Source organism: Coregonus lavaretus (assembly GCF_964263955.1).
Source record: "Coregonus lavaretus genome assembly, chromosome: 17".
Taxonomy (NCBI): Eukaryota; Metazoa; Chordata; class Actinopteri; order Salmoniformes; family Salmonidae; genus Coregonus; species Coregonus lavaretus.
Window position 1 is genome coordinate 48,001,419 of NC_140004.1, and position 144,179 is coordinate 48,145,597.

Genomic DNA, 144,179 nt, shown 5'->3' on the forward strand with positions numbered 1-144,179 from the left:
TACTCAGTGCCAGTGGCAGGTCATTAGTAAAGACATTTTCTTTTGCAGTGGCAGCCACGATTTAGCATCGGTGCTAAATGCATATGCTATAGGTGAAAAACGGCTATTCCATGTAGTGTACTGCTTTTGACCAGGGCCCATAGACGGGCTGGTTGTTTAGCAACAAAACCGACGTGTGCACAACTATGGGGCAAAAGAGAGGGTTGGCTTAGACTGTTGATAATATATAAACTATATTTAGTCTCCAAATGTTTATTGAAAATATAAATACATGTGAACAATGAACACTTGTTGTCTCTCAAATACATTGTTAGAGTTGTTGGTTAGCTAGCTAGTGAATGTTAGCATAGACATCAGTCAAAACAAGACAAGGTGTCAAGAACAAGATACAACGAGCTATTTAATCCATTTTGAATTCAGGCTGTAACACAACAAAATGTGGAATACGTCAAGGGGTGTGAATACTTCCTGAAGACACTGTATGAATGCCAATCAACCAACCAATGTACTGTGTTTCAGGTGTGACTAGCGTGCATTACTTTGAGGACTTGAGGGACCTGCAGAGGAAGTTGTTCAAGGGGATCCTGTAGACGTCCAGCAGGGGGTGTGACCTTTAACTACAATGTTGTTGATCCATCCTCAGTTTTCTCCTATCACAGCCATTAAACTCTATAACTGTTTTAAAGTCACCATTGGCCTCATTATTATTATTATTATTTTAATTTATTTTTTTTGTCATTTAGCAGACGCTCTTACCCAGAGTGACTTACAGGAGCAATTAGGGTTAAGTGCCTTGCTCAAGGGCACATCGACAGATTTTTCACCTAGTCGGCTCAGGGTTTAGAACCAGCGACCTTTCGGTTACTGGCACTACGCTCTTAACCACTAAGCTACCTGCCGCCGCTGCTCATGGTGAAATCCCTGAGCAGTTTCCTTAGGAAGGATGCCTTTATCTTTGTAGTGACTGTGTGTATTGATACACCATCCAAAAAGGAATTAATAATTTCACCATGCTCAAAGGGATCTGCTTTTTTTTTTACCCATATACAAATAGGTGCCTTTTAGGGCCAAAACGTGAATTGCTTTGCCACATGTTTTGCAGTATTACTTTAGTGCCTTGTTTCAAACAGGATGCATGTTTTGGAATATTATTATTCTGTACAGGCTTCCTTCTTTTCACTCTGTCATTTAGGTTAGTATTGTGGAGTAACTACAATGTTGTTGATCCATCCTCAGTTTTCTCCTATCACAGCCATTAAACTCTGTAACTGTTTTAAAGTCACCATTGGCCTCAACTTTCTCTTCCATGCCATGCAGTATTGGGAGAGAGAGTTTCCCTGTGGAACAAAGGAAGTCTTCCTGCCAAGACTCCAACATCCAAAAGTGGAAAATGAAACAATATTTTCTAACACAAAGAATGTGGGAAATGGTCGGTGGGGACTTTAACAATCATGTCAAATTCGTTGTTGTTTCGTGATCTCAATAACAACATACAGAGGGGAAAAAAAGTATTTAGCCACCAATTGTGCATTAAAAAATTAAAAAACCCACTTAAAAAGATGAGAGAGGCCTGTAAGGGCTCCCACAGTTGATTTCTTCAAACCAAGCTGCTTACCTATTGCAGATTCAGTCTTCCCAGCCTGGTGCAGGTCTACAATTTTGTTTCTGGTGTCCTTTGACAGCTCTTTGGTCTTGGCCATAGTGGAGTTTGGAGTGTGACTGTTTGAGGTTATGGACAGGTGGCTTTTATACTGATAACAAGTTCAAACAGGTGCCATTAATACAGGTAACGAGTGGAGGACAGAGGAGCCTCTAAAAGAAGAAGTTACAGGTCTGTGAGAGCCAGAAATCTTGCTTGTTTGTAGGTGACCAAATACTTATTTTCCACCATAATTTGCAAATAAATTCATTAAAAATCCTACAATGTGATTTTCTGGATTTTTTTTTCTCATTTTGTCTGTCATAGTTGACGTGTACCTATGATGAAAATTACAGGCCTCTCATCTTTTTAAGTGGGAGAACTTGCACAATTGGTGGCTGACTAAATACTTTTTTTCCCCACTGTAACTATATCTCTGAAGGTGTACACTTCCCAGTTATTAGGTTTGCATCTAATTGTTGTATAAAACAAATGATTAAGTATAGGAATACTTGTGTGAAGCTAGCAATGTGATGTTAGCCTTATAAATGAGATAATTGTCTTCCATATTAACTTGTGCTCAGTCAGTGGCCACGCCCAGTTGAGCACAAACATGATGAAACGCCCCCTTTTCTACTCAAGTATAAAACCCCTCGTGACGAAATTCACACCAGACCAAGCAGACTACGGATGTTGCAAATGGTTGAATTTCTACAAGATCAAGAAGCGTGAAGCTTAAGCTACACGTTACAACATGGTTAGACCAGAAAGACCAGAAGACGTGAGACGTTAGTCCACAAGTTTGAAATGGAGAAACTCTGAAACTCTCAACCTCTACACGAGGTGAAGAAGGAGACAATGCACTAGACCTCATAATCTCAGTCTGCAGCTGGCATGTATAGTCGTCTAGAGAACTTTCACTAAAGACACGAGTTGGGAAGGACAAATCCCTCTCCGACAACCGCTGGTACATCTGAAGTATCTATTCTAACGAACACTCCATTCGAAGACAAGGCGAGTCTCACCGAAGTGGGATATGACACTCAAAACCTTTTGGAGAAAAGTGGTTCAACAGAGAGACGACGATCAAGGACAGCTACGCGTAAATATGCATTGCATTTCTTATCAGAATGAGCGGTGGTTAGGGTGCTAAATATTAGTTTCCAAATGTAACAACGATAGTTTGAATCTGTCTCCCTTTCACAAACAGACCCCTCCTTCTCCTAACCAAGCAGTCATGCTATTGTTAGTCCAGTCCACTAGGGATCTGTTTTCATGGTATTACGTTAATCAATAACCTATATCGTGTGTGTTTGTATTCTATGTTATTATTTAGTTAATTATTTATTTACTAATTAAGCCAATTTGTGTATTGCTGATTCATCAATAAGGTTAGAGTCCTTGCAGGTTCAAGGATTATGCGACGTTCAGAATGAGACTGATAAGAGGTAATTATTGAATAAGTGACTTATCGATATATAACATATCTTCTAAGAGTTTAATTCGGGAGATGGTAATTCGTTAAACAACTTCATCCGTGGTGCCCCAAATTCCTAATGAGTTAATTGTTACATGATTAATTTAAATCGAGTGACAATTAAACATAGCTGATTCGATAAATAACAGTCATCACAAATATCACATTTACGTAAGTATTCAGACCTTTTACTCAGTACTTTATTGAAGCACCTTTGGCAGCGATTACAGCTTCAAGTCTTCTTGGGTATGACGCTACAACCTTGGCACACCTATATTTGGAGATCCTCTCAAGCTCTGTCAGGTTGGATGGGGAGCGTCGCTGCACAGCTATTTTCAGGTCTCTCCAGAGATGTTAGATCGGGTTCAAGTCCGGGCTCTGGCTGGGCCACTCAAGGACATTCAGAGACTTGTCCCGAAGCCACTCCTGCGTTGTCTTGGCTGTGTGCTTAGGGTCATTGTCCTGTTGGAAGGTGAACCTTCGCCCCAGTCTGAGGTCCTGAGCGCTCTGAAGCAGGTTTTCATCAAAGATCTCTCTCTACTTTGCTCCGTTTATCTTTCCCTCGATCCTGACTAGTCTCCCAGTCCCTGCCGCTGAAAAACATCCCCACAGCATGATGCTGCCACCACCATGCTTCACCATAGGTATGGTGGCAGGTTTCCTCCAGACGTGACGCTTGGTATTCAGGCCAAAGAGTTCAATCTTGGGCCTCCCGAGTGGCGCAGCGGTCTAAGGCAATGCATCGCAGTGCTAGAGGCGTCACTACAGATCCGGGTTCGATCCCGGACTGTGTCGCAAACGGCCGCGACCGGGAGACCCAGGAGGCGGCGCACAACTGGCCCAGCGTCGTCCGGGTTAGGGAAAGGTTTGGCCGGCTGGGATGTCCTTGTCCCATCGCGCTCTAGCGACTCCTTGGTGCGGCTGTGTTCCGGGTTAAGCGAGCAGTGTGTAACGAAGCAGTGTGGCTTTGCGGGGTCGTGTTTCGGAGGACACATGGCCCTCGACCTTTTGCCTCTCCCAAGTCCGTAGGGGAGTAGCAGCGATGGGACAAGACTGTAACTACCAATTGGATATCACGAAATTAGGGCGAAAAAGGGGTAAAAAGTACAATCTTGGTTTCATCAGACCAGAGAATCTTGTTTCTCATGGTCAGAGAGTCTTTAGGTGCCTTTTGGCAAACTCCAAGCGGGCGGTCATGTGCCTTTTACTGAGGAGTGGCTTCCGTCTGGCCACTCTACCATAAAGGCCTGATTGGTGGTGCTGCAGAGATGGTTGTCCTTCTGGAAGGTTCTTCCATCTCCACAGAGGAACTCTGGAGCTCTATCAGCGTGACCATCGGGTTCTTGGTCACCTCCCTGACCAAGGCCCTTCTCCTCCGATTGCTCAGTTTGGCCGGGAGGCCAGCTCTTGGAAGAGTCTTGGTGGTTCCAAACTTTTTCCATTTAAGAATGATGGAGGCCACTGTGTTCTTGGGGACCTTCAATGCTGTAGACACTTTTTAGTACCCTTCCCCAGATCTGTGCCTCGATACAATCCTGTCTCGGAGCTCTACAGGCAATTCCTTCGACCTCATGGCTTGGTTTTTGTTCTGACATACACTGTCAACTGTGGGACCTTATATAAACAGGTGTGTGCTTTTCCAAATCATGTCCAATCAATTGAATTTACCACAGGTGGACTCCAAGTTGTAGAAACATCAAGGATGATCAATGGAAACAGGATGCACCTAATCTCAAAGTCTCATAGCTAAGGGTCTGAATATACATTTGCAAATAAATTCTAAACCTGTTTTCGCTTTGTCATTATTGGGTATTGTGTGTGGATGGATGAGGAAAAACATTAATTTAAGCCATTTTAGAATAAGGCTGTAACACAACAAAATGTGGAAAAAGTTAAGGGGTCTGAATACTTTCCGAATGCACTGTATATGCTCAGGTGTGGAGCTTTATGGGAGTTGAAGATGGCTGCCTGTCTCCTCCTCCTCGGGGCTAGCCAGACTGTCTTTTATATTGATTTAACTAGTTTATTTCGATTTGTATCAGTTTATTATATACATTGAGCCTTGTCCAGCATCTTGTTGGATGATTTGTATGTATTGTAAATACCTGCACCAAGAGCCTTAAAATAAAAACCTTGCAATGGATCTTCTGCTTCCTGCCTCTTCCTGCTCACCAACACCAGCCAGACACCTCTCCTGCTCACCAACACCAGCCAGACACCTCTCCTGCTCACCAACACCAGCCAGACACCTCTCCAGCTCACCAACACCAGCCAGACACCTCTCCAGCTCACCAACACCAGCCAGACACCTCTCCAGCTCACCAACACCAGCCAGACACCTCTCCAGCTCACCAACACCAGCCAGACACCTCTCCTGCTCACCAACACCAGCCAGACACCTCTCCAGCTCACCAACACCAGCCAGACACCTCTCCAGCTCACCAACACCAGCCAGACACCTCTCCAGCTCACCAACACCAGCCAGACACCTCTCCAGCTCACCAACACCAGCCAGACACCTCTCCTGCTCACCAACACCAGCCAGACACCTCTCCTGCTCACCAACACCAGCCAGACACCTCTCCTTGTTCACCAACACCAGCCAGACACCTCTCCTGCTCACCAACACCAGCCAGACACCTCTCCTGCTCACCAACACCAGCCAGACACCTCTCCTGCTCACCAACACCAGCCAGACACCTCTCCGCCTGTCCAAAATGCCCTAATTCATCTGACACACCCCTCACTCAGGTCCACTGATGTCCGAATCACTATTTCAATTTGCCTACAGATTCAACTGTATTTGCTTTTCAAAAATGCAATATTGTCATACATTTCGATGATCATTTTTTTCTCATTAAGAAACATTCACCTAAGAGGATATAAATTGTTCAGACCAATGTGCTGCTCTTAACATGTTAACATCCTGCCATGTGACCTACATCTATAGTCTACTATAAAATCAGATGCCGCTTTATGCTAAATACTACAGTTTTCTATGTTTCAATAGGATAAATGCAAAGAGTACCTACTGGGTTTTGAAACTGCTTAAATGTAAACGTTGGGTAACATTCCTCTCAATAGGAGTGAAACGGCTGGATAGGCCTTACTAGTGTTTAGAAAGTTGCATAAAAAAAAAAAGGTGTTGTTGTACAATGTTGCAATGGGCAGAAATGTCTTTATACAGCAAAATAATTTACACACACTTGCTTTTGTGGATGATGTTTCCATAGTCTAGGAGTGGAAGGAAAGTTGACTGAATGATCTGCTTGTACTACTTGGTCCTCTGTAGCTCAGCTGGTAGAGCACGGCGCTTGTAACGCCAGGGTAGTGGGTTCGATCCCCGGGACCACCCCATACGTAAAAATGTATCCACACAAGACTGTAAGTCGCTTTGGATAAAAGCTTCTGCTAAATGGCATATTATTATTATTACTTAGTGAGAGGCATTTTTCCTGCTGCTCCTATGAGCCGTTCTGGCTGACACAAGCCAAGGCTCCTGCAAAGCTTCTTCTTCCTTACCTCCATGGAGCACACTCCACCACACCCTTTATCTGGTGACATGTCAGATATTGTAGGTCTTCATCTACAGCCCATAATATCCTAAATCAGGGATCATCAACTAGATTCAGCCGCGGGACGATTTTTTTCTTAAGCAGATGGTCGGGGGTGGGGTGTGGTATATGACCAATATACCACGGCTAAGGGCTGTTCTTAAGCACGACACAACCCGGAGTGCCTGGATACAGCCCTGAGCCATGGTATATTGGCCATATATCACAAACCCCAAGGTGCCTTATTGCTATTATAAACTGGTTACCGATGTAATTAGAACAGTAAAAATAAATGTTTTGTTATACCCGTGGTATACGGTCTGATATACCACGGCTGTCAGCCAATCAGCGTTCAGGGCTCGAACCACCCAGTTTATAATTACAAATAATTTGTAGACTGCATATTGACTGCAAGAAGCCCAAACAGAAAATAAACTGCTGAAAGATGTCATAAAGGACAACATAGATTAAAAAAAGGAACATATAAATTCCTAGGTTAGACTAAATACAGCTGGAATGTGTTCAGCTCGACATTAGCAAATAGTTTACACCACTTCCAAGTGCAAATTGCGTTCCACTTGGAGATTCGGACGCTGTGGGCTACTTCAGTCAAGGTTTGGTCTTGAATACAAACATCTGTAATGGGTTCAGGGTTGTTTATACTAGTGACAGGTGTAGTGAACTACTAGCTGAACCAGCAAGGATGATGAGGAAATATACTGTATGGCCTTTTGGTTATCAGTGGAGTGAAGAGAAGTGGACCCACCAGAAAAGTCTCCAAGGCAGGAGACCCAGAAGAAACCACAAAGGTCTGAAACAAAGATTGTGAAATTGCTAATTCTACATCATAGCAGTTATATGGCCCATAGCCTTTCTCCTGCATTCACAGACAGGTAGGCGCTACTAGATTGTAGCTCAGCCCCCTCAACACCTCCCCTACAGTAACGTAGCTGAAATATGATTGGGCTCAACTGAACATTTTGGTGTCAACAACCCTGTTTTTGTTGTTGCTTCAGGGTCTTCGGTGGTTTCAATGTGGTTGCAGAAGCATATTTTGTACAGACTTTTGAAAATGGCCATCAAATGATTGGGGAGAATGTAGCCCCACCGACTGAACAGGTGAGGATGCAACAAGGGGTCTGGGGGGGGTCTGGTGGGGTCTGGAGGGGGTCTGGTGGGGTCTGGTGGGGTCTGATGGGGTCTGGAGGGGTCTGGGGGGGGGGTCTGGTGGGCCCCGGAGGTCCGCTGAGGTCAGACTGTTCCTCACCACGTCTGAGGGGGGGGACTGGAGGTCCACTGGGGCACGGTTGGCCCTCGCCACGTCTGGGGGGGGGGACTGGAGGTCCACTGGGGCACGGTTGGCCCTCGCCACGTCTGGGGGGGGGGACTGGAGGTCCACTGGGGCACGGTTGGCCCTCGCCACGTCTGGGGGGGGGGACTGGAGGTCCACTGGGGCACGGCTGGCCCTCGCCACCCTGGGGGGGGGACTGGAGGTCCACTGGGGCATGGCTGGCCCTCGCCACGTCTGGGGGGGGGGACTGGAGGTCCACTGGGGCACGGTTGGCCCTCACCACGTCTGGGGGGGGGGGACTGGAGGTCCACTGGGGCATGGCTGGCCCTCGCCACGTCTGGGGGGGGGGACTGGAGGTCCACTGGGGCACGGTTGGCCCTCACCACGTCTGGGGGGGGGGACTGGAGGTCCACTGGGGCATGGCTGGCCCTCACCACGTCTGGGGGGGGACTGGAGGTCCACTGGGGGATGGCTGGCCCTCACCACGTCTGGGGGGGGGGGACTGGAGGTCCACTGGGGCATGGCTGGCCCTCACCACGTCTGGGGGGGACGGGACTGGCGCAACGTGCAAAAGGACGATTGTTAAGTTACGCTAATAGGCCTATTCAAGAAAGATCTGAAAGATGAATATCAAAGGTGAATATTGAATAACAAAACCATAAGTTCCAGGACATTACTGCCATTAATAAGGCATTATTCTACACATGATCAGAGAGGGAGAGAGACATTAACCCCACTTCTATCTACAAACATCTATTATAGTGCAGCGCTTCCCTTACTTATTTTTCACCCAATAAAACATCTTGTTGTTAAGAGTCATTTCAGGGGCCGGCCTACAATATCTATTCAGTTATATCCGGTAATAATTTCATTGGACAATTGAACAATAACAAGATAGAATGAGACAAAGATATAATTACTTTACACCTACTAATTTCAAATTTGAAGTCCCCTGCCTTTGCCAGTATGTCTTCCAGCTGTTTCTTTCCAAAACATGACGGCCGCTTGATGGTTAACTCATGCCCCAGACATCTAATGACGATGGTCCCCTCCTCAAAAGAGCGGTAGAGGAACCGACTTTTTCCACCACATTAATCTAACAGGGAAGACACAGAGAGCTTGGCATGGATAACATACAGTTGATGTCAGAAGTCTACATACACTCAGGTTGGAGTCATTAAAACCTGTTTTTCAACCACTACACAAATTTCTTGTTAACAAACTTTAGTTGTTTTGGCAAGTCGGTTAGGACATTTACTTTGTGCATGACACAAGTAATTTTTCCAACAATTGTTTACAGACAGATTATTTCACTTCTAATTCACTGTATCACAATTCCAGTGGGTCAGAAGTTTACATACACTAAGCTGACTGTGCCTTTAAACAGCTTGGAAAATTCCAGAAAATAATGTAATGGCTTTAGAAGCTTCTGATAGGCTAATTTACATAATTTGAGTCAATTGGAGGTGTACCTGAGGATGTATTTCAAGGCCTACCTTCAAACTCAGTGCCTCTTTGCTTGACATCATGGGAAAATCAAAAGAAATCAGCCAAGACCTCAGAAAAACAATTGTAGACCTCCACAAGTCTGGTTCAGCAATTTCCAAACGCCTGAAGGTACCACGTTCATCTGTACAAACAACAGTACGCAAGTATAAACACCATGGGACCACGCAGCCGTCATACCGCTCAGGAAGGAGACGCATTCTGTCTCCTAGAGATGAACGTACTTTGGTGCAAAAAGTGCAAATCAATCCCCCAGAACAACAGCAAAGGACCTTGTGAAGATGCTGGAGGAAACAGGTACAAAATGATCTATTTCCACAGTAAAACGAGTCCTATATCGACATAACCTGAAAGGCCACTCAGCAAGGAAGAAGCCACTGCTCCAAAACCGCCATAAAAAAGCCAGACTACGGTTTGCAACTGCAAATGGTACAAAGATCGTACTTTTTGGAGAAATGTCCTCTGGTCTGATGAAACAAAAATAGAACTGTTTGGCCATAATGACCATCGTTATGTTTGGAGGAAAAAGGGGTTCGGCTTGCAAGCCGAAGAACACCATCCCAACCGTGCAGCACGGGGGTGGCAGCATCATGCTGTGGGGGTGCTTTGCTGCAGGAGGGACTGGTGCACTTCACAAAATAGATGGCATCATGAGGAAGGAAAATTATGTGGATATATTGAAGCAACATCTCAAGACATCAGTCAGGAAGTTAAAGCTTGGTCGCAAATGGGTCTTCCAAATGGACAATGACCCCAAGCATACTTCCAAAGTTGTGGCAAAATGGCTGAAGCCCTGACCTCAATCCTATATAAAATGTGTGGGCAGAACTGAAAAAGCGTGTGCGAGCAAGGAGGCCTGCAAACCTGACTCAGTTACACCAGCTCTGTCAGGAGGAATGGGCCAAAATTCACCCAACTTATTGTGGGAAGCTTGTGGAAGGCTACCCAAAACGTTTGACCCAAGTTAAACAATTTAAAGGCAATGCTACCAAATACTAATTGAGTGTATGTAAACTTCTGACCCACTGGGAATGTGATGAAATAAATAAAAGCTGAAATAAATCATTCTCTCTACTATTATTCTGACATTTCACATTCTTAAAATAAAGTGGTGATCCTAATTTACCTAAAACAGGGAATTTTTACTAGGATTAAATGTCAGGAATTGTGAAAAACTGAGTTTAAATGTATTTGGCTAAGGTGTATGTAAACTTCAGACTTCAACTGTACAGTCGTGGTCAAAAGTTTTGAGAATGACACAAGTATTGGTCTTCACAAAGTTCGCTGCTTCAGTGTTATGAGATATTTTTGTCAGATGTTACTATGGTATACTGAAGTATAATTACAAGCATTCCAAAAGTGTCAAAGGCTTTTATTGACAACTACATTAAGTTTATGCAAAGAGTCAATATTTGCAGTGTTGACCCTTCTTTTTCAAGACCTCTGCAATCCGCCCTGGCATGCTGTCAATTAACTTCTGGGCCACATCCTGACTGATGGCAGCCCATTCTTGCATAATCAATGCTTGGAGTTTGTCAGAATTTGTGGGTTTTTGTTTGTCCACCCACCTCTTGAGGATTGACCACAAGTTCTCAATGGGATTAAGGTCTGGGGAGTTTCCTGGCCATGGACCCAAAATGTCGATGTTTTGTTCCCCGAGCCACTTAGTTATCACTTTTGCCTTATGGCAAGGTGCTCCATCATGCTGGAAAAGGCATTGTTCATCACCAAACTGTTCTTGGATGGTTGGGAGAAGTTGCTCTTGGAGGATGTGTTGGTACCATTCTTTATTCATGGCTGTGTTCTTAGGCAAAATTGTGAGTGAGCCCACTCCCTTGGCTGAGAAGCAAACCCACACATGAATGGTCTCAGGATGCTTTACTGTTGGCATGACACAGGACTGATGGTAGCGCTCACCTTGTCTTCTCCCGACAAGCTTTTTTCTGGATGCCCCAAACAATCGGAAAGAGGATTCATCAGAGAAAATGACTTTAGCCCAGTCCTCAGCAGTCCAATCCCTGTACCTTTTGCAGAATATCAGTCTGTCCCTGATGTTTTTCCTGGAGAGAAGTGGCTTCTTTGCTGCCCTTCTTGACACCAGGCCATCCTCCAAAAGTCTTCCCCTCACTGTGCGTGCAGATGCACTCACACCTGCCTGCTGCCATTCCTGAGCAAGCTCTGCACTGGTGGTGCCCCGATCCCGCAGCTGAATCAAACTTTAGGAGATGGTCCTGGCGCTTGCTGGACTTTCTTGGGCGCCCTGAAGCTGTCGTGGATAATTATCACTATACTTGTTAAAAATCAAAAGTTCTTCCAGAGTTTTTGTAGAATGAAAAAATAGACTTTTATTACACTAAGCAACGAAAGCCGAGATGATCTGCAGAACATCCGTTTCCCCGACTCGGAGCTCTCCAACCTACACAGTTACTCCATTATATGTACATGATTAACATCCTTCAGTGTCACATGTTGTTTACGTGTGTTTCTCTAAATGTCTCTTATCTCATTATATTGGTGGCGTGACTCGTACACGCTCTCAAAAAAGAATATACATACCTACGTTAAAGAACAATCACACTCTGTATTGACTATATTCACTATCCAGGCATGCATCTGGAGTACAAAGTATCAATCGTGTTCATTCTGTTTTACCCTTATCATTTCATAACACGTTATAAAATATATCAATTAATACTTAAACATGGTTTACACACGTCATGTCCATAAGATACATTTAAGCCTTTCCCAACAGCCATCCTCCCAGGACCCTGAGCCACTATGGTTTTTCCTTGTGACTATGTGCATGTGGCTATATGTGTCAGGTCATAAGCACAAACAAGTGATAACACTAGTTCCATTGTTTACTCCAATCTCCACACAGCTACAACGAGAAGTTGTATCTCCGTCACATGTCATTGACATACCCAGACCAGCTGCAGAGAGTTAAGAACCAACCATTCTTATCAGAAGCACAGCATTTGCACTAAATAAATGTCCCTGCTCTGTTTTAACCCTTTAATTGGTTCTTAATCCATAAACATTTAAGGCGTATAGGCGTTTCATTCTACAACATATGTACTAGAAAATCATCCATAAAGCCTTCTTCACAACAACTGAACCTCTCTCCTTGAAGTTCTTGATGATCCGATAAATGGTTGAGTTAGGTGCAATCTTACTAGCAGCAATATCCTTGCCTGTGAAGCCCTTTTTTGTGCAAAGCAATGATGACGGCACGTGTTTCCTTGCAGGTAACCATGGTTAACAGAGGAAGAACAATGATTTCAAGCACCACCCTACTTATAAAGCTTCCAGTCTGTTATTCTAACTCAATCAGCATGACAGAGTGATCTCCAGCCTTGTCCTCGTCAACACTCTCACCTGTGTTAACGAGAGAATCACTGACATGATGTCAGCTGGTCCTTTTGTGGCAGGGCTGAAATGCAGTGGAAATGTTGTTTTGGGATTAAGTTCATTTTCATGGCAAAGAGGGACTTTGCAATTAATTGCAATTCATCTGATCACTCTTCATAACATTCTGGAGTTTATGCAAATTGCCATCATAAAAACTGAGGCAGCAGACTTTGTGAAAATTAATATTTGTGTCATTCTCAAAACTTTTGAGACATGAACCTCCTCAAACTCAACAGCAACAAGACAGAGGTCATGCTCATCAGCTCTAAATCCACTCTCTAAAAGCATCACCACAGATGGTTTCCCCGTCCCTCTGTAAACACACGTCAAAAGCCTCAGTGTCTCCCTGGATAGTTCCCCCTCTTTCCAACTCCACATAAAAACCAGCACCCGGACAGAATTCTTCCACCTCTGCAATATCTCCAGACTCCACCCCTCTCTGTCACGCTCCAGCACTGCAACCCTCATCCATGCCTTGGTTACTTCCTGACTCGAATACTGTAACATTCTCCTCACCAGATCCCCACCAAACTCATCAATAGACTCCAACTGGTTCTGAACTGCTGCCAGAATCCACACCAGATCAGCTGATCACATCAAACCAATCCTGTATTAACTTTAAAATACTCCTCCTCTCTGATCTTCTCCCAGTCTACGCCCCCTCCCTCCGCTCCTCCTCTCTGATCTTCTCCCAGTCTACACCCCCTCCCTCCGCTCTTCCTCTCTGATCTTCTCCCAGTCTACGCCCCCTCCCTCCGCTCCTCCTCTCTGATCTTCTCCCAGTCTACACCCCCTCCCTCCGCTCCTCCTCTCTGATCTTCTCCCAGTCTACGCCCTCTCCCTCCGCTCCTCCTCTCTGATCTTCTCCCAGTCTACGCCCCCTCCCTCCGCTCCTCCTCTCTGATCTTCTCCCAGTCTACGCCCCCTCCCTCCGCTCCTCCTCTCTGATCTTCTCCCAGTCTACACCCCCTCCCTCCGCTCCTCCTCTCTGATCTTCTCCCAGTCTACGCCCCCTCCCTCCGCTCCTCCTCTCTGATCTTCTCCCAGTCTACACCCCCTCCCTCCGCTCCTCCTCTCTGATCTTCTCCCAGTCTACACCCCCTCCCTCCGCTCCTCCTCTCTGATCTTCTCCCAGTCTACACCCCCTCCCTCCGCTCCTCCTCTCTGATCTTCTCCCAGTCTACGCCCCCCCCGCCCCCTCCCGCTCCCTCCGCTCCTCCTCTACTGGTCTTCTTGTCTCTCCCCCATTCAACCATGGGTGCCCGGCCTTTAGCTCCTACTCCCAACCCTACCACCGTAAACCAAACCCTTACCCTACACTGGGTACCCTACCACCGTAAACCAAACCCTTACCCTAAACCGGGTACCCTACCACCGTAAACCAAACCCTTACCCTAAACCGGGTACCCTACCACCGTAAACCAAACCCTTACCCTAACCCGGGTACCCAACCACCGTAAACCAAACCCTTACCCTAAACCGGGTACCCCACCACCGTAAACCAAACCCTTACCCTAAACCGGGTACCCTACCACCGTAAACCAAACCCTTACCCTAACCCGGGTACCCCACCACCGTAAACCAAACCCTTACCCTAAACCGGGTACCCCACCACCGTAAACCAAACCCTTACCCTAAACCGGGTACCCCACCACCATAAACCAAACCCTTACCCTAACCCGGGTACCCCACCACCGTAAACCAAACCCTTACCCTAAACAGGTTATAGGCTGACACACTGTGGTTATAACCAGCAGCTTTGCGGCGCCGGGTATTGCAGGAGGTGTTAAGTGATCGCCCATAGTTACCAATCCAGTTCTGTCATTTGAAAGGAAAGCATTGTCGTTAAAGTAACTCAACTAAAAAAAAAATCAACACTGTATAACTTGATAAAATGCTGTTTACAGTACTGTAATTAAACATGATTTTACACTGTTGCCTGATCCTGTTTTAGGTGGTGGATTGTTTCTTCTTTATTTCCCAATATTCCCAATATCCTGGGGTCGTCCAGTGGTCTGGTGCTGTGGTGGAATGGCTCCCCATCATGCTTGCACCAATCCAATGCTTTTTAATAGCATGAGGTGAAATGAAAGCGTGAACACTTGTGGATGCAGGGTATCAGAACGCAGCCTATTTCTTTCCCCTCTCTCCCCGAAATCAATTTGCCCCCCCCCAATCCCTCTTGCACCAACCCTGTAGTCACATGTCCCTAATTCCAATTGATGTTTGCCCTTATGAGGTGTCTTCCTACAACAACAATAACAACAACTACAAAGATATACGAAATATGACATTGTAACATGGGTGTATGTAAGTGTTCCCTAGTCTTTGAACAAGAGCCTTCAGGCCTTTTGCTCTAACTGACAGGGGATTAGACCAAAAGCCCTTGGGTCAGGGTAGTAGGAGCCAGTATTTTCATTATACTGCCCTCACATAGAGAGCCCACTGCAGGTTACAATGTCAAGCGAATGAAAAGCGCTTAAAGCGGCAATCAGCAGCAGAAACAATAAAGCATCGTCCATGTCCCTGTTTCGGTAAAATGGGACGGGGCTGGAGACATGTTACCACTCTCAAATTCATAGCCAGAGCTGGGAGGACTGGCCATTCATGATATAGCTTGAGGCTATACAGTGTTTGTTTACAGTTACATGTTAGTCATTTAGCAGATGCTCTTATCCAGAGCGACTTACAGTTAGTGAGTGCATACATTTTCAAGGCCTAATGGGTCGCGCATCACACAGTATGAATGGTGTGATTGGTAAAATGTTTCCACCTTTTAACCGGGTGATTGTCGTCTAATCCGGTGCACAGTAACGTGCTAGCTGGGTACTTACTTGCATGTGCGTGCGTGTGTGTGCTGATCACGTTTTGGTGGCGTGATAGATAAACCAATCACGATCGCAAAAAAAATGATATCAACCAATGACTGCCTGAACAGTCCTCCCTTGGCATGTGAGATTGGCTAATAGGAAATGCTGAATGAGCCTCTGCGGGTTTTGGATGCTGCTCGGTGATGAAACAGAGAGAGGAGAGGCGCATTAGGGAATCCGCATCACGGAGCAGGAAGCAACAGCCACTTCACAGAAAGAAACACAATCACTTTAAACATGGAAAAGAAACAGACCATCAACTTCGGTGCTGGACCTGCAAAACTACCACAGTCTGTAAGTTGACTTTTTACTGTGCATTAGAAAACCGAAGAAGTAAATGCTTGTAGCCTGTAACATGAAGAGAAACCGAAATGAATGGTATGGATGCTACTTTTTCCGTAATGCAAGTTGCAAAAGTGCAACGTTTAAAAAAAATCTTTGATGCGTTTTATTTTATAAGAGCAGGCAAGCGATTGCGCTGTTGCATCCCTTCGTCATTGAAACAGCATGATAGATTTATATTTTTAAACTGACGATTTGATCACTGTGAACAGAAACAACGTGTTAAAACATGTGGAAAAATCTTGGCGTCATGCAAGAGTAGGCTGCGAGGCGAGTCGCTTGGTGAAACTAGATGGTTGAGTTGCATCAGCCGCGTAACCATTCATGTGGAAAATCCTGTAAGTCTTTGCTTCGGTGCCAAGCGATGCTATTCACCTCTGGGTGCTAGAACCACTGTCGAGTCGGGTAGGGCTCATCCAAAAGTTGTTGATTTTATCCGGCTGCCACCAGTTCATTGTGTTCCCCCGGCTACTCAACCCTGCACCTTAGAGGCTGCTGCCCTATGTACATAGACATGGAGTCACTGGTCACTTTAATAATGGAACACTGGTCACTTAAATCATGTTTACATACTGCTTTACTCATCTCATATCTCTTATGTATATACCGTAATCTATTCTACTGTATTCTAGTCAATGCCACTCTGACATTGCTCGTCCTAATATTTATATATGGCTTAATTCCATTCTTTTACTTTTAGATGTGTGTATTGTTGTGAATTGTTAGATACTACTGCACTGTTGGAGCTAGGAACACAAGCATTTCGCTACACCCGCAATAACATCTGCTAAATATGTGTATGTTAACAAGAAAATGTGATTTGATTTAGAATGACCTGTATTCAAACTAAAATAAATGTATTCAAGACTTGTAAGGGTTTTCATTGAAGTGAATGATTTGAATTTAAACGTGAATGTGCTGTGTCCCCAGGTGCTGTTCCAGGCGCAGAGAGAACTGCTGGACTATAATGGCAGCGGGATCAGTGTCCTGGGTTAGTGTCTCTCTCTGTCTGCTCCAGTGGGCACACACTGGTTGAATCAACATTGTTTCCATGTAATTATTATTTTATATATATTTGTGTATGTATGTAATGTATGTGTGTATATATATATATATATATATATATAATATATAATATATATATATATATATATATATATATATATATATATGCATACATACAGTACCAGTCAAAAGTTTGGACACACCTACTCATTCAAGGGTTTTTCTTTTTTTAAACTATTTTCTACATTGTAGAATAATAGTGAAGACATCAAAACTATGAAATAACACATATGGAATCATGATGTAACCAAAAAAGGGTTAAACAAATCAAAATAGATTTTAGATGTTAGATTCTTCAAATAGCCACCCTTTGCCTTGATGACAGCTTTGCACACTCTTGGCATTCTCTCAACCAGCTTCACCTGGAATGCTTTTCCAACAGTCTTGAAGGAGTTCCCACATATGCTGAGCACTTGTTGGCTGCTTTTCCTTCACTCTACGGTCCAACTCATCCCAAACCATTTCAATTGGGTTGAGGTCGAGTGATTGTAGATGCCAGGTCAACTGATGCAGCACTCCTTTACTCTCCTTCTTGGTAAAATAGCCCTTACACAGCCTGGATGTGTGTTGGGTCATTGTCCTGTTGAAAAATAAATGATAGTCCTACTAAGCCCAAACCAGATGGGATAGCGTATCACTGCAGAATGCTATGGTTGCGATGCTGGTTAAGTGTACCTTGAATTCTAAATAAATCACAGACAGTGCCACCAGCAAAGCACCATCACACCTCCTCTTCCATGCTTCACGGTGGGAACCACACATGCAGAGATCATCCTTTCACCTACTCCGCATCTCTGAGCCAAGTAAAGCCCCCCCGGCCAAACCCTCCCCTAACCCAGACGACGCTGGGCCAATTGTGCGCCGCCCTATGGGACTCCCGATCACGGCCGGTTGTGATACAGCCTGGGATCGAACCCAGGTCTGTAGTGACGCCTCTAGCACTGCGATGCAGTGCCTTAGACCGCTGTGCCACTCGGGAGCCCCGTTTCCACGTAATCTCAATGAAATTAAAACCAATGTGGAATAGCCGTCTTTGCCCAGTGGGGCCTGTCTGTCATGTTTTAATGACAGGGTGTCTTATTAGCTAGCTAATTTATTTTATTGTATTTTATTCTGTCCGTGCAGAGATGAGCCATCGGTCGTCAGACTTCACCAAGATCGTGAACATCACAGAGAACCTGTTACGGGAGCTGCTGTGAGTGTACACACAATCCTACTGATCATCTCTTCTTCTGATCATCTCTTCTACTGATCATCTCTTCTACTGATCATCTCTTCTACTGATCATCTCTTCTTCTGATCATCTCTTCTACTGATCATCTCTTCTTCTGATCATCTCTTCTACTGATCATCTCTTCTACTGATCATCTCTTCTACTGATCATCTCTTCTTCTGATCATCTCTTATTCTGATCATCTCTTCTACTGATCATCTCTTCTACTGATCATCTCTTCTACTGATCATCTCTTCTACTGATCATCTCTTCTTCTGATCATCTCTTCTACTGATCATCTCTTCTTCTGATCATCTCTTCTACTGATCATCTCTTCTACTGATCATCTCTTCTACTGATCATCTCTTCTACTGATCATCTCTTCTACTGATCATCTCTTCTTCTGATCATCTCTTCTTCTGATCATCTCTTCTACTGATCATCTCTTCTTCTGATCATCTCTTCTACTGATCATCTCTTCTACTGATCATCTCTTCTTCTGATCATCTCTTCTACTGATCATCTTTTCTACTGATCATCTCTTCTACTGATCATCTCTTCTACTGATCATCTCTTCTTCCCTCTAGCTTTCTATTATTTTCTTCCTCTGCTACTGGTATCATATTTCTGTTTAATTCTGGAGTGTTTAAGAAACCACTGGAGAATGTTATCAACTGTCTGGGAGAATGTGTTGGTGTCTGCATGTGTTTTAATCTGTCTGGGAGAATGTGTTGGTGTCTGCATGTGTTTTAATCTGTCTGGGAGAATGTGTTGGTGTCTTTGCATGTGTTTTAATCTGTCTGGGAGAATGTGTTGGTGTCTTTGCATGTGTTTTAATCTGTCTGGGAGAATGTGTTGGTGTCTTTGCATGTGTTTTAATCTGTCTGGTAGAATGTGTTGGTGTCTTTGCATGTGTTTTAATCTGTCTGGGAGAATGTGTTGGTGTCTGCATGTGTTTTAATCTGTCTGGGAGAATGTGTTGGTGTCTTTGCATGTGTTTTAATCTGTCTGGGAGAATGTGTTGGTGTCTTTGCATGTGTTTTAATCTGTCTGGGAGAATGTGTTGGTGTCTTTGCATGTGTTTTAATCTTTATTTTGCTTGAACTCGTGACATTTTACCCTGTCTGCCTTTCAGACGAGTTGTGCATTCTAGAAAACCCCACGTTATTGGCGAGGCAACAGTGTATCTTTCTAGAACACCCCACATCGTTGGCTAGGCAACATCATTGGCTGTTGAATGCAGAACTAGCTCGGCTTCGAGTCCTGGGCCCGTTTCCTGGTAGCGATGGATCTTACGCTTACGAGTGTTTTTGACAACGCATCGTTCCTATAATGGCCGAACAACTCGCATGCGTTTCCCAAAACACTGCGAAGGGAGAATTTTCACTAAGTGCATCACTGGAACATGTGTTGATACTGATAAGATGGAAGGAAAGGCAGCGCTGATCTCAGATCAGCTTTCTCCATTCAACTCTTACCATAACATTATAATTATTCCATAATACTCACAATGGATCAGCTCCTAGAGAGATATCAGCCTGTCACCTACAGCGGGGGAGAACAAGTATTTGATACACTGCCGATTTTGCCGGTTTTCCTACTTACAAAGCATGTAGAGGTCTGTAATTTTTTATCATAGGTACACTTCAACTGTGAGAGACGGAATCTAAAACATAAATCCAGAAAATCACATTGTATGATTTTTTAAGTAATTCGTTTGTATTTTATTGCATGACATAAGTATTTGAAATTACAGACCTCTACATGCTTTGTAAGTAGGAAAACCTGCAAAATCGGCAGTGTATCAAATAATTGTTCTCCCCACTGTATGCACCACCACCTATCTCCCCCGCTGTATGTATGTATGTATGCACCACCACCTATCTCCCCACTGTATGCACCACCACCTATCTCCCCACTGTATGCACCACCACCTATCTCCCCCGCTGTATGTATGTATGTATGCACCACCTATCTCCCCACTGTATGCACCACCACCTATCTCCCCACTGTATGTATGTATGTATGCACCACCACCTATCTCCCCACTGTAGACGGCTGCAAATATTGAGTCTGGTTATTCTACCGCTGTAATAATAATATAATAACGCTCTCAGTCACAGATTTAGGACGTTGTTACACTTGATGAAATATATCGAGGAACAAATTAGACTAGCCTTTAATTGGCAAAATATACTGCACAAAAATATAAAATGCAACATGTAAAGTGTTGGTTTCATGAACTGAAATAAAAGATCACATGTTCCATGTTGATAGATTCCTCAATTCCTTTCTTAGGTTTTTGCATTCTTCATCAAACCATTTGTCATTGTTGTTAATTTTCTTAGGTTGTCTGGTTGACATTTTTAGATTTGACTCTCTCTCTCCCTCTCTCCCCCCCCCCCTCCTTCCTCTCCCTCTCTCCAGGAGTATCCCAGACAACTACAAAGTCATGTTCCTCCAGGGGGGCGGGACAGGCCAGTTTAGTGCCGTCCCCCTCAACCTGATTGGTCTAAAGGAGGACAGGTGTGCTGATTACATAGTGACGGGCACCTGGTCGTCCAATGCTGCCAAGGAAGCTGAGAAATACGGCAAGGTCAACGTGGTGCACCCCAAACTGGACACCTACACCAGTAAGTGTGTGTGTGTGTGTGTGTGTGTGGCCAGTGGTTGCTACTAGTGATAACAGGAGACATGGTGTTCTGTGTTAACAGTTTAATGTAGCAGAATGACTCTCCTCATGTCTCCTGTTGACACTAACTATCCGCCTCACACCACAGACCTACGCTAACATCACGTGACTGATTCCCACACTAACTGATTCCCACACTGGTCCTCTGTAGCTCAGCTGGTAGAGCACGGCGCTTGTAACGCCAAGGTAGTGGGTTCGATCCCCGGGACAATGTATGCACGCATGACTGTAAGTCGCTTTGGATAAAAGTGTCTGCTAAATGGCATATTATTATTATTATTATTATAACAACATGACTGATTCCACGTTACATCCTATGGTTTAGAAAGTCATAGAATTGCGGTGCTCGACTCAATAGCTCATTATTACAAGTATTTTTGAGTGCAGGGTTCAAAAGAAAAGCAAAACCAGAGATCACTGAAATAGTCTTTCAGTTTTCATGTTCTGTGGAAGTTTCTTTAATAGACGTGAACATGTCCTTTGTGCTGTTACTGAAAAAGAACACCACCAACTGGTGGGGGTCGCGAAAGAGGTGCCGTTTTATAAGATGGGTACAACTGTCCCAGCGTCCCGGTACAACTGTCCCAGCGTCCCCGTACAACTGTCCCGGCGTCCCCGTACAACTGTCCCGGCGTCCCGGTACAACTGTCCTGGTGTCCCGGTACAACTGTCCCGGCGTCCCGGTAAGAGGACTGAAATGACCAGTAGGAAAAAAAAAAAAATCACATTGTATGATTTTATATAGTAATTAATTTGCATTTTATTGCATGACATAAGTATTTGATCACCTACCAACCAGTAAGAATTCCAGCTCTCACAGACCTGTTAGTTTTTCTTTAAGAAGCCCTCCTGTTCTCCACTCATTACCTGTATTAACTGCACCTGTTTGAACTCGTTACCTGTATAAAAGACACCTGTCCACACACTCAATCAAACAGACTCCAACCTCTCCACAATGGCCAAGACCAGCGAGCTGTGTAAAGACATCAGGGATAAAATTGTAGACCTGCAGAAGGCTGGGATGGGGTACAGGACAATAGGCAAGCAGCTTGGTGAGAAAATGGAAGAAGTTCAAGATGATGGTCAATCACCCTCGGTCTGCAAGATCTCACCTCGTGGGGCATCAATGATCATGAGGAAGGTGAGGGATCAGCCCAGAACTACACGGCAGGACCTGGTCAATGACCTGAAGAGAGCTGGGACCACAGTCTCAAAGAAAACCATTAGTAACACACTACGCCGTAATGGATTAAAATCCTGCAGCGCACGCAAGGTCCCCCTGCTCAAGCCAGCTCATGTCCAGGCCCGTCTGAAGTTTGCCAATGACCATCTGGATGATCCAGAGAAGGAATGGGAGAAGGTCATGTGGTCTGATGAGACAAAAATAGAGCTTTTTGGTCTAAACTCCACTCGCCGTGTTTGGAGGAAGAAGAAGGATGAGTACAACCCCAAGAACACCATCCCAACCGTGAAGCATGGAGGTGGAAACATCATTCTTTGGGGATGCTTTTCTGCAAAGGGGACAGGACGACTGCACCGTATTGAGGGGAGGATGGATGGGGCCATGTATCGCGAGATCTTGGCCAACAACCTCCTTCCCTCAGTAAGAGCATTGAAGATGGGTCGTGGCTGGGTCTTCCAGCATGACAACGACCCGAAACACACAGCCAGGGCAACTAAGGAGTGGCTCCGTAAGAAGCATCTCAAGGTCCTGGAGTGGCCTAGCCAGTATCCAGACCTGAACCCAACAGAAAATCTTTGGAAGGAGCTGAAAGTCTGTATTGTCCTTCTCCGTGGCCGACGTGATTAAGACATTTAAGCATGTTAATCCCCGCAAGGCTGCCGGCCTAGACGGCATCCCTAGCCGCGTCCTCAGAGCTTGCGCAGACCAGCTGGCTGGGGTGTTCATGGACATATTCAATCTCTCCCTTTCCGCTGTTCCCACATGCTTCAAAATGGCCACCATTGTTCCTGTACCCAAGAAAGCAAAGGTAACTGAACTAAATGACTATCGCCCTGTAGCACTCACCTCTGTCATCATGAAGTGCTTTGAGAGACTAGTCAAGGATCATATCACCTCTACCTTACCTGTCACCCTAGACCCATTTCAATTTGCTTACCGCCCCAATAGATCCACAGACGATGCAATCGCCATCACACTGCACACTGCCCTATCCCATCTGGACAAGAGGAATACCTATGTAAGAATGCTGTTCATTGACTATTGCTCAGCATTCAACACCATAGTACCCTCCAAGCTCATCATTAAGCTCGAGGCCCTGGGTCTGAACCCTGCCCTGTGCAACTGGGTCCTGGACTTCCTGACGGGCTGCCCCCAGGTGATGAAGGTAGGAAACAACATCTCCACTTCGCTGATCCTCAACACTGGGGCCTCACAAGGGTGCGTGCTCAGCCCCCTCCTGTACTCCCTGTTCACCCATGACTGCATGGCCAAGCACGCCTCCAACTCAAACATTAAGTTTGCAGACGACACAGCAGTAGTAGGCTTGATTACCAACAATGACGAGACCGCCTACAGGGAGGAGGTGAGGGCTCTGGGAGTGTTGTGCCAGGAAAATAACCTCTCACTCAACGTCAACAAAACAAAGGAGATGATCGTGGACTTCAGGAAACAGCAGAGGGTCCACCCCCCTATCCACATCAACGGGACCGCAGTGGAGAAGGTGGAAAGCTTCAAGTTCCTTGGCGTACACATCACCGACAAACTGAAATGGTCCACCCACGCAGACAGTGTGGTGAAGAAGGCGCAACAGAGCCTCTTCAACCTCAGGAGGCTGAAGAAATTCGGCATGGCACCTAAAACCCTCACACACTTTTACAGATGCTTAGGGTCATTGTCCTGCTGGAAGGTGAACCTCATCCCAGTTTCAAATCTCTGGAAGACTGAAACAGGTTCCCCTCAAGAATTTCCCTGTATTTAGAGCCATCCATCATTCCTTCAATTCTGACCAGTTTCCCAGTCCCTGCCGATGGTGTTCTCGGGGTGATGAGAGGTGTTGGGTTAGCGTTTTCTTTGATGGCCAAAAAGCTTAATTTTAGTCTCATCTGACCAGAGTACCTTCTTCCATATGTTTGGGGAGTCTCCCACATGCCTTTTGGCGAACACCAAACGTTTACTTATTTTTTGTGGCCACTCTTCCGTAAAGCCCAGCTCTGTGGAGTGTACGGCTTAAAGTGGTCCTATGGACAGATACTCCAATCTCCGCTGTGGAGCTTTGCAGCTCCTTCAGGGTTATCTTTGGTCTCTTTGTTGCCTCTGATTTAATGCCCTCCTTGCCTGGTCCGTGCGTTTTGGTGGGCGGCCATCTCTTGCCAGGTTTGTTGTGGTGTCATATTCTTTCCATTTTGTAATAATGGATTTAATGGTGCTCTGTGGGATGTTCAACGTTTCTGATATTTTGTATAACCCAACCCTGAGTTCACTTAACCTTTCACACACATGGGAATTGAATGTTTCTTACAGAACAAATATTAAATGCATAACCATGGTAGCAATTGAAAGGGAACAGTTTGGAGATTATGGGGGAAATGATTAGACCAAAAAAGTGAGGACACAACAGTTCACCTGACACAAGACTGAATCCAAACATTACACTTGATTGTATTTACATTTTCTGTACTTTTGGCCGCATTTGTTGATTACAAAATCTGAATAAACTCAGGATACATTCAGTAACATGATAAGAATATTCCTTTTTAAATGTGGTGTAGGTGCAACATAAGACAAAAATAAGCATCAGAATTGAAGGAATGATGGATGGCGCTAAATACAGGGAAATTATTGAGGGAAACCTGTTTCAGTCTTCCAGAGATTTGACACTGGGACAGAGGTTCACCTTCCAGCAGGACAATGACCCTAAGCATACTGCTAAAGCAACACTCGAGTGGTTTAAGGGGAAACATTTAAATGTCTTGGAATGGCCTAGTCAAAGCCCAGACCTCAATCAAATTGAGAATCTGTGGTATGACTTAAAGATTGCTGTACACCAGCGGAACCCATCCAACTTGAAGGAGCTGGAGCAGTTTTGCCTTGAAGAATGGGAAAAAATGCCAAGCTTATAGAGACATACTCCAAGAGACTTGCAGCTGTAATTGCTGCAAAAGGTGGCTCTACAAAGTATTGACCTTGTGGGGGTGACTAGTTATGCACGCTCAAGTTGTCTGTTTTTTTGTGTTATATCTTGTTTGTTTCACCAGAAAAAATATTTTGCATCTTCAAAGTGGTAGGCATGTTGTGTAAATCAAATGATACAAACCCCCCAAAAATCCATTTTAATTCCAGGTTGTAAGGCAACAAAATAGGAAAAATGCCAAGGGGGGTGAATACTTTCGCAAGCCACTGTATATCGACTGAATGGGTGCCGCTTTGTTCGGTATTTCAAAACGTTTGGTGGTGATAAATACAAACAATTAAACTGTTCTTTAGTTTAAAAAGCCTGTGGTGTTTAAGAGGGGCCACTACCTACAGTACCTAGGGATCAACACTTCATCAGGTGGGTGAGGCGGTTTTGGGAGGGGTATTTATTGGTAGGAAAAAACAACTGTTTGTATTGCTATATAGTATATTAAATCAATGGCAAAAAATGTAGGCTATTTTTGGGCATAATTAATATATCATGAATCTACTTTAAATTATTAGGTGTATCACTTTTTGTGTCATCATCACGGGGCCCCGTGTAGCTCAGTTGGTAGAGCGTGGCGCTTGCAACACCAGGGTTGTGGGTTCGTTTCCCACGGGGGGCCAGTATGAAAATGTATGCACTCACTAACTGTAAGTTGCTCTGGATAAGAGCGTCTGCTAAAATGACTAAAATGTAAAACTGTAAATGCATTATGTCCACGTGGTTGCATTGTGTTTTTTAAATTGGCAAATAAATCCAATTAAAATCACAACAAATGTAAGGTATTTATAGAAACAACAGAAACAGCTTGTAGCCTTTGGCTGGCTGTGGTTAGCTGGAAGGTGGCAGGCCCCTGTGGTTAGCTGGAAGGTGGCAGGCCCCTGTGGTTAGCTGGAAGGTGGCAGGCCCCTGTGGTTAGCTGGAAGGTGGCAGGCCCCTGTGGTTAGCTGGAAGGTGGCAGGCCCCTGTGGTTAACTGGAAGGTGGCAGGCCCCTGTGGTTAACTGGAAGGTGGCAGGCCCCTGTGGTTAGCTGGAAGGTGGCAGGCCCCTGTGGTTAGCTGGAAGGTGGCAGGCCCCTGTGGTTAGCTGGAAGGTGGCAGGCCCCTGTGGTTAGCTGGAAGGTGGCAGGCCCCTGTGGTTAGCTGGAAGGTGGCAGGCCCCTGTGGTTAGCTGGAAGGTGGCAGGCCCCTGTGGTTAGCTGGAAGGTGGCAGGCCCCTGTGGTTAGCTGGAAGGTGGCAGGCCCCTGTGGTTAGCTGGAAGGTGGCAGGCCCCTGTGGTTAGCTGGAAGGTGGCAGGCCCCTGTGGTTAGCTGGAAGGTGGCAGGCCCCTGTGGTTAGCTGGAAGGTGGCAGGCCCCTGTGGTTAGCTGGAAGGTGGCAGGCCCCTGTGGTTAGCTGGAAGGTGGCAGGCCCCTGTGGTTAGCTGGAAGGTGGCAGGCCCCTGTGGTTAGCTGGAAGGTGGCAGGCCCCTGTGGTTAGCTGGAAGGTGGCAGGCCCCTGTGGTTAGCTGGAAGGTGGCAGGCCCCTGTGGTTAGCTGGAAGGTGGCAGGCCCCTGTGGTTAGCTGGAAGGTGGCAGGCCCCTGTGGTTAGCTGGAAGGTGGCAGGCCCCTGTGGTTAGCTGGAAGGTGGCAGGCCCCTGTGGTTAGCTGGAAGGTGGCAGGCCCCTGTGGTTAGCTGGAAGGTGGCAGGCCCCTGTGGTTAGCTGGAAGGTGGCAGGCCCCTGTGGTTAGCTGGAAGGTGGCAGGCCCCTGTGGTTAGCTGGAAGGTGGCAGGCCCCTGTGGTTAGCTGGAAGGTGGCAGGCCCCTGTGGTTAGCTGGAAGGTGGCAGGCCCCTGTGGTTAGCTGGAAGGTGGCAGGCCCCTGTGGTTAGCTGGAAGGTGGCAGGCCCCTGTGGTTAGCTGGAAGGTGGCAGGCCCCTGTGGTTAGCTGGAAGGTGGCAGGCCCCTGTGGTTAGCTGGAAGGTGGCAGGCCCCTGTGGTTAGCTGGAAGGTGGCAGGCCCCTGTGGTTAGCTGGAAGGTGGCAGGCCCCTGTGGTTAGCTGGAAGGTGGCAGGCCCCTGTGGTTAGCTGGAAGGTGGCAGGCCCCTGTGGTTAGCTGGAAGGTGGCAGGCCCCTGTGGTTAGCTGGAAGGTGGCAGGCCCCTGTGGTTAGCTGGAAGGTGGCAGGCCCCTGTGGTTAGCTGGAAGGTGGCAGGCCCCTGTGGTTAGCTGGAAGGTGGCAGGCCCCTGTGGTTAGCTGGAAGGTGGCAGGCCCAATTTGAGAAATTCCTTGCTATTGTGTTTCAAATTAGCTCATGGCTAGATGGCTTGCCAAGGGCTTATAGCGGTCCAATGAGTGGAGGCCACCCGCCAGAGATGCAAATCATGTCTTGAATGGAAAACTCCATTCGCCTGCTGGCGGTATGAATGTATAGTCTTGGGTGTAAGGAAGGTGACAAACAGCAGGTGGGAGGACATGTTTTGCTATCTGGGAGGTGGACCCTGCAGACCTACTGTGGTTGTGAGTCTACTGTTGTTCAGACTCTGTGGACGCCTTGTTGTAGTTTTTGTTTGCCCCGTCTGGTCGTGCTTCGGTTGGGATTCCATATTTATTGGGGACCATATGTTCATATTGTGGTTGTTATGACTGGACGGTGGTTGTATTGTTTTGACCTTGTGGTGGTCCTGTCGTTCTGATTCTAGTGTTTTGACCTTGTGGTCCTCCTGTAGTTGTGATTCTAGTGTTTTGACCCTGTGGTCCTCCTGTAGTTGTGATTCTAGTGTTGTTTTGACCCTGTGGTCCTCCTGTAGTTGTGATTCTAGTGTTTTGACCCTGTGGTCCTCCTGTAGTTGTGATTCTAGTGTTTTGACCCTGTGGTCCTCCTGTAGTTGTGATTCTAGTGTTGTTTTGACCCTGTGGTCCTCCTGTAGTTCTGATTCTAGTGTTTTGACCTTGTGGTCCTCCTGTAGTTGTGATTCTAGTGTTGTTTTGACCTTGTGGTCCTCCTGTAGTTGTGATTCCAGTGTTTTGACCTTGTGGTCCTCCTGTAGTTGTGATTCTAGTGTTTTGACCCTGTGGTCCTCCTGTAGTTGTGATTCTAGTGTTGTTTTGACCCTGTGGTCCTCCTGTAGTTCTGATTCTAGTGTTGTTTTGACCCTGTGGTCCTCCTGTAGTTGTGATTCTAGTGTTTTGACCTTGTGGTCCTCCTGTAGTTGTGATTCTAGTGTTGTTTTGACCCTGTGGTCCTCCTGTAGTTGTGATTCTAGTGTTTTGACCTTGTGGTCCTTCTGTAGTTGTGATTCTAGTGTTTTGACCTTGTGGTCCTCCTGTAGTTGTGATTCTAGTGTTGTTTTGACCTTGTGGTCCTCCTGTAGTTGTGATTCCAGTGTTTTGACCCTGTGGTCCTCCTGTAGTTGTGGTTCTAGTGTTTTGACCCTGTGGTCCTCCTGTAGTTGTGATTCTAGTGTTTTGACCCTGTGGTCCTCCTGTAGTTGTGATTCTAGTGTTTTGACCCTGTGGTCCTCCTGTAGTTGTGATTCTAGTGTTTTGACCCTGTGGTCCTCCTGTAGTTGTGATTCTAGTGTTGTTTTGACCTTGTGGTCCTCCTGTAGTTGTGATTCTAGTGTTTTGACCCTGTGGTCCTCCTGTAGTTGTGATTCTAGTGTTTTGACCCTGTGGTCCTCCTGTAGTTGTGATTCTAGTGTTGTTTTGACCTTGTGGTCCTCCTGTAGTTGTGATTCTAGTGTTTTGACCCTGTGGTCCTCCTGTAGTTGTGATTCTAGTGTTTTGACCCTGTGGTCCTCCTGTAGTTGTGATTCTAGTGTTGTTTTGACCTTGTGGTCCTCCTGTAGTTGTGATTCTAGTGTTTTGACCCTGTGGTCCTCCGGTAGTCGTGATTCTAGTGTTGTTTTGACCTTGTGGTCTAATGATTCTGACTGTCCTCCTGCGGTCCTCCAGAGATCCCTGACCCCAGCAGCTGGTCGTTGACCCCTGGAGCGTCCTACGTGTATTACTGCTGCAACGAGACAGTGCACGGCGTGGAGTACAACTTCACCCCGGACACCCACGGAGCCGTCCTGGTCTCTGACATGTCCTCTAACTTCCTGTCCCGACCCGTCGATGTTTCCAAGGTAAGGATGAGCATTTCACTTGGTTCCAACGACACAACCATGCTGCAAAGTCAGAATTGGCTACATCATTAAAATGTATGAGCATGGAAATTAGCTTTGAGGTGTTGATTATACAGTACCAGTCAAAAGTTTGGACACCTACTCATTCCACCTACTCACTATTATTCTACATAGTATTTTCTACATTGTAGAATAATAGTGAGGACATCAAAACTATGAAATAACACATATGGAATCATGTAGTAACCAAAGAAGTGTTAAACAAATCAAAATATATTTTATATTTGAGATTCTTCAAATAGCCACTCTTTGCCTTGATGACAGCTTTGCACACTCTTGGCATTCTCTCAACCAGCTTCATGAGGTAGTCATCTGGAATGCATTTCAATTAACAGGTGTGCCTTGTTAATTTGTGGAATTTCTTTCCTTCTTAATGCGTTTGAGCCAATCAGTTGTGTTGTGACAAGGTAGGGTTGGTATAAAGAAGATAGCCCTATTTGGTAAAAGACCAAGTCCATATTATGGCAAGAACAGCTCAAATAAGCAAAGTGAAACGACAGTCCATCATTACTTCAAAACATGAAGGTCAGTCAATATGGAACATTTCAAGAACTTTGAAAGTTTCCTCAAGTGCAGTTGCAGAAACCATCAAGCGCTATGATGAAACTGGCTCTCAAGAGGACCGCCACAGGAAAGGAAGACCCAGAGTTACCTCTGCTGCAGAGGATAAGTTCATTAGAGTTAAGTGCACTTCAAATTGCAGCCCAAATAAATGCTTCACAGAGTTCAAGTAACAGACACATCTCAACATCAACTGTTCAGAGGAGACTGCGTGAATCAGGCCTTCATGTCGAATTGCTGCAAAGAAACCACTACTAAAGGACACCATTAAGAAGAAGAGACTTGCTTGTGCCAAGAAACACGAGCAATGGACATTAGACCGGTGGAAATCTGTCCTTTTGGTCTAATGAGTCCAAAGTTGAGATTTTTGGTTCCAACCTCCGTGTCTTTGTGAGACGCAGAGTAGGTGAACGGATGATTTCCGCATGTGTGGTTCCCACCGTGAAGCATGGAAGAGAAGGTGTGGGGGTGCTTTGCTGGTGACACTGTCTGTGATTTATTTAGAATTCAAGGCACACTTAACCAGCATGGCTACCACAGCATTCTGCAGCGATACGCCATCCCATCTGGTTTGGGCTTAGTGAGACTATCATTTGTTTTTCAACACGACAATGACCCAACACACCTCCAGGCTGTGTAAGGGCTATTTGACCAAGAAGGAGAGTGATGGAGTGCTGCATCAGATGCCCTGGCCTCCACAATCACCCGACCTCAACCGAATTGAGATGGTTTGTGATGAGTTGGACCGCAGAGTGAAGGTAAAGCAACCAACAAGTGCTCAGCATATGTGGGAACTCCATCAAGACTGTTGGAAAAGCATTCCTCATGAAGCTGGTTGAGAGAATGCCAACACTGTGCAAAGCTGTCAAGGCAAAGGGTGGCTACTTTGAAGAATCAAAATATTAAATATATTTTGATTTGTTTAACACTTTTTTTGGTTACTACATGATGCCATATGTGTTATTTCATAGTTTTGATGTCTTCGCTATTATTCTACAATGTAGAAAATAGTCAAAAAATAAAGAAAAACCCTTGAATGAGTAGGTGTGTCTAAACTTTTGACTGGTACTGTAGGTTATGGTTATGCAGCATAAGGTAAATGAAAGTTTACCAACTACTGCATGCTTTTCTTTGTTAGCACTTTATTTACAGAAATGGCCTGAACCATGTAAGGGTAATAACCCAGTTATAACTTCCTGTGTGTTGGTGTTTATTCAATGTGTTGTTTATAGTTTGGGCTGATCTTCGCTGGGGCTCAGAAGAACGTGGGCTGTGCTGGTGTTACTGTGGTGATCGTGAGAGAGGATCTCATTGGCCATGCCCTGACGGAGTGTCCCATTGTCCTTGACTACCAAGTGCAGGCTAGGAACAACTCTATGTACAACACACCACCCTGCTTCAGGTAACATTTTACATTTTAGTAATTTAGCAGACGCTCTTATCCAGAGCGACTTAAAGGAGCAATTAGGGTTAAGTGCCTTGCTCAAGGGCACATCGACAGATTTTTCACCTAGTCGGCTCGGGGATTAGAACCAGCGACCTTTCGGTTACTGGCACAACGCTCTTAACCACTAAGCTACCTGCCGCCCAAAAAAGGTAACACACAGTGCCTTGCTTCAGGTGACACACAGTGCCTTGCTTCAGGTAACACACAGTGCCTTGCTTCAATTACAGACAAGCTTTTACAGCAGGTTTGGGTGTGCAGGCTTTTGTTCCAACCAAGCATTACAGCTCTCTCTCTCGCTCTCTATGGCCAGGCTGTCCTTTCATTTTGACATTTTAGTCATTTAGCAGACGCTCTTATCCTGAGTGCATACATTTTTCATACTGGTCCCCCGTGGGAATCGAACCCACCACCCTGGCATTGCAAGCGCCATGCTCTCCCAACTGAGCCACATGGGAGTGGTCCTCACTGGGCAGCCAGGTTTGCCTGTGACGACTGGTCTCTATGGCCAGACTGTGCTCACTGAGTCTGTACCTAGTCAGTGTTTTCCTCAGTTTTCTATCAGTCACAGTGGTCAGATAGTCTGCCACCATGTACTGTCTGTTTAGAGACAAAGCATTGAAGTTTACTTTGATTTTTTGTGGTGTCTTTCCAATAGGTGATATATCTTTCTTTTTGCTTTGTGATGATTTGGGTGGGCCATAGGACTGGGGGTCACTAAATGATTATACAATTTGGTGGCTCTTTTTGGGATATTAATCAGAAAAGGGAATTGGCTTAATTCTGCTCTGCATGCGTTTGGAGTTTTTCTCTTACAGAATTCCGCAGGGTTTCAGTTGGGCCTTTGTCCCATTTGTCCAGCTCTGTAAGCTCCGCCCTTCACTGCCATAGAGTGCTGATTGGTTCTATTATTGATTAGAATATTTAGAGCCAGATCCTAATTGGTATGTCTAATTTAATAGATTGTTTAATGGCATAGAAAGCCCTGCTTGCTTTGTCTTTTCAGTTCATTCACAGCCAGGTTGAAGTTCCCAGTGGAGCTCATGTTTAGTCCCATTATGTGTAGGGGTGTGTGTTCTATATGAGTGGAGCCCAGTAAAAAAGGATATCAGTTTCCCTGACATCTGGACCTTTTCTGGAATATCAAAGACTAGTGAGGTTTCCAATGCCTCGCAAAGAAGGGCACCTATTGTTAGGTAGAAGGGTAAAAAATGAAAACCAGCAGACATTGAATATCACTTTGAGCATGGTGAAGTTATTAATTACACTTTGGATGGTGTATCAATACACCCAGTCACTACAAAGATACAGGCGTCCTTCCTAACTCAGTTGCCGGAGAGGAAAGAAACCGCTCAGTGATTTCACCATGAGGCCAATGGTGACTTATAAACAGTTACAGAGTTTAATGGCTGTGATAGGAGAAAACTGAGGATGGATCAACAACATTGTAGTTACTCCACAATACTAACCTAAATGACAAAGTGAAAAGAAGGAAGCCTGTACTAAAACTATAACTAACTGTCATTCTCACCATTACGTCAGTACTACAACTACCATCATCATTACATTTTACATTGACATTTTAGTCATTTAGCAGACGCTCTTATCCAGAGCGACTTACAGTTAGATTACTACTACTACTACCACCACCATCATTAAACTGCCATCATTACCATCACCCCTACTACCCGTACCTTGACTATTTGGAATAATAATCACAACAATAATAATAATAACAATAATAAGTAAGTTACTGGTTACTATGCAGATGTTGTTGTTGTTGTTATTCAGTGTCCCTAAGGCTATGGCAGGCTCCATCGCCCATGAGTATTTTTTGTTTTTCCTTCATTTTACATTTTAGTCATTTAGCAGACGCTCTTATCCAGAGCGACTTACAGTTAGTGAGTGCATACATGTTTTATTAATTTTTTCATACTGGCCCCCCGTGGGAATCGAACTCACAACCCTGGCGTTGAAAGCGCCATGCTCTACCAACTGAGCTACACGGGACCGTCGGGTTTAATAAGTTAACATTTGGAATAGATGTAGCAATAATGAATCTCTTAGTGAGGAATATTTCTCACAGTAGAAGCGAAAGCGCATTTCTGTTTCTACCTCCCTGTTGTGGAGTGACCACATACACGCTCCTCTTTGGGTAGCTGTGTCTTTTTATGTCTGTTGTTTTCTATTGCCAATTGGTGGTCACTCAGCCTGTACTTGGTAAGGATCTGTCTCTGGTTCGTATCTGACAGAGTAGAGATAATTAGCCAATTCATATTCTCTGTTTAGGGCCAGATAGCTATTTAGTCGGCTTTGACATTTTGTTTCGTTTTTCCAGTGTTTTAATTATGAGTCCTTTGATTGGTTCATGATTTTGTTTATTTGGATACTTTCTTTTGAAGCAGTGCTGGTGTCAGCTTGGTTGGTTCGGTCCAGCACCAGCTGACTGAGAGGGCTCGTTTCTGGGCTCAGCTCTTGGGTTTGAAGTGCTTTAAATTGAAGGCTTGAATTTAGGTATAGCCAAAATGTTAATGATCTTTTTTTGTATTGTATTTTCATTGCCAATGGAAAGCGGTCCAATTCTGCCCTACATGCATTAGCTGGCGTATTTCTTTGGACTTGTAGAATTGTCCGACAGAATTCTGCATGTAGGGCTTCAATTGGATGTTTCTCCCATATTTTAAAGTCCAGTTTATTGCGTGGCCCCCAAACCACACTTCTGTAAAGAGCAATTGGTAGGATTACGCTGTCAACTATTTTGGTCCAAATTCTAATTGGGATGTTGTTTTTTAAATAATGTAATTTTTATTACATAAAATGCTCTGCAGGCTTTTTCTTTGAGTTCATTCACTGCCATATTAAAGTTTACCAATGCAGATATGGTCAGACCAAGGTTTGAGTAATTTTTTGTGTGTTCAATTATGGTGTTCAAGGTGAATTTATATTTGTGTTCCTGACATCTGGGGGTTTTCTGGAAAATCATGATTTTAATTATTTACTGCCAGGGCCCAACTATGGCAATCAATTATGCCAATATTGCTCTAGAATGTTCTGTTGAATACCTTTTTTTTGTTATTTTATTTGTTATTTAATTTAAATAAATAAAAAATTAGTCATTTAGCAGATGCTCTTATCCAGAACGACTTACAGTTAGTGAGTGCATACATTTTTCATACTGGCCCCCCGTGGGAATCGAACCCACAATCCTGGCGTTGCAAGCGCCACGCTCTACCAACTGAGCTACAGGAGGCCTCCTTTTGTTGGTGATAGAAGAACCAAATCATCAGCATATTTTACATTTACATCATTTAGCAGACGCTCTTATCCAGAGCAGGTATTTTACCCACGTCTCAAATAGTGTGAGTCCTGGGGCTGCAGAATGGTCCAACATGTCTGCTAATTCACTGATATTAATGTTGAATAGGTTTGGACTCAAACTGCAGCCTTGTCTCACACCTCAAACTTCCGATTTTTTTGTGTGTTTTTTTTTGGTTTTAGATTTTTATTGCACACTTGTTTTCTGTGTACATACATTTTATTAAGTCATACACCTTACCATGAAGCCTACTTTGTAAAATTCTGAAGAATAGACCTTTGAGCCAAATAGAATCAAATGCTTTTTAAGTCAATAAAGCAAGCAAAGATTTTGACCTCTTTTTTTTGGGTTGATGTGTTTATTAATTAGTGTGTATACTATATATGGTCAGTAGTGCGATGGTTAGGGAGAAAGCCAATTTGATATTTACTTATAAAAAAAAAAATCTTGAAATGTTTGGATTCTTGAATTCAAAATGCTACAGAAAACCTTTCCCAAGTTGCTGTTTATGCAAATTCACCCAGTAATTATTGGGGTCTGATTTGTCTCCACTTTTGTGGATAGGGGAGATGAGCCCCTGGTTCCAGACATCAGGAAAGCAGCCAGAAGTTAGTACCATGTTGAACAATTTAACCACAGCATTTTGCAACTCAGGTGTTTTTCAGCATCTCATTTCTGATGTCATCTATAGATTTTGAGCTTTTCATGTAGTTCTTGTTGGGTTATTGGGTAATCTAATGGATTTCGGTTGTTTTTTAATGACATTCAAGGATGTTAAATTTTTGTTGAATTTCTAATTGTTTATGTTATGCTACTTTGTGTAATTTATCTTTCGAAACCATTTTTCAGAAACGTTAAATTTTTTGTTTCTGATGTTGCATTTCTTTAGTTTTCCCAGATTTTCTGAATTGACACCTTTTTTATTGTTTTGGTATTGTGAGTTTATTGAAGACCTGTAGAGTTTCATCCTTTCATTTGAGTTCAGTGTTTCAATGAATTTCTCTGCGCTGTTTGAAGCCCGTCTGTACTATTTGGATCATGTTGTAGAGTTTGTTGGGCTGTATTTTTGAATGAGTATTGCTGGTTAATTTCTTCAGAAACACGTTGATCTGACAATGGTGTCTGTGGTCTGACAGTGAATGCACTAATGGAGGAGGGGTCGATGTCAGTGATGGCATAATCGACTACACTTGTCCCAAGAGCTGAGCAATAAGTAAACTGACCTAAAGAGTCCCCTCTCATTCTACCATTAAGAATGTACAGGCCTAAGGCTCGACAGAGATGCACTAACTCCTTCCCGTTTTGGTTCAGTATTTGGTCAGGACTGTTTCTATTATTTATAATTGGGCTACTGTACATGGAGGGGTGTCCCAATATGTGGTGGTTACCTCCCGTATCAGTGTAGTCAGGCTCAGAACCTGTTCTCGCAATGAAATCTCCACAAAGAAGCACTTTACCCTCTGCCTGAAATTGAATGAGTTTGTCAAAAATCTGATCATCATAATATGATGAATCTGGAGGAGCATAAGCTGCACAAATGTATACATCATTATCACAATAGATTGTCCCTTTTTTGTTAAGTTTTATCCGAATGTGGTTAGTATCTTTTTTCATTTAATTCAATTCATGCTTATGCCCGTTTAACGTTTTTATGTTTGATTGATGGTAGTAAACGTTCTCTATAGCCGGAGGGACACTGGGTACCAATGTCTCCACAACACCATGTTTCCAGGAGGATTATTATGTCCTGTCCCTTGGTGTTTTTAACAAATTCTGGATATGTTGTTTTAGAACCAAAATATGAAGAGTACAGGGCCCTATAATACAAAACATTAGGAACACCTGCTCTTTCCATGACAGACTGACCAGGTGAATCCAGGTGAAAGCTATGATCCCTTATTGATGTCACCTGTTAAATCCACTTCAATCAGTGTAGATGTTACCATATTGCTTCCGTCCCTCTCCTCACCTGGGCTTGCAACTCAATATTAGGTGTTCCTAATGTTTTGTGCGCTCAGTGTATATTTCTCTCTCTCTCTCCTCTAGTATCTACATCATGAGTCTGGTTCTGGAGTGGATAAAGAGCAACGGAGGTGTTGACGCCATAGAAACGCTCAACAAGAGGAAGTCCAGTATGATCTATGATATCATCAACTCCTCCAACCACTTCTACGCGTTAGTATCCTTTCAGATGGAGGGACGGAGGGAGGGATTCTGAACAGAAAATAACATTTAGTAGGAATAGGCTCAATCCGAGTTTTGGAAAGTGTTACAAAGTGTTTGGTTTACAAGATGGAGTTTGTAAAGTGTATACCTGTGTAACATGTTGTGAGCATGCCTGTCTCCATGGTAACTGGCGTGTTGTGTGTGTGTGTGTTACGTGGTCAGGTGTCCGGTGGACGTGGCGTGTCGTAGTCGTATGAACGTTCCGTTCCGCGTGGGGAAGAAACAGGGAGACGAATCTCTGGAGAAGATGTTCCTGGATGGAGCCTCCAAACTGGGCATGATCTCACTGAAGGGACACAGGTACACACACAAACACACACACACACACACACACACACACACACACACCCAGTGTCTATGTGTGCCTGGTGGTTAAGAGGGGTCTTCCATCTGTGTCTGTCTGCCCGTCTGTGTCTGTCTGCCCAAGGTGTGTGTGTGTAGGGCGGTAATTGAATAACCATGTAACTGATGGTTATGGATGAAGACCATCATGAAAATACAATAAAAACCTCCCAAACCGTTTAAATAGGCCTACATTCATTTTAGGATTTGTAAAAAAACATTTATTTACTTTATTTTCATGTAGATAAACTTGACCTAATAGCGGGAGTGTTTACTAATTAAAAGCAATTGTTTTGCTAACTTAGTCTGTCTATTAAACTGTCTACATCTCCTCTTCTTTCCAACTGATGATGCACAGGGGTGTAGAGTGCTATAGGCTAACGTTGTATATCTCCTCTTCTTTCCAACTGATGATGCACAGGGGTGTAGAGTGCTATAGGCTAACGTTGTATATCTCCTCTTCTTTCCAACTGATGATGCACGGGGGGTGTAGAGTGCTATAGGCTAACGTTGTATATCTCCTCTTCTTTCCAACTGATGATGCACGGGGGTGTAGAGTGCTATAGGCTAACGTTGTATATCTCCTCTTCTTTCCAACTGATGATGCATGGGGGTGTAGAGTGCTATAGGCTAACGTTGTATATCTCCTCTTCTTTCCAACTGATGATGCACGGGGGTGTAGAGTGCTATAGGCTAACGTTGTATATCTCCTCTTCTTTCCAACTGATGATGCATGGGGGTGTAGAGTGCTATAGGCTAACGTTGTATATCTCCTCTTCTTTCCAACTGATGATGCACAGGGGTGTAGAGTGCTATAGGCTAACGTTGTATATCTCCTCTTCTTTCCAACTGATGATGCACAGGGGTGTAGAGTGCTATAGGCTAACGTTGTATATCTCCTCTTCTTTCCAACTGATGATGCACGGGGGGTGTAGAGTGCTATAGGCTAACGTTGTATATCTCCTCTTCTTTCCAACTGATGATGCACGGGGGTGTAGAGTGCTATAGGCTAACGTTGTATATCTCCTCTTCTTTCCAACTGATGATGCATGGGGGTGTAGAGTGCTATAGGCTAACGTTGTATATCTCCTCTTCTTTCCAACTGATGATGCACGGGGGTGTAGAGTGCTATAGGCTAACGTTGTATATCTCCTCTTCTTTCCAACTGATGATGCATGGGGGTGTAGAGTGCTATAGGCTAACGTTGTATATCTCCTCTTCTTTCCAACTGATGATGCACGGGGGTGTAGAGTGCTGTAGGCTAACGTTGTATATCTCCTCTTCTTTCCAACTGATGATGCACGGGGGTGTAGAGTGCTATAGGCTAACGTTGTATATCTCCTCTTCTTTCCAACTGATGATGCACGGGGGGTGTAGAGTGCTATAGGCTAACGTTCTATATCTCCTCTTCTTTCCAACTGATGATGCATGGGGGTGTAGAGTGCTATAGGCTAACGTTGTATATCTCCTCTTCTTTCCAACTGATGATGCACAGGGGTGTAGAGTGCTATAGGCTAACGTTGTATATCTCCTCTTCTTTCCAACTGATGATGCACGGGGGTGTAGAGTGCTATAGGCTAACGTTGTATATCTCCTCTTCTTTCCAACTGATGATGCACGGGGGTGGAGAGTGCTATAGGCTAACGTTGTATATCTCCTCTTCTTTCCAACTGATGATGCACGGGGGTGTAGAGTGCTATAGGCTAACGTTGTATATCTCCTCTTCTTTCCAACTGATGATGCACGGGGGTGTAGAGTGCTATAGGCTAACGTTCTATATCTCCTCTTCTTTCCAACTGATGATGCATGGGGGTGGAGAGTGCTATAGGCTAACGTTGTATATCTCCTCTTCTTTCCAACTGATGATGCACGGGGGTGTAGAGTGCTATAGGCTAACGTTGTATATCTCCTCTTCTTTCCAACTGATGATGCACGGGGGGTGTAGAGTGCTATAGGCTAACGTTCTATATCTCCTCTTCTTTCCAACTGATGATGCACGGGGGGTGTAGAGTGCTATAGGCTAACGTTCTATATCTCCTCTTCTTTCCAACTGATGATGCACGGGGGTGTAGAGTGCTATAGGCTATGGCACTTCAGTAAAAAAAATGGTTTGATGTGTGGACTTTCTTTAAAATAATGCACATTTTCATTGCTAGCTAGTAAATAAATAAATCTGTTGGATGTGTCTGACTATTGGTTAATTATTCAACAGCAAGGTTGTTCTGGCTCTGAGGCTTATGTGCTAATTTTGGGTCAAATGGACCAATCCTGTCCAACCTGGCATGGTATAATTTGATACGGAATCTTTTCTTAATTTATAGACCAGTCAACACTAATCATGTCCGGTCCTGGGCTCCCTGGTGGCGCAGCGGTCCGGTCCTGGGCTCCCTGGTGGCGCAGCGGTCTAAGGCACTGCATCTCAGTGCTTGAGGCGTCACTACAGACCCCCTGGTTCGATTCCAGGCTGTGTCACAACCGGCCGTGATTGGGAGTCCCATAGGGCGGCGCACAATTGGCCCAGCGTCGTCCGGGTTTGGCCGGTGTAGGCCGTCATTGTAAATAAGAATTTTTTCTTAACTGACTTGCCTAGTTAAATAAAGGTTAAGTAAATTAGATTAAATATGCCGCCCTAGGCGAGACAAAAACATTTGCTGCCCTCCTATCCCCGCAAAGTAGAATATTAGCCTAGGCTATAGTGTCGGCCCACAATGCACTTTTATGAATGCCCACGTGGTAACCTACCGTTTATAAAAACAGGCAATTTACCGTTAATCCCTGTCATTTGGTAATAATATATATGAATGCCCACGTGGTAACCTACCGTTTATAAAAACAGGCAATTTACCGTTAATCCCTGTCATTTGGTAATAATATATAGTTCCTCACAGTAAATTGAAAAATCATTCCAACACACTCTCCATCTATAATCAGCGTGGCTGGTAAATAGGCTATGGACATGTTGTGTGTATTTGTTTCTATTTTTAATGATAGTCTTTTTCATCTTCATACCATATAGATGTCCCCTTCAGACTTTCATTCTCAATTCATTATCTCATAGCCTACTTTCAGAAAGCCTAAGGTAGGCCTAGGTTTCTTTATACCTTTTTAAGGGAAAGGAGAAATATTAGATGTTGTGTCTGACATACACTACCGGTCAAAAGTTTTAGAACACCTACTCATTCAAGGATTTGTCTTTATTTTTAACAATTTTCTACATTGTAGAATAATTGTGAAGACATCAAAACTATGACATAACACATATGGAATCATGTAGTAACCAAAAGTGTTAAACAAATCAAAATATATTTTATATTTGAGATTCTTCAAATAGCCACCCTTTGCCTTGATGACAGCTTTGCACACTCTTGGCATTCTCTCAACCAGCTTCACCTGGAATGCTTTTCCAACAGTCTTGAAGGAGTTCCCACATATGCTGAGCACTTGTTGGCTGCTTTTCCTTCACTCCGCGGTCCGACTCATCCCAAATAATTTCAATTAGCTAACATTAGGCTATAACAAGCAATGCAAATGGCTCTGAGATACGAATAATATTACTACACAGATCATACACGTAACGTTAGCTAGCGAGCCAGCCAGCTAACTTTAGCTAACAGTATGCTTTAACTTGAAATGAAAATGACTTTCTGACAAAATTAGAAATGTATAATATCTGAAAATGTAGCTAGCTAGACTATCTTACCCGTATACATGGATGGACGCTTCTCCCTCTCTGTCACGGATGCCATGGTTGCCCTTAGTTTGAAGATGTAATCCAGAGACAGGTGTTTTATACAACAGCCTTCTGTTTGTTCTCTTTTCGACTCCGTCTGCATATTTGCAATCAAACGGCAGAATATTCTCCATCTCCTTAGCTATCATACTCTAAATCCACTGATTTCAAAACTCGGTCCTCCAGAAAGTGGAGAGCAACACTTTTGAAGTTGTACTACGTGAGATCTTTCAAAAAGCTGTGTTAGAAAGGATTACCTACACATACTGACCATGCTACATGGCAGACCAATCCGAACTCATCTCTCGGCATGTCCAGCCCATCCATTATATCAGCCAATCATGGCTAGCGGGAAGGTTCCTGTCTTATTCCGTGGCTAAACCACCTAGGCTCGTAATTTAACCATTTTATTCATATTTACAGATGGCATACACGTTTGTTATTAAGGCACATGAAAGTTCACATGTTCCAGAAGGCATTTCTGCCAAAAAATGCATTTTGATTTTAAAAAATTGTTTACGTTCAAATGTCTCTCCTGTGAAGCAGTGACGCGCGTCATACGTCTAGTTTCCTGAAACGAGTCACAAATGTCCATTCATAAAGTTTCCTAACGTAGAATCAAACGCTCCTGTCATGATTTATTCTTGTAAAGGGCCTGTTTTCAGTAGTTTAGGCAACATTATTTCTCTCATTACGACGTCCTCTCTTTGAAGAACGGTCGAATGACCGCAGCAGGGTTTGTGATGTTATGTGAATATTTCGGGAAAAGTGGGAGAAAACCAAACCGGACTTCGTTTGAATGGTTTTGTGCGTTGAAATAGGGTCTGTATTTTAAAAAATGATATGCAGAACAGCCAACAGACAAGGACAAGGAAGAGGCATATCTTTATTCTGACTCTGTTAATGTCGTGTCACTATGAAAATGTAACGGATCCTCTCCAACCTGGCATTTCTTAATTTGTTGATTTTAATATTTATAAGTAATAACCTGAGTAATATTAATGAAATGCCATTATAATAACGAAGTGTAGTGGGTTGTTTCAAATAAATATGTTTTATTAAGAAGCATATCCAGGTCAACAAGTGAACTAACAGAATTGTAACCGCCCCTTTTTTGACCCTGAACAGGTCTGTCTGTCTCTGTCAGTGGGAGGAATATGTCTGTCTGTCTGTATCTGTCTGTCTGTCCATCTGCTCATGGTGTTTGTCTCCCCCTACAGGTCAGTGGGAGGTATACGTCTGTCTGTATCTGTCTGTCTGTCCATCTGCTCATGGTGTTTGTCTCCCCCTACAGGTCAGTGGGAGGTATACGTCCATCTGCTCATGGTGTTTGTCTCCCCCTACAGGTCAGTGGGAGGTATACGTCCATCTGCTCATGGTATTTGTCTCCCCCTACAGGTCAGTGGGAGGTATACCTGCGTCTGCTCATGGTATTTGTCTCCCCCTACAGGTCAGTGGGAGGTATACCTGCGTCTGCTCATGGTATTTGTCTCCCCCTACAGGTCAGTGGGAGGTATACGTCTGTCTGCTCATGGTGTTTGTCTCCCCCTACAGGTCAGTGGGAGGTATACGTCCATCTGCTCATGGTGTTTGTCTCCCCCTACAGGCCAGTGGGAGGTATACGTCCATCTGCTCATGGTGTTTGTCTCCCCCTACAGGTCAGTGGGAGGTATACGTCCATCTGCTCATGGTGTTTGTCTCCCCCTACAGGTCAGTGGGAGGTATACCTGCGTCTGCTCATGGTATTTGTCTCCCCCTACAGGTCAGTGGGAGGTATACGTCTGTCTGCTCATGGTGTTTGTCTCCCCCTACAGGTCAGTGGGAGGTATACGTCTGTCTGTATCTGTCTGTCTGTCTGTCCATCTGCTCATGGTGTTTGTCTCCCCCTACAGGTCAGTGGGAGGTATACGTCCATCTGCTCATGGTGTTTGTCTCCCCCTACAGGTCAGTGGGAGGTATACGTCTGTCTGCTCATGGTGTTTGTCTCCCCCTACAGGTCAGTGGGAGGTATACGTCCATCTGCTCATGGTGTTTGTCTCCCCCTACAGGTCAGTGGGAGGTATACGTGCGTCTCTCTACAATGCTGTGACAGTGGAAGACGCTCAGGCTCTGGCCAATTACATGGAGGAGTTCCTCAAGGAGCACCAATAGGAGAAGGCCATACAGCATGCTGGACCAATCAGAGCAGGCCATGCTGCTGGGTCTATGGGACCAGGGTTCAGTAAGGTGAAACATTCATAACGTTACAGATAGAAATATACTGAATAGAGCTGACACGATTCCCTATTGTACCTGACAGCCAATCATATCTGTTCTATTGTACCTGACAGCGAATCACATATGTTCTATATGATACATTTCTGACTGTTTTGTAACGTTGAACTTTCCTGAACATGACCCCACACTGATCCCAGACCACATGCTGTATCAACTCAACACACTGACCCCAGGCTACATGCTGTATCAACTCAACACACTGACCCCAGGCTACATGTTGTATCAACTCAACACACTGACCCCAGGCTACATGTTGTATCAACTCAACACGCTGACCCCAGGCTACGTGCTGTATCAACTCAACACGCTGACCCCAGGCTACGTGTTGTATCATCTCAACACGCTGACCCCAGGCTACACGCTGTTTAAACTACTGGCCAGTCAGTCGTAGATCATCTCCAATCTCTCCAGACCTTTTTTAACCTCTCCCTGTGTTACTAGTAGTAGAGTTCATGGGTTCAGCAGAGCTTCTGGTCAGTAGTAGTATACTATCTAAGGAATAGGGGGCCTTTTTTTGGGATGGACACTATAGTGGATGTAGCGGTGGTGAGGTGCACCTTTTGCAAGAGTGTAGGAAAGGCAGTGTTACAATGCCTTAACCACTTTTATATTGTCTCCCTCTCGCTCGTTAACTCTAGCTGTATCAAGTTAGTGATTTTCCGTAGATGATCAGTGCTTTTATTTACATAGATAAATGTTTAATCTGTTTATCTGTCTTAAAGTGTAATTGACATTCCATTAAATAAAAACAAACTCAGCAACTTGCATGTTATTCCTCTCTTATGTTGTGTTCTGTGCACAGTAGATGGCCACTAGGTGGAGCCACTGACATGGGGGAGAATTACATTTTACATTTTAGTGATTTAGCAGACGCTCTTATCCAGAGCGACTTACAGTTAGTGAGTGCATACATTTTTATACTGCCCCCCCCCCCCGTGGGAATCGAACCCACAACCCTAGCGTTGCAAACGCCATGCTCTACCAACTGAGCTACATCCCTGCCGGCCATTCCCTCCCCTACCCTGGACGACGCTGGGCCAATTGTGCGCCGCCCCATGGGTCTCCCGGTCGCGGCCGGCTACGACAGAGCCTGGATTCGAACCAGGATCTCTAGTGGCACAGCTAGCACTGTGATGCAGTGCCTTAGACCACTGCGCCACTCGGGACCCCATGAATCCACGGTACTGAAAAGAGGCTCCTGTTGTGGCAGGGTTCACATGATGTTCCGTTCCGACTAGAGGTCTTCACGGGTCCAACAGAACCTCCACAGCCTTCTTCATAGCCTCACACCCACTATATGCCACACTATGAGCACCCCCACAGTTGCAGCACTTTGGATGTCCACCATCTCCACACTTCCCATACTCATGCTCTCCTCCACACCTGGCACACCTCTTTTTCTCTTTACAGACTGTTGCCACATGCCCAAACCTCTGGCATTTATAACATCTTAAAGGCTTCGGTACATAAGCCCTCACATAATAACTCATATATCCTATTGTTACCTTATTTGGCAGTACCCAGTCCTTGAAATGTAACAGAATAGACGTGCTATCTACCCTATCTCCACCCCTTGTTGCTTGCAATCTTTGTACATTCACTAGAACGCCTCCTCTCAAATTGTCCCTTACCTCTTTAATGCTAACACTCACAGGCACTCCTGTTATCACCCATTTACTCCACTGCTTGATCAGTCCAGCTGCTCGACTCCACCTCACACTTCCCTATATGCTTCACTCTGAGAGCGTTTTCCCTCATACCATGTCCTTACAGCACACCAACAATCTCCCATCTCTTAACACTTTAGCATTAACAACTTCACCAATCAACTCTTTTATCACAGCCGTCAACCTTATCGGACTCATCGACCCAACTCCCCCTTCCTCCCTAAACTTCATAATCACTTTATGCTCCTCCTCACCTCCATGTTCCTCTCGTGTCTTATCTTGCCCTTCCTCTGCACTTTCTACCTCCGAACATCCGCTAGCGTTGGAAGCTTGGTTGCTCTCCTCGCTCCCCTCCATTCCCCTCCTCCCTTTCTCTCCCACTTTCTTTTTGTCTTTCTTACTCCCTCCTCTATTTGTACCACTATGTTCCATACTTGCTTCACTTTCCTCTCCATCACTATCTCATTTTTACATTTAAAATGTTTAGTCATTTAGCAGACGCTCTTATCCAGAGCGACTTACAGTTAGTGAGTGCATCATTTTTTTCATACTGGCCCCCCGTGGGAAACGAACCCACAACCCTGGCGTTGCAAGCGCCATGCTCTACTGATATTATGTTTTTATGGTATAGTGATGTCATGTCATAGTGTTGTGAGGAAGAGTTACGAGATGAGTGGTTTGGGGCCATGAAGTCTACATTCCATTATGTCAAGGTAGATTAGTGATGTTTTAGGATAGCATGAGTGATGTTTAGGATAGCATGAGTGATGTTTAGGATAGTGACTTGGGGTAAAGAGTGATGAACATCAAACACAGGGAGCGCCCATGGAGACCAGATGTATGCCAGGAAGAGGGTAATAAAGGGTATATAAGATAGTGTCTTCTTTGTTCAAGTTAGTTCAACTGACGAAGGGCAAAGCCATGTCCGTTTGTTAGATGAACCCACGAGCTCGTGATTCAATAAATACTTGGTATGAAATGTCCACAGAATGTCTAAGTATATCCTTGCATCCTTGATTCTTTGATACCCGAGAAACTCATCATAACACTCTACCAACTGAGCAACACGGGGCCCTGTAGCTATCAACACCATCATCATCATCACCTACCATCTCTGACCCATTCACAGCACGGCCGTGCCGAACCTCCGCCACACCGAGTAAAGTTTTTGTTTTTCAAAGATTTTAAAAATCCCTCTCGATTCACAATAGTCTGTTGGGTTCGTCCGCCAAAAAACGGCCCACCCTCCTTGTGCTCCTGCTCCAAAGCAAACCAGTTTTGCATGATGTCTACTTTGATGCTAATTAGCATTTTCTAATCTGAGAGTAAATAGAGCCGAATATATATTGATAAATGTCACCTTGTCTGAGAGACATTTACATTGTTATCAAAACGTCACGCCAGGGTAAGCCTACGCTAAACACATAACTTATTTTAAGTGTTTCTAAAATCCCCTATGGGAAAAAAATTACTGGTGGAAAAACGATTGGAACCATTTCCCTGTTTGACTGCTAGGTTTTATGGGTAGACATACCCTGGCAGTATGAAAAATGTATGCACTCACTAACTGTAAGTCGCTCTGGATAAGAGCTTCTGCTAAATGATGTAAATGTAAATGTGATATGACACCTCCACTGTGGGGCTCTATACCAGTGCATTCTTATCAACCTTGTCATTACGAAAATTATATTCTATCAAATAAGCCTCATGTAGCAAATTAGCAACTCACTCTCTCATTGACCTCCATACAAAAATTCGTGGGTTTATTTTTTGTATAACTAAACCAAGATAGGCTGTGGTCTGTCGTTTCCAATGACAACACATGAGTAATAGAGCTATCGAGATCCTATTGGCGCGTTCTAGCATGCATCTGCATTTTCCCTTTAGGGAACAGTCAATTCGCCTTTGCACTCCAAAATAACGCGATTTTAAAAAACTTTTGCAAAGGGTAAAATCTACAAAACCTAGTCCACTCTATTCATAACAGATTCTACTTTTGGTAACAGAAAACTGTATTGAGATGAAATGTTTCATTGATGAGAAATGTTGCTGGGATTTCTTCCAAAATCCACCTTTTTCCATCTTCTCCCACTGCCGGCCATATTTGGTAGTGAGTGTAAACACCAAGCGGATGCTTCACATTTATACATCCGGTAAAATATCATTGTTCTATCTGTGCTAGAGTCCTCTTTTTATCTCTATGGTACTTCCGCAACTCGCATAAAATTCAAAACTTCCGGTTTAATCAAACGACGAAGTCTATTTTGGCTAGCTAGCGAGCTAGTTTATGAAACAAGTTTAATAGTAATTTATTGACACCGCAATCAAAATGGGGAAGCGTCAACATCAGAAGGATAAAATGTAAGTTCTGAGCATAATGTTTTCAAGTATATAATAATGTCAAAAAGCTTGACAAAGTACTAGCTAGCTAGCCAGCCAACGACACTAGCTAACCTTTAACGTTAGCTAACTAGCTAGTAACCGAGAGCGAAGAAACAGGTTAGCTACTAGCTATACATCTGCGCTAACAGAGAGGAAGATGCGAAGCGAGAAGATTTACTCCTCCCAAAATATATGTCTGCGTGAGATGTGCTCTTTTTGTGTGGAGGTCCATGCCGCTGTCGGATTACGTGAGGCTTATTTGATCGAAGGTACATTTCGTAGTTAACGTGTAGGCTGTTTATAAATGTACTGATGTAAGTGGACGCACGTGGCATTCCGGCAACTGAGGAAAACCTACTTCGCTGTGCCTGTTGTTCTCTCAAGCCCCCTTTCCATTGACACTTTGAAGTCATGCCGGGTTGGGCTGGCCCTTGGTGGGCTAGCTCGAATTGCGTTTCCACTGCCTCCAGAAACGATGTCATGTTGCTAGGTAGCCAATATGTGACTGTACAGCTGGCTTCGCTAATGTTGCTAGCTAACTAGCTAGCAAGATGTTGAATAATTGTATTCACCCTCACCATGTTGTATCTAACGTTACCCCATACTCCTGCCAGTGCCAGACAGACTCAGAGCCTTGTATTTAGCTTGCTAACGTAACGTTAGCTAGCTATCTAAACGATTAGCATCGTCGCTGGCATAACAGGCTAGCTAGCGTAATCCCTACCATGCCAGTATTAGCTAACCAGGCTATTAGCTAACCAAACAAACCAGACGACAGGTTTGATATGATGTAGCTAACTAGCTTTCAATACGACCTGGCCAGCTACAATGTATGCTAGCTCACGTTAGCTAGCTAGCTGGTAAGCTTGTTTCAACTCTGATTTGCTAGCTAACGTTAGGTCGCTAACGTTCGAGGGCAGACTGTAATCATAAAAGTGTATTGTGCAAAAATGAATGAAGTATCCGGTGGTAATTCGTGTCATGTCTGACTACTGCAGTACTTCTTCTTCCATGTGCTAGCTAACAGCAACAAGCTAGCTAGCTAAACATGGTGCCAGCATCCAGGAGTGATCAGCTGGTGGTTGCGTAGTAACGGCGTCACCAGCTCGAATTTGACCCTTCAATCTTTGAGGACATGTTTTATTTCGAGAACTTAATAATAATAATAATATGCCATTTAGCAGACTTCAACAGCGTTTTGTAGCTTTAGCCTGTGTATTCAAGCCATGCCGGATCTTTTACTAAAAATGTTTTCTTTCTGAGAATTTTGCCATCCAACCAAGTTTTCCAATTGCGTTTGATAGTGACATCTTTACTATTTTACCCTGCTTCTAAACTTCAAGGGCTGTGTCACAGTTTTTTCTTTCTTTTTGGCTCCAGGTACATCACATGTGCTGAGTACACCCATTTCTATGGCGGAAAAAGATCAGGTAATGTTCTTTTGATATTGTCCCTTAAGAGGAGGTGTAGAACCCAGTTGTTCATTACAATACTGAATCATGCTGATTATTTGAAAGAGTTCTTCAGTAACAATGTTAATGCTTTCGGTCTTTTATTTTAATTTTTTAATCTCTTTAAGAAATTCCAAAGTCAAATTTTCGACGTCTTCCATTTGACCATTGCAGGTAAGAAATTATTTCACCAGCCCAGAGCAAAAGTACAGTTCGCAAGAGGCAAAATACCGTAGCGACCTTACAGTGTTGTCATTCGAATCTAAGGTCTTAGCAGTGGTGCTACATTTTAAATGTGTGTGTGCTCAATCTTGCCCTGTCCCATTTCAGTTTGTCTCTGCAGCCGTTTGAGTACCCCATGTGCACTCCTGAGGGAATCGTCTTTGACCTGCTGTGAGTAGAGATCTATATGTAATATAATGGAAGGCTGTCTACTGATGTTAAAGTGAAGCTGAAATCTGTAATTGCACTGTCATTTTCAGCCTGGTTTATACCCAACGTACGTATAAACAATTGGCCCAGCGTCGTCCGGGTTTGGCCGGTGTAGGCCGTCATTGTAAATAAGAATTTGTTCTTAACGGACTTGCCTAGTTAAATAAATTATTAATATTTTTTTTTTGAAGGACTACAAGTTGCGTAGCAAAACTATGCAGACGTGTGCAGCCCCTCAATTCATAACTCAAGGCAGGATCGCCATTTTGCTTATCATTCTTGCTTTGTATAAGTAGAGTAGGTGTAAACCAGCCTGTAGCGTTGACCAAACCCCTCTGTGTCCTGTGCTTTAGGAGCATCGTTCCTTGGATAAAGAAGTTTGGCACCAATCCCATCTCTGGAGAGGTAAGTAGTCAGCCAACCACAACAGGATTGTTCCTGGCACTTCTTAAGAAATGGATTATTATAAGCATGACAGTACCTTTCTCAGCCACTGGAGGGAGTCAACCTCCACAGCATGTTGAGGCTGTCATCCGAGTCAGAGATCTGTATATAATGATGAGATGCTCATGTCTCCATCCCAACAATGGGAGTCGTCCCAAATGGGGGAAGGCAGGCGTCAAGCTTAGGTCCAAAAATAAGCCTATCATAGTAACGCATTGGACTTATTTTAGACAGATTTAGGTGAGACTGAAAACTCTCTGGCTTGGCCTCTTCCTCTCTGGCTGAGTGCATGTCTTCCCTACGTCCATGCTTACCTGTTCCCCTGTGGACTTTACAGGTAAGCCCCCTAGTACACCAACTGCCATTCTTTCCTCTGGTAAAGTAACAGAGATTAAACTAGGTGGATAAAACATATGTCCAGATCACGCCGTGACAGTTTCACATGTCCACGAACTGATAGGTGAGACGTGCTCGTATCAGCGTGTGTGAGTGAGAGAGACTTAATGTGTGTCCTTCCAGCTGGATCCTGCAGCCAGTCAGGATTGATTAGTCTGGCTGCAGAGAGATCCTTCTAGAACAGGGGAAGGCAACCTGGGTCCTGGAGGGCTGCAGGCGCTTAACGTTTTTGGTTTAACCGACCTGGAAGACCAGGTGTGTTGAATTTAGTCAATCACTGATCTGATCAATTAGCTCAGTTGGTCAGGTGTGGTGCCTAGTTGGAACCAAATCCTGCAGTACCTGCGGCACTCCAGGAACAGGGTTGCCTACCCCTGTTCTAGACATGTCTGGACTAGTCCTGCTGCTGGGGTACACATACATACATACATGTCTGGACTAGTCCAGCTGCTGCGGTACACACACACACACACACACACACATACATGTCTGGACTAGTCCAGCTGTGGGTCTCTCTCTCTCCACTTGTGAAGGACTAACACAGGGGTTGTTCCACCTCAACACTAGAAAGTGTTGCTTTGCTTTATCTTGGCCAGGTCGCAGTTGTAAATGAGAACCTGTTCTCAACTGGCTTACCTGGTTAAATAAAGGTGAAATAAAAAATAAATAAAAAAGAGGATTTCGACACCCACTGCCTGAGATTGTTCTGAAATCGTTTCTGCAGTTAGTAACAGATATTATTATAAATCCTGAAACATTATTTTGTTGAAATAAAATGTGATCTCTGACAAATTAAGCTAATTGATTGCACCCAAATAGGCAATTTTTTTTAAATTATAGGATTTGGATAGTATCCAATATAGGACCCAACATCCAATTTGGACCAAACTTCTTCCTTCCAAGGAGTAAGACGTGTTAAATGGACACACCAATCCCACCCCAACAGCCAGTATACAGTATCAGTTCTTTGTTTGTGGAGTAGTATGGAGCTGCAGCTTGGAGTATTGCTTCTCCATTCTGTTGAATTTATTCCCTGTTTAATCTAGTGAATATATATATATATGGTCCTCTGTAGCTCAGCTGGTAGAGCACGGCGCTTGTAACGCCAAGGTAGTGGGTTCGATCCCCGGGACCACCCATACACAAAAAAAAATGTATGCACGCATGACTGTAAGTCGCTTTGGATAAAAGCGTCTGCTAAATGGCATATTATATTATATTATTATATAATAGTGTGGCACTAAACTAGGGACAGCGGCATCTAGTGGTCAAAACCTGGTACTTTCACACTACTTAATGGTAAATAATGCAAGCGACTTCAATGACATTTCTCTGAGATTATTATTATTTACCATAAAGTAGTGTGAAAGTACCAGGTTTTGACCACTAGATGCCGCTGTTCCTGGTATAGCGCCACACTATTATCCATTTTGCTGGTCTCTTGTGTTTATTAAATATATCACAACATTGCCTCTGCGACTTTGGGTAGAAAACCATTTGCTTTGGCTCATTATGAAAATAAATTGTGGTCATCCTCACAATTCAAGCCAGTCCTCCATGAAAGCAGTTCCGTTTGACCTTCTTTTACAAGCATTTCACGGCAAAGTCTACACCATTTGATTTGGACCAAATCAGATGTTGGGTACTATAATTATTGAATATAAATTAAAATGTCCAATTTTGGTGCAATCAATTAGCTTAATTTGTCTGAGAATTACATTTAAACAAAATAATGGTTCAGGAATGTTTCTAACTACAGAAACCATTCAGAACAATCTGAGATGGTGTGTGTCATGGTTTACTGAAATGACATGGAATCACTATCAGCATGTATGGTTATGGCTTAGGGCAGGAGGGGGGAGATCGTAGTGCTTAGGGCAGGAGGGGGGAGATCGTAGTGCTTAGGGCAGGAGGGGGGAGATCCTAGTGCTTAGGGCAGGAGGGGGGAGATCATAGTGCTTAGGGCAGGAGGGGGGAGATCTTAGGGCTTAGGGCAGGAGGGGAAGATCATAGGGCTTAGGGCAGGAGGGGGGAGATCCTAGTGCTTAGGGCAGGAGGGGGGAGATCATAGTGCTTAGGGCAGGAGGGGGGAGATCATAGGGCAGGAGGGGGAGATCATAGGGCTTAGGGCAGGAGGGGGAGATCATAGGGCTTAGGGCAGGAGGGGGGAGATCCTAGTGCTTAGGGCAGGAGGGGGAGATCATAGTGCTTAGGGCAGGAGGGGGGAGATCATAGAGCTTAGGGCAGGAGGGGGGAGATCATAGTGCTTAGGGCAGGAGGGGGGAGATCATAGTGGATCAAAGGAGATTCAGCAGCATTAGCCCTGCCGTCTGTCTGTACCTGCCGTGCTGCCGTCTGTCTGTACCTGCCGTGCTGCCGTCTGTCTGTACCTGCAGTCTGTCTGTACCTGCCGTCTGTCTGTACTGTGCTGTGTTTATATTGTATGGTCTCTGATGCACTAAGTCTGTACATTATAAAGATGTATTACAGTAGTCTGACTAAGTCTGTACATTATAGAGAGCTGCTATATAGAGATGTATCATTTATTCCTAAGCATTGCCTCATTAATAGTCCAGACTGCCCATGCACTCTCCCTCCACCTCTCTCTGTCAGTCTCTCTCCCTCCACCTCTCTCTGTCAGTCTCTCTCCCTCCACCTCTCTCTGTCAGTCTCTCTCCCTCCACCTCTCTCTGTCAGTCTCTCTCCCTCCACCTCTCTCTGTCAGTCTCTCTCCCTCCACCTCTCTCTGTCAGTCTCTCTCTCTCTCTCTCCCTCCACACCTCTCTGTCAGTCTCTCTCTCTCCCTCCAACTCTCTGTGTCTGTCTCTCTCCTCCACCTCTCTCTCTCTCTCTCTCTCCCTCCACCCCTCTCTGTCTCCCTCCCTCCCTCTTCACCCCCCCACCAGACACACACATTCACATACATTCTCTTCCCTCCAGAAACTGGAAGCTAAGTCCCTCATCAAGCTAAACTTCGCCAAGAACAATGATGGTAGGTTTTTCAGTGAATTTCAAAGCGTTCCGAACGACCATCATTCCCAACGTAAGTCTCTGAAGGCTTTCTGTAACTAACTACACAACCATCATCGTAGGACAGACTACTAACTAACTACAGAACCATCATCGTAGGACAGACTACTAACTAACTACAGAACCATCATCGTAGGACAGACTACTAACTAACTACAGAACCATCATCGTAGGACAGACTACTAACTAACTACAGAACCATCATCGTAGGACAGACTACTAACTAACTACAGAACCATCATCGTAGGACAGACTACTAACTAACTACAGAACCATCATCGTAGGACAGACTACTAACTAACTACAGAACCATCATCGTAGGACAGACTACTAACTAACTACAGAACGATCATCGTAGGACAGACTACTAACTAACTACAGAACGATCATCGTAGGACAGACTACTAACTAACTACGGAACCATCATCGTAGGACAGACTACTAACTAACTACGGAACCATCATCGTAGGACAGACTACTAACTAACTACGGAACCATCATCGTAGGACAGACTACTAACTAACTACAGAACCATCATCGTAGGACAGACTACTAACTAACTACAGAACCATCATCGTAGGACAGACTACTAACTAACTACAGAACCATCATCGTAGGACAGACTACTAACTAACTACAGAACCATCATCGTAGGACAGACTACCAACTAACTACAGAACCATCATCGTAGGACAGACTACTAACTAACTACAGAACCATCATCGTAGGACAGACTACTAACTAACTACAGAACCATCATCGTAGGACAGACTACTAACTACAGAACCATCATCGTAGGACAGACTACTAACTAACTACAGAACCATCATCGTAGGACAGACTACTAACTAACTACGGAACCATCATCGTAGGACAGACTACTAACTAACTACGGAACCATCATCGTAGGACAGACTACTAACTAACTACAGAACCATCATCGTAGGACAGACTACTAACTAACTACAGAACCATCATCGTAGGACAGACTACTAACTATCTACGGAACCATCATCGTAGGACAGACTACTAACTAACTACGGAACCATCATCGTAGGACAGACTACTAACTAACTACGGAACCATCATCGTAGGACAGACTACTAACTAACTACAGAACCATCATCGTAGGACTGACTACTAACTACAGAACCATCATCGTAGGACAGACTACTAACTAACTACGGAACCATCATCGTAGGACAGACTACTAACTAACTACGGAACCATCATCGTAGGACAGACTACTAACTAACTACGGAACCATCATCGTAGGACAGACTACTAACTAACTACGGAACCATCATCGTAGGACAGACTACTAACTAACTACGGAACCATCATCGTAGGACAGACTACTAACTAACTACGGAACCATCATCGTAGGACAGACTACTAACTAACTACAGAACCATCATCGTAGGACAGACTACTAACTAACTACAGAACCATCATCGTAGGACAGACTACTAACTAACTACGGAACCATCATCGTAGGACTGACTACTAACTAACTACGGAACCATCATCGTAGGACAGACTACTAACTAACTACAGAACCATCATCGTAGGACAGACTACTAACTAACTACAGAACCATCATCGTAGGACAGACTACTAACTAACTACAGAACCATCATCGTAGGACAGACTACTAACTAACTACAGAACCATCATCGTAGGACAGACTACTAACTAACTACGGAACCATCATCGTAGGACAGACTACTAACTAACTACGGAACCATCATCGTAGGACAGACTACTAACTAACTACGGAACCATCATCGTAGGACAGACTACTAACTAACTACGGAACCATCATCGTAGGACAGGCTACTAACTAACTACAGAACCATCATCGTAGGACAGACTACTAACTAACTACAGAACCATCATCGTAGGACAGACTACTAACTAACTACACAACAATCATCGTAGGACAGACTACTAACTAACTACAGAACCATCATCGTAGGACAGACTACTAACTAACTAACTACAGAACCATCATCGTAGGACAGACTACTAACTAACTACGGAACCATCATCGTAGGACAGACTACTAACTAACTACAGAACCATCATCATAGGACAGACTACTAACTAACTACGGAACCATCATTGTAGGACAGACTACTAACTACGGAACCATCATCGTAGGACAGACTACTAACTAACTAACTACGGAACCATCATCGTAGGACAGACTACTAACTAACTAACTACGGAACCATCATCATAGGACAGACTACTAACTAACTACGGAACCATCATCGTAGGACAGACTACTAACTAACTACGGAACCATCATCGTAGGACAGACTACTAACTAACTACAGAACCATCATCGTAGGACAGACTACTAACTAACTACGGAACCATCATCGTAGGACAGACTACTTACTAACTACGGAACCATCATCGTAGGACAGACTACTAACTAACTACGGAACCATCATCGTAGGACAGACTACTAACTAACTACAGAACCATCATCGTAGGACAGGCTACTAACTAACTACAGAACCATCATCGTAGGACAGACTACTAACTAACTACGGAACCATCATCGTAGGACAGACTACTAACTAACTACGGAACCATCATCATAGGACAGACTACTAACTAACTACGGAACCATCATCATAGGACAGACTACTAACTAACTACAGAACCATCATCATAGGACAGACTACTAACTACAGAACCATCATCATAGGACAGACTACTAACTAACTACGGAACCATCATCGTAGGACAGACTACTAACTAACTACGGAACCATCATCGTAGGACAGACTACTAACTAACTACACAACCATCATCGTAGGACAGACTACTAACTAACTACAGAACCATCATCGTAGGACAGACTACTAACTAACTACGGAACCATCATCATAGGACAGACTACTAACTAACTACAGAACCATCATCGTAGGACAGACTACTAACTAACTACAGAACCATCATCGTAGGACAGACTACTAACTACGGAACCATCATCGTAGGACAGACTACTAACTAACTACAGAACCATCATCGTAGGACAGACTACTAACTAACTACGGAACCATCATCGTAGGACAGACTACTAACTAACTACGGAACCATCATCGTAGGACAGACTACTAACTAACTACAGAACCATCATCGTAGGACAGACTACTAACTAACTACGGAACCATCATCGTAGGACAGACTACTAACTAACTACAGAACCATCATCATAGGACAGACTACTAACTAACTACAGAACCATCATCATAGGACAGACTACTAACTACAGAACCATCATCATAGGACAGACTACTAACTAACTACGGAACCATCATCGTAGGACAGACTACTAACTAACTACACAACCATCATCGTAGGACAGACTACTAACTAACTACAGAACCATCATCGTAGGACAGACTACTAACTAACTACGGAACCATCATCATAGGACAGACTACTAACTAACTACAGAACCATCATCGTAGGACAGACTAACTAACTACAGAACCATCATCGTAGGACAGACTACTAACTACGGAACCATCATCGTAGGACAGACTACTAACTAACTACAGAACCATCATCGTAGGACAGACTACTAACTAACTACGGAACCATCATCGTAGGACAGACTACTAACTAACTACGGAACCATCATCGTAGGACAGACTACTAACTAACTACAGAACCATCATCGTAGGACAGACTACTAACTACGGAACCATCATCGTAGTACAGACTACTAACTAACTACAGAACCATCATCGTAGGACAGACTACTAACTAACTACGGAACCATCATCGTAGGACAGACTACTAACTAACTACGGAACCATCATCGTAGGACAGACTACTAACTAACTACGGAACCATCATCGTAGGACAGACTACTAACTAACTACGGAACCATCATCGTAGGACAGACTACTAACTAACTACGGAACCATCATCGTAGTACAGACTACTAACTAACTAACTACGGAACCATCATCGTAGGACAGACTACTAACTAACTACGGAACCATCATCGTAGGACAGACTACTAACTAACTAACTACGGAACCATCATCGTAGGACAGACTACTAACTAACTACGGAACCATCATCGTAGGACAGACTACTAACTAACTACGGAACCATCATGGTAACTACACTATTTGGGTTTTTATTTGACCAGGTAAATACCACTGTCCCGTCCTGTACACAGTCTTCACTAACAACTCCCATATCGTCACCAACAAGCTCACTGGCAATGTGTTCTCTCACGAGGTAAGATCTTTGTTTTTTTTCACACACACACACACACACACACACACACACACACACACACACACACACACACACACACACACACACACACACCAGGGCGGCAGGTAGCCTAGTGGTTAGGGCGTTGGGCCAGTCACCGAAAGGTCTCTATATCGAACCAACAAGATTTAAAATCTGCCGCTTTGCCCTAGAGCAAGGCTCTTAGCCCTAACTGCTCCAGGTTCGCTGTTGTTAATGGCTGACCCTGGCCGTGACCCCACTCTCTGACGGTGTCTCAAGGGGAGTTGGGATATGCAAAGATACACATTTCCAATTCACACATCCGTATGAATACACACTTGTGTGAAATAGGACAAATATAAGCACCCACCAGATTATTATTATTATTATTAATATTATTATTACACACATTGTTTCTCAGGCTGTGGAGCAGCTCAACATCAAGACTAAGAGTTACAGAGACCTGCTGTCTGATGAACCATTCACCAGACAGGACCTCATCACCCTGCAGGTGTTGTATATAGAGTACAGGAGATGTTTACTGATGTTCAATGTGTCTTATGTTCTGAAGCCCGCTAAGCATCGTGGGAAATGTAGTTTTCTTTCTGTACTATTCAGATTGTAAATGTAGTCCTGAGTCCTTAGCGTTCTCTGGTGTTTGTTTCTACGCGACAGGACCCTACCAACCTGGATAAATTCAATGTCTCGGACTTCTTCCACGTCAAGAACAACCTCAAAGTACTGGACCCTGGTGGGTAACTGATGGGGCTGAGTCCCAAATGGTAAACTATTCTGTATGTAGTAAACCATAGGCCTCTGGTTTAAAGTAGTGCACTATATAGGGAATAGGGTGCCATTCTCTGGTCTAAAGTAGTGCACTATATAGGGAATAGGGTGCCATTCTCTGGTCTAAAGTAGTGCACTATATAGGGAATAGGGTGCCATTCTCTGGTCTAAAGTAGTGCACTATATAGGGAATAGGGTGCCATTCTCTGGTCTAAAGTAGTGCACTATATAGGGAATAGGGTGCCATTCTCTGGTCTAAAGTAGTCTACTACATAGGGAATAGGGTGCCATTCTCTGGTCTAAAGTAGTGCACTATATAGGGAATAGGGTGCCATTCTCTGGTCTAAAGTAGTGCACTATATAGGGAATAGGGTGCCATTCTCTGGTCTAAAGTAGTGCACTATATAGGGAATAGGGTGCCATTCTCTGGTCTAAAGTAGTGCACTATATAGGGAATAGGGTGCCATTCTCTGGTCTAAAGTAGTGCACTATATAGGGAATAGGGTGCCATTCTCTGGTCTAAAGTAGTGCACTATATAGGGAATAGGGTGCCATTCTCTGGTCTAAAGTAGTGCACTATATAGGGAATAGGGTGCCATTTGGGACTTAGGGTGTTTGACGTATGGACCTTTCTGGATCTCCTGGTTTTAAATGGAGATGAGGAGAAAGTCATTTTCCTAAACTACAATCCTTTTTATGTGTGTCTGTGTGTAGATGAGGAGAAGGCTAAGCTGGACCCTGGCTACCACCTGAACAGTACTAACCTGGAGACCAGAGAGACCCTGGCTGAGCTCTATAAGGGGTATAAAGGAGACGCTCTACTGGCCTCTACCATGAAGGAACCACAGGCCAAAAAGACTGACAAATTTAACGCGGTGAGGATACGCACACCTTTCTGACTCTGTCTCTGTCTCTGTCTCTGTCTCTCTCTCTCTCTCTCTCTCTCTCTCTCTCTCTCTCTCTCTCTCTCTCTCTCTCTCTCTCTCTCTCTCTCTCTCTCTCTCTCTCTCTCTCTCTCTCTCTCTCTCTCTCTCTCTCTCTCTCTCTCTCTCTCTCTCTCTCTCTCTCTCTCTCTCTCTCTCTCTCTCTCTCTCTCTGTGTGTCTGTCTCTCTCTCTCTCTCTCTCTGTGTGTCTGTGTCTGTCTCTCTGTCTCTCTCTCTCTCTCTCTCTCTCGTATACTTTATTGACATGGCCAGTTAAATGACTTCCATTGTCATAGCAGCAATAAAGCATCAATAATAGTAGTAGTGGAAATGGAACTACAACAACAGTATTAATGGTGGTAATAATCAATAGTAGTAGGTCAGTCTCAACATGACTGAAGGCACATGACATGGTATGAAAGCCAAAACTAAATGGGAAAATATTATTGACATTACATTACACTTTTCACTGGCTGTCCCTCAGGTTGTGGCAGGAGGACACATTTGGCTGCACATTTAGGCTTTTCACCCAATATATATATACAGTGGGGAGACAAGTATTTGATACACTGCCGATTTTGCCGGTTTTCCTACTTACAAAGCATGTAGAGGTCTGTACTTTTTATCATAGGTACACTTCAACTGTGAGAGATGGAATCTAAAACAAAAATCCAGAAAATCACATTGTATGATTTTTAAGTAAACAATTAGCATTTTATTGCATGACATAAGTATTTGATACATTGAAAAGCAGAACTTAATATTTGGTACAGAAACCTTTGTTTGCAATTACAGAGATCATACGTTTCCTGTAGGTCTTGACCAGGTTTGCACACACTTCAGCAGGGATTTTGGCCCACTCCTCCATACAGACCTTCTCCAGATCCTTCAGGTTTCGGGGCTGTCGCTGGGCAATACGGACTTTCAGCTCCCTCCAAAGATTTTCTATTGGGTTCAGGTCTGGAGACTGGCTAGGCCACTCCAGGACCTTGAGATGCTTCTTACGGAGCCACTCCTTAGTTGCCCTGGCTGTGTGTTTCGGGTCGTTGTCATGCTGGAAGACCCAGCCACGACCCATCTTCAATGCTCTTACTGAGGGAAGGAGGTTGTTGGCCAAGATCTCGCGATACATGGCCCCATCCATCCTCCCCTCAATACGGTGCAGTCGTCCTGTCCCCTTTGCAGAAAAGCATCCCCAAAGAATGATGTTTCCACCTCCATGCTTCACGGTTGGGATGGTGTTCTTGGGGTTGTACTCATCCTTCTTCTTCCTCCAAACACGGCGAGTGGAGTTTAGACCAAAAAGCTCTATTTTTGTCTCATCAGACCACATGACCTTCTCCCATTCCTCCTCTGGATCATCCAGATGGTCATTGGCAAACTTCAGACGGGCCTGGACATGCGCTGGCTTGAGCAGGGGGACCTTGCGTGTGCTGCAGGATTTTAATCCATGACGGCGTAGTGTGTTACTAATGGTTTTCTTTGAGACTGTGGTCCCAGCTCTCTTCAGGTCATTGACCAGGTCCTGCTGTGTAGTTCTGGGCTGATCCCTCACCTTCCTCATGATCATTGATGCCCCACAAGGTGAGATCTTGCATGGAGCCCCAGACCGAGTCGATTGACCGTCATCTTGAACTTCTTCAATTTTCTAATAATTGCGCCAACAGTTGTTGCATTCTCACCAAGCTGCTTGTCTATTGTCCTGTAGCCCATCCCAGCCTTGTGCAGGTCTACAATTTTATCCCTGATGTCCTTACACAGCTCTCTGGTCTTGGCCATTGTGGAGAGGTTGGAGTCTGTTTGATTGAGTGTGTGGACAGGTGTCTTTTTATACAGGTAACGAGTTCAAACAGGTGCAGTTAATACAGGTAATGAGTGGAGAACAGGAGGGCTTCTTAAAGAAAAACTAACAGGTCTGTGAGAGCTGGAATTCTTACTGGTTGGTAGGTGATCAAATACTTATATCATGCAATAAAATGCAAATTAATTACTTAAAAATCATACAATGTGATTTTCTGAATTTTTGTTTTAGATTCCGTCTCTCACAGTTGAAGTGTACCTATGATAAAAATTACAGACCTCTACATGCTTTGTAAGTAGGAAAACCTGCAAAATCGGCAGTCTATCAAATACTTGTTCTCCCCACTGTATATTTTTTTCTTAATCTTTTATGGTTTCAAATTGTTTGTACTGGATGATAATTTGGGCAAATAAATATTCTGAGTATTTGTCACAGTATAATAGGAAATGCAGCTCTGTCTCTACCTTTCTGAGGACCGAGTGAGTACAGCCTGTCCTCTGGTTAGTCAGATCTGTCTGTGATGACCGGTCTCTATAGCCAGACTGTGTTCACTGAGTCTGTACCTAGTCAGTGTTTTCCTCAGTTTTCTATCAGTCACAGTGGTCAGATAGTCTGCCACCATGTACTGTCTGTTTAGAGACATAGCATTGAAGTTTACTTTGATTTTTTGTGGTGTCTTTCCAATAGGTGATATATATTTCTTTTTGTTTTGTGATGATTTTGGTTGGTGGTCCTGAGGCTTTGTTGGGTTGGTTTGGGTTAGTGAACTGAGCCTCAGAACCAGCTGGCTGAGGGGACTCTTCTCTATGGTCACCTCTTGGCATTTGAGGGCATTGTAATGGTCACTCTCTCTCTCTCTGCTGACCATCTCTCGCGCTCTCTCTCAATTCAATTTCAATGTAAGGTCTTTATTGTCATGGGAAACGTATGTTAACATTGCCAAAGCAAGTGAAGTAGATAGTGAAATAAATATTAACAGTAAACATTACACTCAGAAGTTCCAAAAGAATAAAGACATTTCAAATGTCATATTATGTATATATACAGTGGTGTAATGATGTGCAAATTGTTAAAGTACAAATTGGAAAATAAATAAACATAAATATGGGTTGTATTTACAATGGTGTTTGTTCTTCACTGGTTGTCCTTTTCTTGTGGCAACAGATCACAAATCTTGCTGCTGTGATGGCACACCGAGTTTAAATTGGGTTTGTTTTCTAATTCTTTGTGGATCTGTGTAATCGGAGGGAAATATGTGTCTCTAATGTGGTCATACATTTGGCAGGAGTTTAGGAAGTGCAGCTCAGTTTCCATCTCATTTTGTGGGCAGTGGGCACATAGCCCGTCTTCTCTTGAGAGCCAGGTCTGCCTACGGCGGCCTTTCTCAATAGTAAGGCTATGCTCACTGAGTCTGTATATAGTCAAAGCTTTCCTTAAGTTTGGGTCAGTCACAGTGGTCAGGTATTCTGCCACTGTGTACTCTCTGTTTAGGGCCAAATAGCATTCTAGTTTGCTCAGTTTTTTTGTTAATTCTTTCCAATGTGTCAAGTAATTCTCTTTTTGTTTTCTCATGATTTGGTTGGGTCTAATTGTGTTGCTGTTCTGGGGCTCTGTGTGGTCTGTTTGTGTTTGTGAACAGAGCCCCAGGACAAGCTTACTTAGGGGACTCTTCTCCAAGTTCATCTCTCTGTAGGTGATGGCTTTGTTATGGAAGGTTTGGGAATCGCTTCGTTTTAAGTGGTTATAGAATTTAACAGCTCTTTTCTGGATTTTGATGATTAGTGGGTATCGGCCTAATTCTGCTCTGCATGCATTATTTGGTGTTTTTCGTTGTACACAGAGGATATTTTTGCAGAATTCTGCATGCAGAGTCTCAATTTGGTGTTTGTCCCATTTTGTGAATTCTTGGTTGGTGAGCGGACCCCAGACCTCAGAACCATAAAGGGCAATGGGTTCTATAACTGATTCAAGTATTTTTAGCCAGATCCTAATTGGTATGTCAAATGTTATGTTCCATTTGATGGCATAGAAGGCCCTTCTTGCCTTGTCTCTCAGATCGTTCACAGCTTTGTGGAAGTTACCTGTGGCGCTGATATTTAGGCCGAGGTATGTATAGTTTTTTGTGTAATCTAGGGCAACGGTGTCTAGATGGAATTTGTATTTGTGGTCCTGGCAACTGGACCTTTTTTGGAACACCATTATTTTTGTCTTACTGAGATTTACTGTCAGGGCCCAGGTCTGACAGAATCTGTGCAGAAGATCTAGGTGCTGCTGTAGGCCCTCCTTGGTTGGTGACAGAAGCACCAGATCATCAGCGAACAGTAGAATACGTGGTCTGTCGTACGGTAATTTGGTATAAAGCCAATTTGACATTTGCTCAGTGCATTGTTTTACTGATGAAATGAACTAGTCTGCTGTTAATGATAATGAAGAGGATTTTCCCAAGGTTGCTGTTGACGCATATCCCACAGTAGTTATTGGGGTCAAATTTGTCTCCACTTCTGTGGATTGGGGTTATTAGTCCTTGGTTCCAAATATTGGGGAAGATGCCAGAGCTAAGGATGATGTTAAAGAGTTTAAGTATAGCCAATTGGAATTTGTGGTCTGTAAATTTGATCATTTTGTTGAGGATACCATCAACACCACAGGACTTTTTGGGTTGGAGGGTTTGTATTTTATCCTGTAGTTCATTCAATGTAATTGGAGAATCCAGTGGGTTCTGGTAGTCTTTAATAGTTGATCCTAAGATTTGTAATTGATCATGTATATGTTTTTGCTGTTTGTTCTTTGTTATAGAGCCAGAAAGATTGAAGAAGTGGTTTACCCATACATCTCTGTTTTGGATAGATAACTCTTCATGTTATTGTTTGTTTGGTGTTTTCCAATTTTCCCAGAAGTGATTTGATTCTATGGATTCTTCAATTACATTGAGCTGATTTCTGACGTGCTGTTCCTTCTTTTTCCGTAGTGTATTTCTGTATTGTTTTAGTGATTCACCATAGTGAAGGCGTAGGCTCAGGTTTTCTAGGGGTCTATGTTTTTGGTTGGATAGGTTTCTCAATTTCTGTCTTAGGTTTTTGCATTCTTCATCAAACCATTTGTCATTGTTACTTTTCTTTGGTTTTCTGTTAAGAGGTTTTTAGATATCATAGGGAAGCTGAGAGGTCAAATATACTGTTTACTGATCATCTCTCTCTCTGCTGACCATCTCTCTCTCTCTCTCTCTCTGCTGACCATCTCTCTCTCTCTCTCTGCTGACTCTCTCTCTCTCTCTGCTGACCATCTCTCTCTCTCTCTCTCTCTCTCTCTGCTGACCATCTCTCGCTCTCTCTCTGCTGACCATCTCTCGCTCTCTCTCTGCTGACCATCTCTCTCTCTCTGCTGACCATCTCTCGCTCTCTCTCTCGCTCTTTGATAGGACTAGTTGGTGGCTGGGCTGCAAGATGTTGGTGTGAAGGGAGTCACCATGATTCAAATTAGACCCCCTTCTTTTACGTAACGTTAATCTGTCTGGGAGTTGTTGACGTTCCAAGAGGTCACTGCCCAGCCTAGGCGACGTTCCCACCGTCCTGCCGTTTCCTACTTCCGGGAAACAGGAGTGTGGGTTAGGTGGAGCCGTCGAGGCCCTGTCTAGCTATAGGGCTGGGGCCTAGCTGTTAAGTGTCTTAAGGCTAGCTTTCTAAGACAGGACCAATGACTCGCCTCTCTCTCTCTCCCTCCCTCCCCTAGGCTCACTACTCTACAGGCAGAGTATCTAGGGGTTAAGTGTGTAGAGTGGAAGTGTCTAGGGTACTAACCGTTCTCTCCCTCCCTCCCTCCCCTAGGCCCACTACTCTACAGGCAGAGTATCTAGGGGTTAAGTGTGTAGAGTGGAAGTGTCTAGGGTACTAACCGTTCTCTCCCTCCCTCCCTCCCCTAGGCCCACTACTCTACAGGCAGAGTATCTAGGGGTTAAGTGTGTAGAGTGGAAGTGTCTAGGGTACTAACCGTTCTCTCTCTCCCTCCCTCCCCTAGGCCCACTACTCTACAGGCAGAGTATCTAGGGGTTAAGTGTGTAGAGTGGAAGTGTCTAGGGTACTAACCGTTCTCTCCCTCCCTCCCTCCCCTAGGCCCACTACTCTACAGGCAGAGTATCTAGGGGTTAAGTGTGTAGAGTGGAAGTGTCTAGGGTACTAACCGTTCTCTCCCTCCCTCCCTCCCCTAGGCCCACTACTCTACAGGCAGAGTATCTAGGGGTTAAGTGTGTAGAGTGGAAGTGTCTAGGGTACTAACCGTTCTCTCTCTCCCTCCCTCCCCTAGGCTCACTACTCTACAGGCAGAGTATCTAGGGGTTAAGTGTGTAGAGTGGAAGTGTCTAGGGTACTAACCGTTCTCTCCCTCCCTCCCTCCCCTAGGCCCACTACTCTACAGGCAGAGTATCTAGGGGTTAAGTGTGTAGAGTGGAAGTGTCTAGGGTACTAACCGTTCTCTCTCTCCCTCCCTCCCCTAGGCCCACTACTCTACAGGCAGAGTATCTAGGGGTTAAGTGTGTAGAGTGGAAGTGTCTAGGGTACTAACCGTTCTCTCTCTCCCTCCCCTAGGCCCACTACTCTACAGGCAGAGTATCTGCTTCCTTCACCTCCACAGCAATGACCCCTGCTACTGAACACACTGCAGGTTAGTGGTCTCTATAACACACTGCAGGTTAGTGGTCTCTATAACACACTGCAGGTTAGTGGTCTATAACACACTGCAGGTTAGTGGTCTCTATAACACACTGCAGGTTAGTGGTCTATAACACACTGCAGGTTAGTGGTCTATAACACACTGCAGGTTAGTGGTCTCTATAACACACTGCAGGTTAGTGGTCTATAACACACTGCAGGTTAGTGGTCTATAACACACTGCAGGTTAGTGGTCTCTATAACACACTGCAGGTTAGTGGTCTATAACACACTGCAGGTTAGTGGTCTATAACACACTGCAGGTTAGTGGTCTCTAACACAGAGCAGGTTAGTGGTCTATAACACACTGCAGGTTAGTGGTCTCTAACACAGAGAACATCCTGACAACCTAGTGTAGGAGGATCATTACCTTGACACACAGCGGACGGCTCTCATCATCATTTGAGAAACACATGAGACTGATGTTTTCACCGGTTGTTGTTGCAGATGCGATCGCAGACGACACGGTGCGCTACACCTACGTGAAGAAGAAAGGCTACGTCCGCCTCCACACCAACAAGGGAGATATCAACCTGGAACTGTACTGTGACAAGGTGTGTGTGTGTGTGTGTGTGTGTGTGTGTGTGTGTGTGTGTGTGTGTGTGTGTGTGTGTGTGTGTGTGTGTGTGTGTGTGTGTGTGTGTGTGTGTGTGTGTGTGTGTGTGTGTGTGCACGGCCCTTTGTAGTTCAGTTGGTAGTGCATGGCTCTTGCAATGGCAGGATAGTGGGCTTGACTTTCCCCTGCCCCCGCTTTGCCCTCAAAGCCTCAATTCTTCAGGTCATGGACTCTACAAGGTGTCGAAAGCGTTCCACAGGGATTCTGGCCCAAGTTGACTCCAATGCTTCCCACTGCTGTGTCAAGTTGGCTGGATGTCCTTTGGGTGGTGGACCGGTCTTGATACACACGGGAAACTGTTGAGAGGGAAACACCCAGCAGTGTTGCAGTTCTTGACACAAACCGGTGCGCCTGGCACCTACTACCATACCTCGTTCAAAGGCACTGAAATCTATTGTCTTGCCCATTCACCCTCTGAATGGCACACATACACAATCCGTCTCAAAGCTTAAAAATCGTTATTTAACCTGTTTCCTCCCCTTCATCTACACTGATTGAAGTGGATTTAACAGGTGACATCAATAAGGGATCATAGCTTTCACCTGGATTCACCTGGTCAGTCTGTCATGGAAAGAGCTGTTCCTAATGATTTGTCCACTCGGTGTAGTCTAAAACATGTAGCGTTACTATCGTCCTTGAATCCTAACGGACCTCTCTCTTTCTCTCTGCCCCCCTCTATCTGCCCCCCTCTATCTGCCCCCCCTCTATCTGCCCCCCCTCTCTCTGCTCCCCCTCTATCTGCCCCCCCCTCTATCTGCCCCCCCCTCTATCTGCCCCCCCCCTCTATCTGCCCCCCCCTCTATCTGCCCCCCCCCCTCTATCTGCCCCCCCTCTATCTGCCCCCCCTCTATCTGCCCCCCCCCTCTATCTGTCCCCTCTATCTGCACATTGTAATACTATTGGGTTAATACCAGTATTTACACTGAACAAAAATATGAAAGCAACAATTTATTTTTTATTTTTATTAAGTTAGTTCATATAAGGAAATATTAGGCCCTAATCTATGGATTTCAAGTCATACAATATCTGTGGTATCTTTAAAAAAAGGTAGGGGCGTGGATCAGAAAACCAGTCAGTATCTGGTGTGACCATACAGCGTGACACATCTCCTTCGCATAGAGTTGATCAGGCTGTTGATTGTGGCCTGTGGAATGTTGTACCACTCCTCTTCAAATGGCTGTGCGAAGTTGCTGGATATTGGCGAGAACTGGAACACACTGTCGTACACGTCGATCCAGAGCATCCCAAACATGCTCAATGGGTGACATGTCTGGTGAGTATGCAGGCCATGGAAGAACTGGGACATTTTCAGCTTCCAGGAATTGTGTACAGGTCCGTGCATTATCATGCTGAAACATGAGGTGATGGTGGCGGATGAATGGCACGACAATGGGCCTCAGGACCTCGTCACGGTATCTCTGTGCATTCAAATTGCCATAGATAAAATGCAATTGTGTTCGTTGTCCATAGTTTATGCCTGCCCATACCATAACCTACAACCACCCTGGAGCACTCTGTTCACAACGTTGACATCTGCTAACCGCTCGCTCACACGACTGAGGCTTGGTGCTCATGGAATCAGTAGGCTATTAAACAAACAGGCATCAGAAGCAGGATCTGTCTTATTTATGTAGATACAGTTAATTCTGAAAGTTTTCAGACCCCTGACTATTTCCACCTTTTGTTACGTTACAGCCTTATTCTAAAATGGATTAAATCGTTTTTTCCCCTCTTCAATCTACACATAATACCCCATAATGCAAAGCAAAAACGGTGTTTGTGAAATTTTGCGAATGTATTAAATATATAAAACTATTTACATAAGTATTCAGACCCTTTACTCAGTACTTTGTTGAAGCACCTTTGGCAGCGATTACAGCCTCGAGTCTTCTTGGGTATGACGCTACAAGCTTGGCACACCTGTATTTGGGGAGTTTCTCCCATTCTTCTCTGCAGATCCTCTCAAGCTCTGTCAGGTTGGATGGGGAGCATCGCTGCACTGCTATTTTCAGGTCTCTCCAGAGATGTTCGATCGGGTTCTGGCTGGGCCACTCAAGGATATTCAGAGACTTGTCCCGAAGCCACTCCTGCATTGTCTTGGCTGTGTGCTTAGGGTCGTTGTCCTGTTGGAAGGTGATCCTTCACCCCAGTCTGAGGTCCTGAGTGCTTTGGAGCAGGTTTTCATCAAGGATCTCTCTGTACTTTGCTCCGTTCATCTTTCCCTCGATCCTGACTAGTCTATCAGTCCCTGCCGCAGAAAAACATCCCCACAGCATGATGCTGCCACCACCATGCTTCACCGTAGGGATGGTGCCAGGTTTCCTCCAGATATTCAATCTTGGTTTTATCAGACCAGAGAATCTTGTTTCCCGTGGTCACAGTCCTTTAGTTGCCTTTTGGTAAAGTCCAAGCGGGCTGTCATGTGCCTTTTACTGAGGAGTGGCTTCCGTCTGGCCACTCTACCATAAAGGCCTGATTGGTGGAGTGCTGCAGAGATGGTTGTCCTTCTGGAAGGTTCTTACATCTTCACAGAGGAATTCTAGAGCTCTGTCAGATTGACCATTGGGTTCTTGGTCACCTCCCTAACCAAGGCCCTTCTCCCCCGATTGTTCAGTTTGGCCGAGCTCAGTGAGAGCCAGTTTCATCATAGCGCTTGATGGTTTTTGCGACTTCACTTGAAGAAACTTTCAAAGTTCTTGAAATATTCCGTATTGACTGACCTTCATGCCTTAAAGTAATGATGAACTGTCATTTCCCTTTGCTTATTTGAGCTGTTCTTGCCATAATATGGACTAGGTCTTTTACCAAATGTATACCACCCCTACCTTGTCACAACACAACTGATTGGCTCAAACACATTAAGGAGGAAAGAAATTCCACAAATTAACTTTTAAGAAGGCACACCTGTTAATTGAAATGCATTCCAGGTGACTACCCCATGAAGCTGGTTGAGAGAATGCCAAGAGTGTGCGAAGCTGTCAAGGCAAAGGGTGGCTATTTGAAAAATCGCAAATATATTTTGATTTGTTTAACACTTTTTTTTGGTTACTACATGATTCCATATGTGTTATTTTTCATAGTTTTGATGTCTTCACTATTATTCTACAATGTAGAAAATAGTAAAAATCAAGAAAAACCCTGGAATGAGTAGGTGTGTCCAAACTTTTGACTGGTACTGTATGTGAATAAGGTATACATTTTCTAAAAACTTGTTTATGGGGTATTGTGTGTAGATTGATGAGGAAAAACCATTTATTTTATCAATTTTAGAATACGTTTTTAATGTAACAATGTGGAAAAACTGAAGGGGTTTGAATACTTTCCGAATGCACTGTGTATATGGATGATTTGTAAAGCCAGGCCCGTTTAACAGTCAGGCTATTGATTACAGACCTAATTCAGTTGGGGTTTCCTCTCTCCTCTCTGTTTTCTCTTAACTCCGCTGCTACCTCCGCCACATTGTTCTCAACACCAATATGCTGGTTAACATTTTTGACATGCGTTTTTCTGGATTTTGTTGTTATTCTCTCTCACTGTTCAAATAAACCTACCATTAAAATTATAGACTGATCATGTCTTTGTCAGTGGGCAAACGTACAAAATCAGCAAGGGATCAAATACTTTTTTCCCTCACTGTAGTGTGGAGTGACACAGGACAGGTCTTTAACTTTGTCTTGTACAGGAAGGTGTTTTTATAAACTCACTATTGTTCTTCCTAATAACTCAGTATTTCCACGGTCGTCTCCTCCCTGTCCCAGGTTCCTAAAGCAGGAGAGAACTTCACCAAGCTGTGTAAGAAGGGTTACTATGACGGAACTGTCTTCCACAGATCTATCAGGAACTTCATGGTGAGACTAAACGCATTACGTCTTCATTCTCTGACTCGCCTATCTGGAATTACCGTAACTAGACTCCCCTCCTGTTACCACGACAACCACACAGTCCATTGTTATTGATAGTGTTCTATTAATGTATGTAAATACATCTCTTTCCCAATGTCTTTCAGATCCAAGGAGGAGACCCAACTGGGACTGGTTTAGGTAAGTTTAGACCCTACAATTTCAGAGTAGTGGAGAGTAAAACACTGACTACTGTAATGTAGTGGAGAGTAAAACCCTGACTACTGTGATGTAGTGGAGAGTAAAACCCTGACTACTGTGATGTAGTGGAGAGTAAAACACTGACTACTGTGATGTAGTGGAGAGTAAAACACTGACTACTGTGATGTAGTGGAGAGTAAAACACTGACTACTGTGGTGTAGTGGAGAGTAAAACCCATTGACTACTGTGATGTAGTGGAGAGTAAAACACTGACTACTGTGATGTAGTCGAGAGTAAAACACACTGACTACTGTGATGTAGTGGAGAGTAAAACACTGACTACTGTGATGTAGTGGAGAGTAAAACACTGACTACTGTGATGTAGTGGAGAGTAAAACACTGACTACTGTGATGTAGTGGAGAGTAAAACACTGACTACTGTGATGTAGTGGAGAGTAAAACACTGACTACTGTGATGTAGTGGAGAGTAAAACACTGACTACTGTGATGTAGTGGAGAGTAAAACACTGACTACAGTGATGTAGTGGAGAGTAAAACACTGACTACTGTGATGTAGTGGAGAGTAAAACCCATTGACTACTGTGATGTAGTGGAGAGTAAAACACTGACTACTGTGATGTAGTGGAGAGTAAAACACTGACTACTGTGATGTAGTGGAGAGTAAAACCCATTGACTACTGTGATGTAGTGGAGAGTAAAACACTGACTACTGTGATGTAGTGGAGAGTAAAACACACTGACTACTGTGATGTAGTGGAGAGTAAAACCCATTGACTACTGTGATGTAGTGGAGAGTAAAACACTGACTACTGTGATGTAGTGGAGAGTAAAACACTGACTACTGTGATGTAGTGGAGAGTAAAACACATTGACTACTGTGATGTAGTGGAGAGTAAAACCCATTGACTACTGTGATGTAGTGGAGAGTAAAACACTGACTACTGTGATGTAGTGGAGAGTAAAACCCATTAACTACTGTGATGTAGTGGAGAGTAAAACACTGACTACTGTGATGTAGTGGAGAGTAAAACCCCTTGACTACTGTGATGTAGTGGAGAGTAAAACACATTGACTACTGTGATGTAGTGGAGAGTAAAACCCATTAACTACTGTGATGTAGTGGAGAGTAAAACACTGACTACTGTGATGTAGTGGAGAGTAAAACCCCTTGACTACTGTGATGTAGTGGAGAGTAAAACACATTGACTACTGTGATGTAGTGGAGAGTAAAACCCATTGACTACTGTGATGTAGTGGAGAGTAAAACACTGACTACTGTGATGTAGTGGAGAGTAAAACACTGACTACTGTGATGTAGTGGAGAGTAAAACACTGACTACTGTGATGTAGTGGAGAGTAAAACACTGACTACTGTGATGTAGTGGAGAGTAAAACACTGACTACTGTGATGTAGTGGAGAGTAAAACACTGACTACTGTGATGTAGTGGAGAGTAAAACCCATTGACTACTGTGATGTAGTGGAGAGTAAAACCCATTGACTACTGTGATGTAGTGGAGAGTAAAACACTGACTACTGTGATGTAGTGGAGAGTAAAACACTGACTACTGTGATGTAGTGGAGAGTAAAACCCATTGACTACTGTGATGTAGTGGAGAGTAAAACACTGACTACTGTGATGTAGTGGAGAGTAAAACACACTGACTACTGTGATGTAGTGGAGAGTAAAACCCATTGACTACTGTGATGTAGTGGAGAATAAAACACTGACTACTGTGATGTAGTGGAGAGTAAAACACTGACTACTGTGATGTAGTGGAGAGTAAAACACATTGACTACTGTGATGTAGTGGAGAGTAAAACCCATTAACTACTGTGATGTAGTGGAGAGTAAAACACTGACTACTGTGATGTAGTGGAGAGTAAAACCCCTTGACTACTGTGATGTAGTGGAGAGTAAAACACATTGACTACTGTGATGTAGTGGAGAGTAAAACCCCTTGACTACTGTGATGTAGTGGAGAGTAAAACACATTGACTACTGTGATGTAGTGGAGAGTAAAACACTGACTACTGTGATGTAGTGGAGAGTAAAACACTGACTACTGTGATGTAGTGGAGAGTAAAACCCATTGACTACTGTGATGTAGTGGAGAGTAAAACCCATTGACTACTGTGATGTATAATGTTATTTGTCAGGTCTAAAGAAACATTAATGATATGAAGAAAATGTATTTCAAAAGAACAGAATATGAGTTGGCCTACTGTATGTTATCTGGCTATGCTCCAGGCTTGTTCATTTAGCTGATAAGAAATGCTTATATATCCCGCACAATTATTTTATTTTATGTGATTTTATAGTAAGATTACTATAATCTAACTTAGCTAAATAAAATACAGTATAAAGGATATTTTTCCCATTCTGGAGCGTGTGCATATGAAGTGGCTATGTTGAGTGTAAAGGTGATCATTTGAAACAGGTCCTATACCAGAGATTTAGAGGTATTTGGCAACTCTAAAATGGTACAAACCTTAGAATGGCTTAGAAATCCAAACATACTGCATATGGGCTGCATGATGCGTCTAGAAATCCAAACATACTGTAAATGGGCTGCATGATGCGTCTAGAAATCCAAACATACTGTATATGGGCTGCATGATGCGTCTAGAAATCCAAACATACTGTAAAGGGGCTGCATGATGCGTCTAGAAATCCAAACATACTGTATCTGGGCTGCATGATGCGTCTAGAAATCCAAACATACTGTATATGGGCTGCATGATGCGTCTAGAAATCCAAACATACTGTATCTGGGCTGCATGATGCATCTAGAAATCCAAACATACTGTAAATGGGCTGCATGATGCGTCTAGAAATCCAAACATACTGTATCTGGGCTGCATGATGCGTCTAGAAATCCAAACATACTGTATATGGGCTGCATGATGCGTCTAGAAATCCAAACATACTGTATCTGGGCTGCATGATGCGTCTAGAAATCCAAACATACTGTATATGGGCTGCATGATGCGTCTAGAAATCCAAACATACTGTATCTGGGCTGCATGATGCGTCTAGAAATCCAAACATACTGTATATGGGCTGCATGATGCGTCTAGAAATCCAAACATACTGTATCTGGGCTGCATGATGCGTCTAGAAATCCAAACATACTGTATATGGGCTGCATGATGCGTCTAGAAATCCAAACATACTGTATATGGGCTGCATGATGCGTCTAGAAATCCAAACATACTGTATCTGGGCTGCATGATGCGTCTAGAAATCCAAACATACTGTATCTGGGCTGCATGATGCGTCTAGAAATCCAAACATACTGTATATGGGCTGCATGATGCGTCTAGAAATCCAAACATACTGTATCTGGGCTGCATGATGCGTCTAGAAATCCAAACATACTGTATATGGGCTGCATGATGCGTCTAGAAATCCAAACATACTGTATATGGGCTGCATGATGCGTCTAGAAATCCAAACATACTGTATCTGGGCTGCATGATGCGTCTAGAAATCCAAACATACTGTATATGGGCTGCATGATGCGTCTAGAAATCCAAACATACTGTATCTGGGCTGCATGATGCGTCTAGAAATCCAAACATACTGTATATGGGCTGCATGATGCGTCTAGAAATCCAAACATACTGTATCTGGGCTGCATGATGCGTCTAGAAATCCAAACATACTGTATATGGGCTGCATGATGCGTCTAGAAATCCAAACATACTGTATATGGGCTGCATGATGCGTCTAGAAATCCAAACATACTGTATCTGGGCTGCATGATGCGTCTAGAAATCCAAACATACTGTATCTGGGCTGCATGATGCGTCTAGAAATCCAAACATACTGTATATGGGCTGCATGATGCGTCTAGAAATCCAAACATACTGTATCTGGGCTGCATGATGCGTCTAGAAATCCAAACATACTGTATATGGGCTGCATGATGCGTCTAGAAATCCAAACATACTGTATATGGGCTGCATGATGCGTCTAGAAATCCAAACATACTGTATCTGGGCTGCATGATGCGTCTACAGCCTATTGAGGATTTGAGAAAGTCGCAAAAAAAGAATCTGTTCATTTCCTCAGGCTGCACACGCTGTTCTCTCATCAAGTGGTCATATTTTCAACCATCAGACTATTCTCAATTTAATCTTTACTAATATGTCAAATTAGTTTTAGATTTAGAATGTCCCATTATCACATGGTCAGGAGAATAAAGTCAGCACTCGACTAGCGAACGGAGCCCGCTCGCTTTCCTGCACGTCCGTTTTTCAATAATGCTTACACGTTACATGCTTCAGCACTCGGCGGTCCCGTTCTGTGAGCTTGTGTGGCCTACCACTTCGCGGCTGAGCCGTTGTTGCTCCTAGACATTTCAACTTCATAATAACAGCACTTAAAGTTGACCAGGCAGCTCTAGCATGGCAGAAATTTGATGAACTGACTTGTTGGAAAGGTGGCATCCTATGACTGTGCCACATTGAAAGTCACTGAGCTCTTCAGTAAGGCCAGTGTTTGTCTATGGAGATTGCATGGCAGTTTGCTCGATTTTATACACCTGTCAGCAACGGGTGTGGTTAAAATGGCCAAATCCACTAATTTGAAGGGGTGTCCACATACTTCTGTGTATATATAGTGTATCATTTCATAACCAAACATATTATATTTTCAGCTGTTTGAAGCTGGTGTACAAAACTGAAAGTAAAAGACTCAAAAATGTAACTTAAGAACAGGAAGCATAGAAACAGATCTGCCGCTTCTTAGACCTGCTTTCAATGAGAATCACAGATCCATAACTCACATTTCTATATGTCTGCCCCTCTCTCTCTCTGTCTGCCCCCCTCTCTCTCTCTCTGTCTGCCCCTCTCTCTCTCTGTCTGCCCCCCTCTCTCTCTCTCTGTCTGCCCCTCTCTCTCTCTCTCTGTCTGCCCCCCTCTCTCTCTCTGTCTGCCCCTCTCTCTCTCTGTCTGCCCCTCTCTCTCTCTGTCTGCCCCTCTCTCTCTCTCTGTCTGCCCCCCTCTCTCCCTCTGTCTGCCCCTCCCTCTCTCTCTGTCTGCCCCCCCCTCTCTCTGTCTGCCCCCCTCTTTCTCTCTGTCTGCCCCCCTCTCTCTCTCTGTATGCCCCCCCCTCTCTCTCTCTGTCTGCCCCCCTCTCTCTCTCTGTCTGCCCCTCTCTCTCTCTGTCTGCCCCCCTCTCTCTCTGTATGCCCCCCTCTCTCTCTCTGTCTGCCCCCCTCTCTCTCTCTGTCTGCCCCCCTCTCTCTCTCTGTCTGCCCCCCTCTCTCTCTCTCTGTCTGCCCCCCTCTCTCTCTCTGTCTGCCCCTCTCTCTCTCTGTCTGCCCCCCTCTCTCTCTCTGTCTGCCCCTCTCTCTCTCTCTGTCTGCCCCTCTCTCTCTCTCTGTCTGCCCCTCTCTCTCTCTCTGTCTGCCCCTCTCTCTGTCTGCCCCTCTCTCTCTCTCTGTATGCCCCCCCTCTCTCTCTCTGTCTGCCCCCCCCTCTCCCTCTGTCTGCCTCTCTCTCGCTCTCTCCCTTTCTCCCTGTCTCTCTCTCTTCAGGAGGAGAGTCTTTCTGGGGTAAGCCCTTCAAAGATGAGTTTCGTCCCAACCTATCCCACACGGGGCGAGGGGTTCTCAGTATGGCCAACTCAGGACCCAACACCAACAAGTCCCAGTTGTGAGTAGACACTGTCTCATGTCCCAATTATCCCTCCTTCCTTCTGAAGTGTGCACTTGTTCACTTCCCTTCCCTGATTTGAAAGGAAATGACTGGTATCAGAAATATGGTGGAAACTACCACCAGCCCATGCTTCCACCAATCTAATGCTTTTAAATGTGTTGGAACTAGTGAACGAGTGTACACTTCAGGAGGAAGTGATACTATTGTCTTATGCTCCCTCTTAACTCCATTACTCCCTCTCCCCCTTTAATATAACCTCCCCCCTCTGTCTCCCTAACCACCACTCTAACCTCCCCCTCTGTCTCCCTTCTCTCCCCCTAAACTCCTCCCTCTCTCCCCCTAACCTCCCCTCCTACCTCCTCCCTCTCTCTCCCTAACCTCCCCCTCTCTCCCCCTTTAATATAACCTCCCCCTCTGTCTCCCTTCACTCCTCCCTCTCTCCCCCTAACCTCCCCTCCTACCTCCTCCTCTCTCTCCCTAACCTCCCCCCTCTGTCCCCCTAACCTCCCCCTCTCTCCCCCTAACCTCCCCCTAACCTCCCCTCCTACCTCCCCCCTAACTTCCCCTCCTACCTCCTCCTTCTCTCCCCCTAACCTCCCCCCTCTGTCCCCCTAACATCTCCCCCTCTCTCTCTCTCTCTCTCTCTCTCTGTGATTCTAACTAGGAGTTGTAATGTCACTCAGCAGCTTGGTGGAGTTGAATAGGGAATCTGAATATTCCTCCATTAAAGATGACCCATCCCTTTGACCCTCTGGAGCCGACGAGGCATTGACCTGATATGATTAGGGATAGATAGGACGTTCTGCTGAGATGACATGACCGTGTACAACTCCTGAATAGAACTATACTTTAATGTGAGTCTGCTGTTTCCTCTCCCAGCTTCATCACCTTCCGCTCGTGTCCCTACCTGGACAGGAAACACACTGTGTTTGGAAGGTAAGATACACACAGACATTTACTTTAGACGTTGTATTGGTTGAATATGTGATGAAATGGCATGTCTGTGAGTTGTGTACTTTAGCCAGTCAGCTGTGAGACTTGGTCCAGTGTTGGGGAATTCAGGGGTTAGTTGGTACACTACATGACCAAAAGTATGTGGACACCTGCTCGTTGAACATCTCATTTCAAAATCCTGGGCATTAATATGGAGTTGGTCCCCCCCTTTGCTGCTATAACAGCCTCCACTCTTCTGGGAAGGCTTTCCACTAGATGTTGGAAACATTGCTGCGGGGACTTGCTTCCATTCAGCCACAAGAGCATTAGTGAGGTTGGTCACTGATGTTGGGCGATTAGGCCTGGCTCGCAGTCGGCGTTCCAATTCATCCCAAATGTGTTCGATGGGGTTTAGGTCAGGGTTCTGTGCAGGCCAGTCAAGTTCTTCCACACTGATCTCGACCAAGCATTTCTGTATGGACCTCGCTTTGTGCACGGGGGCATTGTCATGCTGAAACAGGAAAGGGCCTTCCCCAAACTGTTGCCACAAAGTTGGAAGGACAGAATCGTCTAGAATGTAATATTATGCTATAGCATTAAGATTTCCCTTCACTGGAACTAAGGGGCCTAGCCCGAACCATGAAAAACAGCCCCAGACCATTATTCCTCCTCCACCAAACTTTACAGTTGGCAATATGCATTGGGGCAGGTAGCTTTCTCCTGGCATCCGCCAAACCCAGATTTGTCGGTCGGACTGCCAGATGGTGAAGCGTGTTTCATCACTCCAGAGAACGCGTTTCCAGTGCTCCAGAGTCCAATGGCGGTGAGCTTTACACCACTCCAGCCGACGCTTGGCATTGTGCAATGGTCCCTTCTCTCTGCCCTTCTCTCTCTCTCTCCCTCCCTCCATCTCATGCTCTGGTTATCTGACTGACTGGTTATCTCATGCTCTGGTTTGGTTAACCATTTAACAAACTATTTAGCAGTCTTATGGCTTGGGGGTAGAAGCTGTTCAGGGTCCTGTTGGTTCCAGACTTGGTGCATCGGTACCGCTTGCCGTACGTGATGTACTGGGCCGTACGCACTACCTTCTGTAGCGCCTTACAGTCGGATGCCAAGCAGCTACCAACCACCTAACGTTAATGCCTCGGATAATGAGGTTAGAAAAACAGCTGAATGGTAGGTAGCTAGCTGGCTCAACTACAGGTACTCTTAAGCGTGAAATAACATTGGAAACAACTAACCACAGTTGCTAAAAGTTACCAGTAGCTACCCGCTAGCTACTGCCATACCAGGCGGTGATGCAACCAGTCAGGATGCTCTTAGTGATGCAGCTGGATAACTTTTTGAGAATCTGAGGACCCATGCCAAATATCCTGGGGGGTAAGAGGCATTGGGCTAGGGTTTATTATGGATCCCCATTAGTTCCTGCCAAGGCAGCAGCTACTCTTCATGGGGTTTATTATGGATCCCCGTTAGTTCCTGCCAAGGCAGCAGCTACTCTTCCTGGGGTTTATTATGGATCCCCGTTAGTTCCTGCCAAGGCAGCAGCTACTCTTCCTGGGGTTTATTATGGATCCCCGTTAGTTCCTGCCAAGGCAGCAGCTACTCTTCCTGGGGTTTATTATGGATCCCCATTAGTTCCTGCCAAGGCAGCAGCTACTCTTCCTGGGGTTTATTATGGATCCCTGTTAGTTCCTGCCAAGGCAGCAGCTACTCTTCCTGGGGTTTATTATGGATCCCCGTTAGTTCCTGCCAAGGCAGCAGCTACTCTTCCTGGGGTTTATTATGGATCCCTGTTAGTTCCTGCCAAGGCAGCAGCTACTCTTCCTGGGGTTTATTATGGATCCCCGTTAGTTCCTGCTAAGGCAGCAGCTACTCTTCCTGGGGTTTATTATGGATCCCTGTTAGTTCCTGCCAAGGCAGCAGCTACTCTTCCTGGGGTTTATTATGGATCCCCGTTAGTTCCTGCCAAGGCAGCAGCTACTCTTCCTGGGGTTTATTATGGATCCCCATTAGTTCCTGCCAAGGCAGCAGCTACTCTTCCTGGGGTTTATTATGGATCCCCATTAGTTCCTGCCAAGGCAGCAGCTACTCTTCCTGGGGTTTATTATGGATCCCCATTAGTTCCTGCCACGGCAGCAGATACTCTTCCTGGGGTCCATTTAACATTTAAGGGAGTTGTATACAACAACAAAAATATTACAATGAACAAAAATATAAACGCAACATGTAAAGTGGTGGTCCGATATTTCTCAATTTTTGTTCAACTTTTCTTTTGCATCCCTGTTAGTGAGCATTTCTCATTTGCCAAGATAATCCATCCACCTGACAGGTGTGGCATATCAAGAAGCTGATTAAACAGCATGATCATTACACAGGTGCACCTTGTGCTGGGGACAATAGCTCTGTAGCTCTGTAGCTCAGCTGGTAGAGCACGGCGCTTGTAACGCCAAGGTAGTGGGTTCGATCCCCGGGACCACCCATACACAAAAATGTATGCACGCATGACTGTAAGTGGTTTTGGATAAAAGTGTGCTAAATGTGCAGTTTTGTCACAACACAGTTAATGTTAATTTCTCCTACCATAAGCCGCCTCGAACGTCGTTTTAAAAGTGTCTGCTAAATGACTTAAATGTAAATATCCAGCAACTTCACACAGCCATTGAAGAGGAGTGGGACAACATTCCACAGGCCACAATCAACAGCCTGATCAACTCTATGTGAAGGAGATGTGTCACGCTGCATGAGGCAAATGGTGACACCAGATACTGACTGGTTTTCTGATCCACGCCCCTACTTTTTTTTTTTTTTTATGGTATCTGTGACCAACAGATGCATATCTGTATTCCCAGTCATGTGAAATCCATAGATTACGGCCTCATTAATTTCAATTCACTGATTTCCTTATATCAACTGTAAATCTTTGAAAATTGTTGCGTTTTATATTTTAGTTCAGTATATGACAATACATTTCATAACGCTTTTCACAACACATTGTTCCCTCAGGCCACTACTCTACCACCACACACACTACCGGTCAAAAGTTTTAGAACACCTACTCATTCAAGGGTTTTTCTGTATTTGTACTATTTTCCATTCCATGTGACTACCTCATGAAGCTGGTTGAGAGAATGGCAAGAGTGTGCAAAGCTGTCAAGGCAAAGGGTGGCTACTTTGAAGAATCTCAAATATATTTTGATTTATTTAACACTTTTTTTTGGTTACTACATGATTCCATATGTGTTATTTCATAGTTTTGATGTCTTCACTATTATTCTACAATGTAGAAAATAGTACAAATCAAGAAAAACCCTTGAATGAGTAGGTGTTTTCTTAAACTTTTGACCGGTAGTGGATATACAATACAAAATCCATGTGTACGTGTGTGTTAGCATGTGTATGTGTAGTGATGTGGACACAGGAACTTTACTTTCATGTAGTTCACGATCAGCTCCTTTGTCTTGCTCACGTTGAGGGAGAGGAGGTTGTTTCCCTGGTACCACACTGCCAGGTCTCTGACGAGCTCCCTATAGGCTGTCTCATTGTCATTGGTGATCAGGCCTACCACCGTTGTGTCATCAGCAAACTTAATGATGGTGTTGGAGTCGTGCCTGGCCATGCAGTCGTGGGTGAACAGGGAGTACAGGAGGGGACTAAGCACGCATCCCTGAGGGGCCCCGTGTTGAGGATCAGCGTGGCAGATGTGTTGTTGCCTACCCTTTCCACCTGGGGGCGGCCCGTCAGGAAGTCCAGGATCCAGTTGCAGAGGGAGGTGTTCAGTCCCAGGGTCCTTAGCTTAGTGATGAGCTTTGAGGGCACTATGGTGTTGAACGCTGAGCTGTAGTCAATTAACAGCATTCTCACGTAGGTGTTCCTCTTGTCCAGGTGGGAAAGGGCAGTGTGGAGTGCAATAGAGATTGCGTCATCTGTGGATCTGTTGGGGTGGTATGCAAATTGGAGTGGGTCCAGGGTGTCTGGGATGATGGTGCTGATGTGAGCCATGACCAGCCTTTCAAAGCATTTCATGGCTACATATGTGAGTGCTATGGGGCGATAGTCATTTTGACAGGTTACCTTGGCATTGTTGGGCACAGGGACCATGGTGGTCTGCTTGAAACATGTAGATATTTCAGACTGGGTCAGATGGAGGTTGAAAATGTCAGTGAAGACACTTGCCAGCTGGTCAGATGCTCTGAGTACACGTCCTGGTAATCCGTCTGGCCCTGTGGCCTTGGGAATGTTGACCTGTTTTAAAGGTCTTACTCACATCGGCTACGGAGAGCGTGATCACACAGTCGTCAGGGCCTTCTGAATGTTGACCTGTTTAATGTTGACCTGTTTAATGTTGACCTGTTTAATGTTGTATAGAAAGGAAGCTTTCTGTGTGTGTGTGTGTGTGTGTGTGTGTGTGGTAGTTTTGAAGACGTGTTGCCTTGTTTCTTCCCAGGGTGGTAGGAGGCTTCGAGGCTCTGACAGCCATGGAGAACATAGAGGCTGATCCTAAAACAGATAAACCCAGGGTACACACACACACACACACACACACACACACACACCAGGGTTTCCGTTAGGAGACTGTCGGCGCCGGACATTTGACCAGCAGCATTTTACATTTAATTAACCGGACCCATATGCATCTTCCGAGAGGAGTGCGTAACACCATATGCATTGGGTGCGTGACCTGATTAGGGCGTCCACCCCATGGTGCTCAGAAAGACAGAAATCACATTTACAATATGGTCATTCAAATTAACAGAACATGCAAGTGGAGGACGCAATGACGTGGTCCTTCTTACCCTATTCTGATGTGCACTTTGAAGATGTTAAAATAACTGTCCACGTTTACTCTTCCTCAGCCAACAGGACCAGTACCTAACAGCCAAATCACTAGCCTGTGTCAATCTACTATCTGCCGGAGTAGAAAAGTTGACCTATTCTATTGGTCAGCTTGTTGAGAAAGAAATAGCCTATTCCAAACAGACAGTTGTGAGATGATAGATCCCAGATTCATACAACCAGTAGGCCTAGGCGACATTAAAAAATACAAATTTAAAAAGCAATGAGTCTGATGCCACAGATCAGAACGTTTAGCTTAAAACGTTGATTAACTATTTATTTCTACACATTACAAGCACCGCAAGCAGTAGGCCCAACGAGAATGTTCGTTCCATAATGTAATTAACGGGAAAACACCTTCTCTCGGACAATGGGCCAGCGCCAATTTTATTTATCGGCTTTTCTATCTTTTTTTTTATGGTCCAAAAGCCAGCTATTACGGGCTAACGGAAACCCTGACACACCCACTGGATGGAGCAGAGAAGTACAACAGAGAAAGATCCCTTGTTTTAGCTCCTTCCTCTCCTTCCTGTCTGTTAGCAGTAGTGATCCCCTGTTCATACCTGTTACCCTTCCTGTCTGTTAGCAGTAGTGATCCCCTGTTCATACCTGTTACCCTTCCTGTCTGTTAGCAGTAGTGATCCCCTGTTCATACCTGTTACCCTTCCTGTCTGTTAGCAGTAGTGATCCCCTGTTCATACCCGTTACCCTTCCTCTCCTTCCTGTCTGTTAGCAGTAGTGATCCCCTGTTCATACCTGTTACCCTTCCTCTCCTTCCTGTCTGTTAGCAGTAGTGATCCCCTGTTCATACCTGTTACCCTTCCTGTCTGTTAGCAGTAGTGATCCCCTGTTCATACCTGTTACCCTTCCTCTCCTTCCTGTCTGTTAGCAGTAGTGATCCCCTGTTCATACCTGTTACCCTTCCTGTCTGTTAGCAGTAGTGATCCCCTGTTCATACCTGTTACCCTTCCTCTCCTTCCTGTCTGTTAGCAGTAGTGATCCCCTGTTCATACCTGTTACCCTTCCTGTCTGTTAGCAGTAGTGATCCCCTGTTCATACCCGTTACCCTTCCTCTCCTTCCTGTCTGTTAGCAGTAGTGATCCCCTGTTCATACCTGTTACCCTTCCTCTCCTTCCTGTCTGTTAGCTGTTGTGATCCCCTGTTCATACCTGTTACCCTTCTTCTCCTTCCTGTCTGTTAGCAGTAGTGATCCCCTGTTCATACCTGTTACCTGATGACTCACTTTAGTAGAAACAGACTCCCAGAACTCAGCTAGAACTGACTGAAGCCTCCAGCTCCCACTAACCCATCAGGGGCTTAAACTATACTCACTCTCTTCTCTCTTCTCTCTTCTCTTTTTCTGTCTCAATCTCCAGTCTGAGATCAAGCTGCTGAGTGCCACTGTGTTCGTGGACCCTTATGAAGAGGCAGATGCCCAGGTTGGTGTGTTTGTTTGGTCTATGATCCAGTAAGATGTTGTCAGTTAGCTGCTTTATGCTCCTGACATGTTTAAACACAACATACAATCAAGAGAGCTGAGTTTCTGATGAGCACTGAGATTGTTGGGGTGTGTGTAGATTGCAGCGGAGCGCCACAGGGAGGTAGAGAAGCAGGAGGAGGAGAGAGCTCAGACCAGTGGGTCTCAGAAGAAGACTAAAGCAGATCAGGCCCCCAAGACCTTCAAGGCTGGAATAGGAAAATACATCAACCCTGCTACCAGCACCACAACCACGTGAGGCAACGCACACACACACACACACACACGCACGCACGCACACGCACACGCCATTAACCCCATCCTGTGTTGTGTGTGTAGGAAGCGTCCAGCAGTAGAGGACAGTGGACCGTCTACCAGTGGAGTGACCAGCGGAGCCAAGAAGGCCAAAGGAAAGACTGGCTTTGGAGACTTCAGCTCCTGGTAGCTCCGTGGACACACACACATCCCCTTGGACTAGCTCATGGACACTCTGACTGGATCCCAAATGGCACCCTATTCCCTATATAGTGCACTACTTTTGGAAATAGGCTGCCATTTTTGATGCAGCCCCCAAATACCCTGATAAAATTATCCCCCTGGCCCCACCCCCCCTGGCCCTACCCCTCACCCCCCACCCCCCCTGGCCCTACCCCCCCTGGCCCTACCCCCCACCCCCCCTGGCACTACCCCCCCTGGCCCTACCCCCTCACCCCCCCTGGCCCTACCCCCCACCCCCCCTGGCCCTACCCCCCCTGGCCCTACCCCCCACCCCCCCTGGCACTACCCCCCCTGGCCCTACCCCCTCACCCCCCCTGGCCCTACCCCCCACCCCCCCTGGCCCTACCCCCTCACCCCCCCTGGCCCTACCCCCCACCCCCCCTGGCCCTACCCCTCACCCCCCCTGGCCCTACCCCTCACCCCCCCTGGCCCTACCCCTCACCCCCCCTGGCCCTACCCCTCACCCCCCCTGGCCCTACCCCTCACCCCCCCTGGCCCTATCCCTCACCCCCTGGCATTCTCTTCTCTTGGACATTTTCTTTTTCTTTTCTGAGTCGTGAATTATACAAAATGTTGTCTTTGACTTAGTATGATATCATCAAATAATGTTGGCTTTCTAATGATGCATTTGTTTTTTTTAATTTGTGTTTTAATAAATTCAAGTTACTTTTTCCAGTATTTTTTAAATTTTTTATTATAGTTTTACAATTTGCACAAACTCTTATTTTTCATCTGTTTCAAATCAAATCACATTTTTTATTGCCACATGCGCCGAATACAACGTGTAGACAATACAGTGGAATGCTGACTTACAAGCCCTTAATCAACAATGCAGTTTTCTAAAGAAAAAATAAAATAAAAAAGTGTTAAGTAAAAAATAAAAGCAAATAACTAAAGAGCAGTAAAATAAAATAACAGTAGGGAGGCTACAGTGAAGGGAAAAAAGTATTTGATCCCCTGCTGATTTTGTAAGTTTGCCCACTGACAAAGAAATATCAGTCTATAATTTTAATGGTAGGTTTATTTGAACAGTGAGAGACAGAATAACAACAACAAAATCCAGAAAAACGCATGTCAAAAATGTTATAAATCGATTTGCATTTTAATGAGGGAAGTAAGTATTTGACCCCCTCTCAATCAGAAAGATTTCTGGCTCCCAGGTGTCTTTTATACAGGTAACGAGCTGAGATTAGGAGCACACTCTTAAAGGGAGTGCTCCTAATCTCAGTTTGTTACCTGTGTAAAAGACACCTGTCCACAGAAGCAATCAATCAATCAGATTCCAAACTCTCCACCATGGCCAAGACCAAAGAGCTGTCCAAGGATGTCAGGGACAAGATTGTAGACCTATACAAGGCTGGAATGGGCTACAAGACCATCGCCAAGCAGCTTGGTGAGAAGGTGACAACAGTTGGTGCGATTATTCGCAAATGGAAGAAACACAAAATAACTGTCAATCTCCCTCGGCCTGGGGCTCCATGCAAGATCTCACCTCGTGGAGTTGCAATGATCATGAGAACGGTGAGGAATCAGCCCAGAACTACACGGGAGGATCTTGTAATGATCTCAAGGCAGCTGGGACCATAGTCACCAAGAAAACAATTGGTAACACACTACGCTGTGAAGGACTGAAATCATGCAGCGCCCGCAAGGTCCCCCTGCTCAAGAAAGCACATATACAGGGCAGTCTGAAGTTTGCCAATGAACATCTGAATGATTCAGAGGAGAACTGGGTGAAAGTGTTGTGGTCAGATGAGACCAAAATCGAGCTCTTTGGCATCAACTCAACTCGCCGTGTTTGGAGGAGGAGGAATGCTGCCTATGACCCCAAGAACACCATCCCCATCGTCAAACGTGGAGGTGGAAACATTATGCTTTGGGGGTGTTTTTCTGCTAAGGGGACAGGACAACTTCACCGCATCAAAGGGACGATGGATGGGGCCATGTACCGTCAAATCTTGGGTGAGAACCTCCTTCCCTCAACCAGGGCATTGAAAATGGGTCGTGGATGGGTATTCCAGCATGACAATGACCCAAAACACACGGCCAAGGCAACAAAGGAGTGGCTCAAGAAGAAGCACATTAAGGTCCTGGAGTGGCCTAGCCAGTCTCCAGACCTTAATCCCACCGGCTAGTCTTTTTAGGTTTAGTTGTTGTCAATTTGCAGTGTACAAATTATTATAAATATGCTCTGGCCAACCGATCATCCGCTCTGACACAGTTTGGTCTGCTATGGTGCTGGACACAGCACACCAAATATTTCAGGCTAAATATGAAGTCATCAACCAGTTCTGCTGCTGGGTCGTCATGGTTATTTATAGAACAGAGGCCTGAAATCCAACTGATGTATTTTTAAAACAGTCCAGTTCTGTCATGGTCTGATTGTTGGTCAGACGGTACAGACAGCATTACTGAATAGCCTTTGTCTGGAGACAACCAAATAAAGGCTGAGAGCACTTCTCACAACATGCTGCTGAAGCTTTGAAGGGCTTGTATTTGGTTATGAATTAATGCTGTCCGTGTCAAGTGGGAGATTTGAAGACTTGGGGGTGGTACTAAGCGAACATATGGAATTGTTTTAAGATGGTCATACCATGGATCATTTAGCTATTTGATTAGGAATTTTAGGACCGCGTTAGGTATAAAAAAATATATAGAATTTGGCCTTTACCACCACAGTTTTTTTTGGACACATATTTAACCCCTTATATCTTTTTTGATTTTATTTGCCGCAAAACTACCTCTATACTTCCATCCGTTTGTATGGGTTACCTTCAGATGAGTCCCGTGACACCATCGTGTTTCCCGAGAGTCTCCCCTTTCCATAGTGAGGACAGATGAGTCCCGTGACACCATCGTGTTTCCTGAGAGTCTCCCCTTTCCATAGTGAGGACAGATGAGTCCCGTGACACCATCGTGTTTCCTGAGAGTCTCCCCTTTCCATAGTGAGGACAGATGAGTCCCGTGACACCATCGTGTTTCCTGAGAGTCTCCCCTTTCCATAGTGAGGACAGATGAGTCCCGTGACACCATGGTGTTTCCTGAGAGTCTCCCCTTTCCATAGTGAGGACAGATGAGTCCCGTGACACCATGGTGTTTCCTGAGAGTCTCCCCTTTCCATAGTGAGGACAGATGAGTCCCGTGACACCATGGTGTTTCCTGAGAGTCTCCCCTTTCCATAGTGAGGACAGATGAGTCCCGTGACACCATGGTGTTTCCTGAGTCTCCCCTTTCCATAGTGAGGACAGATGAGTCCCGGGACACCATGGTGTTTCCTGAGTCTCCCCTTTCCATAGTGAGGACAGATGAGTCCCGGGACACCATCGTGTTTCCTGAGTCTCCCCTTTCCATAGTGAGGACAGATGAGTCCCGTGACACCATCGTGTTTCCTGAGTCTCCCCTTTCCATAGTGAGGACAGATGAGTCCCGGGACACCATGGTGTTTCCTGAGTCTCCCCTTTCCATAGTGAGGACAGATGAGTCCCGTGACACCATGGTGTTTCCTGAGAGTCTCCCCTTTCCATAGTGAGGACGCTACAGACAGCTGGCACGTCAGCGTTAGACTTCATATGAGTCCTGTGACACTTGAGGGTCGTATTCCAAAACTGTTTGAGCGCTACAGACGTTTTCATGAGAACCCCAATGTAGCTCGGCCACCTTCCACCACAGATGCGGAAGGCCAACCTAAGCGGATGTGGTGGATTTGAGACGCAGCCCATGTAAAAAAAAACTTTAGTTTAAACTGACGGATTTTGATGGGGATTTTTGTATTATGTTACTGAGATTGACGCACGGGTGCATCAATAGACTCTTAAGGATTAATCGTATTAATAATGACAACTGGTATCCAAACACATGCAGGGCAGCCAGCCCTTAGTCAGGCAGGGCAGCCAGCCCTTAGACAGGCAGGGCAGCCAGCCCTTAGTCAGGCAGGGCAGCCAGCCCTTAGACAGGCAGGGCAGCCAGCCCTTAGACAGGCAGGGCAGCCAGCCCTTAGACAGGCAGGGCAGCCAGCCCTTAGACAGGCAGGGCAGCCAGCCCTTAGACAGGCAGGGCAGCCAGCCCTTAGACAGGCAGGGCAGCCAGCCCTTAGACAGGCAGGGCAGCCAGCCCTTAGTCAGGCAGGGCAGCCAGCCCTTAGACAGGCAGGGCAGCCAGCCCTTAGTCAGGCAGGGCAGCCAGCCCTTAGTCAGGCAGGGCAGCCAGCCCTTAGTCAGGCAGGGCAGCCAGCCCTTAGTCAGGCAGGGCAGCCAGCCCTTAGACAGGCAGGGCAGCCAGCCCTTAGACAGGCAGGGCAGCCAGCCCTTAGACAGGCAGGGCAGCCAGCCCTTAGACAGGCAGGGCAGCCAGCCCTTAGACAGGCAGGGCAGCCAGCCCTTAGACAGGCAGGGCAGCCAGCCCTTAGACAGGCAGGGTAGCCAGCCCTTAGTCAGGCAGGGCAGCCAGCCCTTAGTCTGGCAGGGCAGGGTAGCCAGCCCTTAGTCAGGCAGGGCAGCCAGCCCTTAGTCAGGCAGGGCAGGGTAGCCAGCCCTTAGTCAGGCAGGGCAGGGTAGCCAGCCCTTAGTCAGGCAGGGCAGCCAGCCCTTAGACAGGCAGGGCAGCCAGCCCTTAGACAGGCAGGGTAACTTCATCACGTATTGGTCGTTTTACGGGTGGCGGTGCGAGGAGGAGTTCCCTGTCAGTGTCCTGTGTTATTATGTAACCAGCTCTGTGTCACGATGTTACCTCTGACCCTCTGTCTCTGGTGTGACCTCTGACCCTCCGTCTCTGGTCTGACCTCTGACCCTCAGTCTCTGGTCTGACCTCTGACCCTCAGTCTCTGGTCTGACCTCTGACCCTCCGTCTCTGGTCTGACCTCTGACCCTCAGTCTCTGGTCTGACCTCTGACCCTCAGTCTCTGGTGTGACCTCTGACCCTCCGTCTCTGGTGTGACCTCTGACCCTCAGTCTCTGGTCTGACCTCTGACCCTCCGTCTCTGGTCTGACCTCTGACCCTCCGTCTCTGGTCTGACCTCTGACCCTCCGTCTCTGGTCTGACCTCTGACCCTCAGTCTCTGGTCTGACCTCTGACCCTCCGTCTCTGGTCTGACCTCTGACCCTCCGTCTCTGGTGTTACCTCTGACCCACAGGGATGTTCTGAAAGAACAAACTGAACTGTAACACACACAAACACACACACACACACACACACCTGTAATGAGATGCTTTGTCATGACTTGTCAAGAGGCACAGGTGGCGCAGCTCAGTTCCCACCTGTCCTGGTCTTTCTGCTGTGTCATCAACATAAGGCACATGGCTCCTAAATGAGACAACAGCTCAGTCCTGAAAAGCTGAGTAGCTGGTATAGGGTGACCGACACAGGAACTAATCGTTGGCCATTGATAGACATTTTCATGGCCAGAAGGAATTCATTGTGTGTGTGTGTGTGTGTGACAGCTGCATGGTCTGAGTTGAGCTGGTTCAGGCATAGCCCTGCTGACAGAGGGAGCGTTCCAGCCCTACGGGTAACTACAGTCTGCTCTGCTGCTGACAGAGGGAGCGTTCCAGCCCTACGGGTAACTACAGTCTGCTGCTGACAGAGGGAGCGTTCCAGCCCTACGGGTAACTACAGTCTGCTCTGCTGCTGACAGAGGGAGCGTTCCAGCCCTACGGGTAACTACAGTCTGCTCTGCTGCTGACAGAGGGAGCGTTCCAGCCCTACGGGTAACTACAGTCTGCTGCTGACAGAGGGAGCGTTCCAGCCCTACAGGTAACTACAGTCTGCTGCTGACAGAGGGAGCGTTCCAGCCCTACGGGTAACTACAGTCTGCTCTGCTGCTGACACAGGGAGCGTTCCAGCCCTACAGGTAACTACAGTCTGCTGCTGACAGAGGGAGCGTTCCAGCCCTACGGGTCACTACAGTCTGCTCTGCTGCTGACAGAGGGAGCGTTCCAGCCCTACGGGTAACTACAGTCTGCTGCTGACAGAGGGAGCGTTCCAGCCCTACGGGTAACTACAGTCTGCTCTGCTGCTGACAGAGGGAGCGTTCCAGCCCTACGGGTAACTACAGTCTGCTCTGCTGCTGACAGAGGGAGCGTTCCAGCCCTACGGGTAACTACAGTCTGCTGCTGACAGAGGGAGCGTTCCAGCCCTACGGGTAAGTACAGTCTGCGCTGCTGCTGACAGAGGGAGCGTTCCAGCCCTACGGGTAACTACAGTCTGCTCTGCTGCTGACAGAGGGAGCGTTCCAGCCCTACGGGTAACTACAGTCTGCTCTGCTGCTGACAGAGGGAGCGTTCCAGCCCTACGGGTAACTACAGTCTGCTCTGCTGCTGACAGAGGGAGCGTTCCAGCCCTACAGGTAACTACAGTCTGCTGCTGACAAAGGGAGCGTTCCAGCCCTACGGGTAACTACAGTCTGCTCTGCTGCTGACAGAGGGAGCGTTCCAGCCCTACGGGTAACTACAGTCTGCTGCTGACAAAGGGAGCGTTCCAGCCCTACGGGTAACTACAGTCTGCTCTGCTGCTGACAGAGGGAGTGTTCCAGCCCTACGGGTAACTACAGTCTGCTCTGCTGCTGACAGAGGGAGCGTTCCAGCCCTACAGGTAACTACAGTCTGCTGCTGACAGAGGGAGCGTTCCAGCCCTACGGGTAACTACAGTCTGCTGCTGACAGAGGGAGCGTTCCAGCCCTACGGGTAACTACAGTCTGCTCTGCTGCTGACAAAGGGAGCGTTCCAGCCCTACGGGTAACTACAGTCTGCTCTGCTGCTGACAAAGGGAGCGTTCCAGCCCTACGGGTAACTACAGTCTGCTCTGCTGCTGACAGAGGGAGCGTTCCAGCCCTACGGGTAACTACAGTCTGCTCTGCTGCTGACAGAGGGAGCGTTCCAGCCCTACGGGTAACTACAGTCTGCTCTGCTGCTGACACAGGGAGCGTTCCAGCCCTACGGGTCACTACAGTCTGCTCTGCTGCTGACAGAGGGAGCGTTCCAGCCCTACGGGTAACTACAGTCTGCTGCTGACAGAGGGAGCGTTCCAGCCCTACGGGTAACTACAGTCTGCTCTGCTGCTGACAGAGGGAGCGTTCCAGCCCTACGGGTAACTACAGTCTGCTCTGCTGCTGACAGAGGGAGCGTTCCAGCCCTACGGGTAACTACAGTCTGCTGCTGACAGAGGGAGCGTTCCAGCCCTACAGGTAACTACAGTCTGCTGCTGACAGAGGGAGCGTTCCAGCCCTACGGGTAACTACAGTCTGCTCTGCTGCTGACACAGGGAGCGTTCCAGCCCTACAGGTAACTACAGTCTGCTGCTGACAGAGGGAGCGTTCCAGCCCTACGGGTCACTACAGTCTGCTCTGCTGCTGACAGAGGGAGCGTTCCAGCCCTACGGGTAACTACAGTCTGCTGCTGACAGAGGGAGCGTTCCAGCCCTACGGGTAACTACAGTCTGCTCTGCTGCTGACAGAGGGAGCGTTCCAGCCCTACGGGTAACTACAGTCTGCTCTGCTGCTGACAGAGGGAGCGTTCCAGCCCTACGGGTAACTACAGTCTGCTGCTGACAGAGGGAGCGTTCCAGCCCTACGGGTAAGTACAGTCTGCGCTGCTGCTGACAGAGGGAGCGTTCCAGCCCTACGGGTAACTACAGTCTGCTCTGCTGCTGACAGAGGGAGCGTTCCAGCCCTACGGGTAACTACAGTCTGCTCTGCTGCTGACAGAGGGAGCGTTCCAGCCCTACGGGTAACTACAGTCTGCTCTGCTGCTGACAGAGGGAGCGTTCCAGCCCTACAGGTAACTACAGTCTGCTGCTGACAAAGGGAGCGTTCCAGCCCTACGGGTAACTACAGTCTGCTCTGCTGCTGACAGAGGGAGCGTTCCAGCCCTACGGGTAACTACAGTCTGCTGCTGACAAAGGGAGCGTTCCAGCCCTACGGGTAACTACAGTCTGCTCTGCTGCTGACAGAGGGAGTGTTCCAGCCCTACGGGTAACTACAGTCTGCTCTGCTGCTGACAAAGGGAGCGTTCCAGCCCTACGGGTAACTACAGTCTGCGCTGCTGCTGACAAAGGGAGCGTTCCAGCCCTATGGGTAACTACAGTCTGCTCTGCTGCTGACAGAGGGAGCGTTCCAGCCCTACGGGTAACTACAGTCTGCTCTGCTGCTGACAGAGGGAGCGTTCCAGCCCTACAGGTAACTACAGTCTGCTCTGCTGCTGACAGAGGGAGCGTTCCAGCCCTACAGGTAACTACAGTCTGCTGCTGACAGAGGGAGCGTTCCAGCCCTACGGGTAACTACAGTCTGCTGCTGACAGAGGGAGCGTTCCAGCCCTACGGGTAACTACAGTCTGCTCTGCTGCTGACAAAGGGAGCGTTCCAGCCCTACGGGTAACTACAGTCTGCTCTGCTGCTGACAAAGGGAGCGTTCCAGCCCTACGGGTAACTACAGTCTGCTCTGCTGCTGACAGAGGGAGCGTTCCAGCCCTACGGGTAACTACAGTCTGCTCTGCTGCTGACAGAGGGATCGTTCCAGCCCTACGGGTAACTACAGTCTGCTCTGCTGCTGACACAGGGAGCGTTCCAGCCCTACAGGTAACTACAGTCTGCTGCTGACAGAGGGAGCGTTCCAGCCCTACGGGTCACTACAGTCTGCTCTGCTGCTGACAGAGGGAGCGTTCCAGCCCTACGGGTAACTACAGTCTGCTGCTGACAGAGGGAGCGTTCCAGCCCTACGGGTAACTACAGTCTGCTCTGCTGCTGACAGAGGGAGCGTTCCAGCCCTACGGGTAACTACAGTCTGCTCTGCTGCTGACAGAGGGAGCGTTCCAGCCCTACGGGTAAGTACAGTCTGCGCTGCTGCTGACAGAGGGAGCGTTCCAGCCCTACGGGTAACTACAGTCTGCTCTGCTGCTGACAGAGGGAGCGTTCCAGCCCTACGGGTAACTACAGTCTGCTCTGCTGCTGACAGAGGGAGCGTTCCAGCCCTACGGGTAACTACAGTCTGCTCTGCTGCTGACAGAGGGAGCGTTCCAGCCCTACAGGTAACTACAGTCTGCTGCTGACAAAGGGAGCGTTCCAGCCCTACGGGTAACTACAGTCTGCTCTGCTGCTGACAGACGGAGCGTTCCAGCCCTACGGGTAACTACAGTCTGCTCTGCTGCTGACAGAGGGAGTGTTCCAGCCCTACGGGTAACTACAGTCTGCTCTGCTGCTGACAAAGGGAGCGTTCCAGCCCTACGGGTAACTACAGTCTGCTCTGCTGCTGACAAAGGGAGCGTTCCAGCCCTACGGGTAACTACAGTCTGCTCTGCTGCTGACAGAGGGAGCGTTCCAGCCCTACGGGTAACTACAGTCTGCTCTGCTGCTGACACAGGGAGCGTTCCAGCCCTACAGGTAACTACAGTCTGCTGCTGACAGAGGGAGCGTTCCAGCCCTACGGGTAACTACAGTCTGCTCTGCTGCTGACAGAGGGAGCGTTCCAGCCCTACGGGTAACTACAGTCTGCTGCTGACAGAGGGAGCGTTCCAGCCCTACGGGTAACTACAGTCTGCTGCTGACAGAGGGAGCGTTCCAGCCCTACGGGTAACTACAGTCTGCTCTGCTGCTGACAGAGGGAGCGTTCCAGCCCTACAGGTAACTACAGTCTGCTCTGCTGCTGACAGAGGGAGCGTTCCAGCCCTACAGGTATCTAACCATCCTGGGTGGGGTGGTGTCCTCGTCATCTCCAGGGACCTTTTTAATGCTGGTTGCATCACCAGAGCTTTTAATATAAAACCTTTAATGTCCCGACTACCGATACACAGGCTGCCTCACCATACGGTCTGATGCCGTTTCACCGTGCTGGGACCACTGGCTCGTTCTCTCTCTAGGAGCTTATTTGTACTGTGGAAAACCCTGGACCCAGTGCATTTGGAAAGTATTCAGACCCCTTCCCTTTTTCCACATTTTGTTATGTTACAGCCTTATTCTAAAATGGATTAAATAAAACTAATTCCACATCAATCTACACACAATACCCCATACATAAGTATATAGACCCTTTGCTATGAGACTCTAAATTGAGCTCAGGTGCATCCTGTTTCCATTGATCATCCTTGAGATGTTTCTACAACTTGATTGGAGTCCACCTGTGGTATATTTAATTGATTGGACATGATTTGGAAAGGCACACACCTGTCTATATAAGGTCCCACTGTTGACAGTGCATGTCAGAGCAAAAACCAAGCCATGAGGTCGAAGGAATTTCCTGTAGAGCTCCGAGACAGGATTGTGTCGAGGCACAGATCTGGGGAAGGGTACCAAAAAATTTCTGCAGCATTAAAGGTCCCCAAGAACACAGTGGCCTCCATCATTCTTAAATGGAACCACCAAGACTCTTCCTAGAGCTGGCCGCCCGGACTAACTGAGCAATCGGAGGAGAAAGGCCTTGTTCAGTGAGGTGACCATGAACCCGATGGTCACTCTGACAGAGCTCCTCTGTGGAGATGGGAGAACCTTCCAGAAGGACCAACCATCTCTGCAGCACTCCACCAATCTGGCACCATCCCTATGGTGAAGCATGGTGGTGGCAGCATCATGCTGTGGGGATGTTTTTCAGCGGCAGGGACTGGGAGACTAGTCAAGATTGAGGGAAAGATGAACAGAGCAGAGAGATCCTTGATGAAAACCTGCTACAGAGCGCTCCGGACCTCAGACTGGGGCAAAGCTTCACCTTCCAACAGGACAATGACCCTAAGCACACAGCCAAGACAACGCAGGAGTGTCTTAAGGACAAGTCTCTGAATGTCCTTGAGTGGCCCAGCCAGAGCCTGGACTTGAACCCAATCGAACATCTCTGGAGAGACCTGAAAATAGCTGTGCAGCAACGCTCCCCATCCAACTTGACAGCGCTTGAGAGGATCTGCAGAGAAGAATGGGAGAAACTCCCCAAATACAGGTGTGCCAAGCTTGTAGCGTCATACCCAAGAAGACTCGAGGCTGTAATCGCTGCCAAAGGTGCTTCAACAAAGTATGAATACTTACGTAAATGTGAGATTTCTGTATTTTATTTATTTTTTATACTTTTGCAAATATTTCAAAAAAACTGTTTTTGCTTTGTCATTATGGGATATTGTGTGTAGATTGATGAAAAAACAAACAATTTAATCTATTTTAGAATAAGGCTGTAACGTAACAAAATGTGGAAAAAGTCAAGGGGTCTGAATACTTTCCGAATGCACTGTAGTATTGTACTTCGCTACCTTTTTTTAAACCATCCGTTACAGAGTCGCGTAATAGTGGGCCACCAAACAATGTTACGTTTTCACGACGGACGAAGTGACAACGTAAGCTTTTGTACCAGTGACGTACGATCGTTCCGAATCTACAACATCAACGTAAAATACCAATTTTGGTTGGTTACGTTGTCCTTTCGTCGTAAGTACGACGTTATGTATTTAAGGTTGCCTATTCGTCATTTGCAAACCAGCATTACAGGTATTTGGTTATGCACTAGCAAAATGAGTCCACCAAGTCTACCTGTTGCCTTCTGGCCTCTCCTGGTCCTCTGTCTGCAGCATCAGCCATATCCCATCCCATTAGTCTACCTGTTGCCTTCTGTCCACTCCTGGGCCACTCTCTGCAGCATCAGCCATATCCCATCCCATTAGTCTACCTGTTGCCTTCTGTCCACTCTCTGCAGCATCAGCCATATCACATCCCATTAGTCTACCTGTTGCCTTCTGTCCACTCCTGGTCCTCTCTCTGCAGCATCAGCCATATCACATCCCATTAGTCTACCTGTTGCCTTCTGTCCACTCCTGGTCCTCTCTCTGCAGCATCAGCCATATCACATCCCATTAGTCTACCTGTTGCCTTCTGTCCACTCCTGGTCCTCTCTCTGCAGCATCAGCCATATCACATCCCATTAGTCTACCTGTTGCCTTCTGTCCACTCCTGGTCCACTCTCTGCAGCATCAGCCATATCACATCCCATTAGTCTACCTGTTGCCTTCTGTCCACTCCTGGTCCTCTCTCTGCAGCATCAGCCATATCCCATCCCATTAGTCTACCTGTTGCCTTCTGTCCACTCCTGGTTCTCTCTCTGCAGCATCAGCCATATCACATCCCATTAGTCTACCTGTTGCCTTCTGTCCACTCCTGGTCCTCTCTCTGCAGCATCAGCCATATCCCATCCCATTAGTCTACCTGTTGCCTTCTGTCCACTCCTGGTCCTCTCTCTGCAGCATCAGCCATATCACATCCCATTAGTCTACCTGTTGCCTTCTGTCCACTCCTGGTCCTCTCTCTGCAGCATCAGCCATATCCCATCCCATTAGTCTACCTGTTGCCTTCTGTCCACTCCTGGTGTTCTCTCTGCAGCATCAGCCATATCACATCCCATTAGTCTACCTGTTGCCTTCTGTCCACTCCTGGTCCTCTCTCTGCAGCATCAGCCATATCCCATCCCATTAGTCTACCTGTTGCCTTCTGTCTACTCTCTGCAGCATCAGCCATATCCCATCCCATTAGTCTACCTGTTGCCTTCTGGCCACTCCTGGGCAACTCTCTGCAGCATCAGCCATATCACATCCCATTAGTCTACCTGTTGCCTTCTGTCCAGTCCTGGTCCACTCTCTGCAGCATCAGCCATATCACATCCCATTAGTCTACCTGTTGCCTTCTGTCCACTCCTGGTCTTCTCTCTGCAGCATCAGCCATATCACATCCCATTAATCTACCTGTTGCCTTCTGTCCACTCTCTGCAGCATCAGCCATATCACATCCCATTAGTCTACCTGTTGCCTTCTGTGTACTCTCTGCAGCATCAGCCATATCACATCCCATTAGTCTACCTGTTGCCTTCTGTCCACTCTCTGCAGCATCAGCCATATCACATCCCATTAGTCTACCTGTTGCCTTCTGTCCACTCCTGGTCCTCTCTCTGCAGCATCAGCCATATCACATCCCATTAGTCTACCCTCTGTGTGCAGGGTGTGGTATTCTAGCTCTTCAATAAGAGAACACTTTGTAGTCCGGGTTGGCCCCACCTATCAGACTGAGATGGTGAGTCCGGGTTGGCCCCACCTATCAGACTGAGATGGTGAGTCCGGGTTGGCCCCACCTATCAGACTGAGATGGTGAGTCCGGGTTGGCCCCACCTATCAGACTGAGATGGTGAGTCCGGGTTGGCCCCACCTATCAGACTGAGATGGTGAGTCCGGGTTGGCCCCACCTATCAGACTGAGATGGTGAGTCCGGGTTGGCCCCACCTATCAGACTGAGATGGTGAGTCCGGGTTGGCCCCACCTATCAGACTGAGATGGTGAGTCCGGGTTGGCCCCACCTATCAGACTGAGATGGTGAGTCTGCAACACAACAGACTCTAAATGAAAAATGCTGTTACCACTTTGAAGATGCAAAATAATTTGTATTTTGAAACAAACAAGAAATAAGACAAAAAACAACTTGAGCATGCATAACTATTCACCCCCCCCCCCCCCAAAGTCAATATTTTGTAGAGCCACCTTTTGCAGCAATTACAGCTGCAAGTCTCTTGGGGTATGTCTCTATAAGCTTGGCACATCTAGCCGCTGGGATTTTTGCCCATTCTTCAAGGCAGAACTGCTCCAGCTCCTTCAAGTTGGATGGGTTACGCTATCTTTAAGTCATACCACAGATTCTCAATTGGATTGAGGTCTGGGCTTTGTCTAGGCCATTCCAAGACATTTAAATGTTTCCCCTTAAACCACTCAAGTGTTGCTTTAGCAGTATGCTTAGGGTCATTGTCCTGCTGGAAGGTGAACCTCCATCCCAGTCTCAAATCTCTGGAAGACTGAAACAGGTTTCCCTCAATAATCTCCCTGTATTTAGCGCCATCCATCATTCCTTCAATTCTGACCAGTTTCCCAGTCCCTGCTGATGGGGGAAAATATCCTGCTGCCACCACCATGCTTCACTGTGGGGATGGTGTTCTCGGGGTGATGAGAGGTGTTGGGTTTGCGCAGACATAGCGTTTTCCTTGATGGCCAAGAAGCTCAATTTTTGTCTCATCTGACCAGAGTAGCTTCTTCCATATGTTAGGGGAGTCTCCCACATGCCTTTTGGCAAACACCAAACGTGTTTGCTTATTTGTTTCTTTAAGCAATGACTTTTTTCTGGCCACTCTTCTGTAAAGCCCAGCTCTGTGGAGTGTACGGCTTAAAAACATTCCTGGCGCCGACGAAGATGGCGCCAGGAATGCTCTTAGGAAACTTTGCAGTATTATTTTTTACATTATTAGCTCAGTGTTTTGTATCATTACATACAGCCGGGGAAAACTATTGGATATCAGAGCGGCGGTAAATACGACTTTCCCGAAGCAGATCCTTTGTTTGCTCTCCCCAGGGCAACTGAACTGATCCCAGCGGCTGACCCAAAACATTGCCGGCGGAGGAGAGGCACTCGGAGCAGCCTGCTGGTTCGACTTAGGAGGCGCGCACACCACCCACCGCTTCCAAGTATACAACTCGCTAATGTTCAGTCTCTGGTTAACAAGGTCGACAAGCTCCGGGCAAGGATTTCTTTCCAGAGAGACATCAAGGCCTGTAACATACTTTGTTTCACGGAAACATGGCTCTTTTGGGATATTCTGTCGAAATCGGTCCAGCCAGATGGGTTCTCAGTTCATCGCGCAGACAGGCATAAATATCTCTCTGGGAAGTAGAAGGGTGGACGTGTGTGTTTCATGATTAACGACTCATGGTGTAATTGTAGTAACATACAGGAACTTGAGTCCTTTTGTTCACCCGACCTAGAATATCTCACAATCAAATGCCGACCGTATTATCTCCCAAGATAATTATCTTTGGTTATAGTCACGGCCGTGTATATCCCCCCTCAAGCCGATACCACGACGGCCCTCAAATAACCTCACTGGACCTTATGCAAACTGGAAACTACATATCCTGAGGCTGCATTTACTGTAGCCAGGAATTTTAACAAAGCAAATTTGAGAACTAGGCTGCCGAAGTTCAGTCAACATATCGACTGTTGTACTCGCGCTGCTAAAATCCTCGACCATTGCTATTCGAACTTCCGGGGTGGTTATAAGGCCCTCCCCCGCCCTCCTTTCGGCAAATCTGACCACGACTCCATTTTGCTCCTGCCTTTCTATAGGCAGAAACTCAAACAGGAAATACCCGTGCTAAGGACTATTCAATGCTGGTCTGACCAATCGAAATCCACGCTTCAAGATTGTATTGATCACGCGGACTGGGATATGTTCCGGGTAGCTTGCCAAAATAATCTAGACGAATACACTGAAACAGTGACTGAGTTTATCAGGAAGTGTATAGGTGATGTTGTGCCCACTGTGACTATTAAAACCTACCCTATCCAGAAACCGTGGATAGATGGCAGCATTCGCGCAAAACTGAAAGTGCGAACCACCGCATTTAACCATGGCAAGGTGACTGGGAATATGGCAGAATACAAACAGTGTAGTTATTCCCTCCGCAAGGCAATTAAACTGGCAAAACATCAGTATAGAGACAAAGTGGAGTCTCAATTCAATGGCTCAGACACGAGACATATGTGGCAGGGTCTACAGACAATCACGGACTACAAAAGGAAAACCAGCCACGCCGCCGACACCGACGTCTCGCCTCCAGACATGCTAAACACCTTCTTCGCCCGCTTTGAGGATCCTCTGTAGCTCAGCTGGTAGAGCACGGCGCTTGTAACGCCAAGGTAGTGGGTTCGATCCCCGGGACCACCCATACACAAAAATGTATGCACGCATGACTGTAAGTCGCTTTGGATAAAAGCGTCTGCTAAATGGCATATTATTATTATTATTATAACACAGTGCCACTGATGAGGCCCACTACCAAGGACTGTGGCCTCTCCTTCTCCGTGGCCGACGTGATTAAGACATTTAAGCATGTTAACCCCCGCAAGGCTGCCGGCCCAGACGGCATCCCTAGCCGCGTCCTCAGAGCATGCGCAGACCAGCTGGCTGGTGTGTTTACGGACATATTCAATCTCTCCCTATCCCAGTCTGCTGTCCCCACATGCTTCAAGAAGTCCACCATTGTTCCTGTACCCAAGAAAGCAAAGGTAACTGAACTAAATGACTATCGCCCCGTAGCACTCACTTCTGTCATCATGAAGTGCTTTGAGAGACTAGTCAAGGATCATATCACCTCTACCTTACCTGTCACCCTAGACCCACTTCAATTTGCTTACCGCCCCAATAGATCCACAGACGATGCAATCGCCATCACACTGCACACTGCTCTATCCCATCTGGACAAGAGGAATACCTATGTTAGAATGCTGTTCATTGACTATTGCTCAGCATTCTACACCATAGTACCCTCCAAGCTCATCATTAAGCTTGAGGCCCTGGGTCTGAACTCCGCCCTGTGCAACTGGGTCCTGGACTTCCTGACGGGCCGCCCCCAGGTGGTGAAGGTAGGAAACAACATCTCAATTTCGCTGATCCTCAACACTGGGGCCCCACAAGGGTGCGTGCTCAGCCCCCTCCTGTACTCCCTGTTCACCCATGACTACGTGGCCAAGCACACCTCCAACTCAATCATGAAGTTTGCAGACGACACAACAGTAGTACGCTTGATTACCAACAATGACAAGACCGCCTACAGGGAGGAGGTGAGGGCTCTGGGAGTGTGGTGCCAGGAAAATAACCTCTCACTCAACGTCAACAAAACAAAGGAGATGATCGTGGAAACAGCAGAGGGTGCACCCCCCTATCTACATCGACGGGAACGCAGTGGAGAAAGAAAGCTTCAAGTTCCTTGGCGTACACATCACCAACAAACTTAAATTGTCCACCCACGCAGACAGTGTGGTGAAGAAGGCGCAACAGAGCCTCTTCAACCTCAGGAGGCTGAAGAAATTTGGCTTGGCACCTAAAACCCTCACGAACCTTAACAGATTTACAATTGAGAGCATCCTGTCCGGCTGTATCACCGCCTGGTATGACAACTGCACCGCCCGCAACCGCAGGGCTTGCCAGAGGGTGGTGCCATCTGCCGAACGCATTACTGGGGGCAAACTACACGCCCTCCAAGACACATACAGCACCCGATGTCACAGGAAGGCCAAAAAGATCATCAAGGATATCAACCACCCGAGCCACTGCCTGTTCACCCCGCTATCATCCAGAAGGCGAGGTCAGTACAGGTGCATCAAAGCTGGGACCGAGAGAATGAAAAACAGCTTCTATCTCAAGGCCATCAGACTGTTAAATAGCCATCACTAGCACATTAGAGGCTGCTGCTGCCTATTGAAATCACTGGTAACTTTAAGAAATGGATCACTAGTCACTTTAATAATGGTCCTATGGACAGATACTCCAATCTCCGCTGTGGAGCTTTACAGCTCCTTCAGGGTTATCTTTGGTCTCTTTGTTGCCTCTCTGATTAATGCCCTCCTTGCCTGGTCCGTGAGTTTTGGTGGGCAGCCCTCTCTTGGCAGGTTTGTTGTGGTGCCATATTCTTTACATTTTTTAATAATGGATTTAATGGTGCTCTGTGGGATGTTCAAAATGTTTATAACCCAACCTTGATCTGTACTTCTCCAGGACTTTGTCCCTGACCTGTTTGGAGAGCTCCTTGGTCTTCATGGTGCCACTTGCTTGGGGGTTCAAATACTTATTTCCCTCATTAAAATGCAAATCAATTTATAACATTTTTGACATGTGTTTTTCTGGATTTTTTTGTTGTTGTTCTGTCTCTCACTGTTCAAATAAACCTACCATTAAAATTATAGACTGATAATTTATTTGTCAGTGGGCAAATGTACAAAATCAGTAGGGGATCAAATACTTTTTTCCCTTTGTGTGTGTGTACATACACTTCTCAAAAAAATAAAGGGAACACTAAACAACACAATGTAACTCCAAGTCAATCACACTTCTGTGAAATCAAACTGTCCACTTAGGAAGCAACACTTATTGACAATACATTTCACATGCTGTTGTGCAAATGGAATAGACAACAGGTGGAAATTATAGGCAATTAGCAAGACACCCCCAATAAAGAAGTGGTTCTGCAGGTGGTGACCACAGACCACTTCTCAGTTCCTATGCTTCCTGGCTGATGTTTTGGTCACTTTTGAATGCTGGCGGTGCTTTCACTCTAGTGGTAGCATGAGACGGAGTCTACAACCCACACAAGTGGCTCAGGTAGTGCAGCTCATCCAGGATGGCACATCAATGCGAGCTGTGGCAAGAAGGTTTGCTGTGTCTGTAAGCATAGTGTCCAGAGCATGGAGGCGCTACCAGGAGACAGGCCAGTACATCGGGAGACGTGGAGGAGGCCGTAGGAGGGTGACAACCCAGCAGCAGGACCGCTACCTCCGCCTTTGTGCAAGGAGGAGCACTGCCAGAGCCCTGCAAAATGACCTCCAGCATGCCACAAATGTGCATGTGTCTGCTCAAACGGTCAGAAACAGACTCCATGAGGGTGGTATGAGGGCCCGACGTCCACAGGTGGGAGTTGTGCTTACAGCCCAACACCGTGCAGGACGTTTGGCATTTGCCAGAGAACACTAAGATTGGCAAATTCGCCACTGGCGCCCTGTGCTCTTCACAGATGAAAGCAGGTTCACACTGAGCACATGTGACAGAGTCTGGAGATGCCGTGGAGAACGTTCTGCTACCTGCAACACCCTCCAGCATGACCGGTTTGGCGGTGGGTCAGTCATGGTGTGGGGTGGCATTTCTTTGGGGGGCCGCACAGCTCGGCAGAGGTAGCCTGACTGCCATTAGGTACCGAGATGAGATCCTCAGACCCCTTGTGAGACCATATGCTGGTGCGGTTGGCCCTGGGTTCCTCCTAATGCAAGACAATGCTAGACCTTATGTGGCCGGAGTGTTTCAGCAGTTCCTGCAAGAGGAAGTCATTGATGCTATGGACTGGCCCGCCCGTTCCCCAGACCTGAATCCAATTGAGCACATCTGGGACATCATGTCTCGCTCCATCCACCAACGCCACGTTGCACCACAGACTGTCCAGGTGTTGTAGGGAGGTCATACAGGCACGTGGAGGCCTCACACACTACTGAGCCTAATTTTGACTTGTTTTAAGGACATTACATCAAAGTTGGATCAGCCTGTAGTGTGGATCAGCCTGTAGTGTGACGGTGACTCCAAATCCAGACCTCCATGGGTTGATACATTTGATTTCCATTGATAATTTTTGTGTGATTTTGTTGTCAGCACATTCAACTATGTAAAGAAAAAAGTATTTAAGATTATTTCATTCATTCAGATCTAGGATGTGTTGTTTGTGTTCCCTTTATTTTTTTGAGCAGTGTACAACCCATCAAATATTTGACTAGTGCTTGTGCCCTCTCTACCCTCTCCACACCCTCTCTACCCTTTCTACCTCTCTACCTCTCTACCCTCTCTCTACCCTCTGTAGATGATGTGACAGATGATGTGACACTTAGATTACACACAGGTGTACTTTATTTAACTAATTGTGACTTCTTGTCACGAACCGGCTCAAAGTTTGTAACACAAGGGAGACACCGTGGAGACGAGGAATACCAAAATATATATTTATTAACTAAAGTAAACTAAGTATAATTAACAATGGTGTGTGTGTAATCAGTAATCAGTAGTGAAAGTGAGTGTTTTGCATAAATGTAAAATGGAAGGTGTTGAAAGGTGCCGAAGCAAACAACCAAAAATACCACAACCAAAATCAAAGTATCTGCCTGGAGAGAGTCTCCTCAATGAATGTGGAAGAGGTCAATTTATCCTGGGACACACCCGGCCCAAATGTTTCCCATGTAGCTGACGACCCTCCCAACTCCGCCCACCGGCATCCTAATAAGGAAACGAGAACAAAGAGAGCGAATACGGCTGACAGAGTGGGAGGGGCGTCACACTTCTGAAGGTAATTGGTTGCACCAGATCTAATTTAAGGGCTTCATAGCAAAGGGGGTGAATACAAATGCACGCACCAGTTTCCCGTTATTTTTTTAAAATAATTTTTTGAAACAAGTGATTTTTTAAATTTCACTTCACCAATTTGGACTATTTTGTGTATGTCCATTACATGAAATCCAAATAAAAATCCATTTAAATTACAGGTTGTAATGCAACAAAATAGGAAAAACGCCAAGGGGGGTGAATACTTTTGCAAGGCACTGTATGTAGACGTTGGTGACGGTCTTCATCTGCTGGTGCTTGGTGATGATGAGGATATGGCTACCTGTAGTCGTTTAGTTACATTTATAATTGTTCTTAAAACTGCATTGTTGGTTAAGGGCTTGTAAGTAAGCATTTCACTGTATTCGGTGCATGTGGCAAATTTGATTTGATATGGTCCGTATGGTAATCTATATGGTCTATAAGATTGTCTATATGCTAGTCTGTGGGTTATTTGGTAGTCTATATGAGGTATATGGTAGTCTATATGAGGTATATGGTAGTCTATATGAGGTATATGGTAGTCTATATGAGGTATATGGTAGTGTATATGATGGGCTATATGGTAGTCTATATGATGGGCTATATGGTAGTGTATATGATGGGCTATATGGTAGTGTATATGAGGTATATGGTAGTGTATATGATGGGCTATATGGTAATGTATATGGTAATATAGATGGTTCCAAACTTCTTCCATTTAAGAATGATGGAGGCCTCTGTGTTCTTGGGGACCTTAAATTCTGAAGAAATGTTTTGGTACCCTTCCCCAGATCTGTGCCTCGACACAATCCTGTCTCTGAGCTCTACGGACAATTTCTTCGACTTCATGGCTTAGTTTTTGCTCTGACATGCACTGTCAACTGTGGGACCTTATATAGACAGGTGTGTTCCTTTCCAAATCATGTCCAATCAGTTTAATTGACCACAGATGGACTCCAATTAAGTTGTAGAAACATCTCAAGGCTGATCAATGGAAACAGGATGCACCTGAGCTCAATTTCGAGTCTCATAGCAAAGGGTCTGAATACTTATGTAAATTAGGTATTTCTGTTTTTTATTTTGAATACATTTGCAAAAATGTCTAAAAACCTATTTTTGCTTCGTCATTATGGGGTATTGTGTGTAGATTTGAGGGGTAAAAATATTTAATCAATTTTAGAATAAGGCTGTGACGTTACAAAATGTGGAAAAAGTCAAGGGGTCTGAATAATTTCTGAATACACTGTATATGTAGCCTGTTAATTTGTCATGGTTATTTCCAATCGTTGTTATGTTGTTTTGTTGATAAAGCAACACACACACAGTATTACTCTGTTCCAGAATAAATGTACATTGGAATGACCCTGGTCCTTCCTCCACCTCAACATTTCATGATTTCCTTTGCAGAAACAATATTTTAATCCAGGCTTTGTGGCTTGGAAAGGGGTAGTGACTATTAATATGTTCATCAAATAATCAAACAGAGGGGCTTTTGGAAAAGTAGGTACTTTAGTCAAAACAACCCCATCTAGTGGATGTACAGTGTCATTACAACGAGTAGGAATTTACTATTCAAGACAAAGGCTGGAGGAACATATTGTTTCTGTAAAATAATGAATAAACGATGGAGGGGATTTATTTTTACATGGACTTGTTACATCTGAGGCAAAATTGTTGATCAACTGTAATCGTGGCATTGAGCTCTAGAATTCTATTTGTTTGTCATCACAGGGAGTCTGTAGTGCTATTAGTCAGTCATTCAGTTTGACCCTCATCATTGATCATCATTGATCCGTTGGACACTTTTCTGAAAACAGAATTAGATTTTATTGCTCCCAGTTTTAAAAACGTGAATGAATATAAAAACACACTAAGAGCCAAATATGGATTACACAGTGATTTGAAGACACTGTATGCATCCCAAATTAGTCATTTCCTGTCACGAACTCGGATACCTCCTGCGCCTCGACCTGTCGTTTCCAAAGTTGTATTTATTTCTATATTGTTCATAAGTGTTTGTGTCCACTTATGAACTACCAGCTAGCCAGCTAGCTAACTCCATAGCTAGCCAGGTTGCAATGGAGCCCGCTTCGCCTGGAATAGCTAACAAACGTTTCCAGCGCTGTAGAAGGCTAGCTAACCAGGTTATAATGGAGCCCGCTTCTCCTGGAATAGCTAACAAACGTTTCCAGCGCTGTAGAAGGCTAGCTAGGTTGCAAAGGAGCCCGCTTCTCCTGGAATAGCTAACAAACGTTTCCAGCGCTGTAGAAGGCTAGCTAGGTTGCAAAGGAGCCCGCTTCTCCTGGAATAGCTAACAAACGTTTCCAGCGCTGTAGAAGGCTAGCTAGGTTGCAATGGAGCCCGCTTCTCCTGGAATAGCTAACAAACGTTTCCAGCGCTGTAGAAGGCTAGCTAGGTTGCAATGGAGCCCGCTTCTCCTGGAATAGCTAACAGACGTTTCCAGCGCTGTAGAAGGCTAGCTAACCAGGTTATAATGGAGCCCGCTTCTCCTGGAATAGCTAACAAACGTTTCCAGCGCTGTAGAAGCTGTGTTAAGTAGACTCTTTGTTTGCTTGCAGAGGATTACAGGGAGGAGGTGGCTATCCTTTAGGAAAGCAAATTTCAATTCTGCGTGAACTTACGGGGGAAAAAACTAATTGGAACTTTCTCGTTCTCAACTCCTACTGCTGGACGCCGCTCAGGCCTAATGGATGTATCCCAGCCTTGTCATCTGTCCATATCCGAATGGCCTGAACTTGCCTGCCAAGGAAGTCGTCTCCATCTGCTTCTCCTCCTCCATCCTGTATTGAAGTAGACGGAGAACCGCAAGAGGATTGTTCCAATCAGCGCTGGTCCCATGTCACAAGTCGTGGAAACCGAAGGCAGTGGCATGCTGCTAAGCGGACTGGAGTGACTGTGAGAGGTTCGGAGCAGATTGACATAAGGAATAGCTTCACTGCACTGATGCCTGATCTACCTGCGCCTTCATCACTGGGACTGCCTGTGTCTGGGACTGCCTGGGACTGGGACTGCCTGGGACTGGGACTGCCTGGGACTGGGACTGCCTGTGTCTGGGACTGCCTGTGTATGGGACTGCCTGTGTCTGGGACTGCCTGTGTCTGGGACTGCCTGTGTCTGGGACGGTGGTGCTGACTCCAACTACGCTGACTCCAGCAGCGGCTTCGTCATTGAGTTCGGCTCATTTCCCTCTCTCTGGATCTGACGGGGCAATGCCTGCTGTGAGAGGTCTGGACCTATCGCCGGGAGCAGCGGGCGTATGTTGCAGCGGGGTTCCTGGATCCTTTCCCAGCATTATAAGGCTGCGTTGAGACAATGATTTTTAAGCCCAGCTCAGTTAATCCCTACCATTGTGTCGCTGAGTTGTCATAATGCTTCAGCAAATGTACATTATCCCAGGGGCATTGGAAGACACAATGTAAGTAACTGAATTAATGTACAGTCCCCTGTAGCTCAGTTGGTAGAGCATGGCGCTTGCAACGCCAGGGTTGTGGGTTCGTTTCCCACGGGGGGCCAGTATGAAAATGTATGCACTCACTAACTGTAAGTCGCTCTGGATAAGAGCGTCTGCTAAATGACTAAAATGTAAATGTAAAATGTCCCTCTAACTCCCCTGAATGCCTTTGCTGATCCTACAGCTGTTGTATGCAGTAATCATGAGCCTATGAACCAGATTTATGTTGTTAGCACTGAGGCGGTGTGCCCTAGTAGGAAGTCCACTGTGTGCAGCTCACCCTGCACTAACATAAATAACATGAGCATGTCTACTTCTGCTAAGCTTCCCAGTAAAGCAATGAAACAATCAAGCATCCCAGAAAAGTGCTAAAAAATAGCCCACGTTAACATATGTAGCTTAAGAAACAAGGTTCATGAAATCAATAATTTGCTAGTAACCGATGACATTCATATTCTGACAATCTCTGAAACGCACTTAGATAATACCTTTGATGATACAGTGGTACCAATACATGGTTATAACATCTACAGAAAATACAGAAATGCCAAAAGGTGGAGGTGTGGCCGTTTATATTCAGAACCACATTCCTGTAAAGCTTAGAGAGGATCTCATGTTAAATACTGTTGAAGTAATATGGCTACAGGTTCATCCGCCTCACCTAGAGCCCATTCTGGTGGGAAGCTGCTATAGACCACCAAGTGCTAACAATCAGTATCTGGATAATATGTGTGAAATGCTTGATAATGTATGTGATATCAACAGAGAGGTATACTTTCTGGGTGATTTTAAATATTGACTGGCTTTCATCAAGCTGCCCACTCAAGAAAAAGCTTTAAACTGGTTCAGGTTATCAGTCAACCTACCAGGGTAGTTAAAAACAGCACAGGAATGTATTGAGAAACAGCATCAACATGTATTGATTACATCTTTACTAGTGCTGCAGAGATTTGTTGTAAAGCAGTATCCAGATCCATCGGATGTAGTGATCACAATATAGTAGCCATATATAGGAAAACCAAAGTTCCAAAGGCTGGGCCTAATATTGTGTATAAGAGGTCATACAATACGTTTTGTAGTGATTCCTATGTTGTTGATGTAAAGAATATATGCTGGTCCGTGGTGTGTAATGAGGAGCAACCAGACGCTGCACTTGACACATTTATGAAATTGCTAATTCCAGTTACTAGTAAGCATGCACCCATTAAGAAAATGACTGTCAAAACGATTAAATCCCCATGGATTGATGAGGAATTAAATACTTTTATGGTTGAGAGGGATGAGGCAAAAGGAATGGCAAATAAGTCTGCCTGCACAACCGATTGGCAAACGTACTGCAAATTGAGAAATCATGTGATGAATCTGAATGAAATGAAGAAACTAAACTATGAAATTAAGATAAATGATATAAAGAAGGAGTGTAAAAAGCTTTGGAGCCCCTTCAATGACATTTTGGGCAAAAAGGCAAACTCCGCTCCATCATTCATTGAATCAGATGGCTCATTCATCACAAAACCCACTGATGTTGCCAACTACTTAAATAATTTTTTCATTGGCAAGATTAGCAAATTTAGGAATGACATGCCAGCAACAAACGCTGATCAAATTATTGAATTCCGTAAAGTGAGTGTGGAATAGGTGAAAAAATTGTCTATCAACAATGACAAGCCACCGGGGTCTGACAACTTGGATGGAAAATGACTGAGGATAATATCGGATGATATTGCCACTCCTATTTGCCATATCTTCAATTTAAGCCTACTAGAAAGTGTGTGCCCTCAGGCCTGGAGGGAAGCAAAAGTAATTCCACTACCCAAGAATAGTAAAGCCCCCTTTACTGGCTCAAATTACCAACCCTTAGTAAACCTTTGGAAAAAATGGTGTTTGACCGGATACAATGCTATTTCACTGTAAACAATTGACAAGAGACTTTCAGGACGCTTATAGGGGAGGACATTCAACAAGCATTGCACTTACACAAATGACTGATTGGCTGAGAGACGTTGATGACAAAAAGATTGTGGGAGCTGTTTTGCTAGACTTCAGTGCGGCTTTTGACGTTATCGATCATAGTCTGCTGATGGAAAAACATATGTGTTATGGCTTTACACCCCCTGCTATATTGTGGATAAAGAGTTACCTGTCTAACAGAACACAGAGGGTGTTCTTTAATGGAAGCCTCTCCAACATAATCCAGGTAGAATCAGGAATTCCCCAGGGCAACTGTCTAGGCCCCTTACTTTTTTCAGTCTTTACTAAGGACATGCCACTGGCTTTGAGTAAAGCCAGTGTGTCTATGTATGCAGATGACTCAACACAATACACATTTTTACATTCACATTTTAATCATTAAGCAGACGCTCTTATCCAGAGCGACTTACAGGAGCAATTAGGGTTAAGTGCCTTGCTCAAGGGCACATCAACATATTTTTTTACCTAGTCAGCTCGGGGATTCGAACCAGCGACCTTTCAGTTACTGGCACAACGCTCTTAACCACTAAACTACCTGCCGCCTATTGTTGTGTTTATAAACATAGGAAGTATTATTGTATTTATAGGCCAAACAGGAAGTGGATGATGGGACAGTAACAAGACAATACAACACTTATGAGGAGCCTTTATTGGGACTATAGGAACTAATGTGTTATGGCTTTACACCCCCTGCTATATTGTGTATAGGAGTTACCTGTCTAACAGAACACAGAGGATGTTCTTTAATGGAAGCCTCTCCAACATAATCCAGGAAGAATCAGGAATTCCCTAGAGCAGCTGTCTAACGACATGCCAAAGCGTCTGCGGATGACTCTACACTATACACGTCAGCTACTACAGCGAGTGAAATCACTGCAACCCTTAACAAAGAGCTGCAGTTAGTTTCAGAATGGGGTGGCAAGGAATAAGTTAGTCCTAAATATTTCAAAAACTAAAAGCATTGTATTTGGGACAAAATCATTCACTAAACCCTAAACCTCAACTAAATCTCGTAATGAATAATGTGGAAATTGAGCAAGTTGAGGAGACTAAACTGCTTGGAGTAACCCTGGATTGTAAACTGTCAAGGTCAAAAGGTGTTGATACAACAGTAGCTAAGATGGGGAGAAGTCTGTCCATAATAAAGAGCTGCTCTACCTTAACATCACTATCAACAGGGCAGGTCCTACAGGCCCTAATATTGTCACACCTGGACTACTGTTCAGTCGTGTGGTCAGGTGCCACAAAGCGGGACCTTGGAAAATTACAATTGGCTCAGAACAGGGCAGCACGGCTGGCCCATAAATGTACACAGAGAGCTAACATTAATAATATGCCTTTCAATCTCTCATGCCTCAAAGTAGAGGAGAGATTGACTTCATCACTACTTGTTTTTGTAAGAAGTGTTGACATGCTGAAAGCACCAAGGTGTCTGTTTAAACTACTAGCACACAGCTCAGACACCCATGCATACCCCACAAGACATGCCACCAGAGGTCTCTTCACAGTCCAGAACAGACTATGGGAGGCGCACAGTACTACATAGAGCCATGACTACATGGAACTCTATTCCACATCAAGTAACTGTTTTTTTTTTAAACTGTAAAAATACACTTTATGGAACAGTGGGGAAGAGACATGCACAGACACACACATGGTAAGACACACACTCTACACACACATGGTAAGACACACACTCTACATACACATGGTAAGACACACACTCTACACACACATGGTAAGACACACACTCTACACACACATGGTAAGACACACACTCTACACACACATGGTAAGACACACACTCTACACACACATGGTAAGACACACACTCTACACACACATGGTAAGACACACACTCTACACACACATGGATTTTGTATTGTAGATATGTGGTAGTAGAGTAACACTTAATGTGTTGTGAAAAGTGTTATGAAATGTCATGTAATATTTTAAATTGTATATACAGTTGAAGTCGGAAGTTTACATACACTTAGGTTGGAGTCATTAAAACTAGTTTTTCAACCACTCCACAAATGTCTTGTTAACAAACTATAGTTTTGGCAAGTCGGTTAGGACATCTACTTTGTGCATGACACAAGTAATTTTTCCAACAATTGTTTACAGACAGATTATTTCACTTATAATTCACTGTATCACAATTCCAGTGGGTAAGAAGTTTACATACACTAAGTTAACTGTGCCTTTAAACAGCTTGGTCTTAGAAGCTTCTGATAGATAGGCTAATTGACATCATTTGAGTCAATTGGAGGTGTCCCTGTGGATGTATTTCAAGGCCTACCTTCAAACTCAGTGCCTCTTTGCTTGACATCATGGGAAAATCAAAAGAAATCAGCCAAGACCTCAGAAAATATTGTAGACCTCCACAAGTCTGGTTCATCCTTGGGAGTGTAGTATCTAAACAGTCTATGATTTTGCTGACGTTTGCAAATGGTGTAATAGATTAACTTTACTCTGCTTTGCTGAAACATCTGGAAAGCATTACTGCATAGGCTTCTTGGAATAGAGGACATTTGTAGATTGGAGGCCAGGGATTGGTCTGTCAAAAACCACCCATCTTATGTTACATAGGATAAATACCATGTTTAAACAAAGGACGGAGAGATTAACATATTAGAGATTGGGTCAGTTGTTCTCCGGACTTCTGCAGGAGTCTGTAAATTGATACTGTAATCTTTGATGTAATAAACCATTATAATCAAGGACAGTGTCAGCGGATTTCTTGTCATCACAGCATATCAGCATCGTTGTCTCGACACCACAGAATTGCGACGAGGATTTGGGACGTGTTGCGTCTTTTCTCAGCGTTCCATTCATGGGCTACGAAGTGACTCCCGCTCAAGAGGCATGCAGATACGGTGAGATTTCTCACAACTTTGGGCGCTGGTCAGTTCGTGTGTGTGTGTGTGTGTGTGCGTTGAGGGGATGTACCGTTTTTGGACTTGCGTGTGCACCTTGCTCATAATAATAATAATATAATATGCCATTTAGCAGACGCTTTTATCCAAAGCGACTTACAGTCATGCGTGCATACATTTTTTGTGTATGGGTGGTCCCGGGGATCGAACCCACTACCTTGGCGTTACAAGCGCCGTGCTCTACCAGTTGAGCTACAGAGGACCTCATATTTGCTGTGGGATGAGAATCCGTTCTAAATTTGTTTGCGTTGGGAACAACGCAAACAGGGGGGAGTGTCTATAGGAATTGTTAACACTGGGCACACGGATATTTGGCTTGAATACAATTTAAAAGGAGTGTCCAGGGATAGCATGAAGGAATAAGGCCAGGAAATAAGGAAAAAGTATACTTTTAGGACGTCGCTGATTTAAGGAAGCCCTCAAACGAGGCGATCATTAGGATGGGCCGTAAATCCTGAAAACTCACTAGGTTGATTTTTAAGGTCAGTTCTGGGAACTGGAGTTTGTGGAAGATACATTTAATTGTAAGTTTCCTCTCGACATATAGTTGACGAGGTATGTGTTCGAAGTAACCTCTCATTGAATATCTGCAACTCGAGGTAGCAGAAATGTAGGAAGGAACAATAAGAAATAAGGAGCGACGGTAGCATGCTTAGTGTATTGTATGAACGGATGCATTCCTCTTGAATTGTGTGTGTGAGAGGCGTGTGTGTGTAAAAGGGGAGGTCTCTGCTGTGTGTCGACTAAGGCTATGACAACAGGGGTTTTAGTTTTTTGTAAGGAAACATGTTAGGTTAAAACCTTATGAGTCTCTATAAAAGAGAACGTTTAATAATTGTTAAAAAACTATGAGCCCCTGGGAGGACGTTAAGGTTAAAACCTTATATGAGTCTCTATAAAAGAGAACGTTTAATAATTGTTAAAAAACTATGAGCCCCTGGGAGGACGTTAAGGTTAAAACCTTATATGAGTCTCTATAAAAGAGAACGTTTAATAATTGTTAAAAAACTATGAGCCCCTGGGAGGACGTTAGATGTAATGGATAAGAAAATAAATCTACAGATTATAGTAAAAGATGTGAAGATAGAGGAGAGAGAAAATAGATTGTGGTAAAGTTAAGAAACTTCGAAGTAGGATTTGTGTTCTATGTTCTGTGTTGGTTTGTGAGTTTTGTTAAGTGTTACTGTTTGTCTGTGTTGGAAATAACGGAGGGACAGCTGGTCTGTCTGCTTTCTGTTGTTTAGCTTGGAGAGAGCTGCTTGGGAGAGCTCCTCTCGCTTTGAAATCGCACTGGTGAATGAGCTGCGCATGTGTGGGATTTTAGGAATTTATAGTTGAGCGGAGCGAGTGTGCCACTCCCCTGCCTGCACTGAGCTGCTGTGACACGCAGACTTAGTGCTGCAGACAGAGAAGAAAGGGGGAGACTTTGAATACACACGGATAAAGTATTCTGTTTGATAAGTGACTGCTGCTTAACTATGGAACTATTTGATTGAGATCTATTGAATTTATAAATGAGAGATATGTTGACGGATTAAAAATAAAAATAATTAAATAAATAAATAAAATAAAATGTTATTGCGCTATTTATAATATTCCTGAGTTAAGCTGTTTGCTTATTTCTTAGCGCGAATGTGAACATACAGTGGGGAAAACAAGTATTTAGTCAGCCACCAATTGTGCAAGTTCTCCCACTTAAAAAGATGAGAGAGGCCTGTAATTTTCATCATAGGTACACGTCAACTATGACAGACAAAATGAGCATTTTTTTTCCAGAAAATCACATTGTAGGATTTTTAATGAATTTATTTGCAAATTATGGTGGAAAATAAGTATTTGGTCAATAACAAAAGTTTCTCAATACTTTGTTATATACCCTTTGTTGGCAATGACACAGGTCAAAAGTTTTCTGTAAGTCTTCACAAGGTTTTCACACACTGTTGCTGGTATTTTGGCCCATTCCTCCATGCAGATCTCCTCTAGAGCAGTGATGTTTTGGGGCTGTCGCTGGGCAACACGGACTTTCAACTCCCTCCAAAGATTTTCTATGGGGTTGAGATCTGGAGACTGGCTAGGCCACTCCAGGACCTTGAAATGCTTCTTACGAAGCCACTCCTTCGTTGCCCGGGCGGTGTGTTTGGGATCATTGTCATGCTGAAAGACCCAGCCACGTTTCATCTTCAATGCCCTTGCTGATGGAAGGAGGTTTTCACTCAAAATCTCATGATACATGGCCCCATTCATTCTTTCCTTTACACGGATCAGTCGTCCTGGTCCCTTTGCAGAAAAACAGCCCCAAAGCATGATGTTTCCACCCCCATGCTTCACAGTAGGTATGGTGTTCTTTGGATGCAACTCAGCATTCTTTGTCCTCCAAACACGACGAGTTGAGTTTTTACCAAAAAGTTCTATTTTGGTTTCATCTGACCATATGACATTCTCCCAATCCTCTTCTGGATCATCCAAATGCACTCTAGCAAACTTCAGACGGGCCTGGACATGTACTGGCTTAAGCAGGAGGACATGTCTGGCACTGCAGGATTTGAGTCCCTGGCGGAGTAGTGTGTTACTGATGGTAGGCTTTGTTACTTTGGTCCCAGCTCTCTGCAGGTCATTCACTAGGTCCCCCCGTGTGGTTCTGGGATTTTTGCTCACCGTTCTTGTGATCATTTTGACCCCACAGGGTGAGATCTTGCGTGGAGCCCCAGATCAAGGGAGATTATCAATGGTCTTGTATGTCTTCCATTTCCTAATAATTGCTCCCACAGTTGATTTATTCAAACCAAGCTGCTTACCTATTGCAGATTCAGTCTTCCCAGCCTGGTGCAGGTCTACAATTTTGTTTCTGGTGTCCTTTGACAGCTCTTTGGTCTTGGCCATAGTGGAGTTTGGAGTGTGACTGTTTGAGGTTGTGGACAGGTGTCTTTTATACTGATAACAAGTTCAAACAGGTGCCATTAATACAGGTAACGAGTGGAGGACAGAGGAGCCTCTTAAAGAAGAAGTTACAGGTCTGTGAGAGCCAGAAATCTTGCTTGTTTGTAGGTGACCAAATACTTATTTTCCACCATAATTTGCAAATAAATTCATTAAGAATCCTACAATGTGATTTTCTGGAATTTTCTTTCTCATTTTGTCTGTCATAGTTGACGTGTACCTATGATGAAAATTACAGGCCTCTCTCATCTTTTTAAGTGGGAGAACTTGCACAATTGGTGGCTGACTAAATACTTTTTTCCCCCACTGTAGGTATGCATAAAATACTAAATTGTTGTCTGTTTCCTTTGTTCTCCTGTCATGTGAGAGACGAGAAGGAGGAGACAGAGAGAGAGGAGGTGCTGACAAGTGCGTCACGCGACAGTGTGTGCTGCCGCGGATCCAGTCCAATCAAGGCCAGTACTGTTCGGTTCACAAACTTACTTTCCCATACAGGATATTGTGTATGCCTAGCATATTTCATGTTGTGACAATTACTCCTGTTGATGTAGTACAAAATAGTAATCCTCTAGTTAATGGTATTGCAAGGTTATCTGGAAAATTGAATAAACGTTGGCCTGACATTGAACAACCATGGCCAGTGGAAGGGACTATTAACCCAGACACATCAACATAATGAAAGTGCTTGTGTCGACTTATAAGGCAGATCAAAAGAAGGGGAAAAAAGGGGAACAACGTAAAGAAAAGAGACAAAGAGAGCTGGATGTTCTTAAGCTGTTTGAAAATGAAGGACAAAAACTGATAAAAGATACAACAGATAAAAGAGACAGAGGTATAGAGAAAATGGCAAAAGAGGTGAAGGTAATAGAAAAACTAATGGCAGAAGTCAATACACCTTTCTCACATACGGATTCAGCAAAAAGACCCCCACCTTACGAGGAAGAAGTAGAGTTTAAGGACGTCTATCCTCAGCTTCCAGTGATCATTCAGGAGGGTGATTATTGCATCAGAGATGAAGATGAACGAATAATAGAGAGAGGACAAGCAGAAACGACCATAAAGATGAATCCAAACTCCAAAAGTAAGAAGAAAACGAGATGTCTGGAAACTAAGGGTGGAGTGAGGTTCAGGAGGATGGAACTTGAAGATGATGATGATGATGATCAGAGTGATTCAGAAGAGATCATGGGTGGATATGACCCTGTGATCAGACAGAGGTTGGCCAGAGCGGAAAGAAGGGGTGATGAAAGTTGGAAGGAGAAGGATACAAGAGATCCGAGCTCTGATGAAAGTCAAGATGAAGACAGCGATAAAGATTTGGAGATTAAAGGTGCTTCATATTCAAGAGGATTTTATCCTACAATGACTAGCACAGAAAAAATAGAAAAATATATAGATCGATGCATATCATGCCTGGATAAGGCCAATAATTTAGAAGAAGTAAGAGAACTGGAAGAACAACTCAAGAACCTGAAGATACAGAAGAAAAAAACTGCTGAAAAAAGGATCCCAAGAATTGGAGAGGAGGTATACATTGAGGCCAAGACAAGGGAGCACAAGTAAGAAGATGATGCCAGTGATAATTTGAGGACAGAACCTGGAGTATAAGCCTTTGCAGAATACCGATATGTCAGATATACTTGAGAAGCTGCCTACTCTTCAAGATGGAGCATATCCTTGGATTTCAAAGTTGGAAGAAATTACGGTGGGAACACAGTCTGCCATAGGAGACATTAAGAGACTTTTGGCTAATCTCCTTGGGATTCCAGGTATTGAAGACATTTTTCAGAGCTGGACTCAGAAAACTCAATCAAATACAGCTGGTGGAGAGTAAAAAGGAGAAGAGAAGCTTTGGTTATGCAGAATCAGTGTTCACCAAATCAACAATCACTGCCACAGCTTCAACTGAACCAGGTCAAATGCAATTGTACCAGCCACAACTAGTGGTACAAGTTGTTTCATATCCACAGCCAGTTTCTGGATAGACACAGAATTGGAGAGGAAGAGGACGAGAAGGCTTAGGAAGAGGAGGAAGATTTAAGCAATCTTCAGAAGTGTGTTATAATTGTGGACAGGTTGGTGTAATGGGCCAGGAGGAAACACCAGAGGGAATTTCAGAGGAAGATACAGGGGTCAGTCAAGATCATCTGGAGGACAGGTGAACCCTTATAGGGGCCCGGAGCAAGGATTCTAGAGGTGCCCAGAAGATCCGAAAGGGGGATGTCAGCTGGTAGCATCAGGACCGGAAAAAGATCCAACAATTGAGGTGAAAGTAAACAAACGACCATTGGAAGTGATGGCGGATAGCGGAGCTGCTTTTACCTGCATTCGGCCTGAAGATGCTACACATCTCCCTATGTCCAATCAACTAATTAGGACAATCGGATTTGAGGGAGTGAAACAGCTGATTCCTCTTACGGAACCAATTGAGCTCTGCCATGAAAATCAGAAAATTACAATACCCATACTGGTATCGGAACATAAACCTATCGCATTGTTGGGAAGAGATGCATTGTGTAAATTGAACTGTCCAATAAAATGTACGCCAGACGGCTGTCTGGTAGAAGTGCCAAAGGAAAAGGTTTACCAATTGTTGATGACGACAGAGATGGATTCTTCTTCAGTATTCTGGATTGGAAATCTCAGTGAAGATTTTTTGAAGCAGGCTAAGATATGGGAGAAATTCATTGTGGCAAATATGCCAGATGCGAGGCTTCCGGAATATCCATTTCATTGTACGCTCAAGTATTTCAAGAATTTTTTATTTATTTTTTTCACCTTTATTTAACCAGGTAAGCTAGTTGAGAACAAGTTCTCATTTACAACTGCGACCTGGCCAAGATAAAGCAAAGCAGTGCGATAAAAACAACAACACAGAGTTACATATGGGGTAAAACAAAACAAAGTCAAAAATACAACAGAAAAATATATATACAGTGTGTGCAAATGTAGCAAGTTATGACAGTAAGGCAATAAATAGGCTATAGTGCAAAATAATTACAATTAGTATTAACACTGGAATGACAGAAGTGCAAGAGATGATGTGCAAATAGAGATACTGGGGTACAAATGAGCAAAATAAATAACAATATAGGGATGAGGTAGTTGGGCGGGCTAATTTCAGATGGGCTGTGTACAGGTGCAGTGATCGGTAAGGTGCTCTGACAACTGATGCTTAAAGTTAGTGAGGGAGATAAGTGTCTCCAGCTTCAGAGATTTTTGCAATTTGTTCCAGTCATTGGCAGCAGAGAACTGGAAGGAATGGCGGCCAAAGGAGGTGTTGGCTTTGGGGATGACCAGTGAGATATACCTGCTGGAGCGCATACTACGGGTGGGTGTTGCTATGGTGACCAATGAGCTAAGATAAGGCGGGGATTTGCCTAGAAGTGATTTATAAATGGCCTGGAGCCAGTGGGTTTGGCGACGAATATGTAGTGAGGACCAGCCAACAAGAGCGTACAGGTCACAGTGGTGGGTAGTATATGGGGCTTTGGAGACAAAACGGATGGCACTGTGATAGACTACATCCAATTTGCTGAGTAGAGTGTTGGAGGCTATTTTGTAAATGACATCGCCGAAGTCAAGGATCGGTAGGATAGTCAGTTTTACGAGGGCATGTTTGGCAGCATGAGTGAAGGAGGCTTTGTTGCGAAATAGGAAACCGATTCTAGATGTAACTTTGGATTGGAGATTCTTAATGTGAGTCTGGAAGGAGAGTTTACAGTCTAACCAGACACCTAGGTATTTGTAGTTGTCCACATACTCTAGGTCAGACCCGTCGAGAGAAGTGATTCTAGTCGGGTGGGCGGGTGCAAGCAGCATTCGGTTGAAGAGCATGCATTTAGTTTTACTAGTGTTTAAGAGCAGTTGGAGGCTACTGAAGGAGTGTTGTATGGCATTGAAGCTCGTTTGGAGGTTTGTTAACACAGTGTCCAATGAAGGGCCAGATGTATACAAAATGGTGTCGTCTGCGTAGAGGTGGATCTGAGAGTCACCAGCAGCAAGAGCGACATAATAATAATAATATGCCATTTAGCAGACGCTTTTATCCAAAGCGACTTACAGTCGTGCGTGCATACATTTTTGTGTATGGGTGGTCCCAGGGATCGAACCCACTACCTTGGCATTACAAGCGCCGTGCTCTACCAGCTGAGCTACAGAGGACCACAGTTGGTATTGAACGCCTTCACTTTCATCCTTCTTCATGAAACTGATCTCAGGCAGAGGTCGACCCTCGGTTTTAATTCGCACCTTTCCCGTGTACCCCAGAAAAATGAAAAGGGTTCTTCAACAAAAAGTCAACAACATTTGCGGTAGCGTTGGCAGTGAAAGGTGCACACTCGAGCTGCTAGCTAGCTAGCTACTGCTACTTGCTACTGAAGTTAGCAAGGCAAATTGAAATAAATTGCACTTACTGGGCACAAAAAGAAAGTTATAAAACCAAGAAAACAATTTATAACCTACCTCCTCCGTCTCCTGTAATTTGAAGAAACTAATTTGAATTGAAAAATATCAACAACAAAAAATGCTAAACTATCACTTTTCAATCTCTATCCAATAATGTCACCAAGAAAACAATTTATAACCTACCTCCTCCGTCTCCTGTAATTTGAAGAAACTAATTTGAATTGAAAAATATCAACAACAAAAAATGCTAAACTATCACTTTTCAATCTCTATCCAATAATGTCACCAAACCCCCCCCCATAATGCTCTGCGGCACAACACCAATACAACATACTAGGTTAATTCTATGATTGGATGGACAATATGTCAGTTCATACTGAAAAAGCTTTGATTGGTTGGAGGAGGTCCTCCGGAAGTGGTCATAATTACCATGTAGGTCTATGGAAGGGGGTGAGGCCTACGAGCCTCCTAGGTTTTGTATTGAAGTCAATGTAGCCAGAGGAGGACAGAAGATAGCTGTCCTCCAGTCACACCATGGTGCTACCCCAGAGAGTGCTGTTGAAGTTACTATAGACCTTCATTGCATTTCTTTTAATCAATTATTTGGTGACATATGAATATATTTAGTATAGTTTTATCTAAAAAGGATAACTTTTTTAGTGTTTCACTAGTTTTATTTTTATGACATTTCACTGAGGAGGATGGTCCTCCTCTGAGGAGCCTCCACTGACACAGAAATACACACACATATACATTAATGCTACGCACACACATCACAACTGCTGCTACCAGACTCTTATTATACTGCTCAGTTTATACACTGCCCCCCATCCCTCCCTTCCCCAAAACACATGTAAATATTGGACTATAAATTGTTCCTTACTGTATTATCCTGATGCTAAAATGTTTATTCTATTCTACTGAGCCATTTACTTTATGTTCATATTCTTATATTTGTTTATTTCTTATTGTTGTTGCATTGTGGAGAAGGAACCTATAAGTAAACATTTTGTTGGACGGTGTATATAGATTGCATCCTGTACGTACGACTAATAGACCAGAGAATGGCACCTTATTCCCTATATAGTGCACTACTTTAGACCAGAGAATGGCACCCTATTCCCTATATAGTGCACTACTTTAGACCAGAGAATGGCACCCTATTCCCTATATAGTGCACTACTTTAGACCAGAGAATGGTACCCTATTCCCTATATAGTGCACTACTTTAGACCAGAGAATGGCACCCTATTCCCTATATAGTGCACTACTTTAGACCAGAGAATGGCACCCTATTCCCTATATAGTGCACTACTTTAGACCAGAGAATGGCACCCTATTCCCACATACAACTAATACAATTTCATCATTAATAATACGACATTAATAATACGACATTAATAATACGACATCATTGATATACATGGAGAAAAGGGCGGCAGGTAGCTTAGTGGGTAAGAGTGTTGTGCCAGTAACCGAAAGGTCGCTGGTTCTAATCCCCGAGCCGACTAGGTGAAAAATCTGTCGATGTGCCCTTGAGCAAGGCACTTAACCCTAATTGCTTCTGTAAGTCGCTCTGGATAAGAGCGTCTGCTAAATGACTAAAATGTAAATGTAAAAGACTCGGCCCAAGAATTGAACCCTGTGGCACCCCCATAGAGACTGCCATAGGTCCAGACAACAGGCCCTCCGATTTGACACATTGAACTCTATCTGAGAAGTAGTTGGTGAACCAGGCGAGGCAGTCATTTGAGAAACAAAGGCTATTTAGTCTGCCAATAAGAATGCGGTGGTTGACAGAGTCGAAAGCCTTGGCCAGGTCGATGAAAACGGCTGCACAGTACTGTCTATTATCGATCGCGGTTATAATATCGTTTAGGACCTTGAGCGTGGCTGAAGTGCACCCATGACCAGCTCGGAAACCGGATTGCGGAGAAGGTCTGTTTTGTTAACTTGGCTTTCAAAAACTTTCGAAAGGCAGGGCAGGATGGATATGGGTCTGTAACAGTTTGGATCTAGAGTGTCACCCCCTTTGAAGAGGGGGATGACCGCGGCAGCTTTCCAATCTCTGGGGATCTCAGACGTTACGAAAGAGGTTGAACAGGCTAGTAATAGAGGTTGCGACAATTTCGGCGGCTAGTTTTAGAAAGAAAGGGTCCAGATTGTCTAGCCCAGATGATTTGTAGGGGTCCAGATTTTGCAGCTCTTTCAGAACATCAGCTGTCTGGATTTGTGTGAAGGAGAAGCGGGGGGGGGCATGGGCAAGTTGCAGCGGAGGGTGCAGAGTTGGTGGCCGGGGTAGTGGTAGCCAGGTGGAAAGCTTGACCAGCCGTAGCAAAATGCTTGTTGAAATTCTCGATTATTGTAGATTTATCGGTGGTGATAGTGTTTCCTAACCTCAGTGCAGTGGGAAGCTGGGAGGAAGTGCTCTTATTCTCCATGGACTTTACAGTGTCCCAAAACTTTTTGGAGTTAGTGCTACAGGATGCAAATTTCTGTTTGAAAAAGTTAGCCTTTGCTTTCCTAACTGCTTGTGTATATTGGTTCCTAACTTCCCTGAAAAGTTGCATATCGCGGGGGCTATTTGATGCTAATGCAGTACGCCACAGGATGTTTTTGTGCTGGTCAAGGGCAGTCAAGTCTGAGGAGAACCAGGGGCTATATCTGTTCTTAGTTCTGTATTTTTTGAATGGGGCATGTTTATTTAAGATTGAGAGGAAATTACTTTTAAAGAACAACCAGGCATCCTCTACTGACGGAATGAGATCTATATCCATCCAGGATACCTGGGCCAGGTCAATTAGGAAGGCCTGCTCGCTGAAGTGTTTTGGGGAGCGTTTGACATTGATGAGGGGTGGTCGTTTGACCGCGGACCCGTTACGGACGCAGGCAATAAGGCAGTGATCGCTGAGATCCTGGTTGAAGACAGCGAGGTGTATTTAGAGGGTAAGTTAGTCAGGATGATATCTATGAGGGTACCCATGTTTACGGATTTAGGGTTGTACCTGGTAGGTTCGTTGATCATTTGTATGAGATTGAGGGCATCTAGTTTAGATTGTAGGATGGCCGGGGTGTTAAGCATATCCCAATTTAGGTCACCAAGCAGTACGAACTCTGAGGATAGATGGGGGGCAATCAATTCACATATGGTGTCCAGGGCACAGCTGGGGGCTGAGGGGGGTCTGTAGCAAGCGGCAACAGTGAGAGATTTATTTCTGGAAAGGTGGATTTTTTGAAGAATGCTGCCCAATCGAACTCAGAGGAATGGTTGAGTCATCAACCAAAGAAAGTTCAACTCAGCTCATGTTGCATAATTTTAGGACCACAAGGAGCAGCTATGAAGATAAACACAGACGATTATCTGGATAAAGAATTTGAGATTGAGAATAGTGTGCCACATGTGACCTTGTTGGTTTCTGAAGGCTATGAGCAGAAGCAAATAGGAGAAATGATGACAGAAGCAGAGAAAGCTGTTTTCGTACCGATGAAAGAGAATTTGGCGATTTGGAGGAGTGAAGATCAGCAATTTCTCAAAATCATGATTTCGGCTCAAGGACAAGGAGAGCCACAAGCTGTACGGATGACACATGAATCTATTTGCAGTGCGAAGATGGATTCAGACCCTATGAAAGAGGAGATGTTGCAACAAGTTCCAGAATGTTTGTGGTCTCAACACAGTACCGATATTGGACTTGTGAAATCAGCCCAATCGGTGAAAGTTGAACTTCGACCAGGAGCCAGACCTCCTTGGAAGAATCAGTATCCATTGAAAGATGAAGCATCCAAGGGATCGAACCACAAATTGAAGGACTTTCGAAAGCAGGTGTTTCAATAAAAAATCCTCAGAGTAACATGCCTTTGTTGTCTTTGGAGAAACCATGAGGGGTTGATAGTAGCGCCTCTAGACCTATTAGGTCTGATGATTCAGGAAGCACATGGGTTAGCTCATGTTGCAAGGGGGGAGGTTAGGAGAAAGATCACAAAGGAGTATGGTTTTTGGGAACCATATTTGCTTGAACAGGTTGACTATGTCATAGGCAGGTGCACAATCTGTCTGAAAAATTATGTTCGCAGGGGTGTGACTGTTATTCTTGGTTACATTCCTACACCAAGAGGTGCATAGGATGTCCAACTAAGCTAAAAGATGCTCAGTCGGTTGCCAAGTTCTTGTGTAAAGAAGTCATAAGCAGGTGGGGACTACCCGATCGAATATCCTCAGAAAATTGGAGAGAGTTTTGTGGATAAATCAGTGAAATGGTTTTTGAAAAAATTGGGGAAAGAAGTCAGACTAAAAAAGTTATGAAAACTAGGGTTGAAGTAACTCTAGGAATTTTTGAATATCTGATTGTGGGATAATTATAATATTATGATATTTAGTGTTTTGTTATGAATCAAAGGGGGGAAATGGAATGTGATTCATATATATCTCATTCTTATATTATTGTTGATATTTATGTTTTAATTAGCATGTGTTGTTTTGCAAAAGATACTGGTTGGTGTTTTCTTTTCTTCCAGAAGCATATGGGGGAATATATAGAGGGGATTCAAATACTCAAACATGGACAATATGAATGGACTGGAGGAAGCGGAACAAGGACGGTGTGGAAATGTTCAGATTCCATCATCGACGTTGCATTGAAAGTCGACACTGTGGAGGAGCTGCAGTGTAGTGGACTACATTCCAGTGTTATATTCTTTCTGTATTAATTTTTGAAGAATGATGTTTTCTGTTGTTGGGTACATGTGGGGACCTCAGATGTTTTTGTTTTTTTCATGGATGCTTAGGGATATTGGGTCTAGGCAGGGACAGAGAGAATCCACAGGAGGGTCCGATGGGTCGACCAGCCTGAATGTGGACATTTTTGATTGTATTTTGTTTTCTGAGGTTTTCATGTGTATTCAATTGCATCATAGCTTAAAATGCATTGATAAAGATTTATAAGTTGATCTGGAGTACTTAGGTGGTCGCCTGGGGCAGAGGGGCCGTGAGAGAATTTTCCTGTCTTGATTGATTGATGGATATTTGGAATGAAAGCTGCCAGACAGGTTTTTCGCTCTTACACTCCATAACAATTTATTTACACTCCATAACAATTTATTTACACTCCATAACAATTTATTTACACTCCATAACAATTTATTTACACTCCATACACAAATGTGTCTATATAAAAATTTGTTTACTCTCCATAAATGTTGGTTTATTGCTAAAGTTACTCAAGAACAAAAATTGTTATTTGTCATAATCCTATTATTTTTGTTTTCGAGACTTAATTAGTCTCGAAGGGGGGAAATATGTATGTAGTATCTAAACAGTCTATGATTTTGCTGACGTTTGCAAATGGAGTAATAGATTAACTTTACTCTGCTTTGCTGAAACATCTGGAAAGCATTACTGCATAGGCTTCTTGGAATAAAGGACATTTGGAGATTGGAGGCCAGGGATTGGTCTATCAAAAACCACCTATCTTATGTTACATAGGATAAATACCATGTTTGAACAAAGGACGGAGAGAATAACATATTAGAGATCGGGTCAGTTGTTCTCCGGACTTCTGCAGGAGTCTGTAAATTGATACTGTAATCTTTGATGTAATAAACCATTATAATCAAGGACAGTGTCAGCGGATTTCTTGTCATCACAGCATATCAGCATCGTTGTCTTGACACCACAGGAGCAATTTCCAAACGCCTGAAGGTACCACGTTCATCTGTACAAACAATAGTACGCAAGTATAAACACCATGGGACCACGCAGCCGTCATACCGCACAGGAAGGAGACGCGTTCTGTCTCCTAGAGATGAACGTACTTTGGTGAGAAAAGTGCAAATCAATCCCAGAACAACATCAAATGACCTTGTGAAGATGCTGGAGGAAACAGGTACAAAAGTATCTATATCCACAGTAAAACGAGTCCTATATCGACATAACCTGAAAGGCCGCTCAGCAAGGAAGAAGCCACTGCTCCAAAACCGCTATAAAAAAGCCAGACTACGGTATGCAACTGCACATGGGGACAAAGATCGTATTTTTTGGAGAAATGTCCTCTGGTCTGATGAAACAAAAATAGAACTGTTTGGCCATAATGACCATCGTTATGTTTGGAGGAAAAAGGGGGGTGCTTGCAAGCCGAAGAACACCATCGCAACCGTGGTCCTCTGTAGCTCAGCTGGTAGAGCACGGCGCTTGTAACGCCAAGGTAGTGGGTTCGATCCCCGGGACCACCCATACACAAAAAAAATTATGCACGCATGACTGTAAGTCGCTTTGGATAAAAGCGTCTGCTAAATGGCATATTATTATTATAAGCACGGGGGTAGCAGCATCATGCTGTGGGGGGGCTTTGCTGCAGGAGGGACTGGTGCACTTCACAAAATTGATGGCATTATGAGGAAGGAAAATTATGTGGACATATTGAAGCAACATCTCAAGACATCAGTCAGGAAGTTAAAGCTTGATCGCAAATGGGTCTTCCAAATGGACAATGACCCCGAGCATACTTCAAAAGTTGTGGCAAAATGGCTTAAGGACAACAAAATCAAGGTATTGGAGTGGCCATCACAAAGCACTGACCTCAATCCTATAGAAAATGTGTGGGCATTACTGAAAAAGCGTGTGCGAGCAAGGAGGCCTACAAACCTGACCAGCTCTGTCTGGAGAAATGGGCCAAAATTCACCCAACTTATTGTGGGAAGCTTGTGGAAGGCTAACCGAAACGTTTGATCCAAGTTAAACAATTTAAAGGCAATGCTACCAAATACTAATTGAGTGTATGTAAACTTCTGACCCACTGGGAATGTGATGAAAGAAATAAAAGCAGAAATAAATCATTCTCTCTACTATTATTCTGACATTTCACATTCTTAAAATAAAGTGGTGATCCTAACTGACCTAAGACAGGGAATTTTTACTAGGATTAAATGTCAGGAATTGTGAACAACTGAGTTTAAATGTATTTGGCTAAGGTGTATGTAAACAGACTTCAACTGTAACTGCCTTAATGTTGCTGGACCCCATGAAGAGAAGCTGCTGCCTTGGCAGGAACTAATGGGGATCCGTAATAAACCCCAGGAAGAGTAGCTGCTGCCTTGGCAGGAACTAATGGGGATCCATAATAAACCCCAGGAAGAGTAGCTGCTGCCTTGGCAGGAACTAATGGGGATCCATAATAAACCCCAGGAAGAGTAGCTGCTGCCTTGGCAGGAACTAATGGGGATCCATAATAAACCCCAGGAAGAGTAGCTGCTGCCTTGGCAGGAACTAATGGGGATCCATAATAAACCCCAGGAAGAGTAGCTGCTGCCTTGGCAGGAACTAATGGGGATCCATAATAAACCCCAGGAAGAGTAGCTGCTGCCTTGGCAGGAACTAATGGGGATCCATAATAAACCCCAGGAAGAGTAGCTGCTGCCTTGGCAGGAACTAATGGGGATCCATAATATACCCCAGGAAGAGTAGCTGCTGCCTTGGCAGGAACTAATGGGGATCCATAATAAACCCCAGGAAGAGTAGCTGCTGCCTTGGCAGGAACTAATGGGGATCCATAATATACCCCAGGAAGAGTAGCTGCTGCCTTGGCAGGAACTAATGGGGATCCATAATAAACCCCAGGAAGAGTAGCTGCTGCCTTGGCAGGAACTAATGGGGATCCATAATAAACCCCGGGAAGAGTAGCTGCTGCCTTGGCAGGAACTAATGGGGATCCTTAATAAATAATTCAAATTAGTCCATGGGCCAGAGGGTGTGGCAAAGTCTAATGACAATTTTGATTAAGGTCCATGTCTGTGGGTTATATTTTGGTATGATAACATTTTTTACATTTACATTTTAGTCATTTAGCAGACGCTCTTATCCAGAGCGACTTACAGGAGCAATTAGGGTTAAGTGCCTTGCTCAAGGGCACATTTACGTCATTTAGCAGACGCTCTTATCCAGAGCGACTACAAATTGGTGCATTCACCCTATAGCCAGTGGGATAACCACTTTACAATTATACTTTTTTTTTTTTTTTTTGGGGGGGGGGGGGGGGGGGGGTAGAAGGATTACTTTATCCTATCCCAGGTGTTCCTTAAAGAGGTGGGGTTTCAAATGTCTCCGGAAGGTGGTGAGTGACTCCGCTGTCCTGGCGTCGTGAGGGAGCTTGTTCCACCATTGGGGTGCCAGAGCAGCGAACAGCTTTGACTGGGCTGAGCGGGAACTATGCTTCCGCAGAGGAAGGGGAGCCAGCAGGCCAGAGGTGGATGAACGCAATGCCCTCGCCTGGGTGTAGGGACTGATCAGAGCCTGAAGGTACGGAGGTGCCATTCCCCTCACTGCTCCATAGGCAAGCACCATGGTCTTGTAACGGATGCAAGCTTCAACTGGAAGCCAGTGGAGTGTGCGGAGGAGGGGGGTGACGTGAGAGAACTTGGGAAGGTTGAACACCAGACGGGCTGCGGCATTCTGGATGAGTTGTAGGGGTTTAATGGCACAGGCAGGGAGCCCAGCCAACAGCGAGTTGCAGTAATCCAGACGGGAGATGACAAGTGCCTGGATTAGGACCTGTGCCGCTTCCTGTGTAAGGCAGGGTCGTACTCTCCGAATGTTGTAGAGCATGAACCTGCAGGATCGGGTCACCGCCTTGATGTTGGCGGAGAACGACAGGGTGTTGTCCAGGGTCACGCCAAGGCTCTTCGCACTCTGGGAGGAGGACACAACGGAGTTGTCAACCGTGATGGCGAGATCATGGAACGGGCAGTCCTTCCCCGGGAGGAAGAGCAGCTCCGTCTTGCCAGGGTTCAGCTTGAGGTGGTGATCCGTCATCCATACTGATATGTCGGCCAGACATGCAGAGATGCGATTCGCCACCTGGTTATCAGAAGGGGGAAAGGAGAAGATTAGTTGTGTATCGTCAGCGTAGCAATGATAGGAGAGGCCATGTGAGGATATGACAGAGCCAAGTGACTTGGTGTATAGGGAGAAAAGGAGAGGGCCTAGAACTGAGCCCTGGGGGACACCAGTGGTGAGAGCACGTGGTGCGGAGACAGCTTCTCGCCACGCCACTTGGTAGGAGCGACCGGTCAGGTAGGACGCAATCCAGGAGTGAGCCGCGCCGGAGATGCCCAGCTCGGAGAGGGTGGAGAGGAGGATCTGATGGTTCACTCCTGGACAAGAGCAGAGGAGAGAGAGTTAGCTTTAGCAGTGCGGAGAGCCTCCGTGACACAGAGAAGAGCAGTCTCAGTTGAATGACCAGTCCTGAAACCTGACTGGTTTGGATCAAGAAGGTCATTCTGAGAGCGATAGCAAGAGAGTTGGCTAAAGACGGCACGCTCAATAGTTTTGGAAAGAAAAGAAAGAAGGGATACTGGTCTGTAGTTGTTGACATCAGTGGGATCGAGTGTTGGTTTTTTGAGAAGGGGTGCAACTCTCGCTCTCTTGAAGACGGAAGGGACATGGCCAGCGGTCAAGGATGAGTTGATCAGCGAGGTGAGGTAGGGGAGAAGGTCACCGGAGATGGTCTGGAGAAGAGAGGAGGGGATGGGGTCAAGCGGGCAGGTTGTTGGGCAGCCTGCAGTCACTAGTCGCAAGATTTTATCTGGAGAGAGAGGGGAGAAAGAAGTCAAAGCATAGGGTAGGGCAGTGTGAGCAGGACCAGCAGTGTCATTAGACTTAACAAACGAGGATCGGATGTCGTCAACCTTCTTTTCAAAGTGGTTGACAAAGTCATCCACAGAGAGGGAGGAGGGGGGGGGGGGGGGGGATTCAGCAGTGAGGAGAATGTGGCAAAGAGCTTCCTAGGGTTAGAGGCAGATGCTTGGAATTTAGAGTGGTAGAAAGTGGCCTTAGCAGCAGAAACAGATGAAGAAAATGTAGAGAGGAGGGAGTGAAAAGATGCCAGGTCGGCAGGGAGTTTAGTTTTCTTCCATTTCCGCTCAGCTGCCCGGAGCTCTGTTCTGTGAGCTCGCAATGAGTCATCAAGCCACAGAGCTGGAGGGGAGGACCGAGCCGGCCGGGAGGATAGGGGACACAGGGAGGAGGTAGCTAAATGTGGTTATCACTGACATTGGTTATTTGGGCCAACAGGATTGAGGACATGAAGTATAATTTTGTATTATCAGGGAACAATCTTTGCAAAATAATGCAATTGATATCAAATCAAATTTTATTTGCCACATGCGCCGAATACAACAGGTGTAGACCTTACAGTGAAATGCTTACTTACAAGTCCTTAACCAACAATGCAGTTTTTAAGAAAAAAATAAAAAGTGTTAAGTAAAAAATAGATAAGTACAAAATAGCAAATAAGTAAAGAGCAGCAGTAAAATAAAATAACAGTAGGGAGGCTATATACAGGGGGTACCGGTACAGAGTCAATGTGCGGGGGCACCGGCTAGTCGAGGTAATTGAGGTAATATGTACATGTGGGTAGAGTTAAAGTGACTATGCATAGATAATAAACAGAGTAGCAGCAGCTTAAAAGAGGGGGTTGGGGTGTGTGTGTGGGGGGGGGGGGTAAACTCACACTGGACAGGTGAAAAAATCACGTGTACAAAAAATGCCATTTGACACTTGAAATAAGCAAGTGAAAATTGATAATCACAAGTGTAAAGATGTATTCACCCCCTTTACTATGAAGCCCCTAAATAAGATCTGGTGCAACCAATTACCTTCAGAAGTCACATAATTAGTTAAATAAAGTCCACCTGTGTGCAATCCAAGTGTCACAGGATCTCAGTATATACAGTGGCTTGCGAAAGTATTCACCTCCCTCGGCATTTTTCCTATTTTGTTGCCTTACAAGTGTAAAGACGTGTTCCTGGTAAGACGATTTGAACCTTTTGAATTTCCAAACAGATGCATACATTATGTTGCACAGGTGCCACTTGTGAAGCTAAGCTGGCCCACATGGGAATGTGTTCTCTTTCACTGGAGTTGTACAGCATTACTAAGAACATGTGTATGTTAAAACATGTAGAGCACCAATCCAATGTCAGATTTTATGTATTCTTAAAAGTGTTTTGTACTTGTCTAATGACTATATTTTACAGGTGTTTTTTGTTGTTGTTGCAGTTTGTCAGTTGTCACAGTGTCACTAATGTCTTAGTGTGGGGGAAGAATACAATACATTACCTTGAGTGCGGTACAAATCACATTATTGTGGGACCTCCTCTAAGACTATGAATTAGGCTGGTTTGAGAAGGTGTGAATCCTAAGCAACCTGCCTACACATAGTTTGAATTACAATACCAACATAGCTACTGCAGTAGGTCAAAGCTGTGTGCTGGAAAACCTTGGTAGAGCATGGGTGGAATAGGCATTGTGGTGCTCATGTGAATTCCGTTTCTTTTTTGGCTTCAGACCAATGCCTACTTCTCACCTAAAACTTAGTTTTTTTGTTTTTAATAAAGAGGGATTCCTGCAGATGATTTAACTAGTGATTTAATCCACCAGGAGTATGAGCCATAGATCCATATACATTATTCACGTCCTTTGGTCATTGGCAATTTAGCGCTAGGTTCATTTAGGCTGTAACAACAAAGCATTCAGCTTTTGGTGACCTGATTACGGTATTATGAACATTATTTAGCCCAAACAGATTGTTAACCCAAATATGTAACTGATTCTAGTGGGGGGACAATACTTTGAAAGATACTTTGGGTTGGGTATAGGGGCAGATTTAGGCATCATTTGGGTTGGGTGTAGGGGCAGATTTAGGCATCATTTGGGTTGGGTATAGGGGCAGATTTAGGCATCATTTGGGTTGGGTATAGGGGCAGATTTAGGCATCATTTGGGTTGGGTGTAGGGGCAGATTTAGGCATCATTTGGGTTGGGTATAGGGGCAGATTTAGGCATCATTTGGGTTGGGTGTAGGGGTAGATTTAGGCATCATTTGGGTTGGGTATAGGGGCAGATTTAGGCATCATTTGGTTTGGGTATAGGGGCAGATTTAGGCCATGTCATCTTGTCTACAGGAGATTTTGATTTTATCTGTTTAATTTATTTGGTCTTTAACAATAGCTGATAGTCATTAGTTATTTTGCTGGTGTAATTAGGCTATTTGAAATCTGATACCAACTTGTGTCTTTGAAAATAAAGAAATAAAGAAAGTTCAATGAGGGCTATGCATTTTTGTAAGCATTTATGGGCAGTGTTGAATATACAGTGTCTTCAGGAAGTATTCACACCCTTTGACTTATTCCACATTTTGTTGTGTTACTGCCTGAAATTCAAAAATTGATTGAACATGAAAAACTGAAATATCTCATTTTCATAAGTATTCACACCCCTGAGTCAATACATGTTAGAATCACAGTTTGCAGTGATTATAGCTGTGAGTCTTCCTGGGTAAGTATCTAAGAGCTTTGCAGACCTGGATTGTACAATATTTGCACATTATTCTTAAAAACACTCTTCAAGCTCTGTCAAGTTGGTTGTTGATCATTGCTAGACAGCCATTTTTCAGGTCTTGCCATAGATTATCAAGCCAGTTTAAGTCAAAATTGTACCAAGGCCGCTCAGGAACATTCAATGTCGTCTTGGTAAGCAACTCCAGTGTATATTTGGCCCTGTGTTTTTGGATATTGTCCTGCTGAAAGGTGAATTTGTCTCCCAATGTCTGTTGCAAAGCAGACTGAACCATGTTTTCCTCTAGTATTTTGCCTGTGCTTAGCTCTATTCCGTTTCGTTTTATCCTTAAAAACTCCCTAGTCCTTGCCGATGACAAGTATACCCATAACATGATGCAGCCACCACTGTACTTGAAAATATGAAGAGTGGTGCTCAGTGATGTGTTGTGTTGGATTTGCCCCAAACATAACGGTTTGTATTCAGGACATAAAGTTTATTTCTTGCAGTTTTTTTGTTGTTGCTGTTTTACTTTAGTGCCTTGTTGCAAACAGGATGCATGTTATGGAATATGTTTTATTCTGTACAGGCTTCCTTCTTTTCACTCTGTCATTTAGGTTAGTGTTATGATGATTTGTGATACAAGATTCATTCATGTATGGAGAGATCATAATCTGTATGTGGACAGAGAACAAGGACAAGACATGTGTTATTGGTGTCACGAGTGAGTAACAGAAGGTCAGTGTGCCAAGATAGATTGGGGGCCACTGGTGCTAATCTTAGGATGGGGTGCGTGATGAAATGGCCTGGCTAGGGTGCCACACGACACCAAGGAGAGGAATGATATGTAGGAAGTTAGTAATAGTTAGCAACTGGGTACGATAAAAGTAGGTTGGAAGGGCGTTATAGAAGTTGAAAGATGTGGTAAGGAAGTCAGTCATATGATAAGAGGCAAAGCCCGTTCGTCTTATTATGTACTGAAATAAATGTAAATCAAACTTCCATCTGTGTCAACTGCTCTCTTACATCCTGAACTTCTCCATACCAGAAACTCATCATAACAGTTAGTGTTGTGGAGTAACTACAATGTTGTTGATCCATTTGTTGATCCATTTGTTGTTGATACAATGTTGTTGATCCATGTTGTATTTCTTACACGGCCATTCTACTCTGTAACTGTTTTAAAGTCACCATTGGCCTCATGGTGAAATCCCTGAGCTGTTTCCTTCCTCTCCGGCAACTGAGTTAGGAAAAACGACTGTATCTTTGTAGTGACTGGGTGTATTGATACACCATGCTCAAAGCGATATTCAATGTCGGCTTTTTTTTTTTTTTTTTTTTACCCTTTTACCAATAGGTGCCCTTCTTTGCGAAAATCTCCACTGTCTTTGTGATTGAATCTGTGTTTGAAATTCACTGCTCGACTGAGGGACCTTACAGTTAATTGTATGTGTTGGGGTACAGAGATGAGGTAGTCGTTCAAAAATCTTTTCAAACACTATTACTGCACACAGAGTGAGTCCATGCAACTTATTATGTGACTTGTTAAGCACATTATTACTTCTGCTCTTCTGCATGTGCTCCCCAGACTAAATTCCCTCTGTCTCCAGCTGATAGGGTCTCTGGGGACTGTTGTCTTAATGTTGCTCCTATCTGTCTGTTGCCAGGGGTGACGGCTGGCAGGGGAAACGTTAGAAATGTTGCAGGAGAACATTCTGTTGCCAGGGGTGACGGCTGGCAGGGGAAACGTTGGAAATGTTGCAGGAGAACATTCTGTTGCTCTTCATTCTTGCTACTTTCTCTCTGACTCACCAGGGATGTTGGCCCCCCCCCCCCCCTCCCTCTGATGATGTCACCGTTCTGTAAATAGCAGCAGCGTGGTGAGTGGTGGGGAGGAGGGAGGATGTGAGACCTCCAGTGGAGGCTACTGAGTGGTGGGGAGGAGGGAGGATGTGAGACCTCCAGCGGAGGCTACTGAGTGGTGGGGAGGAGGGAGGATGAGATACCTCCAGCTGTTACATCAACACCTAACTCACTCTATTCAATTCATCAAAACAGGAACATTTTACATTTGGCTAGAAATTCAAAAGCAAATGATCTCAACAGAGAAAAATGTCCTCCTGTGTGCTACCTATATCCCCCCACTAGAATCCCCATACTTTAATGAAGACAGTTTCTCCATCCTGGAGGGGGAAATCAATCATTTCCAGACCCAGGGACATGTACTAGTCTGTGGCGACCTAAATGCCAGAACTGGACAAGGATCTGACACCCTCAGCACACAAGGGGACAAACACCTACCTGGCGGTGACAGCATTCCCTCCCCCATATGCCCCCCTAGGCACAACTACGACAACATAACCAACAAAAACAGGTCAAAACTCCTGCAGCTCTGTCGCACGCTGGGTATGTACAGTACCTTGAAAAGTATCCATCCCCCTTGGAGTTTTTCCTATTTTGTTGCATTACAGCCTGTAATTTAAATTGATTTTTATTTCGATTTCATGTAATGGACATACACAAAATAGTCCAAATTGGTGAAGTGAAATGAAAAAAATAACTTGTTTCAAAAAATTCAAAAAAATAAATAATGGAAAAGTGGTGCGTGCATATGTATTCACCCCATTTGCTATGAAGCCCCTAAATAAGACCTGGTGCAACCAATTACCTTCAGAAGTCACATAATTAGTTAAATAAAGTCCACCTGTGTGCAATCTAAGTGTCACATGATCTCAGTATATACAGTGGCTTGCGAAAGTATTCACCCCCTTGGCATTTTTCCTATTTTGTTGCCTTACAACCTGGAATTTAAATTGATTTTTTGGGGGGTTTGTATCATTTGATTTACACAACATGCCTACGACTTTGAAGATGCAAAATATTTTTTCTTGTGAAACAAACAAGAAATAAGACAAAAAAACAGACAACTTGAGCGTGCATAACTAGTCACCCCCCCCCCCCCCCAAAGTCAATTCTTTGTAGAGCCACCCTTTGCAGCAATTACAGCAGCAAGTCTCTTGGGGTATGTCTCTATAAGTTTGGCACATCTAGCCACTGGGATTTCTGCCCATTCTTCAAGGCAAAACTGCTCCAGCTCCTTCCAGTTGGATGGGTTCCACTGGTGTACAGCAATGTTTAAGTCATACCACAGATTCTCAATTGGATTGAGGTCTGGGCTTTGACTAGGCCATTCCAAGACATTTAAATGTTTCCCCTTAAACCACTCAAGTGTTTCTTTAGCAGTATGCTTAGGATCATTGTCCTGCTGGAAGGTGAACCTCCGTCCCAGTCTCAAATCTCTGGAAGACTGAAACAGGTTTCCCTCAAGAATTTCCCTGTATTTAGCGCCATCCATCATTCCTTCAATTCTGACCAGTTTCCCAGTCCCTGCCGATGAAAAACATGGGGATGGTGTTCTCGGGGTGATGGGTTTGCGCCAGACATAGTGTTTTCCTTTATGGCCAAAAAGCTAAATTTTAGTCTAATCTGACCAGATTACCTTCTTCCATATAAATGGGGAGTCTCCCACATGCCTTTTGGCGAACACCGAACGTGTTTGCTTATTCTTTTCTTGAAACAATGGCTTTTTTCTGGCCACTCTTCCATAAAGCCCAGCTCTGTGGAGTGTACGGCTTAAAGTGGTCCTATGGACAGATACTCCAATCTCCGCTGTGGAGCTTTGCAGCTCCTTCAGGGTTATCTTTGGTCTCTTTGTTGCCTCTCTGATTAATGCCCTCCGTGCCTGGTCCGTGATGTTTGGTGGGCGGCCCTCTCTTGGCAGGTTTGTTGTGGTGCCATATTCTTTCAATTTTTTAATAATGGATTTAATGGTGCTCCGTGGGATGTTCAAAGTTTCTGATATTTGTTTATAACCCAACCCTGATCTGTACTTCTCCACAACTTTGTCCCTGACCTGTTTGGAGAGCTCCTTGGTCTTCATGGTGCCGCTTTCTTGGTGGTGCCCTTTGCTTAGTGCTGTTGCAGACTCTGGGACTATAGTCACTGGTAGGCTTCGAGGGGACTTCTAATGTAGGTACACCTATAGCTCATGTCTTGGCAGTAGTAGACTACTGTAGACTACTTTATCACTGACCTCAACCCAGAGTCCCGGACCCCAAGTCCAACTAACCTTTCTCCCTGCTTGCTTCTGTGTATCTCCTTTGCCTCCTCCATTGCAGCCTGACTCACCACTGTATGTCTCACTACTCTCTGTAAAGAAAATGTATTTTTGTTACGAGAACTTAAGTAGCCTATCTTTTGTTAAGATTATAGTTAGCTTAATTAGCTTAAACTGCTCCTGCTGAGGTCAGGCTCCATGTAACGTTAGGTTCTAACTTCATTCTTCTAGCCAGCTAGTTATAGCTAGCTAGCTAGTTCCATGGCTAACAGTCGCCAAAGCCCTTGAGCTAGCTTGCTAGCCATCTGACTGAAATATCGACGACTATTTACCAGTTGTACACTCATTCTCTGAGAGTCTGTGTTTTTTCTGTTTACGGGGTTGACACAGCAGGGTTAAAGTAATTGCTTTATGTCTTGCTATTTTTTAATTTCACCTTTATTTAACCAAGTAAGCCAGTTGAGAACAAGTTCTCATTTACAACTGCGACCTGGCCAAGATAAAGCAAAGCAGTGCGATAAAAACAACAACACAAAGTTACATATGGAATAAACAAAAACGTACAGTCAATAACACAATAGAAAATCTATATACAGTGTGTGCAAATGTAAGTTATGGAGGTAAGGCAATAAATAGGCCATAGTGCAAAATAATTACAATATAGTATTAACACTGGAGTGATAGATGTGCAGAAGATGATGTGCAAATAGAGAGACTGTGGTGCAAAATAAATAACAGTATGGGGATGAGGTAGTTAGGTGGGCTAATTACAGCTGGGCTGTGTACAGGTGCAGTGATTGGTAAGCTGCTCTGACAACTGATGCTTAAAGTTAGTGAGGGAGATAAGAGTCTCCAGCTTCAGAGATTTTTGCAGTTCATTCCAGTCATTGGCAGCAGAGAACTGGAAGGAATGGCGGCCAAAGGAGGTGTTGGCTTTGGGGATGACCAGTGAGATATACCTGCTGGAGTGCAGACTACGGGTGGGTGTTGCTATGGTGACCAATGAGCTAAGATAAGGCAGGGATTTGCCTAGCAGTGATTTATAGATGACCTGGAGCCAGTGGGTTTGGTGACGAATATGTAGTGAGGGCCAGCCAACGAGAGCGTACAGGTCACAATGGTGGGTAGTATATGGGGCTTTGATGACAAAACGGATGGCACTGTGATAGACTACATCCAATTTGCTGAGTAGAGTGTTGGAGGCTATTTTGTAAATTACGTCGCCAATGTCAAGGATCGGTAGGATAGTCAGTTTTACGAGGGCATGTTTGGCAGCATGAGTGAAGGAGGCTTTGTTGTGAAATAGGAAGCCGATTCTAGATTTAACTTTGGATTGGAGATGCTTAATGTGAGTCTGGAAGGAGAGTTTATGGTCTAACCAGACACCTATTTGTAGTTGTCCACATATTCTAAGTCAGACCCGCCGAGAGTAGTGATTTCTAGTTGGGCGGGCGGGTGCAAGCAGCGCTCGATTGAAGAGCATGCATTTAGTTTTACTAGCGTTTAAGAGCAGTTGGAGGCTACGGAAGGAGTGTTGTATGGCATTGAAGCTCGTTTGGAGGTTTGTTAACACAGTGTCCAATGAAGGGCCAGATGTATACCAAATGGTGTAGTCTGCGTAGAGGTGGATCTGAGAGTCACCAGCAGCAAGAGCGACATCATTAATATATACAGAGAATAGAGTCGGCCCAAGAATTGAACCCTGTGGCACCCCCATAGAGACTGCCAGAGGTCCAGACAACAGGCCCTCCGATTTGACACATTGAACTCTATCTGAGAAGTAGTTGGTGAACCAGGCGAGGCAGTCATATGAGAAACCAAGGCTATTTAGTCTGCCAATAAGAATGCGGTGATTGACAGAGTCGACGGCCTTGGCCAGGTCGATGAAGACGGCTGCACAGTACTGTCTATTATCAATCGCGGTTATAATATCGTTTAGGACCTTGAGCGTGGCTGAAGTGCACCCATGACCAGCTCGGAAACCAGATTGCATAGCCAGATTGCATAGCGGAGAAGGTACGGTGGGATTCGAAATGGTCAGTGATCTGTTTGTTAACTTGGCTTTCAAATACTTTCGAAAGGCAGGGCAGGATGGATATAGTTCTGTAACAGTTTGAATCTAGTGTCACCCCCTTTGAAGAGGGGGATGACCGCAGCAGCTTTCAAATCTCTGGGGATCTCAGACAATACGAAAGAGAGGTTGAACAGGCTAGTAATAGGGGTTGCGACAATTTTGGGTCTCATTTTAGAAATAAAGGGTCCTGATTGTCTAGCCCAGCTGATTTGTAGGGGTCCATATTTTGTAGCTCTTTCAGAACATCAGCTGTCTGAATTTGTGTGAAGCGGGGGGGGGGGGGGGGGGGGGGGCATGGGTAAGGTGCAGCGGAGGGTGCATAGCTGAGGGCCGGGATAGGGGTAGCCAGGTGGAAGGCATGGCCAGTCGTATCAAAATGCTTGTTGAAATTCGCGATTATCGTAGATTTATCGGTGGTAACAGTGTTTCCTAGCCTCAGTGCAGTGGGCAGCTGGGAGGAGGTGCTCTTATTCTCCATGGACTTTAGTGTCCCAAAACTTTTTGGAGTTAGTGCTACAGGATGCAAATTTCTGTTTGAAAAATCTAGCCTTTGCTTTCCAAACTCCTCTGCTCTTGTCCTTCTAGACCTGTCTGCTGCCTTTGATACTGTGAACCATCAGATCCTCCTCTCCACCCTCTCCGAGCTGGGCATCTCCGGCGCGGCTCACTCCTGGATTGCGTCCTACCTGACCGGTCGCTCCTACCTAGTGGCGTGGCGAGAAGCTGTCTCCGCACCACGTGCTCTCACCACTGGTGTCCCCCAGGGCTCAGTTATAAGCCCTCTCCTATTCTCCCTATACACCAAGTCACTTGGCTCTGTCATATCCTCACATGGCCTCTCCTATCATTGCTACGCTGACGATACACAACTAATCTTCTCCTTTCCCCCTTCTGATAACCAGGTGGCGAATCGCATCTCTGCATGTCTGGCAGACATATCAGTATGGATGACGGATCACCACCTCAAGCTGAACCTTGGCAAGACGGAGCTGCTCTTCCTCCCGGGGAAGGACTGCCCGTTCCATGATCTCGCCATCACGGTTGACAACTCCGTTGTGTCCTCCTCCCAGAGTGCGAAGAGCCTTGGCGTGACCCTGGACAACACCCTGTCGTTCTCCGCTAACATCAAGGCGGTGACCCGATCCTGCAGGTTCATGCTCTACAACATTCGGAGAGTACGACCCTGCCTTACACAGGAAGCGGCACAGGTCCTAATCCAGGCACTTGTCATCTCCCGTCTGGATTACTGCAACTCGCTGTTGGCTGGGCTCCCTGCCTGTGCCATTAAACCCCTACAACTCATCCAGAATGCCGCAGCCCGTCTGGTGTTCAACCTTCCCAAGTTCTCTCACGTCACCCCGCTCCTCCGCACACTCCACTGGCTTCCAGTTGAAGCTCGCATCTGTTACAAGACCATGGTGCTTGCCTATGGAGCTTTGAGGGGATCGGCACCTCTGTACCTTCAGGCTCTGATCAGTCCCTACACCCAACCGAGGGCATTGCGTTCATCCACCTCTGGCCTGCTGGCTCCCCTTCCTCTGCGGAAGCATAGTTCCCGCTCAGCCCAGTCAAAACTGTTCGCTGCTCTGGCACCCCAATGGTGGAACAAGCTCCCTCACGACGCCAGGACAGCGGAGTCACTCACCACCTTCCGGAGAAATTTGAAACCCCACCTCTTTAAGGAATACCTGGGATAGGATAAAGTAATCCTTCTACCCCCCCGCCCCCCCCCCCCCCTAAAAAAAAAATATATATTGTAAAGTGGTTATCCCACTGGCTATAGGGTGAATGTACCAATTTGTAAGTCGCTCTGGATAAGAGCGTCTGCTAAATGACGTAAATGTAAAAAATGTAATTATGTATATTGGTTCCTGACTTCCCTGAAAAGTTGCATATCGCGGGGACTGTTCGATGCTAATGCAGTACGCCACAGGATGTTTTTGTGCTGGTCAAGGGCAGTCAAGTCTGGGGTGAACAAGGGGCTATATCTGTTCTTAGTTCTGAATTTTTTGAATGGGGCATGCTTATTTAAGATGGAGAGGAAAGCACTTTTAAAGAACAACCAGGCATCCTCTACTGACTGAATGAGGTCAATATCCATCCAGGATACCCGGGCCAGGTCAATTAGAAAGGCCTGCTCGCTAAAGTGTTTTGGGAGCGTTTGACAGTGATGAGGGGTGGTCGTTTGACCACGGACCCATTACGGACGCAGGCAATAAGGCAGTGATCGCTGAGATCCTGGTTGAAGACAGCGGAGGGGTATTTAGAGGGTAAATTAGTCAGGATATCTATGAGGGTGCCCATGTTAACGGATTTAGGGTTGTACCTGGTAGGTTCCTTGATAATTTGTGTGAGATTGAGGGCATCTAGTTTAGATTGTAGGACGGCCGGGGTGTTAAGCACATCCCAGTTTAGGTCACCAAGCAGTACGAACTCTGAGGATAGATGGGGGGGCAATCAATTCACATTCAGGAGGCTTCTGATGTTAACATGCAAGAAACCAAGGCTTTTACAGTTACAGAAGTCAACAAATGATAGCGCCTGGGGAGTAGGAGTGATACTGGGGGCTATAGGGCCTTGGTTAACCTCTACATCACCAGAGGAACAGAGGAGGAGTAGAATAAGGATACGGCTAAAGGCTTTAAGAACTGGTCTTTTAGTGCATTGGGTACAGAGAATAAAAGGGGCAGATTTCCGGGCGTTGTAGAATAGATTCAGGGCATTAAGTACAGACAAGGATATGGAAGGATATGAGTACAGTGGAGGTAAACCTAAGCGTTGGGTAACGATAAAAGAGATAGCATCACTGGAGGCACTGATTAGGCCGGTCTCCGCGTGTATGGGGGGTGGGACAAAGGAGCTATCTGAGGCAGGTTGAGCTGGACTGGACGCTCTACATTGAAAAGTGCAATAAGAACTAACCGAAACAGCAATAGGCAAGGCATATTGACATGGGAGAGAGGTATAAAGCAATCACAGGTGTTATTCGAGAGAGCTAAGACAACAGCTGGTAATGGCGACTAAAGTTTTGGCTGAGGCTAAACAGATAAACAGGATGGGGTACCGTATAAAGGAACAGTCCAGCAGGCATCAGCTGTGTAGCTGAGTGATCATAAGGTCCAGTGAACAGCAATAGGTGAGTCCGGGAGCAGTTCGGTGGCTGCTACTGCACAGGCGAGCAGGAGGCACGGCTGTTGATTGCGGGCCGGGGCTAGCAGATGGATCTTCGTGGTCGTCGCAACGGGAAGCCTGTTGAAACCACATCAGACGATTACGTCGGCAGACCAGTCGTGATGGATCGGCGGGGCTCCGTGTCAACACTAGGAGGTCCCGTCCGGTTGACAGAGAGGTAGATAGCCAGGAGATGGGCCTGGCTCGAGGCTAGCTCAAGGCTAACTGGTGCAGCGTTGGTCTGGGCTGAGGTAGTTCATTTCACGTCTCGGCCTATGCCGTTGGCAGTATTTGCTGTTGGACAGAGTGGTGAATGAGTGCTGCTAATGAGGAAAATCTGGGGGGAGCAGGCGAACATAACGAGCATACATGAATCATTCATGATTCCACTCATTCACAGAGGTAGGTACGATTATAACTAATATCAAGAAGCCTTCTGAGTGTTGATCAACGATTAGAACTCAGATCAAGAAGCCTTCTGAGTGTTGATCAACGATTAGAACTCAGATCAAGAAGCCTTCTGAGCGTTGATCAACGATTAGAACTCAGATCAAGAAGCCTTCTGAGCGTTGATCAACGATTAGAACTCAGATCAAGAAGCCTTCTGAGCGTTGATCAACGATTAGAACTCAGATCAAGAAGCCTTCTGAGCGTTGATCAACGATTAGAACTCAGATCAAGAAGCCTTCTGAGTGTTGATCAACGATTAGAACTCAGATCAAGAAGCCTTCTGAGTGTTGATCAACGCTGGGAATGCAATAATAAGTGGGTAAACGATAATTAACAAAATAAAAAGTTGCATAAATAAACGATAATTAACATGGCGTTTACATTCATTCACCCTCCACTACATCCCTGTTTTTTGTTTCAATAAAACGTTTAATAACTAGTTTATTTTGGGATAACCTTGTTGAAGTCCAAGCACAGATAAGACACATGGAAATTCATTCCTTTGACATTAATCATGCAAATGCATGTATTTTTTATTGTGACACGCATCAGTGAGATTCTAAACTATAATCTTCTGTTTAGTGGGTGGGCCAACACGTGAGCACACTTAACAAGATAGAGGATAGAAAGTTTTGTTGATGCTGAGAACGGAATGTTTGTTTTTAAATAACATTCTTAGAACGTTGTCTGAATGTTGTCTCAAGTTTTCTTGTGGTTTTTATGGAACGTTTTCTTAACATTCTCGGAACAATTTTAGAACATGACTTTAAATAGAACCACGAGGTAACCTGTAGGAAACGTTAATGTTCTCTGAACTATTTGAAAACATTCCCAATGTCAAACCAGTTGGAGAACGTTCTTATAACATTACTGTTATGATACGTTTCTGGTATTGAGAAGTTCAGGATGCAAGAGAGTACATTACACAGATGGAGATTGGATTCAGTCATTATTTAAAGGTCACAATATTGGTTTCAATGACAGGGGGTACGGACATAGCTTCCTGCCATCTGAATGACTTCCATACAACATCTTATATAACGCCCTTCCAATCTACTTTTATCTTATCCAGCTGCTAACCATCATTGATTGTCACTCATCCACCACCATATCATTCCTCTCCTTGGTGTCGTGTGGCACCCTAGCCAGGCCATTTCATCATCCACCTCCTTGGTGTCGTGTGGCACCCTAGCCAGGCCATTTCATCACGCACCCCATCCTAAGATTAGCACCAGTGGCCCCCAATCTATCTTGGCACACTGACCTTCTGTTACTCACTCGTGACACCAATAACACATGTCTTGTCCTTGTTCTCTGTCCACATACAGATTATGATCTCTCCATACATTAATGAATCTTGTATCACAAATCATCATAACATTTACCAAAATTGAAATGAAATGTAACCATGTTTGAACTTTTAGGAAACGTTCTGTTAAAGTGATGCAATACCCCCAAAAATATGTTTTTGGTCAAGGTCCTTAAATGTGCTGAGAACGTTTCAAAGCTAAGCAACTATCCTGCATTCCCAGAAAGTTGTATGCAGAATAACCATAGGACAACCCCACTCTCACCAAGCTGTAAGAATCATATGGTTCTCAGAACGTTATGTGCTAGCTGGGAGTAGGACAACCCCACTCTCACCAAGCTGTAAGAATCATATGGTTCTCAGAACGTTATGTGCTAGCTGGGAGTAGGACAACCCCACTCTCACCAAGCTGTAAGAATCATATGGTTCTCAGAACGTTATGTGCTAGCTGGGAGTAGGACAACCCCACTCTCACCAAGCTGTAAGAATCATATGGTTCTCAGAACGTTAGGTGCTAGCTGGGTAAGGAGAATAGGCAGGGTACTCTTTGCCTGGCCCAGTCAGTGTGCCCCCTCTGCAAAATACCGCTGACAGATATGTTTTATAAATAATGATTATAAAATGTGGACTTAAAAATGTAAGTTTAGCAATTAATTTAACATCTGAAAAAGAGCTGGGAGATAGGAGCCTGGACTAGAGCTGGGAGATAGGAGCCTGGACTAGAGCTGGGAGATAGGAGCCAGGACTAGAGTTGGGAGCATATTTGACTTTAACTATCATGTGTTTAGTTGGGTCAATGACTGAACACCACTAACAACACACAGCACCATGTGCCATACACACATACAGTGGGGAAAAAAGTATTTAGTCAGCCACCAATTGTGCAAGTTCTCCCACTTAAAAAGATGAGAGAGACCTGTAATTTTCATCATAGGTACACGTCAACTATGACAGACAAATTGAGAATTTTTTCTCCAGAAAATCACATTTGTTATGAATTTATTTGCAAATGTATTTGCAAATTATGGTGGAAAATAAGTATTTGGTCACCTACAAACAAGCAAGATTTCTGGCTCTCACAGACCTGTAACTTCTTCTTTAAGAGGCTCCTCTGTCCTCCACTCGTTACCTGTATTAATGGCACCTGTTTGAACTTGTTATCAGTATAAAAGACACCTGTCCACAACCTCAAACAGTCACACTCCAAACTCCACTATGGCCAAGACCAAAGAGCTGTCAAAGGACACCAGATACAAAATTGTAGACCTGCACCAGGCTGGGAAGACTGAATCTGCAATAGGTAAGCAGCTTGGTTTGAATAAATCAACTGTGGGAGCAATTATTAGGAAATGGAAGACATACAAGACCACTGATAATCTTCCTCGATCTGGGGCTCCACGCAAGATCTCACCCTATGGGGTCAAAATGATCACAAGAACGGTGAGCAAAAATCCCAGAACCACACGGGGGGACCTAG

At 45.1% G+C, this 144,179-nt stretch overlaps 2 protein-coding genes across 10 annotated transcripts; both read left to right on the top strand.

Annotated features, from left to right (window-relative positions):
• Positions 1 to 15,852: 15,852 nt before the first annotated feature.
• On the top strand, positions 15,853 to 44,038 carry psat1 (phosphoserine aminotransferase 1). 9 transcript variants are annotated; one of them, XR_014614519.1, is made up of 10 exons: positions 15,884 to 16,042; positions 17,021 to 17,081; positions 18,281 to 18,350; positions 20,796 to 21,001; positions 29,139 to 29,311; positions 31,165 to 31,334; positions 36,739 to 36,867; positions 37,081 to 37,218; positions 43,039 to 43,216; positions 43,405 to 44,037. XR_014614519.1 is itself a non-coding variant. In XM_084180789.1 (10 exons), exons 1-9 carry the CDS (start codon positions 15,986 to 15,988, stop codon positions 43,213 to 43,215), a joined length of 1,233 nt encoding a protein of 410 aa, XP_084036915.1. In that variant the 5' UTR covers positions 15,884 to 15,985; the 3' UTR covers position 43,216; positions 43,405 to 44,033. The 9 variants fall into 9 exon arrangements, 6 of the variants coding, with proteins under 6 accessions (XP_084036918.1, XP_084036915.1, XP_084036916.1 ...); XR_014614520.1 differs by having other exon boundaries at positions 42,935 to 43,216; positions 43,405 to 44,033; XM_084180789.1 differs by having other exon boundaries at positions 42,987 to 43,216; positions 43,405 to 44,033.
• Positions 44,039 to 47,152: 3,114 nt separating this feature from the next.
• ppil2 (peptidylprolyl isomerase (cyclophilin)-like 2) lies at positions 47,153 to 83,734 on the top strand. The gene is made up of 20 exons (XM_084180788.1): positions 47,153 to 47,295; positions 48,697 to 48,746; positions 48,896 to 48,941; positions 49,098 to 49,160; positions 49,553 to 49,604; positions 52,980 to 53,031; positions 57,253 to 57,344; positions 57,766 to 57,855; positions 58,020 to 58,095; positions 58,845 to 59,005; positions 65,436 to 65,511; positions 66,006 to 66,112; positions 69,933 to 70,022; positions 70,181 to 70,214; positions 75,782 to 75,899; positions 76,782 to 76,838; positions 81,286 to 81,358; positions 83,051 to 83,113; positions 83,252 to 83,406; positions 83,491 to 83,734. The coding sequence occupies exons 1-20, from the start codon at positions 47,264 to 47,266 to the stop codon at positions 83,594 to 83,596; spliced, it is 1,593 nt and encodes a 530-aa protein (XP_084036914.1). The 5' UTR covers positions 47,153 to 47,263; the 3' UTR covers positions 83,597 to 83,734.
• The last annotated feature ends 60,445 nt before the right edge of the window (positions 83,735 to 144,179 follow it).

Excerpts from the sequence above, each read along its gene's own strand:
- psat1 (XM_084180789.1), top strand. The coding sequence starts at position 15,986 with ATGGAAAAGAAACAGACCATCAACTTCGGTGCTGGACCTGCAAAACTA. Across the intron at positions 17,082-18,280 it reads CAGCGGGATCAGTGTCCTGG|AGATGAGCCATCGGTCGTCA; the intron begins GTTAGTGTCTCT and ends CTGTCCGTGCAG. Across the intron at positions 18,351-20,795 it reads AACCTGTTACGGGAGCTGCT|GAGTATCCCAGACAACTACA; the intron begins GTGAGTGTACAC and ends CCCTCTCTCCAG.
- ppil2 (XM_084180788.1), top strand. The coding sequence starts at position 47,264 with ATGGGGAAGCGTCAACATCAGAAGGATAAAAT. Across the intron at positions 58,096-58,844 it reads CCTCAAAGTACTGGACCCTG|ATGAGGAGAAGGCTAAGCTG; the intron begins GTGGGTAACTGA and ends GTCTGTGTGTAG. Across the intron at positions 75,900-76,781 it reads AACACCAACAAGTCCCAGTT|CTTCATCACCTTCCGCTCGT; the intron begins GTGAGTAGACAC and ends TTCCTCTCCCAG.